At 36.9% G+C, this 144,179-nt stretch overlaps 2 protein-coding genes and 2 pseudogenes across 5 annotated transcripts; all 4 read right to left on the minus strand.

The window, feature by feature from the left end:
* Positions 1 to 14,427: 14,427 nt before the first annotated feature.
* Positions 14,428 to 100,157, minus strand: LOC129247763 (helix-loop-helix protein delilah). 4 transcript variants are annotated; one of them, XM_054887074.1, is made up of 3 exons: positions 99,741 to 100,157; positions 15,970 to 16,167; positions 14,428 to 15,889 (listed from the first exon to the last, which is right to left on the minus strand). In XM_054887074.1, the coding sequence occupies exons 2-3, from the start codon at positions 16,157 to 16,159 to the stop codon at positions 14,850 to 14,852; spliced, it is 1,230 nt and encodes a 409-aa protein (XP_054743049.1). In that variant the 5' UTR covers positions 16,160 to 16,167; positions 99,741 to 100,157; the 3' UTR covers positions 14,428 to 14,849. The 4 variants fall into 4 exon arrangements, with proteins under 4 accessions (XP_054743049.1, XP_054743057.1, XP_054743040.1 ...); XM_054887082.1 differs by lacking the exon at positions 99,741 to 100,157 and adding an exon at positions 99,299 to 99,734; XM_054887065.1 differs by lacking the exon at positions 99,741 to 100,157 and adding an exon at positions 98,770 to 98,989.
* LOC129247785 (uncharacterized) lies at positions 59,032 to 59,820 on the minus strand. The gene is made up of 2 exons (XM_054887096.1): positions 59,421 to 59,820; positions 59,032 to 59,313 (listed from the first exon to the last, which is right to left on the minus strand). Exons 1-2 carry the CDS (start codon positions 59,817 to 59,819, stop codon positions 59,197 to 59,199), a joined length of 516 nt encoding a protein of 171 aa, XP_054743071.1. The 5' UTR covers position 59,820; the 3' UTR covers positions 59,032 to 59,196.
* Positions 100,158 to 119,629: 19,472 nt separating the features above from the next.
* Positions 119,630 to 119,813, minus strand: LOC129236569 (U2 spliceosomal RNA; annotated as a pseudogene).
* A 573-nt stretch (positions 119,814 to 120,386) lies between these two features.
* On the minus strand, positions 120,387 to 120,570 carry LOC129236538 (U2 spliceosomal RNA; annotated as a pseudogene).
* Positions 120,571 to 144,179: the final 23,609 nt, after the last annotated feature.

Raw genomic sequence — 144,179 nt, forward strand, 5'->3', positions numbered from 1 at the left:
AACTTTGCGGTATCTTGCAACAGGAAACGCTTTTGCGGACTTGAAATTTTTATCAATTTTATTGTATTCATTTTTTAATTGTTCGTATGCTTTTTTTCTAAAATTTTTATTTTTATATTTTTCACTACTTATATCCCACAGCTCCCTCAAATTTTTATATTCGTTAATAAAACTAACATAATTTTCATTATTTTTAATTGCCATTTTTTCCTTTTTCACTTTATTTTACTCCGCACGAACCTTCTTCTTTGCTTGTGTTCAACGAACTGAACACGTAAAAGCAGTAAACAATGATACACACGAAGCAACGGTTGCAGCAACCTATCCCAAAAATCAAATTTATTTGATATTTCAGGCAACGGTTGCAGTAACACGAAAATCATTTGGCAACACAGCTACACACAAAGCAACGGTTGCTTCAACATGGCCGAGTTGCTGCAACGGTTGCCTGGTGTGTATTTAGCTTTAGATTGATTGCACTTTTATTCCTACTTTACTACTTCAATAAAATGACATATTTTAAATATATTATATTCTATAGTATTTTATGTAGAATAGGAGAAGCTCCTCCTTCTATTTATGGAGGGTGTCTTATGTTGTCACACAAATGGAGGAGCCTACAGTTTTAAGGCGAACGGCAAATGATTTCTTATAAGGAGCTTATAGTATGTTCACATATAAGTAGATGATCTACTTTTTCGTGCTTAACTCCCAATCCCTAATTAAAAAGCCAGATTCATCATATAACATTTCTCTCCAAAAATCTGAGATTATAAAATAATCCCAGACAATAACCATACTTTGATCATTATTTTTACGAATGTAAAGAAAAACGTCGGGGCAAAGTCTAAATAAAATGGGTGTGGGTGAAGAAAACAGCTTTATAGACATAATTCTAATAAACTGTTTCTTAGGTATTATTAACTATTAAAGTGGTGCACAAATGACTTGCTTATTACAAAGCAACAAGTCACACATTGCATGTGACACTGTTTGTGATGACAAAAAGCAATGTAGGCACACAACTTGAACAGCAACGAAGAAAAACTGTCTTCAACAAGCAATACTACTTCGGCTCTATCGACAGTGCACGAATTGCACGACGCTGCTTATATGCTTGCATGGCAATGGTAGAAAAACATTCTCATACAAGCTTTGCCGAAAGACATCAAGTACAATGTGTGAATTGGTGTCATATGTATGTATGTACGTAGTGTGTATTAGCACACTTTCGAGATGTATGAAAATTGCAAACATACACATTTCTTCGCTCCCCGCGCACTTTTGCGTATTAAGGGGAGAATATTAATAAATAACGGTAAACTTTCGATGAATAATTTTTAAAGCTATTGAAGTTATGAAATAAGACAGCTTTTAGTAAATTTAAAAGCCAATAAAGTGCGCAGAAGAATATTTGCAGGAAAGTGTAAATTATATTCAAATATTAATCAGAATTTAATTTTTATTCTACAAAACCATCATACCAAACATTAACTGCCTATTTGATTTTAAAATATCAGGAATTCATGTAAGTAAATAATCCACATCTGACACAATTCACTTGTTTGAATTGAATTGTTTTTCATTGCCTTTCAGTGTCATTGCTTTTCTTGCTATCTTGCCGAAATATGTGTGTAGTGACAATGCTGAGAGAGAAACAAGTCATACAAAAGCATGATTTGGTTTTCTCTCTAGCTGCTATTGCCTGTTACTGTTAGTTGAGAACAAAACACTGCATTGTTGTGTGAATTTAGCAAATGACTTGAAAGCACATATATGTCGACTTGTGCACCACTTTATTAACTATGCATTCATTTAATAGAAAACAGCGTGCGTGCATAAACGCTTTATACTCTTATTACTTATTATAAAATGTTAAATCGAATTTCGAATACATATTGCTGCCATAATTTTTTGAATCCTCAGTAAACGACGTTTACAATTTTCTTCCAACTGTTTATTATTAGCAGCCAATTGGGCAATAAATTAGCTGTTCCTTCTCCTTGTCTTTTCTCTATATCGCTAATAATAATTAAACAAACCATAATTTCTTGAAGAAACACCTTTCCTAATTGTATTGACAGCTGATTGTCAATTTTGCACGTAATCTGCCATATGTGAACGGGTCGATTAATTTTGTGGATTTATTGGTAATTAATGCATACAATAATATACTTTTATTCAATGGCATTTATACATTCGGAGGTTTCCCACTGTTTGCCGAGGATCGACCGCTATTAGAAAACACTATCATTTGGTGTTTCATGCACAGGGAGTTAAACCTGTGCACTTCTGAGTGGTAGTCACGCAACTTATTTGGCTACAGTGCACGCCTAGCGTTCAATATATACATCCACATAATTAACTTAAATTTTCATTCAAATTAAATGTCATTTCTATGAGAATAAAAGTGTTGCGCACAGTTGGCAGCATTTGTAGCCATTAACATATGGTTTTACTATGCTGCCATCTTACAAAGATAAGATTTCGTTAGATATATTGAGGAATTTTTGAGAAAAAGTGTGAAATGAAAAATATTAAACTTGAAAGTTCGAAGCTTGTTAAATTCATTATAAATAATGGTGTACAAATAAATTTAAACGTACAAAGTTAAAATGGAAATTATAATATATATTTGTTGAATATGTTGTATTTTTGAACTTTTAAATTCATGTCCATTGTGCTTAAAATTAAACGTTTGTAGAGTTCCGGAATCCAGATTAAAATCTTTGAAAGCTTGAATGCAACCCTGCTAGTGGTTGAACGGTTACTCTCTAAAGAACTGTTACATGTAAGCTTCCGTTTTCGGTATTTGAAGTCACTTTTTTATTATTTCTGTTTGCCACATTTTATTTGCAATGTCTATTATTGCTTTGGACAACGAAATAGCGCAGTTATATATTATATCAATCATTAGTTAAGATAATTAAAGCTAGTGTTTTCGATGTATTCTAGTTTTTTATAATTGCAAAAATAATTGTTTGCTTTAAAACCGTTATTGGGATGAAAATGGCAACAAAGTGTGGTCCTGCCATTTGAAAAGAAGAACAGTATTCAAGGCCTTTACGAAAAAGATACCAAGCCAACAAAAATTGAAGAAATAATGAGCTGTTCATTGTTCACAAAATGGTAACCAATGTAATCAAATGTGTTAGTTCAGAAAAAATATGCTTAACAGAAAGAACGTTCGAAAGATGTCTGCGTGAAAGATTACAATGTAACAGGACACGGCAATCGATATGAAAAGTAAGCGTGACCCTTTTATGTCCTCTCGAGCGGTAACGCTAGAAATAAATGAAGAATATAGTCTGTATGTATGTATCAAGCAGACTTGTGCGACCTCTAAATGAAAATTAATTATATATATAATATAAGCGTTTGTCTCTCCCAAAGTCCATAGAAGCAAAATTGTAGAATTTTGGAACACTTTTTGCGGACGAAACAAAAATTAACATGATTGGTCCCGATGGGAAGACTTTTTTTGTGTGAAATAAAAACTAGGAGTTCAATACTAGTACACAAAAAAGACCGTAAAGCACAGTGGGAGTAAATTGAAGGTTTGGCGATAATTTTTTTGGAATGGAGTTGAACCAATAGTGAGAATAAATGGCAATATGGATCAGTTTGTTAATCTTAATATTGGATAAAAATACCATGGAACCATATTTGTTCGAATCCATGCCCCTAATAAGGTTATTCATGGATGATAGCGACCGCAAGCATACAAGTGCTAATAAAATTGGCTTTCCAAAAAAAAAAAAAAAAAAATTTCACTTCTGAATTAATCCCACTGAAAATCTGTGGAATGTATTAAGGTTAACGTTAGGCAAAAAAATTTTTTGAATGCCAATGAACTATGGCAAGGTATACAGGAAGCATGAAACTCTAATCCCTTGGAGTTTTATGAAAAGTTAATAGAAAGCTTACTTCGCAGATGTGAAGCAGGTGACGTAGGGCCTGAGAGGCCGCGTGAAGGAAGCATAACGCTTTTTCACCCCTTTCCCCGCGCACTCCGGATTTGTGCGTCTCAGTAGCTTAGAGTTTAGTTGCGCCCGCGCTGTAGATGGAGAAATTTGTGCCACCCGCAGCCAAATAGGTAAGTACGATTAATGCAAACTTTTCTTGCGGCCTCTCAGGCCCGATGTCACTGCTTACGTAACAAATATTGGATTTCATAGTTTTTGTTTTTTTCATTATATTACAGTTATTATCAATACATATCAACTATGGATGACGATGGATTTAGTAGAAAGAAGCGGAGATGTGTCGAAGGTTCTGGTGGGGTCCTAAGTCGTAGCAGACAAGTGGTTGATGAACAAATAGAGGAATGGTTGATGTACGAAGACTCGAGTGGGTCAGAAGCAGAAAATATACCCGACAATTATATTGCTGAGCAGAGTGACCACGATTCGGCAACTGAAGCGATTGCATCTGAAGAGGAAGAAGAAGTTGTGCATTTACCAGTCCGAGTGAATGAGGAATCAAGCAGTGACAGCGATGAACCTTTATCTCGAAGATCTAGCTATTATTATGGAAAAAATCGCTACAAATGGGCAAAAAAACCACCCAACAGGGTTGTAAGGACATCTCAGCATAACATTATACCACCTACACAGAAGCCTCGATTAAGTGAGAGCGAGAAAAAAGACCCTTACGATTTGTGGGGTAAAATAATGAGCTCTGAGATTTTAGAAGAAGTTTTGAAGTGGACAAATGTGAAGATTGGCCAAACCAGAATGAGATACCAAAGACAAGACCGCCCAGAACTACATGATCTGGACATGATTGAATTACACGCTTTCCTGGGCCTCCTAATGTACACAGCCGTTTTCAAATCCAACCACGAAAACTGTGAATACATTTTTGCTACAGATGGAACAGGAAGAGATATATTTCGATGTGTTATGTCTCAGAAACGATTCCAAAATATTTTGATGTGTTTACGTTTTGATAATAGTCTAGACAGAGAAGAACGCAAGCAAAATGACAAACTTGCTGCAATAAGTAAAATATTTAATATATTTGTAAACAATTGCCAAATGCTTTATACTATAGGAGAGTGTGCTACAATTGACGAAATGCTAATTGCATTTAGAGGGCGTTCATATTTTGTTTTATACATGCCAAAGAAACCATCTAAGTACGGCTTAAAGATGATGTGTTTGTGCGATTCCAAAACTAGCTACTTTTACAATGGTTACATCTACTCAGGAAAGGGATCTGATGGTCAAACTTTGTCTATCGACGAAAATAAATTATTAGTTCCATCACAGGCAGTTATTCGTTTGTCTGAGCCTATACACAACACCAACCGCAATATCACATTTGATAATTGGTTCACGTCGATCGAATTGGTAGATCAATTAAAGAAACGCGGACTTACTTGCGTAGGAACACTAAAAAAAAATAAACGGGAAATTCCCAAGGAATTCCAGCCGTCCAAAACGAGAGATGTAGGAACCACTCTTTATGGATTTACTAACCAAATTACAATGTTGTCTCATGTACCAAAAAAACGTAAAGCAGTTCTCTTAGTTTCCTCCATGCATCACTCTATTGAAACTGATGAAACTACAGGCAAACCTGAAATTATAGCCTATTATAATTCAACAAAAGGAGGGGTTGATGATATTGATAAAAAGTGTTCTATTTACACAAGCAGCCGCCGAACACGCAGATGGCCCATGGTAATTTTTTACAGAATGTTGGACATAAGTCTAGTCAATAGCCACATTTTGTATCAAATTCATGAACCTAGAAACAAAGACCGAGGACGTTTTACTAAAACTCTAGCAAGGCGCTTGGTTTTATTACATGCACAGCGTCGAGTTTACAACCTGCGAATTCCTCGAGAAATAAGAACCAGCTTGGAGCGAATCTTGGGTTCCGATATGCCACCTAACCAGCAGGCAACAGAAATCACACAGAAGACGAGAAAAGTATGTGCTTCCTGTCCACCAAAACTGAATCGAAAGTCAAATCATCAGTGTTATTCATGCAAAAAACATGTGTGTCTACAGTGCGCCAAACAAGTTTGTCCTGATTGTGAATAGTAAAATAACTAAAGTTCAGTCGGTGTCATTTTTTATATTTTTTTATTATTTGTAATGTTTAGGTGATTTTTGTGTTTTAAGAAGTCTATTTGAGTTATGGAAAATGATAATTTATGTATGAAATTAAAATTTTGTTTTGTTTTGCGCAACTATAAATAAGAAGTCTATTTTATTATATTTCTTAAATTACATTACATGGTTAAAAGTTCCCAATACAGAAATAAATAATTAGTAACATTTATTTTGTTTTTCTTATAGATAAATATGTATCCTTACCATATAATAACATTAAAGTCACTTTCCGTAATTTTTTTCTAACGACATTTTATATAGGGGCATCTGAGGCCCCACGTCACAAACAACGTTATAAAACAACCACGTCACCAGTCAAAGGTTAACAAATGGACACTCAGCAAAGTAATAATCAGGCGGATAATTAATAAACAAATTTATCCAATTTGAAATTACTAATTTCTGTTTTTCTTGCAGATCAATAAAAGTGCGTTATTTCAGTGTCCAGTTCAAAATGTTAAAAATTCTCACTCTCCTAATATATAAATGCTTTAATGTTGCCTTCCAATGCGTTAATTGAAGCAGGCTTGTCTGAATAGACATGAGCTTTAACATAGTCCCACAAAAAATAATCTAAAGGTGTTATATCGCACGATCTGGGTGGCCAATTGACAGGTCCCAAACGTGAAATAAAATGTTCACCGAACACGCCTTTCAACAAGTCCATTGTTACGCGTGTTGTGTGGTATGTGGCACCGTCTTGCTGAAACCACATGTCATGCGAGTTAAGCTCTTGCATTTTGAGCAAAAAAAAGTTGGATATCACTTCACGGTAGCGCTCACCATTCACAGTTACGTTACGTTTCGCAGCATCTTTGAACAAGTACGGTCCAATGATACCTCCAGTCCATAAACCGCACCAAATTGTGACCTTTTCTGGATGCATTGGCAGCGCTTGCAATTCTTCTCGCTGATCTTCACTCCAAAATCGACAATTCTGCTGTATTTTGAAAGGCTTCACACCTAAATCCTTTCGCAAAATTGTCCACGTTGTTGAGTAACAGAGACCCAATTGCTGTGAACGGCGACGAATCGATAATTGATGGTCATCATTAACACTGGCCGATATAGCTGCGATATTTTCTTCAGTTCGCACTCTACGTAAGCGTGTTGGTGGTTTTATGTCCAATAATGTAAATTTGGTTCTAAATTTAGTCACAATAGCTCGAATAGCCGCTTCAGTGGGTCGATGAAACTAACCATAAAATGGAAAAAGCGCGCGATAAACTTTCTTAACAGAACGCGCATTTTTATAATAAAATTCAATGATTTGAAAGCGTTGTTCGTTTGTACGACGATTCATGGTTAAATTATAGACCAAACTGAAGATGTTTGACAGTGAAACAGAACACGAAACATGCGTCAGCTGTTTAAACCAACTGTTTAAAAAGATAAGAGCTAAAAAATCACCCGTTATTTTGCTAGGTCATCCAGTAAAAATAACTCTCATTTTATATAATTGTGGGGAAGTGAGCTATTTTTCTCTATACCTGTATATATTTAAATTAGTTAAATTTTTTAATACAATAATTTTTAATATTAAATATATTCTGATAATCATATATGCAAGTTGTTACAAAAAGGTGCTCATCAAGAAAAAAAAGTATTGGTAGTAATAAAAAATTGAGAGGGCTGGTGACATTAAATGTGCGAATAAACGTTTATTTAGTGTTGGACATTTTTTAGACTGCAAAAATTATTCGGCACAAACACATGTTCTCTTTATGGTAGTACATTTTAACTTCTCCATAGTTTTTGACTGTGTACTGGCAATTGGGGAAGCTTGTAGGCTACTAATCGCAGATCCCTCTTTTAAGGGCAATATCGCTATTCTATCGGATAGCCAAGCTGCAATCCAGGCACTGGACTCGGCTACAACAACCTCTAAAGTAGTGGAACAAAGCAGGACTAGCCTTACCATCTTCAGCGAAAATCATAAAGTTACCTTAATCTGGGTCCCGGGACATCGGAGCATTGTATATATATATATATAATTGGCACGTACACACTTTTTGGGTGTTTGGCCGAGCTCCTCCTCCTATTTGTGGTGTACACCTTGATGCTGTTCCACAAATAGAGGAACCTACAGTTTTAACCCGACTCCGAACGGCAGATATTTTTATGAGGAGCTTTTTCATGGCAGAAATACACTCGGAGGTTTGCCATTGACTGCCGAGGGGCGGCCGCTATCAGAAAAATGTTTTTGTTTCATTGAAGGCAATGAAAAAGCGGATGAACTGGCAAGAAGGGGATCTGCCATTAATAACGCTCTTGCAGAATCGGTATTGACACCACTAGGTACAGTTAAGAGTGCAATTTCCCTAAAATACCTCCGAATCGCAGATTGCAGATGGAGAGACCAGACGAAATGCAAAATTAGCAGAATGTTATGGCCCACCTACAACCTTAAGCAGTCGTCAATATTGTTAAAAATGAAACGACGGGACGCTTGGATGCTAACGGCAGTCATAACTGGCTTTTGGTCTGTGGGAGAACAAGCAGCCAAAATGGGCATCCCTCACAACACATACTGTCACAGTTGCAAGCAACCGGAGAAAAATGAAACAATATTCCATTTCCTCTGCGAATGCCCTGCCCTATGGAAGGACAGAATGTTAACCCTGGGTAAACCGCTACTCAAGAGTCTGGAACAGCTGTCTTGCTTAGATGTCAACAATCTGATAAGGTTCCTAAACCGCACAGACTGGATATAGTCATGCTGAAAATAACTGGTAAACAAGTTGGTAACGAGGATGTGGCAACAAAATGATGTGGAAGCGCTTGTTGAATTCTGGAAGAATCACCACTTAAACCAACCAACCAACCAACTGGTATTCCTTCTTCGATTCTTTTAGTACGCACGGATTTCCAATACTTTTCTGGTGAAAATCGAACGTCCAGTTTCATCCTTCCGTCCATGGCGATGCTTTCACCTTCATTTCATTTAAAAACAAACCATAGACTCAATTAATTGGCATACATATCTTATGCGACTTATGTCGAACATTTAGTATTTATTGACGTTTTTGGGTATTCTGCCTTCAGGAGAGAATCCTTGTTATGTTCTTGATTTTTATTAAAGTTTGGTGATCTGATTTCGTTGAGGAATGTTAGGTTAGGTTTTTGTGGCAGTCGCCTTAGAGTAGCCAAACTCACTTAGACCATGTAGGTATCACTGTGTAACACGAGAACCTTACTTTTTACTTTTCATGAAACCAGTTAGAGTTAGACTCTCTTATGAAGCGTAGGATAGATTTCATCCTAACACCGGATAGTTCCGTGAGTGAGTCAAATTGGAATTTTCCCAACAACCTTGATCTACTCCTAGCTAAGGCTGGACAATTACAAGGGAAGTGTTCTAGTGTTTCTGGAAGAGTGCCTACCTAAGAGCCAATAATCGGTGAAAACCACGACCTTCGGAGGTTAAGCAACACTCCTGTTCTTCTCTTATCTATTTGCGGCCAAATTAGTCTAGTTGTAACACACGTACTTTCTTCTCTCCATGACCTATTGGCCTGCTGGAGAATATTAATACTCCTGAAGATAGTACCGTTTCTGGCTAGCTTATCGGCCCTGCAATTTCCTTCAATATCTCTATGTCCCGGAACCCATATAAGGCTGACCTTGAAGCCAATATCATTTAGAGCTGCCAGGCATTCCTGAGCAACCTTTGATCTTAGTATAACTGCCTCCATTGATTTGATGGCCGCCTGGCTGTGGGAGAAGATTCTTATCGTAGTTCTTGTTACGGCGTCTGTGTTAAGGTACAGAGTTACCTCCTTTATGACTAATACTTCTGCCAGGTGGACGCTACAGTAGTCCGGAAGTCGTGCAAATAATTCTAATCCTAATTCTTTAGAAAATTTTCATAGCCTATTTTATTTTTTAGCTTCGATCCATCCGTGTAGAAATTTATTTCCCTTCTTGTCCATGGTCTTTGAGTTTGCCACTCTCTTCTTCACGGGATGTTGGTCTTAAAGAGACTGTTGAAGGTAGGCTTCGAGAAAAAAGTCGGTTTCTTGATTATAAATGCTCATAGTAATGATGAAAAACATTTTTCTAATAGCGCCCCTCGGCAGGCAGTAGCAAACCTTCGAGTGTATTTCTGCCATGAAAAAATTTAAAATTTTGCGTTACGAATTTGTCGATTAGTTCGTTCTTGTATACTAGCGCGCGTCTTGATGTTGTTCCACAGTTCTACAGTTTCAAGCCGACTCCGAACGGGAGATATTTTTTATACTTATATATAATTGGTTGAAAAGTCATTGGCAACGTATCGTGAATATGACATGACCCCGTATCATCTTTTCAGACTTCAAAGCAGCTTACGGTAGCGTTTTTCAGCGATGGCCGAGTTCGGCTGTGCACAATATGAGGACGTCATAACTTTTTTTTAAAAAATCGTAAAATAATTTAAAAAAATGGGTTTTAAAGCTAAAGAGTTGTACTATGCAACCCTTTCATCGAAAATTGAAAAAAAAAAAAATTCTATCCCAAAAATAATTATCAAAAATGGCTAAAATGGCCATTTTTTGACCTTTTAGGCTTCATTTACCAACAATCCTGACGTGATGGAGCATTTTGAAGGTCAGATTCGTTTTCAGCGCATAAAAAACTACAAGAAACAAGTACAGCCATTCTAGAAACTGAAAAAAGTTAAATTTCGCAGGCCTGTGTTATAAATATATATTTTTGAATAAAGTAACAAGAACTTTCTAAAACTTTTGGTCGATCTTCGCAACAGTATAACCTAAAAAAGCTTTTTTAATGGAGTTTTCGTAAGGAGGAACAACCCTCCTATCGCGAATTTTTTTCTTTTTGGCGCTGTGGTTATTGTTGTTGTAGTAGCATAAACATTCGCGATACATATACAGGGACCGCTGCTGGAGTGATAGGTTTTAGCCGAATATATTGTAAATCTGGTTCGCTCCGTAGAATCGACTCTCGTGGGTACGTCTTTTTGGTCCAGTCTGCATTTATAAGAATACTAGCAAACCCGGCCCCCTTCGCTGGGCACACTAAAATAGAATAGATATGGTTTAGAACAGAAAATATATGGTTTTCATATTATTTATTTCTTTATTCTTTATTCAAGCGCTTTGGCATAAACAATATTTTTTGTTTGTCTATTTGTTTTTGAGTAAATATAAAATATAAATTGAAAATCAGGAAAAAAGAAGATTGTTTTTAAATTTCAAATCAACGCATATGAATAAACAATCGTCTTTTTTCCTGATCATCCATGAATTTTTCGTTCCAATTTATATGTTTTATTAAGCATTGGAGCTTTTTTAACCATTATCCATTTATATTTTTCAAAAAAAAAAAACGAAAAAAATTGTTTTTTCCACGAACACATAATTTCATTCGGATTTCACATTAAATTCTCAAATTTGGTAAGAAATTATTCACTGTTCCAAAATCCACTCCAAAAAAATTCACAAACAATTTTTACATGTTGCACTTACGTTTTTTCCTTATGGCATCCAAATCAGAAAGAAATATTGACACACTGTCAATTTGACAGTTCAGTTCCGCCCCAAGCGTTAAAAAAGTAAGCGGCATTATGGCTGGCTCAAAAGAACGCTGTACCCGTTGCCACTGCTCCGAATTACAACCAAACTTTACGAAACCCATTTTCAATACTTACTTAACAATGTGCATAAGTTTGGTTTAATTCGGTGCAAAGACACGGCGGGTCCACGTTTTGGCATATATTTCGAGACCCTAGTCATCAATAGGTATGAAAATTACCCCGTATTAAAGCACTTCTCAACAGCTTTCATTTGATACCCATATTGTACATACACAACCAAAGGTTACCCGGGTCCACGTTTTGACCTATATCTTGAGACCCCAGTCACGTAGCGGCATGAAAAATACTCTGTACTAAAGCATTCACCAACAGCTTCAATTTGATATCCATATTGTACAAACACATTCTAGGCTCCACGTTTTGGTCTCTATCTCGAGACCCTAGTCATGGAGCGGATGGAAATACTCTGAACTAAAGCATTCACCAACAGCTTCCATTTGATACCCATACTGTACATATACATCCGAAGGTTACCCGGCTCCACGTTATGACCTATATCTCGAGACCCTATCTACCAATAGGTATCCAAACTATACGGAAACCATCTTCAATACCTCCTTAACAATGTGTGTAAGTTTGGTTTAATTCGGTGCAAAGACACGGCGGGTCCACATTTTGGCATATATTTCCAGACCCTAGTCATCAATAGGTATGAAAATGACCCCGTATTAAAGCACTTATCAACAGCTTTCATTTGATATCCATATTGTACAAACACATTCTAGGGTCCACGTTTTGGTCTCTATCTCGAGACCCTAGTCACGGAGCGGATGGAAATACTCTGAACTAAAGCATTCACCAACAGCTTCCATTTGATACCCATACTGTACATATACATCCAAAGGTTAGCCGGGTCCACGTTATGACCTATATCTCGAGACCCTATCTACCAATAGGTATTCAAACTATACGGAAACCATCTTCAATACCTCCTTAACAATGTGTGTAAGTTTGGTTTAATTCGGTGCAAAGACACGGCGGGTCCACGTTTTGGCATATATTTCCAGACCCTAGTCATCAATAGGTATGAAAATTACCCCGTATTAAAGCACTTATCAACAGCTTTCATTTGATATCCATATTGTACAAACACATTCTAGGGTCCAGGTTTTGGTCTCTATCTCGAGACCCTAGTCATGGAGCGGATGGAAATACTCTGAACTAAAGCATTCACCAACAGCTTCCATTTGATACCCATACTGTACATATACATCCGAAGGTTACCCGGGTCCACGTTATGACCTATATCTCGAGACCCTATCTACCAATAGGTATCCAAACTATACGGAAACCATCTTCAATACCTCCTTAACAATGTGTGTAAGTTTGGTTTAATTCGGTGCAAAGACACGGCGGGTCCACGTTTTGGCATATATTTCGAGACCCTAGTCATCAATAGGTATGAAAATTACCCCGTATTAAAGCACTTATCAACAGCTTTCATTTGATATCCATATTGTACATACACAACCAAAGGTTACCCGGGTCCACGTTTTGACCTATATCTCGAGACCCCAGTCACGGAGCGGCATGAAAAATACTCTGTACTAAAGCATTCACCAACAGCTTCAATTTGATACCCATATTGTACATACACATCCGAAGGTTACCTGGGTCCACGTTTTGACATATATCTCGAGCCCTATACACCAATAGGTGTCCAAACTATACGGAAACCATCTTCAATACCTTCTTAATAATGTGTGTAAGTTTGGTTTAATTCGGTGCAGACACGGCCGGTTAGCGAACACACACAAAAAGTTGACTTTATTTTATATATACGATTTTTTTCAGTTTGTGTCCGAAAAATCCAAATATCTTACGGAACCCTATTTTTTTCCAAAATAAAATGTAATCCATGTTACTCGTGGATAATGTAGTTTTCGAATGGTGAAAGAATTTTTAAAATCGGTCCAGTAGTTTTTGAGCCTATTCGTTACAAATAAACAAACAAACAAACAAAGTTTTCCTCTTTATAATATTAGTATAGATGAGAATAAAATTTGAGGTTTACACTTCGACCTTATGGTATTTTGTGCTCTCTAGTCATCACAGTACCTTATCCAAACCCAGTTTCCTTATTAAACTTAAGATGGAGCTGGGCCGGGCTGAGCGTATATGCCTTTCTTCTGACTGCATCTGGTCGATATATCTCTATCTTCTCCGCGCTGTAGTGCCACACTCAAGGGGAAGGTGTATTGGAGTTTCCCGGAATTGGTCGTAGAAACGTCAAGTCAGTGGACCATATCCCACTCCGTTGTGCAGATGACTGCGCAATCTGCAATGGCCTGTGAGAATGCCTGTCAGTTTGTCCTTAGGGAAGATTATGAGTTTCCTAAACCTCTTTTGATTGATTGTACTCCCCAGCAAGTACTTCTCTTGGTGTAACCGCATAATTTGGTGCCAGCTAAGATCTCTTAGTATTAGCTCTTCACTCCGAAGCTTCTCCTTGATGGTGTGCCGATTTTGGAAGATTTTTATCATTTTATATTATTTATAATGAAATTTCCCTATAGTTAATAGTCTCAAACTTAGTCGTGCTTTTTATTGCTTTTTTATTGCATTTAATTTATTTTATTGAAACTTTAGTATTTGTGTTAAAACATCTCATTACAGTTTATGATCGCTATCTCTTATTATTAAAAAATCAACAATTATAAAGGATATTTTGTTAATCAAAAAAATAAATATTTCGGTTTACAAATTTTAACATATAAATCTCCTTTATGAAAACAATCTCAAAGTGTTAGCTAAGTTTCTTATAAAACTATATAAAAAGATGAAAAATAGTTAAACAAAATACAGTCAACTCCATTTAACAGGGACGCAAAAGGATAATACATTACAGATCATTTTGTTATTAAAGTAAGTATGATAGTTTAAACTTCCACGCACTTCTTCAGTTCAGTTGAGTTAAATGCATCAATATTTGATTAAGTTAAGCAACAAGTATTAAATTATAATCTATAAGAAATAATATGAAATACTAGTGATGGCCACGTGAAATGGTTGCAGGGGTAAGCTTTCTTGTGGTAAAGCCCAAAGCTCAAAACTCTTTCGATCAATTGAAGTAATTCAAACTAAGTTAGTTAAAACGTATTGCATTGGTGTAGATGCAACTCCGCGGGTTATGTTAGAAACATATCCAACGATGCATGCTCTGGATATTCTGGGTGTAGAAAATCGCTAAACGGATTGAATGTATCTAAAGAAACTAATGGACTAATGCACGTCGTCGGTGGTTGTTCCATAGAGAAGTCCAGCGACTCGGGCGTTGTGCCAAGGAACTGCAAGCTCAGTTCCAATGGCGCATCGATATCACCTAAAATATTATGTTCAACTGTCGGCCTGGAGTCCAACGCGCTGCCGCCAAAGATACTATCGAATTTGTCTTGTAAGGGACTGTGACAGGGATCGGAAAGATGCAGCGATTCACCATCAGATTCTAGAGTTAAACTATTCAGCTCGGACATGGAAGGCACGAAACTGCTGGAATAACTGGGACTGGTTATACTGTCGAGGAAGCTTGATGAATGTGAGGAGAGCGAATCGCCACTGCATGTTACAAAGGAGGAAGTAGTGCTGGTATTTGACAAATTAGCGCGACATGAGTCAGGCATTGTGTTACTGCTACTACCCAGCGCAGCGGTGGACGGTGACTTTAACTCCTTCTTTTTACGTTTTCCCAAACGTTTGGGCGACTTATGTACCGGCGCACTGACAGTTGTGCGCCCTGTGGTGGCTTTGTTTGTTGGCTTGGTACTTTTAAGCATTGCAGCAGTAGATTTACTAGACTCAACTTTCAAAGCTTTTGGTGCCGGCTTCTGTTTTATCGTTGTCTCGTCACTAGCACATAAAAAGTCGAATGGCAATTCTCCTTTAAAATTAGGAGTATTTAGCACCTCCGACAGCAAGTTTATATACTTCATGGCCAACCGTAGCGTTGTGATTTTTGTAAGTTTTTCATTGGTTGGCCCCGTCTCATCGACGGCGATGCTTGGTGGCACACAATGCCGCAAATTCTCAAACGCGGAATTGATTTCACGCATGCGCGTACGTTCACGCGCATTGGCGGTTTTCCGTCGGTATTTGCTGAGTGGAGGCGCTTTCGATTTGGACATTGTGGTATTTTGTGTGCGCTGCGGTCCTGTGGTCTCTTCAATATCATCTGGAAGGTAGAATTAGTTCAACTTTAGCACGGACAATTGAAAGCGGAAACGAATGTGTTCAGTTCAGTTCAGTGCTTACCCTTGTGGTTTGAACGTTTCGGCAAATCGACCACACTCGCCAATCCAAGTCGACGCTTTTGACGTTCACGCAATGAATATTTCTCCTTACGGCTACCGACTTTACTGCTTTTACACTCTTCCGCACTTCGCTGGCTGCCAGCTAATAATGAGCTGCAATCATGCATTTTGTAGGGCGATGGTAGTTTCATGAGGGGAACTGAAATGGAAAAGGAAAAAAATTGTTGTAGAAAAATTAGTTTATTGTAAGTATGTATAGGAGTATTTCGGATACTGGGTTGAAACGTCCATATACTCGTAGTGTTTTGAAGTATAAAAATAGTTCTGATGACTTAAGCGGTACTTCCATTTGAATTACTACAAATTTCGCACTGCGGTTTCACCAATTTAGATTTCTTCTATGAAAGCTTGAAAAGAACTTAAAACATAATTCATAAATTCATCCAAAGCTGCCCTTTTGTTACAAATTTGAACTTCTGATATCATTTTTAGTATCTTAGTCATAAAATCCCTGGCATAAGAAATATCTAAACAAGATTTTTAAGTCCATTAAAATATTTTCGTTTGTAAATTGTGCGAAAATTCAAGAATTCGCAAAGTCTTATCACCAGGATACTCAAACTCTATAAGAGATCGTCTGCTGTTCACTTCAGAAGCGCAGCACAAAATCTTCAATATGTGCGCCTGCGCTGCGACTAAAGAGAAAAATGCCAGCACCAATTTGTTTCTACGAGTGCATGGGGCTATTATATGAGTGTTGCTTCCTTCACAATACAAAATACTTAAATCTTTGCTATTTTCCGCACAAGAGGGCGCAAAGAAGACATTTCTGGTCCTCCAGCGTCAACTCAAGGCAACCTAAATGATAAAGCCTCCGCTAGCTCACTGGATATTGAAAAATGGTTGCCTTTAGTAGCAGATCTCAGCATAAAAACAGAAATTGTGAGTATTTCCGAGAAAGAGAAGAAATAAACTCGATGAAAGGTATGCAAACAGTTGCTGAAGAGGCTACTGGATTTGAAAGGAACTTGGAAAAAATATAGGGGTAACACGAAAGAAGCCCATTTCCTACACGGTCATGATAAAATCGAATGCAAAACAACCGTTAAATAAAATAATACATAAAAGTACTTGAGTGCAGGAGTTTGAGAAAGTTTGACTTCAAGATTCTAAAGAAATGTTGAATAAACTGAGCTGCGCTTATTGAGTTTCGTCAATTCAACCAAAATTTTAAAATTATCATAGGTCTCTTTAATCCGAGGCACTATGCCTAATAAAAGCAATTTAAATACACTAGTCAACTTACGTTTATTTGCCATACTTCCACCAGTAGAGTAAGTTGAAACATTTTTACTTCTATCCAAGTCATTTTCTTTCAAGTCGTCTTCTGGAATTGATATTGAAAGAGAAACTTTGAAGAAATCTTGTCCTCCATCTGCCATTACTTTTATTTTTGATTGTTCAATATGTTCAATGTTTCGATTTTCAAAGACAAAGTCTACGAGTTCTGATGCAGTAGCACACACAACTGGTCTCTGTTTAATACCATCTTGGGATGTTTCGAATTCGTAGAAACCTTCTTTATAAATGTGTTCCAAGATATTAGATTTTTCATACAAATGTTGATTGTAATTCTTGGGAACTGAGTTTCTACCAGCAGAACTACGAATGAAGTTACCCAATTTTTTCATATCATTTGTAGACGATCCAGTATTAGCTTGGAAATTGTCTAACCTTCGGCAGAAAATCTTAATTCTTTTTCTTTTTTTATTAACAGTTACCCGAACCTTCGATCCCAGAGTATTTAACACGAGCTCATCTTTATCTTCGTTATCATTGTTGGATATTTTTTTTTTCAAAATTTTAGTTATTATTTGGTTCTGCTGTTTCTCGGGTAACTTTTGTACTATATTCAAAACATTCTTACGAGCATTAGAAGTAGAAGGACCTCTGCAAGAATGTATCACATTGCCTTTACCTATTTGTTGAAAACAACTGTTACATAACTCAGTAGAAGTTCTAGGGTTAGTTGCCTTTGCCTCATTTTTAGAAAGTAAATCTTTTTGTTGCGAAGTATCATTAAAACACTTGTTTACGTCAATATTTGTAGAGAAATCCCTAATTTGACCTCTACCTTTTTTTTGTTTTTTATGACTCGTAACTCGTGCTGTTAGACAGATGTAACAATTACAACCCATCGTTTTTGTTTCTTTTGATAATTTATTCCTCGTAATTGGGCATAGTTGAACAAGGTCTTTTGAAAATATCATTTCCATATTCATTTATAGTTAGTCGGCAAGAGCTACATAAACTTTTTGGGAATTTACTATTATAAATATTAAATTCACCATTAATGTGCTTTTTTATAACTTCAATATGTTTTGCAGATAGCAAGAAATGATGGGAAGGTTTATTTTGGAAAATAATTTTTTTCCCAACGACCTTAATCGGCTGGCTGCCAAGCCCGGACAGTTACATAAAAGTGCCCTATACTCTCGAATCCAGATTAGACAAATATTACCTACACATCCAAGATATTTCATCTCCTCCTTACAGGAGTGGGCCAAGACGAGCTTAATCTAATAAAAGTTGTTCGCGGAAGAAGCACTTCAAAGCAAATAGTCGCCTGATTTTTTCATAAAATCTGGTTATATCGTAATTGCACCAATAGGGGAACTTAAAATAGCCAATGCAGAGTGGTACACAACCATTCGTTTGTCAGAAGTTTTCGGAGAGTTAAGGAAAACCAATCGCCGAAGGCTAATAATCCTTACCAAAACAATGCAAGCTCTCACGTATCGTCTCTTACAAGCGAGTTTTTGGGCACTCAAAAGATGGAATTAATTAGTCATTCGCCTTACAGCCCTGATTTGGCTGGCCTAACGAATTTCAAAAATAAAATGCAAAGTCAACGTTTTTCAACGCCTCAAGAAGCAGTTGAACCCTTAACACGTTTTAGAGGCATCCATTTCTGAGTGGCAAAACTGCTTTGAAGTGCGCTTTTGGTTCAAGCGAATGCTGAGGCTTCCGAGGAGAATATTTTCATTACATATTATTTTACTGTGTTTTCATTATGGGGCGCAATATATAAAAGGCCACCCTCGCACATATAATGATTTTTAAAACTAAAAGGCAAAATTCAAAAGATTGAAAAAAAAACCACTCTCAATAGCATTGCATTGAATTCATGAATAAATCTGAAATTCTAAATTTTACTTTACTTATAAAAGGCTTAGTATAGACCTACGATTTTGTAGATATTTAAAGTTCGTGAGTAATGGACAAAAATGAAATAACGGTACGGGTCCATTAAAGTTAAAGAAGGAAAGAGCGAATTTCAGAAATATTTTTTATACCCGCTCGATCTCATTGGTGATGAGCTGACTAGTCGACATGCCATATTCAGGATGTGGCCTAATAAATTACGTAAAGAGAGGCTTAAAGGCATATGAATGAGAGATTTAGAGGAAGTACGTCTCTATTTTACTCGGCTATTTCTTTACTTCGAAGTAGAATAATTTTTAGTGCCTGAGATTACAGCAAAAGCTTCCACAAAATATTTTACAACTATCTAATAATTAATTATTATATTAGCAACATTTTTACATTCCACAGTTTTCAACTCTACCTAATACAAGTGGAGTTCACTGTACCACAAAGCTTTACAGCGCACGCGCACAAAACTAAGTCAAGGATGTCGTAAACAACGTCTTCGACAAAAGGAAATCTGAATTAGCAAGCAATTTAAAGTGATTGTCGGTTTTGTTGCTGCTCGTTCACCTACAACAAATTTTATATAAGGAAAACTCCAATGAAAATTCGCTTGTCGTTGCTTTCGCGTTAACAATTTTTTTGCTGCTGATGCTGGTGCTCTTGTTGTTTTTATTATTGTTGTTGTGGTTGTTGGTGGTGGTGGTCACAACGGCATTTGCGCATTTTAAATGTTTATTTATTTTATCGTATTAATTGTTTATAATATATACGCGTTGTTATTGTTGTTGTTGTTGCGATTGGGACATTATGTAGTAGTCGTGAGAATCCATTGCTCGTGTACGTCAAACATGAATGCCATGAAACTTCCTATTAAGGAATTGGAAACGACAAAATCGGCAATCGGTGGCGACAGCGAATACGGCAGCAACAACGACAACGACGAAGAATATTTGTTGCTCATTTCCAGTGTTGCCTAATCCAAGAGGCAATGCGACGCCACCACTCACTCACTCATTCACTTACTGACTTGTGCGGCCCAAGCCACACAACGCCCTGGTTAACGTTTTCTAATAATAATAATCGCAGCTCCGCATAGGCTAACACCAACCATCAGATTTGTATGTATGCACGTACAGTGGTGGTCATAAAAATTTAGACAAATGAGCTGTACTTCTATGGTATTACTTAGTAGAATGGGTGGGTCTTGCCAATTAAAATGCGACTAGTATTTTATTACGTTTTAACACGCTTAATACTGCGTTATATTGGTTAATATTTGGCTGATCAGCTTTACATTTTTTTCGTATTATATCTCAAGTCCTTTTGTGGATTTTCATATGATTTTGGCTTAAATTGGTTAGAATTTTTCTGATTTGCACGTAATTCTAATCCTTACAGGTTCTTCAAAAAACCAGATAGTTCTGGTACCCCTACGAATTTTTACAGAAGCAATAAAGTTCTTGGTAATTCTTCTAGGTGAAATAATACTCTAACGCGCTGAGCCTCTCATTCTCGGATTGAGTGTGTAGTTGTATATGTATCTATCTTAAAAGAAAAGTAAAAGTGGATATTTATGAAGTAAAATAATACGGGCATATTTCTCACAGTCCTCCCACTAACCGGCGGCCTCATAATTTTCTTAGGGTAGCTCTGCTTAGATGGCCTACTCTTAAATAGGGTAAAGTTGGTTGCCACAGTGCCCAGGAACGATTTTCTCATTCCTATCCTCGCGTCTTTCTATTCCTCCTCGCCTAAAGTGCGAGTCACAAGAAGAGCTGATCGGACCATACCTTTTCGACCCTCCAAGGGATATTTAACGTGAACTTGATTTTACGTGGAAGGGACTACGCTGGCGATGACGAAATTGCATAGAGAGAGTAATTTTCACACACATATGTACATTCTGCGGCTTTATACAACTTAATATTTTTATAAAATTTCGAGTTGGACCTTCGGTTTCAATGTCAATCTTTATTCTGTTCTTTAACTAAAATGCTTCGCTCAATCAAACCCCAGCTCGATGGAATTTCACCAACGTTTTCCGCTAGGCCGTGCAACTCATAATTCATTAGTTTTTCCTCAAAACTGGTTTTGAGTAAAGTGTGAGAGCAATGGTTGTTACTGCGCGTACCCCATCAAAAAATCACTCGATCTTGGTCACGTAGGCAAAAGTAGTGTTGTAAAGCGTAAGTTGAGCTTTAACAAAAAATATAACATCAGCTAATTGTACATAGTTAGCGAATTTGTGCGGGTGGTCTTAACTACTCTCCTTGTCGAGTTCGAAACGTCCCCGTTTCAGCTACTAAAAAGCTGTGGCTCAGAGGCTCGAATAGTTAGGTTCAAAATACGACTTGTTGGCTTTGTAGACCGGATCGTCATTCGCAGCACGTTAAAGTTGTAAATGGGTAGTTAAAAGCGTTATTAATGTTGAAGCTTGATTGAGCTTAAATTCCATACTTTTGAACAATAAATTTGTTTGATTCTTATACTATGATTACATGATTATACTATGATTACGTTTCTTAAAATTAAAATGAATGTAACTCATCAAAGGATGGTGAAAATTAAACTTAGTTTAAAGAGTCTATTTACAATTCTTATTTTATCAGGAAGTTGTAAATAATCAGAACTGATAATATATTTCATTTTCAGATAAATTTTTTTACGCTTACGAACTTTTTCGCGTCATTGTAGCAAAATAACTTCCACCACTTAAACTCTCATACGAAACAAAAAAGGCTCAACAACACTTATCGTAAGTTGCTTTTATGAATGATTTTTCCATCGATCAAGACCGTGCTGCCTAGATCCTTTTCCACAACTTTTCCAACAAATATCTTGTTAAATTTATTTCCTAGACGTCTATTTCTCTTCAAAAATACTTTTTCACCAGGCTCATAGGTTTTCATTTTATTATTTTTATTCCGTCTACCTAAAACGTTCCCCTGCTCTTGGCACAATCTATCGCGTATCATTTCCAAATCCTCATTCGAAGAGTTATGAAGAATGTCGATAGATTTAGCATTTGTAATAGAATGAATGGTGTTATTGTACTTATGAGTAGCCAGTAGCACCAATTTAATAGTCTCACTCAGCTGTTGTTGTTCTCTTATGCATCGGGCAATTTCCATTAAGGTTGAATGGAATCTTTCAACCTGCCCATTACTTTGGCTATGTAACGTCGGAATGAAAAATTTTTCGATTGAAAAGTTGTCCCTAAGAAAAGTTTTAATTGTCATCGAATGAAAGGCTTTCTCATTGTCTGAAACAATAGTTTTGGTGTTTTTAAATATTAGGAGTATTTCTAGCAAGGCTTCCTTGATATCTAATGTAGAGCGCGATTGAATTGGTTTTACTACAGCGTATTTCGAAAACTTATCCATACAGGTTAGGAAATGTTGCTTGTCTGTAAAAAAAATGTCCATGTGTAAGATCTCGCCAGGTGTCTTTGGAATAGGAGTTTTGCCTATTTCGAGATTTACTGGTTTACGCTGGTATTTATTTTCTAGGCATATCTTACAGTTTGCAATGATAGCCTTTAACATTTTTTTGATATTTGGGAAATAATATTCTCGAGAAATTTGTTTAAAGTTCTCTTGCAGACAACGGTGTGCGCGGTTATGCTCTGCAATTACTGTTTCTAATTGATCCGTTTTATTTATCAAATCTATCACAAAAATTTCTGTGTGGAGAAATTTCACTCCCGGGAAGAGTAAAACTAAATCGTTTTGTATTTCGGAAAGTGTTGGTAGGTCACAATGAATCGCGTTCGTATTATTAGGATTTGTTACGGTTTTAAGACATTCAAACAAGTTTTCGAGCGAATCGAAGGAAATTGTATGGCGAACATGTTTCTGAAAAATAATTTTTGTCACTTTATTTAGGTATGACGCTTTTGTTAGTATTAGTTGGTTTTTAAATTGATTTATGGGGCATTTGACCGTTTTTACAACATTACTCAATGATTCCTCACTATGAGCCGTATCTATTGATTCACTCATGTTATTTATGAACTGTCTGGAGAGCGCGTCTGCCACCTTGTTTTCACTTCCTGGCTTATAATGAAACGTAGGAGCAAACTCTTCGACGAAAGCACGCCACCTTTTCATTTTAGTGTTAGGATTTTTATCCGAAATTGAAAAGATAAGCGGCTGGTGGTCAGTGAAAATATGGATGTTTTTGACGCCATATAGATAGTGCCGAAGGGCCTTCAATGCCCAAACTATAGCTAATAGCTCACGCTCATTGGTGGCATAATTTTGTTCTGTTCGAGATAGCGTTCGGGAAATCATTGTTATAGGCCTATTTTTCTGGGACAAAACCGCGCCCAAAGCATTTGAAGACGCATCTGTGGTCAGATCGAAAGGGCAGCTAAAATCTGGGTATTGGAGCAAAACATCTTCAGAAGCAAGAATTTTCTTAACTCTGTTAAAGGCGGACATGGCTTCGGGGTCCAATTTTATTTGGATTTTTTTTGACTTGTTAGCTTCTACGTGTCCATTCTCTCCTCGCAAATATTTCGTTAGCGGTTTTACGATGGCTGCATAATCTTTCACGAACCTGCGGTAATATCCCGCAAGACCAAGGAAGGATCGTAGAAAGCGTAAAGTTTCTGGAACTTTGTAATTTAAAATATCGGTTATTTTGTTTGGACAAGTTCTTAAACCGTTCTGCGACACTACAAATCCTAAAAACGCCACTTCTTTTTGGAAAAACTTGGACTTTTCGGGCGAAACTCTCATACCGGCAGTTTCTAATTTGTTTAAAATTCTTTTAATGTCATTCAGATGCAAATGCTCGTTTGGTGAAAAGATAATTATATCATCGATATAAACATGGCAGGTCTTACCAATTTCATCACGCAGGATATCGTCTATCGCTCGTTGAAAAATGCTTGGAGCATTTTTCAAACCAAATGGCAAGCGGCAAAATTCGTACTTGCCATTATTTACACTGAATGCTGTTTTTGGTCTATCTTTCTCGCGCAAGTTGATTTGGTGGAATCCTGACTTCAAATCTAGCGTGGAGAAGAACTTTGATTTTCCTAAATTGGACAGGATGACAGAAGTGTCCGGTATGGGATATCGATCAGAGATGGTGTTTTCGTTAATTTTCCGAAAGTCTATCACCATACGCAGTTTTTGTTTGCCATTTTCGTCAATGCCCTTTTTTGTTACTACGTGGACGGGCGAATTATAGGGTGAACACGACTTGCGAATTATGCCATCTCCTAAGAGTGATTTTATTTCGGAGTTTATGAACTCTGCTGCTGAAATCGGGTACGGGTAGCTTTTGCTAAAAATTGGGTTTTCTGTAGTGGTACGAATTGTAGCCTCGACATTGGTATTGTAGGGTAGGGAACGATTTGGGTGAGCAAATGCATTAGTGTTTTTATTAATTAATTGACGAAAGTCATTTTGAACACTTGCAGGCACGGAATCATCGTTAATTGTAATGAAGTTGACTTGATTGCAACAAAGGTGCTGAAGTTTTACCTTACCATCCCGATAATATAAATACCCTGCATTAATATCAATTTTTGAGTCAATTTCTTTTAGGAAGTCATAACCAATTATGCCATCGAACGTTTTTAGATTATCAAGTAAATAAAAAGTCGAGGTGTGGTTGAGAACATTAACCAAACATTTTTTGTCTATAAAATTTTGCCCATTTATTGATTTTAGCGTAAATGGGGTTTTCATCTCCTTAATTCCGTCGAGAAATTGAAAATGTTTAATAAAATTTTTTTGAAGTGCCTGTATCTATTAATATTTTTAGCTCCTGACCATTCGCAGTAGTTTTAGTGATGAAAGGTAGGAGCGACTTTAGTTTAAAAAATTTATTTCGGAATCATTTTTAGAGTCGCATGTATGGTAAGGCTCTTCGGAATAACTTTTAAAATTCGAGCTATCATAGTCGTCGTAGTGTTCTTCGTTTTCAGATTCATCAGAAACTATGCCAATATTGTCTGGCATATAATTAACCCGCTGTGTCTTTCCACCAGGTCTCTGGGAAGAACCGGATGGCTCACGAGAACGTTTAAATACAACTGCTTGATTGGGGGTTTTAGAAATGATTGCACTATTTTGAGTGGCATTAATTTTTCGATAGATAGATGTGCCATGGTCAACGTCCATTGGACTCGGTCTATTGTTGTGATTTGGTAAACGATTTGGTTCATTTTGTGAATTAAAATTATATTGCGGCATTGTCGCTCTTACTTTGTTTGGTTTAACTGAACTACCCATTGCAAAGGTTTGGGCGAAATCATAGCGCTTGTGATTCATCTCAAGCTCCTGTGCAACGGCCAAGGCAGTGGGCAGATCCTTTGGTGACGAGGAAAATAATATGTCGCATAGTGGACGGCGAAGACCTGAAATGAATACTCGTAGAGCGTTTGCTCTTGCACGATCGTTTAGAGCCTTTATAACTTCGTCGTTTCCACTATTCGTCATTATTTGCTTATTTATGATAAGCGTCAAATGTTTGTCCACCGAGTCATAGTAGTCTGCAATTGACAAATGACCTTGCCTAAGAATACTTAGTTCAGTTTCCAGAACATGAACTGGTCTTTTATCTGCATAGGTTTGGTCTAACCTGGCGATTATTGCCTTAAAATTTAGCACCGTATTGAAAGACGACAGTGTTGAATTCGCCGCACCAGTAATTTTATTCCGGAAAATGCCCATTGCCACGTAATATTTTTCGGAACCTTCAGGGTAGTAATTAATGGCAAAGGCGGCAGCGGAGCGCCAGGCTGGGTAACACGAGTCATCGCCACTAAATTCGGGTAAAGACTTTACTAAGTCCAAACTAGCATTTCCTGACTCTGTTAAAGGGTTAATTGCAACGGGTTGGTAGGGCTCAACACATGGTGGTTTAAGGCGATTTAAGGCTAGAGTAAGTTCTTGAATTTGGGCCGTGAACTCTGCCCTAGCACGCTCGGTTGAGACTCTTACGATATCTAAAACTAGCTCTCTTGTGATTTCCATTCTGCAGAAACTACAGATATCACGATGATTTCTGGTGGCTGCAAGCAACTATGTGTAAACTGAACAATCTATGGTTCGTTTTCCGCACTATGGAAAATGTGTATTTTTACAGCCGTAAAAGTTAAAAGACTGGGTGTACCATTTGTTTTAACTGTTTTAAACGAGATTATGTTATGTAATCTGACAAATTATATTACTATGTTTCAAAATAATTCACGGAAATCTATGTTTCTTTTCGCCTGATACAGCAATTTTTTCATATGGAAAACTTTGTAGTTTTTGTTTTTAATTGAAATGAAAAATTCTATGCGAAATTTTCCAGAAAGAAAATATTTAGCTAATGTTACTATAGAACACGTGTATGTTACGTAAGTTGGGAACTAAGTTTCAATAACTTTGCACAAATGCAGTGAAATCTTGTTATCGCCTGATATAGCGATTTTTAATTTTTCAAGTTTGCCGTTTTTAAGATGGAAAAACCAATTGATGAAAAAATAACTTTTTATTGTTTCTTACGCAAGTATATTGAACCTTTTTTAGTTTTGAACACGTGTATGTTACGCAATTGGGAAAAAATTTCACCTCAATACGACACGAAAAGGGACTATTAACACTTTAGTCTCAAATTTTATATTTTATTTCTCACATGAAATAATTATCAAATCTAATTATTACTTACATATGTATGTAATTACGAAAAGATAAAGATAAGATAAAGGCTTCACAGTATCCCAACTGTCCAAGTGTGTCCAATGTATGATTCACTGCTCCGGTAGATAATGGTCCTGGTTCTTTTGAGACCTGTCGTTTTGTCCGGCCTTCCTTATAGGAATTATTCTTGCATCCGAAATATTTATTTGACAGGCCCCACGTTGGGCGCCACTTAATATTTTTATAAAATTTCGAGTTGGACCTTCGGTTTCAATGTCAATCTTTATTCTGTTCTTTAACTAAAATGCTTCGCTCAATCAAACCCCAGCTCGATGGAATTTCATCAACGTTTTCCGCTAGGCCGTGCAACTCATAATTCATTAGTTTTTCCTCAAAACTGGTTTTGAGTAAAGTGTGAGAGCAATGGTTGTTACTGCGCGTACCCCATCAAAAAATCACTCGATCTTGGTCACGTAGGCAAAAGTAGTGTTGTAAAGCGTAAGCTGAGCTTTAACAAAAAATATAACATCAGCTAATTGTACATAGTTAGCGAATTTGTGCGGGTGGTCTTAACTTACACAGGTTGTTTCGGAAATTATTCGTTGACTACCATTCGGCAAGACCCGAGGTAGAAACTCACTGTAGAAATACTCGTAAAAAATGAAATGATAGGAAACCTATTCTAAGAGCAGTAACCATGCGGCAGGCTTTGACATTATTTCTTCGATGAAGAAACTTCTCACAAAAGCTCGTCTGCGCTTGGGAGTTGTCGTAAAACTGCGAGACGGACAACAAAATTTGGAATTTCACCACATGTGAGAAGCAGCACTTGCATCGTTTGTAAATTTATTCGAACGGGATCTTTAAAACGGTTGTTAGATCTATTTTCTTGCATGTAGTGTTTTGTCCTTCTAAAGCGTAAATCTTCCAAATAACACTTGGTGATATCTGGATGTCATTTAAATGTCTTAGCACTAGAGCTTGCAACAGATAAGAAGACAGCGCCTGCTGGGTTGCATTTAAACTAACTACAATGGGATACTGAGAGCTTTGGGTACTCATATACACTAGAATTGCTTAGCTTCGCACTCGTGTCCTGAAAGCAAATTTCCAAACGAGTTCCCATTAGGGAAGGACGTTAATGATTTACACATTATGACGACCGACGGTGGTATCTTCTTGGGATATCCATCATCTGGTCTCAGTTTTTAGCTTTGTGACTATTTCATCAAGGCCTAAACTGAAGTTTCAGTATTCATGGAGAATAAGAGCCAGTTAATTTAAAGTGTTCGTGGATTTTTATAGATATCTATACGAAATGGTTATTCCGAAACTACTCTACTTCATTTGGATCCTATATCATCTGAAGGAGAAGATGAATAGAGCTTGTGGGAAATCTGAGCAAATTTGTCCCAGGGGTCAGGTGTATACTCATTGAAAAGATAGGCCATATGCACTGTTGTGAGAACTCTAATGGTATATTACCGATTAGGAAATAATAAATAAATGTAACTTTTCTAAGACACAAATAGTATAAGAACGGTTATGAAAAGGAAACAGATTTATCTAGATTTTATCCAGAGGAGATGGAAATGTAGCAAAATGTTGCAAAATGTGCAAAATTAGGCTTCAGTTTCTGGGAAAAGATTTGTTAACTCGCCTAAATCAAGTGACGAATTTAGTATTCTGTTGCTGTTTACCTAATCCTGTTGGCTTAGCGGCAATCACTTATCACCAACTTACCTGTCTTAAGCTGAGTTTAGCTGGTTGAGTATCGATTTAAATATTGAAAATTGGCAAAACTAACGAAGTAACACATACATACATATGTAAATGTAGTTCTAGATGTCTAAGGAACCTGAAAAAATTTACCATATATAGGGGTTTCCAATATCAGGTGTTACAGGCGAATTGATTGCGCTATCGAAAGATGATTAACGATTTTTTATGGACGGAATTAGATGGTATTGATCTGGACAACGTTTATTTTCAACAAGACGGCGCTACGTGCCACACAAGCAACGAAACCATTGATCTTTTAACGGGAAAAGTTTCGGGACCATGTTATCTCTCGAAGAGGTGATCACAATTGACCACCGAGATCTTGTGATTTAACACCTTGTGACTTTTTTCTTCGGGGTTACGTGAAAGAGAAGGTCTACGCCAAGAGCCCAGGGTCGATTAACTTCAAAGATGGAATTCGTGAAGCTATCGAGGACATAGGGCAGCCACTTTGCAATTCGGTTATGGAAAATTTCATGAAAAGGATATTGTCCTGTAAGCGTGGTCATGGTGGTAATTTTCTTGATGCTATTTTCCACCATTAACGGCATACCGTCCTCTTTATAATGAAATAAACATCCGATCATTTATATTAAAAAAATAGCATTTTTCTTTGAATATCAAAATAGCACCTATTATTAAAAAACCCTTTATAGCAGCACGATATATTGCTAAGTTTTGACTATTGATTTAGTTTTAATTTAACTCCTTTGTAAAAATTTAGTTCATGCTGCAATAAGTTTTCATCAACATTTTTAAATTTTCAGTCCGAATTTTTAGAAAAAATCTTGCATGCAGCTTTATAGCTCATTTAAGTTTTGTATGATATTGTGCAAACTTAAATTCGCGTTGATTTTTGATAAATTTTGCTTGATAAAAAATGGTTTTAGCAACCAAAAAAAAAACTTATCAAAAATTAACACCAGTTTTGAGTTCTTCAAACTTGCATCTTATATAAAAAAAAATGTATATCAAATTCAAAGTTTGTGGATTTTATGAAAATTATTTGAGTTTAATTTTTCAATTTCGTACGAAGTTCGAAACTTTAGTTTTGTGGTTTTTGTTGTAGTATAAGCTATATTTTTACAAAGAAATAAAAAAATTCAATAAAAAATAAATAAATAGTCGAAACTTTGTCGCGCTGCTATTGTGGTGAGCACGGGTTCATACGTAAGTATATAATATATATTGCATATAGTAATTTTTGAGACAAAATTCTGTAAATAAAAATATTTTATTTTTTCGGCCTTTGAACATACTTATGAACTTATAAAATTTCCTTCAAATCATTTCCCTCTAGTGAAAACCAGTTTTAAAAAAGATGTCCCAATTTTTATGTCCACAACTGTACATAAGTACATGTACATGTGCGTAAATATGTGTACGCGGTCCTCTCTATTAGTATGTGTCCGCGTGTTGCTGGAATTCAAGAAGTTTTGCCTATTTTAGGCGCTACGACGATTTCTAACGATTTCCACAGTACAGCCCTGCTTGACTTATTGTCAGTCTAAATGGTTGATTGGCCAGCTATGTATATATTATATGCATGTGTGGATTTATGTATGCCTGTACACATTTTTAAATGATTGCTTAGCTGCTTGATTTGACTTGCAATTCATCATCGGATCGCGTGGCTGGGATCAACCGAGTGCGCGTCATCCCCATCATGTAAACGTGATCATTACGAATTCGAGTCGATTCTCATACATATGTACATATGTACAATTATATTTACGTGTGTAGTTAGCAGCGGTAGCTGGCAACTCGCCTTGATGCGCCAGTGAGCCAGTGAACCAGATAAAAAGCTAGACTGGTAGACAGTTGGCTAGACATTGACAGTCCAACCGTGCCCTAAGCGGAAGTGTGCCCTCCCAACCAATGGTCCAATTGTTTTATGTGGGTTTTTTTGTAAATGTTTTTTTTTTCTAAAAACATTTTTGTTTAAAATTTATTTTCCGGCGACGTCACAAATGGTAAGCTAACATTAACCATCGCCTACGCCTAACTGTCGGCGCTGTCCGTTGTTGTTGGTTGGTGGCTGGCTGGCTGGTTGTTACTTTCTGCTTGTCTGATTGCCGTTCTCGAATATTGCGTTTCAATTTACTTATCACTCTTCGGTTTTGGATTTCATCCAACGGATGTTTGTGCAGATCGTACTTTTCTGTGCTGCTTTTTGGCAGTTTCTGTGCCCACCCACATTTTTTTTGGTTTTTGTTTTTTAATTGAATTACTTTTTAATAACTGAATAGGGAAAGCCTTAACATTTCACGCTTCATTAATGTTATTGATCGCTGTTTGGAATATCGAATTTATATTTCGAAATTTTCCATTTCATTTCATTTGCATTGTTTTTTGGTTTGTTTTTGGATTTAAGGTTTGGTTTAAACATCCGTTCGCAGTGGAATCGAATAAGTTTTGGGGCCGTTTGCTGTGCAACAGCTATTTAATTTTTTTCTTTTTCAATATCAATTAAAATAAATTGAATTTAATCGTTGCCATTAATTGGACATTCGCATGACAACTTACGTCACAAAAATACAAGAAAATCATAAATGAGGCAAACGTTGGCGTTTGTTAACTATTTACATACAAACATGCACACACTAAAAATATTGCTCACTGAAAAAGACAAGCCACTTCCCTAACCTTAACCATTCCACTCCAAATTTAGCACTCAATTTTTTCCCCCCAATTATTGTCTTGTTTTGTGCTCTTATGTACAGTACTGTGCAAAGCTTAGGCAACTTGTCATGCTGATGGCAATATTTTCGGAAATTCAAATTCCTTTTCCAGAGTCTATCGCTTCCAAATATAGTGAAGCATCGATATAACGAATTCGAAGGGGATGGAAAATATTTCGTTATATTTACGTATTTTCTACGGATTTCAAATACAGTGAAGCATCGATATAGTGATGTCGCAGAGGATGAACAAATATTTCATTACCTTATAAATACTTAAGAAAACGGTACTTCAACCATCATTGAGCCATTTTTGATATGTTGCAGTTTTAAAATTTATTTTATGATTTTTTACACGCCTATCCTGTAAGTGTACCAAATTTATGCCAAAGAAAACCTTCTAAGGGAGATTAACTACTAAATATAAAAAGCTTCGTGCCATCGGATTATTCTGTGCATAGTTATTAGCGAACATATATATGCTGAGAGGTTATTTTATTAAATTTAGAGACTGACAAAATCGTGGGACAGTGAAATTTGAACTTTTTTTAACGAAACTACGTAACTATTAAAGTTATTATTCTATTCTCGAATAAGAATTCGAAATTAAATACTTAACAATCTATGAATAATTCGTTATGCAGAGGATCCTCTTAAACAGGTTTCCAAACGCCAACTTATTCAAAACCTGTTATGAAAGGACTGGGAAACGCTTCGCTATCAAGCAGCTTTTGAAATAGGCTTTGATTTTATTCCTCCAACGTTAGCAAACAATTTATCACAGTTGAAGGAATACAGAAGCTTGCGCAAATACCGATAGCGCTACAGTAGTGCTAAGTGAATTCGACCGGATCAACTAAACTTTTAATTTTTGTTTTAAAAGTTTGCTATGTTGACACTTTTCATTCACTTCCGTGAAAGTGACCAACTGAAATTAAGTTACAGCAAAATTACTCTAAACATTCCAATTCAATCTATGTAATCTTGGCTCTATCTTTGATACCAGCTATATGATTTAGGGAATGCTGCTGAAATAACATCCTTGGCGGAATGATAAACCGAATTGTTCTGGTAAGGTAGACTGGAATATCGGGAATGCCAAAATCAAATTCCTTCATCAATTTATTATGTAGAGGTTTCTTAAAAAAAATTTAAAGTCTTTCCAGATTCGAAAAAACTATAAAAAAATTAGGTTTTTTTTCAAGGTACATATCACCTATATTATATGAGGGGTCTTCAGACTGACTGTCAAAAATCTATGAGAATTAAAAAAAATTAAAATAAAATTAAATTAATACAATGTGTGAAATTTTTATGAAAACTGGATAAATGTGTCAAAAATTTCCCATTAGTGTAAGATTTGAATTCATGTGGTTTTTGTTATATAATGAAATAGATTTTTATAAAAAAATATATAAATTTGAAACTTTGACCTCATTCTCATGTCTGACAATTTACATTCCGGATATGAACTAAATGCCACTATAAATAAGAATTTTCAAGTTATCTTCTATTAGAAAAAGGATTGTACTGCTCGACCTATTCTATCGGGTATTTTTTTTAGCTGCATGAGGAATATCGATATCGATAACTATGATTCGACAGTTGACAATGGCAAACTGTGTTGAAATTTCTGTTCAGTAACGTTTGGCCATCATGAATCTCTTAATGCCAAAACACCGCTTCCAATTTGTGGAAATTTACTTTGAAAAAAAAAAAACGAAATATGAGTCATAGAGGAGTGGCGGCATCATCGGCCCTTATCCCTTTCGAAATGAGGAAGAAGCTACCTTTACGGTGAATTTCGATCGCTATCAAGCCATGCTGACTGAATTTGTGTTTCAAAAAATAGTCAGCCAAGCATCGGCGACATTTGGTTCCAACAAGACGGTTCGCAACTTGTCATACAGCGCACTTAACTGATCGAATGGACCATGTAACTCGTAGCCGCGGCGGGATACGAGTATAACGGATATCATATTCCGAAAATAAATACCATGAAATTATCTAAAAAAAATCTTTATATATAAAAATGAATGTTTGTCTGTATGTCATTGACGAACTCAAAAACTACTGGACGGATTATTATAAAAATTGGTATATGTAGGTATTTTTCCCCGGAGAAGGTTTTTAGAATATGCTCATTGATGCCACTCGCCTCCAGGTGGCGCTGCAGAGTAGCAACTTCTGCCCCGTTCAACCGATTTTAGTTGTTGGCGTAGCAACGCGCGCCGGGTATAGCTAGCTAAAAATAAAATGAAATTCATTCCAATACTATTTCTCTCGATATATACTTTAATATCGAAAGTTCGCATAAAACAAAAATATTTGAATTCCATCAGGAAATATTGCAGAAAATATTTCCTCAATGCATGGTCTTAGGTTATTGAGTTAACTACAATCCTTTTGACTATTATAAATATAATATTGAATTTTCAGCTTCTAGTTAGGTCCCAATAGGGAATATTGTGTGTAAAAAGCTATCGAAATACAAGAACGAAAAAAAAAAATTTACTTATGCATTTTAGCTTAAGGGAAAAAGTTGCTTAGGTTACGCTCAATACTGTACGTATGTCCATAATTTTATTAGCGACACTGATGTTCATATTTTTAACTTTCTCCTTTAAAACCCCGCTGCCGCCGCACACCTACCTATACTCTTGTTCAATAGCAGCATTTTTGCAAAATGTCTCTCAACACCATCAACCATTTCTTATGTAGGTACTATTCGAATCGTGAATGCTCTTTTGCTCCACCGCCTGCTTACCTACGTGTCAGCCGGTGTGGCTGGAAAATGCCGGGCAATCGAATTAATCAGTTGGATAAAATATGCTTTTAAATGATGTCAATATAAATTTTTATTAAATGCAATAAATAAATGCTCGATAAATGGATGGCGTGCTTTCCTTTCAGCCTTTAAGCATAAAAGTATATTACATACGCACGCACAAAGGCGTCGTAAGTTTTAACAAAATATTATTATATTAAAAAAATATTGGTAATAATTATTTAATAATGGCTGGAATTTAAATCAGTTATAACCAAAAGAGCACATAATTTGCGGACGATAAATTTAAGTAAAATGGTTTTTAAATAAAGTTTGTGTTTTGCTAATTGTCGTGCCATGGCTTCCAATCTCTGTGGAATATTTAAGTTAACAGTGAAATAACTGTATCAGATTTAATATTCGAAATGATCTGTATGTTCATAATTACGCGGTTTACTAAAGCAGCTGTTTAAACTTTACAGTAGGGACAGTAAGGTAGCGGATGTTTTTGGTAGTGACTTCTACAAATACAATTTTCGTTTCGAGTCATCAGTTTTCATTCTAAGTGAAAGCTTCACAGACAATTATAAAGTGGACATCGTTACATAAACTTGCGTCTTCTTGCAGAAATTTTCAATAATAGAGGCTTAGAGATCCCAATTCCAATTGTTAAATATTATGTCCTTTCACGTTCGATATTCGTCTTCGCTGTTGAAAATTAATCAATTGATTTTGACAACGAACCCGTTATATGCTCAAGAACGTTGAAGGTCTTTGACATCTCTTCGATAGCACATCTTAAACCTATAGATTGCCCTGCTTATGGAGAACACTACAGCAGCTGCTAAAAAACGGTGAATTAATATGTGCCACTGCTTTCACCTTAACCGTCGCACGATAATTGTTGATCCTTTCTAAACCAAACTTACTGCTTCTTATGAGAAAGCTAATGGAGCATTTAGCGGCCGCCGTAGCCGAATGAGTTGGTGCGTGACTACCATTCGGAATTCAGAGAGAGAACGTCGATTCGTATCTCGGAGAAATATAAAAATTAAGAAAAAGTTTTTTTCTAATGGCGGTCGTCCCACGGCAGGCAATGGCAAACCTCCGAGTGTATTTCTGCCATGAAAAAGCTCCTCATAAAAATATCTGCCGTTCGAAGTCGGCTTGAAACTGTAGGTCCCTCCAATTGTCGAACAACATCAAGACGCACACCACAAATAGGAGGAGACACCCAAAATGAGTGTATATATATGTATATATATATATAATAGAGCATTTGACTATACGCCTTCCGTAGAAGCTGTAGAGGTGAACAAGCGGTAGAATCCATTCAGCTCTGATCTTTGCCTATTTCTGGGAAGATTTCGACAGTTTATATACAGTTTCGTTCGAGAGGCTATTGGGATGTGTCAGAAGATTGAGATTATTTGAGTATATGTCGGGATAGGTTATGAGCATCAAAGCAATGGAGCTTTGAGGCCACCGCGTCAACTCTTGATAAGCGTAACCCTATTCTAACTTAGAAGTACAAAATGCATTTTAGCTAGAAATAAAATATCACAACGGGATTGTCGGAGTTAAACGCTTTACTCTTAAATAAGATTCGGAAATATTCAAAACTTTGCGTTCCCAAATCACAAAAGACGAATTTGATTTTCGTCCCAGTATGCCCCCTCTCTGGGTAATCATTTCAGCCTAAGCATTTTCAAAGAGACTAATTTGCGCTAAAGGTTTGTGAGGCTGACTTTTTCGTTGATAACCCTCATTATCCTCTCATGATAGGAAAATATATTCATCATCGTTCTCGACTTGTAATAACATGATTAAGGTTTTGTAAGAATCTCGAACTAAATTTTTATGAGTCAAATATTGAAAGCAAATTACCGTTCGGTTCGTTATAACTGTTGAGCTTGATTCTTAATAATTATAGGTTATCACATAGGCTAGAATTTCTCACCAAACTTAAACGGCGTTGAAACTTTCGGTGCTTTATGCAGCTATAATATTTGTCCGCTGGGTATAGCGTTGAATGTCGTAACGCTTTGAAAGTAAGGTATTGATTTCTGCCTGCAAAGAATTCAAGCCAGGCTCCTCCTCCAATTTTTGTCGTGTGCTTTTTACGCCGCCTTCGACCGGTGATTAGTTTTTATGAATATTATTTAGTGCCAGAAATCAATTCGGAAGCCATTACCTACCGAGGGGCGACTCTTATTGATTGCTCTAGATTTTTATGTTTAATGTTCCAAGTCATAGCTTTTAGGTTTACCCATCTTATCTTATTCTATTGTCTCCTACCCTGCAGATATGTGGGTTTAGGCAGTTAAGGAGTATTATAGAGTCTATGGATTTTATCAAAGCTTGTGATTACCTACGCTAAGATATACTCATTTATCGCCCTAAAGAGCCTGGTAGTATGGGGATTGCTCCTGTGGCAGAAAAGCCAATTTATCAAGGGCTCTATCGGTGTTTCATTTATTTTGAACTAAAGGGTAAATTAATTCCTTGCCTTGTCGGCTGGATTTGCTCCACAAGGTGAAGCCCAAAATAAACAAGATTGGTGTCATAAAAATGTTTTTGCTGGCGCCATCTTTTTAATGAGTTAGTGCGTTGGAAGTTACATCCCTAGCTGACTTCCAGTCAAGGCTTGGTGACATTTGGTTCAGTGGAAGCGAAGTTATGCATCTAAGGTGTCAGTATGTTTGTGTCGTCGATACGAAATTGTGTTTCGAACAAAGAGCTAATATCAAATTTTGTTTTAAAATCGGTAAAACGTTTACCGAAACATTTGAACTGATGGAAAAAGTTTATGGCGATGATTGTCTATCTTGTGCCAGAGTTCATGAGTGGTTTACACGCTTAAGAGATGGTTGTGAGGACGTAAATGACAATGAACATATCAGCCGAAAACTCGAAAAACCATCGACATTGTTCGTAAATTTACCTAAAATGAACCAAAATCATCTTTGAAATTCATGGAATCGGAGGTGAATATCTTCAAAACATCGATTTATCGCATTTTAACTGATCATTTGGGCTTACGAAAGGTCTATGCACGTTTCAACAAAGCACTTGTAGTTTCTATTTTAGCTCAGTGTTGTTTATTTTGTACTTCACCTTGTATAGTGTCCGTGTTTTTGCTGACAACTTCCCGTTTCGCCAGGAAGTTAAAATAGCCTGATATTGGCTTAAACCGGTCTTTAGATTCCATCTGAGTCTGGTTATCTTCTTAAAAGAGCGTGGAACTCTTAACGCATTTTTGGACGGAAGGTATGTAAACTTTTAGGTGAGCATAATGGGGGATTGGTCACATATGCTCACTGTATTTGGATATTTGGTTCCTCTTCGCCAATTAGAATGGTGTGACCATGTGCGACTTTGCACAGGAAGTAGTGAAGGCTAGCTAAATTAACAAAGCTTAACTGGTTGTAACTTTGACTACGAGATCGGAGACTTAACTCTATGTGCCACCGCTAATTGGAGCTTTTGGAGCTCATTTCAATCTGCTCTTGGAAACAGAGCAGAGACTGCCTTTCAGAGAGTTTTCTTGGTGTTTTTGGTTAAACCCTGCATATGCATAGAATTTGGCTTTGGTCAACTCGAGGTGGAGTTGTATCGCAACTGGATGCCAAATACAAAGCACGGTAGTTATTAGATGGGCCTTGTTAATTGACATATAGCATTTTGCTTGCATATCGGGATCTGCTGTACTTATGAGCAGCGTGTGTTGAGACCTTACGTTGGTAGGCACCCATGCAAAATACACCGCTGAAGCTTATCCTTATTTCATAGTATTCAATTCTACTCTATTATATTCCACTATATCCTTCCCGCTCCACTTTTCCTAGCCAAACTTTATTGTTGTGTTAGGAGCACAGCTTTCCATAAGATAAACAGCTTACTTGAGCGGAAGATATGTAAAGCGTGCAACTTGTTTTCGCGCAACTTATTGCTCAGAGCACATCCGATAAGCTCCACTGCTGTTGGATGCGCGCTTCTAGTAATTCAATATTTCGCATATACAAAAACAGCTATACATATGTGTGCGTGTGGGTGTATGCCTGTTCGTACGTGCATGAATATGAAAACAAAATCAGCTTCTGTAACAAAAAACTTAACAGCGCATCTCAGGGCATCAACCAAAATTGCTTTAAACTGCAGCTAAAGACATGTCGCTTTTCATACTCTTCTACTACGAGTACCAACAAGTATGAGTAGTAGATAAGCAAAAAAAAAAAAGAAAACAAAAACACTCTCCTAGTTGTATTATGAAATTTAATGCAGTCGCATAGAAGAATCAGAATCTCGAGCATCACTCAAGTGTTGCACTGCTTTATAGTGCAAAAATTTAGTTACTCGAAAGTATCATTTACACACTTCAAGGTTACTTGAACTACCACCATTACACCATTCAACCAAGTTTCCTATCATTCAAAATTGCACATTCATTTTTATGGCACTTGACATTTTCAGCGAAAAAATGACATATTTTTTATGATTCCTATAACTATCAATGGCACAAAACTAAAAAAGAGGAAAATAAAAATGAAATCGTAAAAAAAAATATGTCGTACAAATTGTCGCGTTATGCTGACATATTGACGTGACGGTCAGTCTTCAAACTATGTCACCTTTTAATGAGTACAAATAGTACGAGTATGAGTTCGCATTTTTAAAAATAGTAGATTTTTCTGTGCTCACATATGTATGAATGTATGTATGCACTTACTGTTGAGTGTGAACGCTTCACATCTCCGCCAAGTATGAGAAATTGTCAGCATTGAACAGTTCGAAGAACTTTCCAAATTCGGACATCACTTGGTGGCCATAAAAGGCACAACACCGCAAATGTATGTATGTATGTATGTGCATACATGAAAACGTACATATGTACATAAAACTTCAATAAAAAGTGTGAGTACTTGTAAGTCACTTGTAATGGATTAGTAATGGTAACTGATACGTGTAGTGGTTCTTGTATGTGATTTTTGTGTTTCAATGGTGTCCAATTGAGCAGCAACATTAAAAAAAAGTATTAATTAAAATAACATAAACCATGTCATTGTAGATTGGTGATTATTGCCCACATTAGTTGGTTTATTTCTTGTTGATTTAATTAATTTGACATTGGACAAGAAAAATTGTGAAACTCTTGTGAGCGAGATATAAAAAGATTCTTAGCTAGATATACAGGGTTACTAGGAAAGTCGTCCTAGATACTTAAGGACATTATCTTTCAGTTTATTTCCTTTTTATTGAGTTAAATGATATTATTTACAAAACCGTTTTCGAGATATTCAATTTTAAAAACTTAAACACTTTTTTTTGTGTTTTGGTTTTGCTCTGCCCATTTTTTTTAAATGTTAGTTCGAAGCTCCTACTTCTTCTCCCTTTTTGGTTAAAGAATACATCAATTAAAAAAAATAGTTAATAAAATTTGGCTCTGAGCCATGAAGGGTAAAAAAGGCTGCTTGATGAAGTTTTGAATTTAGTGTTTTTCGCTAAGTGTTTCCTTCTGGAGCCTATAATGCAAATCATTTTAAAAACTAGTAGTTGTCCAAGGAGATATAATACTGAAATAAAAAAGTAACGCGTAGACGGGTTGCGGGCTCAACTAGTGGACCTTCCTCAAGAAATTGTACAAATAGGTAACTAGAACAAAAAACTTAACAATTCAAGGCCCTCACCTCATTTAAAATGGCGTTTTTTGGGTGTTTCTTTAAAAGCGTGTAAAACGGAAACGCAAAAAGATTTTGTACTTTTGTTTTAAGTGTTTTATTTCTTAATCCGTAGTTAAAAAATAAAAATTTTGTTTTGGCCTATACAAAGGTTGTTCAAAAAGTTCTCAGCCTTCAAACAATGGTCTTTACATGGACAATGGACACAAATATAGCCGGTTCTGCTGAACCGATTTAGGTGAAATACAATTTAAATGACGTAGAATCGTTATCGTGTGAACTGCGAACATACGGAAAACATGTTTTTAGTATTTTTTCGGACTTTTAGAGTAAAAAAGGGTAGAAAAACGGCATTTCATCTTTGAACGTCCGCCATTTTGTCAAAGATCGTAGTTCACACGAGCTCGGCGTAGAGCTCATACAGTTCGTGGTTCATTCTTGAACGGTAGTCTTCGCCAACGCGCACAAGACCGAAGATCTTACGAAGAACTTTTCTCTCGAACACCCCAAGAGCGGCTGCATCGCTTTGTGACACTACCCATGGCTATGCGCCATAAAGCAACACGGGGGATGAGCGTCTTGTAAAGTGTCAGTTTGGGCATGCGAGAGAGGGCTCGACTACTTAATTGCTTACTTAGCCCATAGTAACACCTATTAGAAAGAGTGATTCTCCGTTTGATCTCCAGGCTGATATCGTTGTTGCTGTTAACGGCGGTGCCAAGATAAATAAATTCTGGCCCAACTTCGAAGTTATAGTTGCCCGCAATGACGCGCGTTCCTTCACGCCGTGTGTTCCGCGTTGTAGACAGCATATACTTCGTTTCACCCTCGTTTACCACCAGACCCACTCGTGATGATTCCTTTTCGATAGCAGAAAACTCTGCGGTGACATCTCGCTTACAGCAGCCGATAATGTCAATGTCATCGGCATACGCAAGGAGCTGGACACATTTGTAGAAAATAGTGCCATTACGATGAACACCTGCTTTTCGGAGCACCCCTTCCATCACGAAGTTGAAGAGGTTATTTCCTTCCTTGACGGAGCTGGTTGTGTTGCTCAACGTCATTCTGCAAAGCCGTATGAGCTTCGCTGGTATACCGAAGTCAGACATGGTGGCGTACAGGCAACCCCTTATCGGGCTATCAAACGCAGCTTTATAGTCGACAAAGAGATAATGGGTGTCGCCTTGCTTTTCATGGGTCTTTTCCAGGACTTGGCGTAATGTGAATATCTGGTCGATGGTGGACTTACCACGTCTGAAGCCGCACTGATAAGGCCCGATCAGTGTGTGGCAAACGGCTTAAGTCTTCCACATAGGACGCTAGACAGGACCTTGTAAGCGATGGTTAGAAGATTGATGCCCCGGTAGTTGGTGCAGATCGTCGGGTCACCCTTCTTCAATACAGGACAAAGAACACTGAGATTCCAATCGTCGGGCATGCTTTCTGCTTTCTGCTTTGTTTCCGTTTTATGCACTTTTGAAGAAACACCCAAAAAACACCACCATAAACATTTCTATTCATTATAATTTGTTCTCAAAATATCCTTCCCTGGTTGATTGGTTGGTTCAAGCGGTGGTTCTCCAAGAATCCAACTAGCGCTTTCGCACCATTTTGTTGCCGCATCCTCGCTACCAACAAGGGTTATTCTTTCACGACTATATCCAGTGTGTGTGATAGAGAAACCTTTTAAATGACATTCGTCCATACCAGCCCACTCGTCGAGGTTTTTAAAAGGGTTAACATCCTTTCCTTCCATAGGGCAGAGCTCTCACAAAGGAAGTGGAAGACAGTTTCCTTTTCCCCAACTGATTAAAACTATGACAGTATATATTGTAAGGGACACCCATTTTTACTGTTTTCTCTCCTATGAACCAGAAGCCAGTTGTAACTGCATGAGTGTGCAGCCGGCCCTTCGTTTCATATTTATCATAACATTTTCCCCTATTCCTGATAAAAATTCTCATTCTGTTCCTTAAATTATTTTTCACGACGCTTTTTCTTAGATCCTGCCTCATTTTGTCAGCCGCGTGAAGTGTTGATCGGTCTCAAAAATACGTCGTACACTATTTCGTTTTCTTCTTTCTCGTCAAAACTACGCGTTTGCCCATATCTGTATGCCGTCTCTTAAAATAGCCCATTTCTCAAAGACATCAAAGACGCTAACCTCAGTTACTCGGCGAGTAGGATATCATGGCATGTAACCATCACGTAGAGCCACCATATTCCTCATTAGTATACGTCTTGGTGTTTACGAGTAAAGTTCAAAACCCAGGTCACAGTCAGAAAAAAAGTAGTCCAAAAATTCTAGCCAAGGCACGTTTTTATAGATATTTCCCAAGAGAATGGTGTTTCTCATCTACCACAGACAAATTGCATATGCAGGCCATCTTTGTGCCGTCAGTATAAATATGGTCACATCTATCATCTGATATGACTCTGCCGGGTATTCGTATTTTATACACTCTTTTCAGATCTACCTTGGAAACCAGATAGTCGGTTTTCGATGCGTCTTGCAAGTATTCTGCAGAGCGTAGGATTAATGCATGACCGAACGTGTTTTTTTTAGCATGCCTGCAGCTTTACTCCTGGAAGCGGATTTGGCTTCTGTCGAGAGTTCGCTTCTGTCGAGAGTTCAAGTGTTGTTCCATTAAGGGTCGGACATTTGAGATTTATGTTCCTTCTCCTAGTAAACGGTACAAGTGTTGTTTTGAATGGGTTGATGGAGAGCCCTTTTTCCGTGCACCATTTGTTTATTATTGTAAGGGCTTGCTGCATGCGATCCGAAATGGTTTCCTCATGCCAGCCTAATACATAAACTACTAGGTCATCAGCGTAACCCTGAGTGTGAAATCCTAGGTTATTCAGGTTGTGGAGAAGTTCATCTATGACTATACCTTTTCAACTTCAAATTGGGACTAAACACATTCAAATTGGGACTAAACAACTTCAAATTGGGAATAAACAACTTCAAATTGGGAATAAACATAAGGATTGTAATTAAATAAATAAAGAATGCTGTGCATAAAACCGATATTTTTATTGAATTTTGTTTTTCTTATTTTATTCATATTTTATTAATTACTATGACACTGTGAAATGGCTTACATTAAAAAAATTGAAGCTGATAATATTAAAAAACAAATTCAAGCAATGTACAACAAGAATGAAGATTGGAGAGCACTATCAAACACATTAGGAGTAAAAAAGTCTACTGCATATAGGTGGGTTAAGGAAAACCCACAAAGTGAAAAACAACGTGGAGGAAAAAGGAAAAATAAAATAACAAATGAACATCATTTTTTAGTGGAACAATATATTGAAGAAAATCCAAAAATAACACTAAAACAACTTAAAGAAAAATTCCAGCACCATCATCACGTTAATGCCTCTACAGAATGTTTCCGCAAACATTTAGATAATTTAATCTATACATTGAAAGAGATTCGAAACGAACCTGAACGAGCAAATAATGAAGAAAATAAAAGAAAAAGATGTGTGTATGTTCAGAAACTTTTAGAATATCAATCGGAGAATAAACCTATTATTTATATGGATGAAACCAATTTTAACTTATTTATATCCAGAAAACGAGGCCGGTCCAAAAAAGGAAGCCGTTGTACGTTTATTTCAGCTGGAAGTCGTGGAGCTAATATTCACCTAATTGGATGTATAGGAAATCTGGGTTTAATTCATCATGAAGTAAGAAGAGGTGCATTTAAAAAAGCAGAAGCTAATGAGTTTATTCGTCGTTGTCTTCGTAATGCTCGAAATATTTACCAATCACCAGTAATATTGGTAATAGATAATGCACCTTGCCATACTTCCATTGAGGATGTCTTTGCAGAAAACGAATTTGTTGATCACCGCCTGCTGAGATTAAGTCCATACAGCCCAATGCTCAACCCAATTGAGCTTGCCTGGTCAACCCTGAAAGCTGGTGTAAAACGTAAGCTGGCAATTGAACTGCCACAAATTTTGGCTGGCGAAAATAGAGTAGATATGACTCAAACTGAGTATCGCCTGCAACGGCTAGAAAATGTAATACAACCGAACATCGCCAAATTAAATGTAGCTACTTGTACCAAATATGTCGCCCATGTCCAAAGATTTATACCAGATGCGTTAAATATGAATCATATGTAATAATTATTTGTATTAATCAATTTAATTTGTTGTGTTATTATATATACTATATATACCTTTTCAATTATTAGTTGTGTTATTTGTTATGATGATTTATAATGTTTAGTATGTTACAATAAATAACTTCAAATTTGCATCAATTTAAAAATGCTTAATTTCTACTTAAAATGCTAAATTCCAACTTAAAATTCTTATTACTAAAGTTGAAATTGTTTATTCCCAATTTGAATGTGTTTAGTCCCAATTTGAATGTGTTTATTCCCAATTTGAAATTGTTTAGTCCCAATTTGAATGTGTTTATTCCCAATTTGAAGTTGTTTAGTCCCAATTTGAATGTGTTTAGTCCCAATTTGAAGTTGAAAAGGTATAGAGTCCACAAAAGAGGAGAAAGTACGCCACCTTGAGGGCATTCTCTTGTGGCTTTAATAGATTTGGTTGTTCCTCCTAGTTCGGTGCTGATCGTCCTAGATTTCAGCATGAATATTATCCATCTAGTGATGGGTTCAGGTACCTCCTTTAGATATAGGGCATTATAGATTGCCTCATAGGAGGTGTTATCAAAAGCTCCTGATATGTCAATAAATGCACATAGAGCTATCTGTTTGGACTCAATAGCCTTTTCAATAACTGTTACCAGGCTGTGTATTGCAGTCTCAGTGGATTTTCCCTGTTGATAGGCAAATTGAAGTCGATGCAGTGGGAATTTAGCTAGATTGTATTTCCTAATATACTGATCACCTATCTTTTCCATTGTTTTGAGGAAAAATGAGCTGAGACTACTTGGTCTGTATGATTTAGGCAATTGTTCGGGGTTTTTCCCTACCTTTGGAATAAATACGACCTTAACCTCAGCCCATTTTGTAGGCAAATATCCTAGCAGTAAGCTTGTTTTGTATAGTCTGGTCAAATTAGGGATAATATGGTATGCACCCTGCTGTAAAAGACAGGGGAATATCCCATCAGGACCAGGAGATTTGTATGGGCTGAATGTTGATATCGCCCATTGTACCCGCTTTTCATGGAATAGCTTGTTTGCTAGTTTTAAGTTCTCAGCACCCGCAGATGTAGTAGTTTCTGCCGGTACAGAGATATCGTATAGCACAAGTGATCCAGGGAAGTGAGTTGACTGGTTTCCTCTGGATTCCTTGTGTAGCTTCCGTCTGGCTTTTTCAGGGTACTAATGCCGTTTGAGTGATCATTTATATTAAAACATATCATTTATTCTTTGAATATCAAAATAACACCTCTTATTGGAAGACCCTTTATAAGATTTGTTCAGGGTCTGGATTTCTTTCGAAATCACAATCAGCCAGCACTCTGCTATTTGCAGCATATGCACGTATGGATGTATGTAGCTAATATTATTTCAAATTTTCCCTTAATAAATATGAATTTTACAATCATTTGCTAATGAAAGACAAATATTTCAATATAAGAGCAATAAAATAGAAACATAAAGTTACAAATTTAATTATTATATAATTATCATCATGGAGCGCATAAGATGGCAATGACTGTAAATGCGTCAAATAATCAGTTTTATATAGTCATTGCCAAAAATAATTCATTCGTGAAAGTACGATGCAAATAATTTGCAATTTCTCAACAAATTTTGCTATTATTAAAATTTGCATATTATGCAGCTCTAAGTATTGCATTGAGTAAAATAATATGATTAAACAGGCATTCATTGTTTGAAATGCAACATAGTAACTGTATGTGCTCACAATTATGCACAAACATGCACACATGCACATATATATGTGTGTACATAGGAATATTTTATAATTATGCACGATTGTATTAGTGCTCGCGTGAGTGTGTACGCATATTTAGATGCTCATTATACCTACTTCGGGAAATTCGAAATTTAATTTGATGTGTCTAATAATCCATCACTCGTAGCAGTTACTGCAAAATATGTCAACTATTCATATAATTTGTATGCTGAACTTTCCTATGAATAAATGGCTGGCATTGGCAGCAAACAAGCGGTCAGTCAGCTTGAACACTTTCATTGCTACTGAAGTGATATATTCATACTTAGTAGTAGATGGATACGAATAGCAAAGGCTCTGGGATACATGATGACACTCTTGTTGTTGCTTGTCGAAAAGTGGCTACTCGTATTTAATGCCCATTCAAGGTAAATTGCGCAAATATTAATTTCACACACAATCGCACACACACATACACGCAAATAAGGAACCGTATGTGTAGGTGTAGTATTTTCCCTGCAGATAAATCCATGCGAACTCAACTAGTGCGCTTCTCTTGAACTTAGAACTACTACTAGTTTGCATTTACAATGAGTGCGTTTTGTGAAGCGATATCTTGGGAAGTATTCCATGCCCTGTACTGCATGCTTTTGCGTAGGTTCTAAATATAACTTCGACAAATCAGATCTGGTACATTTTGCATTCCTTATAGTGCATTCCTTGATAGTTTCGAACCCTTCAGTTCCCAGTGTCACCCATAGGTTATGAGGAACTGTTTCTAGATTTAAAGTTATTCTAGAGCAATAAAACATTGGCTACATCTGCCATGTCCTTTGCTCTATTTTTTAACAGCTTTAATGAGGAGAATCATTAATTTAGGTTTTGAACACTCAGCCATATCACTCGGTCTGGGTCCAAACAATCTTTTTGACTATTGAACTATATCTTGTATTTAACTATATTTTTATAGGTTATTTAGTACGAGAATTCCAGTTCGACGTGTGTGGGTTGACAATATATCTGACCGGAAAAATAGCTTACGGCTCTTTATTGATGGCTCAAAGCTTGACGCTAAAGTTGGCTTTGGCGTCTACTGTAAGAAACAAAAATATGCGTTTCAGCTCGTCTTCCTGGTCACTTTAGCGTATTTCAGCCTGAAGTTCTAGCCATAAATGAAGTAATGTCTGGTTAGACAAAAATGTTACTACTTTTAGAGAAGCCTGTATTTATTCTGATAGCCCAACGGCGATTAAATCTTTTGATATGATAGTCACCAACTCTATCATTGCTCGCAAATGCCGGGCATCTTTTAAAGAGAGATGGCGGAATATTTCCGCACACATTTGATTTGGGTGGCAGAGCATAATGGCATACCAGGGAATTGTAAGGCAGACAAATTAACGAGAGAGGGCACTACCACTCACCTCCCTCTTGGTATGTAGATTGTAGGTATATCCTCTCAACCTACAAGCTGTGTGGTACAAGTTAACATTGCCACTTCAGCCGACACGAGATGTTGACAGAGTGACAAGTAACACTAAAAAAACAATTGGCCAGAATGGCATGTCAGACGCTCAGAGGTCAAGGAAAAACTTAGTTGCTTTGAACACAGGCCACTGTCTCCTAGGTCGACATGCTAAAAGATTGAACGTAACTCAGTTCGACTATTGCAGAAGCTGCAAGAATGAGGAGGAGGAAAAGTCTGCCAGACATATTCTCTGCCACTGTGCTGAGTGCGTGCCACTAGATTTAGTTCTTTTGAACTTAATGCTGAATGGAGTAATTTGTCGTTTGGACTCCCAGAAAGATGCCTTCAACAGCAGTATACAAATATGTGCGTACGCAGATGAAATAGTCATAATTACAAGAGCTATACAAGCATTCAACTATCTAGAAAATAAAGCCCTGCAAGTTAGACTAGACTACAAATCAACCACGAAAAAACCAAGTATATGCTGCTAACAAACGTATGGGAAGCGAACTAAGCGAACCATTGGTAGATGCAGTTATCGACGATCTCAAAGAAATGAACGTGAAAAACTGGTGGCGCTTAGATTAGATTAGATTTGTGGGGGATTGCATAATTCCAAGCACTAAGTATAGCTACTTTTAGGCTATTTAAGTGAGTATTAAATATATTCGTACAATAAAAATTACAGCTCTCCGCATTTCAGCTTCACTCTTTTGGTTGCTATCGAATCAAAAGTTATGTTGCTAAGGTGTTTGCCAACCTAACTACGCGCGCCGTGTACAGCTACATACATACCTATGTATGTATGTAAACATATATGCATCTTTACAATGCATTTTCCTAGCAAAATCTAATATTTTCTATACAGGCACTCATTGTGCCTCACCAGCTGAAACATCAACGTTCTTATGAAGAGCCATTTGCCGTGATGCAATGCGTTGAGTTGAGTGGATACGTGCTCAATTGAGTGGGTTCATTTTGGGTTAAGTTGCTAAATATTGAGCAACAATAGTTGAAGGAATGGATGATATGAAGCGTCACGTCGCTTTGTTTGTGTTAGTAGCAGTGTGTTTAATGTGATTTATTCAATAGCCAGCTGATGCATTCACATTGACTCGTAGCATTCAATACACTCACACATACATACATATGCACGAGCAAACAAAGAGCTGCTGCACCAATGCCTTCGGTATTGAATGTGCTATGACCCCTTTATCCTTATATTGCCCATTATTTTCAGCAGTGCTTTTGTGCAAATTTGCGCTCTCGCCTTAATCGGCACGCACAGTGAGACTATCCAACGTCTCGCACTCACTCTCTGCCTCTGTCAAGGCTTTTCCAATTGCACCAACAGTGCAGTTTATATGAGTAAGTACCACAAACATACATACATACATATATATATATATACAAATAGTATAGTATTTGAATTGCAGGTGATTTAATGCATTCTAATATCCGGCTCTTCTCAGTTGAAGCGCAGACTTGCCGCTTAGCCAACTGCCAGCTGCCAGCTGCCACGACTGGCTGCATCAACAATTCATTTAGTGCTTATGCAAAAACAACAAACAGCAAACTAGTACTTAGATTTTCGGCATTCAATTGGGCGCATTGAATCACAACGCACACACTCTTGCACGCCACTGTACATCTTACGCACCCTTCAACGCGCCCACTTGCCAAATGTATTCTGCCAGCACACAATGCTTGCCCACTTTTTCCATGCGCGCCTTTGTCTAGTTGTTGTCGCCTTGCAAGCACTAAGCAAATTGAATTCGAAGGATGGCGGGCAGTCAAGCTAACAGACACGCAAGCAAGCAGGCAGGCAGGCAGGAAGGAAGGAAGGAAGGAAGCCAGGAAGGATATGAGTGGCAGGCAGCGATGCAATCGGCTTGAGCTTTACGCCCGTGCAACTGTATGAGAGTGAGCGTGAGAATGTGTGCGCGTTGTGGGTATTTGGTTGACGTTGGTGAAACACTGCGGGGTTAGGGAAGACAAAGGAAGCCTTAGGTTGAGGACAACATCCATCGGAACTGACTTAGACGGCGCTACTTTGCTTTGGCTTACCCGAAATACTCGAATTGTTATAGCTAGCCGACTCAAGTGTATTTGTAGTGGTGGCGTATGCCTGTAAATATTTACATGCGTGAATATACTTACATACAGACCTACGAGGGATCCCTGCCTCTTTAAAGTGCCGAAAATCCCGGGGTTGTTGGCAAGTAGTACCAGGATTCTCGGGACTTGTAATTTTTTTACGAAGCTCATGAAATGGTACAGAAAAATTCCCTTTTATTGAAAAGAGATAAATTGAAGAGTACTTCGAGGTCACAACTCTTTTACCGATAAAAACGCGCTCGGTTTTTTGGGTTGAACCTTCAACTCTCCATCTACTATAGATATGCTTGTATATCCTTACAAATATTATATGTATATACCCTATGATCAGAAAGTACCGGTAATATTTAAATAAAAGAAAACAGAGCTAAATTTCAGACAAATTTATTCTATCTCCTTCAAAATATGACCCGTCTGAAGCAACACACATGTGCCAACGTGTAACCCAGTCCTCCATGCACTCCTAGTAGGCCGACGAAAGGATGACCTTCAGCTCCTCAGTCGCATTCTCTTTGATCTCCTCTATCGACTGAAATCTCCTTCCACGAAGTGGTAACTTCAACTTGGGAAACAAAATAAAGTCATACGGGGCCGCACAATGGTATTTACTAAGGGTTTAATCAAATAATCCAGAGTAAATAGGGCTCGGTGCAATGGCGCGTTATCATCATGCAAAATCCAAAAATTGTTTGCCCACATTTCCGGCCGTTTGTCTGTGTTTGTGTCTTACAGCCCTACCAACATAAGAAAAAAATATGGACCGGTTCCCACGTGCGCGGTTTGTTTAAATTAAACACTCCCGCTACTTTTTGATCATAGTGTATGCAGCAGGATAAACCCTTTAGACTCCCTTTATTCTGGACTCTCCATCCAATGTTTCCTGAATTCCCCGTCTTCCCAGTTTCTTACAAATTACTTTAGCTTTAGTGTGCACATAAAGAATTCCAGTTCTCGGAATTTTGAGATAGTTACTAAGCAGTCCGCATGTTCGTTGCTATCATAACCTTCATGTTCTGGTACCCAGTCCGACAAAACAATGTTCTTTGCCCCCAAGCTATTGAGAGAAACATTTTTCAACGAGTTTGGAGGTTGTTACGTGCGACTGGTGTACACATAAGGACTCCTGGCAGCCTGGCAAAATTCACATGCGCTTTATTTCCACGTGTGCCCCTTTGAGGTCACTCTCAGTCACAGATTTCTATACCATGGATTTCCGCCTGAAAGACTGTGAGATAACCGCCAAATGGTATCGATCTTTCAAAGTTCAGCGCAATGGCACCTGCATCCGTTTTACCATCCGCAAGCTTTGACCCATCTATGTACCAGATTTCCGGGACCGATTGAACTTATGGGTTACCACTCTCCCAAAGTACCCGATGTTAAATAGTTATCTTGAGCTTCCCTCAGGTCTTGCGCACAGGAGCTATTGTATCGCGCAATCGCTCTACATTATTGTTTCTTTGTTTGAAAGTGGGTTATTCCCAGCAGTGAACTGAGTGTTTTAGTGCGTAAAATTCTCATTGCGCCAGTTATGCCAAAGTATGCAAGTCGTCATCCCAGTCAGCTTGCGCAATTTTAAATTTTGGATAGCTTTCATCTCGATGAGGCAAGGGGGCGTGACTACTCCCATATATATATATATATATATAATTGGCGCGTACACCCTTTTTTGGGTGTTTGGCCGAGCTCCTCCTCGTATTTGTGGTGTGCGCCTTGATGTTGTTCCATACAAACTGAAATTTTTATATGGCACATCTGTGGAAGTGGAAGCATAAAATCAAATCCATACTCATTGAGCAAAATGGGCGTTCTAGGAGAAGAGGCGTGGACCGAATAGCACACATACTAACTGAACTTTTAACAATGGAAGTAGGTAGAGTACTAGCGAAAAGATAGATAAGTATGCATGTATGTACATATATGTGATTTTACAAAATGTGTAACCTGTCACAACTTTGTATCTATAAGTCGTCTCTTCGTGGATTCAAGGTTCTGGATAGTGATTCAGATTTAAATTTTTTTTTTAATATTTAGTGATCCAGATCATGATCCACCGATATTTCACCCTACACGATCAATAAATATCGCGATATCGTCTATAGTTCGCAGATGCTTTGTGATTAACACCCATTTTACCTAAGTGTTATAGACGGATAGGTAAATATTTTTAAGAAAAATCTAATATAATAAAAAAATTTTTGTGTTTTACTGCGTTGCCACTTGAAGTATATTGCAAAATTAGCAACTTAACACAAATTTTACTGGAGTTTTAAGAAATAGGTATCAAATGAAAGGTTAAGCACCTTTAAGAAAAAAACATTTTTGTATGGTGCTGCTTGATAATTTTTGTTTTTGTAAAAATAGTATCTTTTAACGGACTTAATTTGAATTTATATTTAAGAATATCAGGTGAAAAGTGCAATAACTTTTCCATTTATGAATTTATTTATTTTTTTTTATTTATGAATTAAGCAACACAGTTAAAAGCACACTTCTAATGAACTTTGAAGTACTTGAGAGTGATGAATCAAAAAGGATTTCTTAGGGGGTACAACTATGGGTAACTTACCCAATTATGTGCAAACGTCTTCGGAGCCCAAAAAGACATATGTAAGAATGAAATATATAACTCCTCTATTGGAATCCAAAATTGGAAGTTAAATTATTTTATTACTTATTCCTGAAAACATCTGAAAAGTATACAGAAAATGTAGAAGACGCTCTTAATTGGACGGCTTCTATTACACCGCGTTTCACACATTCTGTCCTATGAACCAAATATACTTTTTCGGAAAGGGGATAAAAATAAAAATACACGTGTATCGGCGATTTTCATTTACACGTCACAATTTTTGTTTTTTTGTATTTTATAAGTTTAAACGAGAATTCTTGTACGCATATTATGGCTATACAACACGATCTCAGGATTAGCTTACGGAATTGAATGAAATTGGGCACACAGATAGTGTATCACATTTCTAGACTTTTCACCTAGGTGTTGCCACTGACAATGTTTCAAAACGCTGCCACCTGTTCGAAATTAAAAAAAAAAATTGCATTAGATATGCCGATGTGGGTATCAAAAGAAAGGTATTTCACTCCGCATTACAATAGAGATATAAAACCCCGAATTTTTTTATTAATTTTATTATATTAAAATTAAAAATTGTTACATTAAAAATTTTAATGCTTTTAAAGGAACTTAGGCCTTTTATTTTTGCGTTTGTAAGCATTTGTGTCAGTATCGCGACAAATAGACCAACAGTATTCACCAAGCATATGCGTAATGTCTTGTCCTTTAAAGCGCTTTTCAATAGCCGCAATGTCCTGATGGAACCTTTCGCCATGTTCATCGCTACAAGCTCCTAAATCACCAGGGAAACAATCTAAATGATTGTGAAGGAAATGGATCTTTAGCGACATTAATATGCCCATTTCGCCATATGCCGAAATCATTTCTGCAACAATATTTTTATAATTGTCAGCTCGTTTGTTGCCAAGAAATTGCTCAATAACGGCAACTGTGCCTTTCCATGCACGTTGTTCGATAGCATTCAATTTTGATGAAAATTCATAACTTGCAACTATGTTTTTTATCTGCGGACCACTGAAAACACCTTAAATTATACACATCATTAAAAAAATAAAGTTACTAAAAGCCTTCGTAAAAAAATACCTGCATGAATCTTTGCGCCGCTCAGTTTCGGAAAAATATTGCGCAAATGTGCAATCGCCTCGCCCTCACGATCCAGTTTTTTGACAAAATTTGATACGGCACCGAGCTTAATGTATAGTGATGGCAAAATGATTTGAGATGGCTGCACTAATGGTAGATTTTCTATACTTTCTACGCCTACTTTGTAGCATGTTCGCGGCTTCCACTTAAATTCAGTGTAATGCTGATCTCTTTTGCGACCTTCCCATGTACACAAAAAGCACTGGTGGGTTGGAAATCCACGCTTAACACCCATTTCCACGAGTCTGCCTGCAGAAATTCAGCGCGATTGGATCACGGAAAAAGGGTTAAAATTGATCCAAAGTTTTTCACACAGGCGGACTACGAGCTCTATATTTTATACATAAAAAACAAAAAATTCTGACGTGTACATGAAAATCGCCGATACACGTTATTTTTATTTTTTCTCCCCTTTCCGAAAAAGTATAGTTGGTTTATAGGACAGAAAAAAATCCGTTTTTGTAACGCAGTGTTATACGCATAGCTCCTAATTTGGCTTGAGGAACCGAATTGCTCGTTTTCACTGCGTACCGTCCTCACCCACGTCAACTCTGGGCGATCACGGCCTCTTTTCCCTTGTAGATTCCCTTCAAAAGCCATTTTTGCTATACTGCTGTTGTTTTTACGCAACGTGTGCCCAATTTCTCCTTTTGATTTCAGAATTAGTGGATATATGGTTTGTGAGAGCGTGAAGATTCTTGTTTGTGATGGTAACTGGTCAGAAGTTAAATAGCCAAGTTACATAATAAAAAGGAGAAGAAACAATTTTTATGCTGCTGAAATCTGCTTAAAATACAGAGATTGACTTTTATAACTTTTTTTAACCCAGCGTAACCGCACACTTTCACGTAAAAGCTATTCAAGAAAAATTTTATACGCATGTGAAACTGTAGATTTTATTTGTACAGTAATGCTACAATCAAGATTTGATTTTTTGATTTTCTTATGGCTGAAAAAGTTTAAAGAACTTTAAAGTTTCAAAGGACTAAATATTCCAAAAAAATTTTAAATTCTTCTACCCACTCTAGAATGTTAATATGAAAATTAAACGAAAAGAGGATTTACTCAGCTATTAAAAAAAGGTTTCCTTACTTTTCGCCAGGACATTATTGATGTCCTTTAAAAAAAGGATACTTATATATTATTGCAATTTCTTAACGAATTAATTTGAAAAAAAAAACAAAAATAAAAATATATAATATGTTAACGGTATATAAATGCAGTAATTAAAATTAAATTAAAAAAATAGCTAAACTTTCTTCCTATGATAAAAAGTATACTGAATGGATACCTAGTTTTGCTCTGCATATCTCGATATCCCGAAAATCCCGGGAACATAAAAATCAAGAAATTTACATCTTTAAAACGCACACATGCCTATACATACATAGAATTGTATCTTCCAGCTAAAGCTGATTTTCGTTTGTATTTGTTTGAAAATTTGAAGCGCAATATCTGGCAAATGCCCGAAATGAAGTAGCTTTTCGCATACGTCTTGATGCATTGGCATAGATATGCACAGTTATACGCACATACACACATACATATACTGCATGAATGTTAATAAAAAATGAAGACGAAAAGTGAAAAGGAAATTCGCTAAAATACATTCACCGCTTTGTGAATGCACAAAACAAGCAGAAAGGATGGAAAAACAGCAAAAAAGAAAAAGTGAAAAAGTTATAATGAAGCCACTCAGTCTGCCGAGTAACACATCAGCCTTTCAGACTATGCACTACTCAAGACAAACTAGCAGCTCCACAGCTCCTTAGCAAACAAACCGTCGTCCGTCCTTAACGTATGTTCGCAAATACACACATACACACATGCAGACGTATTAACCCTTTAGCCTTGTGTGTTTGGTTTTGCTTTCGTTTGCCTTTCTGAATGGACTGCCTCAATCTCGCCGCTTAAAAAATAGCTGTGGGAAAATTTGGAAATTTCAAACTCGATAGTCTCGAGTGGGCCAAAGCCGCAATATGAACCACAACTACATACAATTACACATCGAAAACCAACTGGCTGTTAGCTGACAGCCAGCGGCCGGCCGTCGTTAGGCAGGCAGGAAGTGTTTGGTTTGTTTGCACTTTCATTCGATTGAATATTTAACTCAGTTTTTACATATGCTTCAAGTATTTGCAGTATTTAAATTTAAATTGTTTACATATTCGGTTTTAAATGGTCAGTGGCGTAAATGCTTAGGGGATTAAAAGCTTTACGGTGAAATCCGGAAAGCGCTGGAAAGAAAAAGGATTTGAATTTTGAAGCTAAGGACTTCCGACTGAGGTGCAATAAGAGGGATACAATGAAGAGTGCAATAGGGGCGGATCAAAGTAGAGTAATCGAATAAAATAAGCTGTATTCGAGAAATTAGCGAAGCTCCTTTTAGAATTGAAAAACCCACGTGATTTCAACGAAAGAAATGATTTATAGTTTTAAATTAAATTAAATGACATACCATTATTTCCAGCTGATAATTTTTGTTTGCAATTATTTACACAAGTTTAATAAAAAATATTTAAACCAATTGGTTTTATATGAAACAAAAATGACTCCTAGCATTTTTTTTTCAAATAATTTATTTTTATGAAAATATAAGTTTTTGTTAAAGAAAAGTTACTCTTTGCATTTTAGCCATCCTTTTCCAGACACCGTTACATGCAGTGCATTAAATGACTATTGCATTGGGACCTTTTGATAATTTCTTGACAATTTTTTTGTTTCGTATTTAAGTTTAATAATTCTCCTACCATAAAAATCCAAGTTTTAACTTTATGCAAGTTCAAAAAAGAAAAAAAAGAATTCAACAAATTTTCGTCAAAATTTCAAATTTTTTTAATTAGAATCTTTAGAAAATTTTCGAGTAAGCAGTTTTATTTCCAACTGAATTTTGATATAATAAAGTTGAAGTTCCAAGTGGCTCCAAAGTCTCGGTGACTTCACTGCTTACATAGATTCGATTTCATTCGAGCAATGGGCTGTGTTAAGTTGCTCTTTAACCCATTAAATCCCAACCTTATATAAAACAATTTTTTTTTAAATGCGTTTATAAAACGTTTATTGAAATAGTGTAATTAAGCTCCTTAAAAAAAAACACGAAAAAAAATCAAAGAAATGCATTTTTTGGGCTGTACCCAATCGAGTACAATGGGATAATATGTATATACATTGCCTGTATATGAAAATATGGAGTATTAAATAAAAAGACACTTTCAAAGACTTCCTTGGTTATTAGTTCGGTTAACAGTATGGAAGTTTTTGAAACATTCTCTCTCTACGCAAAGGGCTACATTGCATAACTCGCAAATCCATCGAATTCTTTGGTGACACTCCCTGCACCTCAGCTGATTCGATATCCTTTTGGGAAAATGGTTATATGAGGAACCAGCTATTGATGCCGTTGTCGATCGTTTTGAAGATATGTCCCGGATATTATAATTGCGTAAATAAAATCGCACAATTTCACGTTGGTATTGCAACAAGTCGCATTGACTCTTACTTGCCATTTTATAAAGCTTCCATGCGTTTACTACGTACGAGCTTATCATTGTGGTGAAAAGAGGCCACCACCATTTCTTTCCTCTAAACTTTATATTGCAAGTATTCAAAGCTTGGTCGTGGAGGTCAACTCCTCCCATTCCTGAGTTGTATTCCGCTATCAACTTCGGCTGATGGGCATTCACCTTGCGCCTCTCTTGTCTTGACCATCGTTTGATGGTATGTATAGGTTCAATTCTATCAAAGTTTGTTCCCACTGTCACAACGCTATTGTCATTCCACGTCACAAAAAGTATTCCTGAGTCAGAAAACCTACAAAATTTGATACAAAACAACTATTCAAATAAATCATTATGATAAACTCACATAAAATCAAACGGGGAGACCGTTGCTTCTTTTGTAGTTCTTTGTTCGTTTTCAGAGGACATTTTTTGGTCCGCCGTTCCGGAACAGTCCCAGTAGCCTTAAATCCTTGTTCCTTCAAAATTCTAAGAAGGTCATATGACGTAAAGAAGAATCAAAAAATACGATTCCAAGGTTGGAATATCATCACGCAATATATTATCCTCTTCAATGTCCTTCTCATCTGTGTCACAGTGGGTATTTGGCGGTATAATAGCGAAGTCGAAGTGACTACGGTCGCTTGATTCAATATAGTCGGTGGCCGCAGAAAGGTTATGAAACCTCTTTCCGTAAAATTTTTTTACATCCATTACCAAATCTACATGAAATATGCACACAAAATATATATGAATGTTCCCACTGTACCCATGCGAGTACACTAGAATTTAAACCTACCGAAATGCACTTTTCCACAACTTTTTTCGTTTTTTTGGTATAAAGTATACAAATTATATGTATTATGAATATTACAACACTGAAATTTTTCCGTGATAACTTAGATTTTGTCAAACAGAGAGCTTATTGCAAACTTAACCATGAAAAGAAGAAAAATAGCAAAGGTGCACGCAAAGGCAAGTGAATAACGGATAACGGGACTCAAAAAAAAGAAGGAGAAACATGTGTATTCCTTTTCGACATTTCTCTGTATTATAAAGTGGCGAGTACATTTAAAAATTTGTAAGCGTTGGCTTTTGACGTCGTTTCGAAAAAGATGCTTTTTCTGTTCTCAAGCGAGTACAATGGGATCGAATGGGTTAAGTTAAGTTGTTTGTTCGATTGCTGCTCATTGGCATAGACTTGTGATTTCAGAAAATCTCGGAAGGAAAAGTTCAGCGGAGTCAAATCGCGCGATCTTGGTGACCAATTGACATCCTATCCGCGAAAGGTTACCAAATTCTCACATCGTCTTATTTTGTGGCGTCAGTGACCGCATAATAAAGACAAAATATTCAATAATTGCCGTCTCAATCTGGCAACATCTACGTGTCCTTGGTCGCAAATACCTATATTTATGCGACTAATTTTGTAGAATTGAAAGCAAAAACTCTTTTTACCACAGTTTGTAATAAGACTGACCTTAGCCCGGTGCAGCTTGGCAATATTTTTAGTTTGACCATCTGGAGTGCAGGCGAATAAATCGGTAGATTTTCTAATGCCGGAACGTGCAAAATTTGCACCCTCTGGTTGGTTGGTTGGTTTAAGTGGTGATTCTTCCAGAATCCAACTAGCGGTTCCGCAACATTTTATTGCCACATCCTCGTTACCAAATTGTTTACCAGTTGTTTACAGCATGACTATATCCAGTCTGTGCGGTTCAGGAACCTTATCAGGTTGTTGACATCTAAGCCCGACAGCTGTTCCAGACTCTCGAGTAGCGATTTACCCAGGGTTAACATTCTGTCCTTCCATAGGGCAGGGCATTGGCAGAGGAAATCGAAGATTGTTTCCTTTTTCTCCGGTTGTTTACAACTGTGACAGTATGTGTTGTGAGGGATGCCCATTTTGGCCGCTTGTTCTCCCACAGATCAAAAGCCTGTTATAACTGCCGTTAGTCTCCAGGCGTCCCGTTGTTTCATGTTTATTCATGGTAGATCCCCTTCTTGCCAGTTAATCTGCTTTTTCATTACCTTCAATGCTCCGATGTCTCGGCACCCAGATTAAGGTAACTTTATGGTTTACGCTCAAGTTGGTAAGGCTAATCCTGCTTTGTTCCACCAGTTTAGAGGTTGTTGTCGCCGAATCTAGTGCCTGGATTGCAGCTTGGTTATCCGAAAGAATAGCGATACGGCCCTTAAAAGAGGGATCTGCGACTAGTAACCTACAAGCGTCCCAATTGCCAGTACTTCCACCTGGAAAACACTGCAAGCATTAGGGAGACGCACAGATTTTCCAATTTTAAGTCTGTGAGAATATATGCCAGCTCCAACACCACAATCCATTTTACTGCCATCTGTATAGACTGTAGTGTCGAAGTTGTTTAGTGAGAATCCCCTATTCCATTCTTTCCTGGATTGAAAGAGAGTCGCAAATTCCTACTGAATGTTACCGTCGGGACGATGTAGTCAGTCCTCTTCGAGGTATACTGGGTTCGTCGCAGTAATAGACTGACATGGTCATGAGTTTTTTCCTTCCAGCGACACGCTTCATTTAACCCTCCGATGTTCGGTGCCTTATGATGCGGTAAGTGCATCATAAGGGTCTGCCCAGACCCATACAAATAATGTAAGAAATACGGTTTTAAAAATAATTTTATTTATTTATTTGATCGGATTAGTATTAATTACGAAGAGCAATTGGGTTTACAACTATATAGTTGCATGGAATATTCATTAAGACATATGGGACGATTACATTTGCTGCAGTTATAACGAGTTTTACGTCGCTTTTTCGAAGAAGAAGCAGTAGCAGTAGCACGATGACCGTGTTGAAGCAACTTGAGCATATGATTGTTGCTGTGCTGCATCTGATGTCGATGGACAAGATTCCGGTACCTAAAAGTAGCGAAATAATTTATTTTAAATTAGTAAATATGAATACATGCATACACATATCTTTATACGCGGAGATATATGTAGGTGTGTATATAATTCATACTCACCTTGATATTGAAAAGATTCATTGCTTGTCTTATATGAGCAAACCTCCATACTAATGGGTTAGTCGCGCGTTTCGTCATATGTGGGATAACTAGCTGCCGTGCCAATTCAATGATAAATGAGCGCCTCTTATCACTCTGCTTTGCCGGATTCAGCTCGTCATAGATGATGAATGAGGCCAAACCGACAATATCAAGCATATTATAAGACATTGACAGTGGCCAACGGTTTGTCGAGCGTTTGCACGAATAGCCAGTCAACATTTGATCCCTTGTATCTACCCCCGCTTTAAATTTATTGTAGTCCAAAATTTGATCTGGCTTAAATCCTTTCAATGGATCGGTGCTTTGACGGTAATGGGCAGTGGATAACATAATTACTGGCTTTTTCGGCTTTGCCATATACGAGCACAGAGCGATATTATTATTGTGATAACAAAATAAAGTGCTTTTAACATTACGCTTCGGGTTAAGCAATTCCTGCGGAATGAAGGTCTTATTTTTTCTTACGGTACCGACGAAAGCCACTACGATCCATAAACATTTCTGCCAAGTGGTATGTTGGAAAAAAATTGTCAGCATAAACAGTCCTACCGCTGTCCATATAATTTTCCATCAATTTCATGACGACCCGTTCACCTTGATTCGTTTCTCGCTGGTCACCTGGTGGTTTTCCGGTATAAATTATACCTTTCAAAGGATAGTTTGAAACAGAGTCACCACACTTTCATGCCATATTTTGCCGGCTTACTCGGAATATATTGGGTGAATCGAGTGCGCCCACGATATGGAAATAACTGTTCATCGACGGTTACATGACAATCCGGAGTGTATGCTTTCTCTAAATTGGTCATCAGCATGAGCCATACATCGTCCAGGGCAGCAGATTTGCTTTGCTTCAACCTCTCAGCACGAGTACCACTGTTATCGAAGCGGATGAAAGTAGTTAAGCTCTTGAACCGATTCAATGACTTAGTGGCCTTATAAATTGGCATACTGTAACAGTTTATTACTGGGATGCTTTTCATTCCATAGACGAAACGCTTCAACGGCTTTTCTGCTGGTTTCCTGCACAATGATACTTACGATTTCAGGAGACAGCAATAGCTTGAAAAGAGCTTTATGACTCGGTGACGCTCCTCGTAGTGGCCCTTTACGAGTAAAAGTTGTAACTTTGCGACAACGAGGCCTTCCAGGTGGTGGAGGATTTGAATTCCACATCTTACCATCTTTCGACCTGTATATAAGGCCCTGGGTAATAGATGTGCTGCATGATTCCATTGTGGTTGAAGCCTGAAGGGCGATAGCTTCTCTATACAAATCCTCAATATCATCATGGTTTTCATCCAGAACAGCCTCTAACTCGATTTCCTGTTCTATATCTGATGCTTCACAGAAGTCATCTTCATCTGGGAAATATTCATCTTCTTCTACGTTGCCACTTGTTTCAAATGGATCGGGCTCTTGTCCCACAATTTCTTCAATTTGTGCCTGGAGTCGCTGATGTTCTTCCGGACTCACATTTGCTGCACTTAGCTTACGAAGCAAACGCGTCATCACATCAACTTCATTCATATTTACTTGTTCCATTTTATTTAAAAAAACACTTCGCACTAATTAAAAAACACGTGTTCCCTTTAATTTTCAAATGTAAACTAAAAAATGATCTCTGCCGCTGCCTCCGCTAACAGTTTAGTTGTTTACACCTAACGGTAAACCAATTTACATGAGAAGCTTATATGGGTCTGCACAGACCCATGTGAGCTTAATTAACGAAATTAGTTTAAAATTATTATTTTTACAACAAATATAGCAAAAATCTTAATTTTGCTACTTCATTGTTTTTAGCACACTACATTTTAGGAAGTCATGGACTAAGAAGCCCCAGACCCATATGAACATCGGAGGGTTAACCTAAATGCACTCATTGTTGCCATTTTCTTGATATGTAGATCTACCGTAATAACGTGTGTCAGTGCGTTCAGGACCTCCCTACGACATGGTCTGATTGCACTGACTGTTATTGCACAGGCTGATCTTTGTATTCTGCTAAGTAATTTGATGTTGTATTCTCTCTCTAGAGCTTTCCACCAAACTACCGAGCCATACGTTAAAATTGGTCGTATAACCGCCTTATACAACCATAATGCACCCTCTATTCCACACAAAAAAAAAACTTTTACCGGCACGCTCTAAATGTTAAAAAAACAAACGAGACGAGCCTACCCTTCTCTGAACTTCAGAGTCTTCGGGGAATTTAATGAGCTGGTTGCGCAGATGTGTTAGAGAGTTTAATGAGTGCCCTAGTCTGCATATTTCAAACTCTTCTGCCTCTTTTAATCAAACGAGCGGTATTTCAGCGTACTGAAAGCCAGAGTAAGTTCTTTTTCTTAAAAAAATCGCTTGAAAAACATAGAAATGTTCATAGCCTGCAACTTACTTTTAGACAGCCTTAGCACGCGTTGTATGGAAACAAATACTTTTGTAATACAGCGAAGTACTTTTGGTCGACAGAAGATCTAAATCGAACGGGCGAGCGCTCAAAGGTAACCAAGTCCATATGAAATTCTTACCAAGCACCGATGAGAATTTCTACCGATAAGTGTTTGTTCGTGCTATTCCTCCGAATTGTGGTGTTCGTCTTGATGTTGTTCTACAAACGAAGGGATGCACACTTTTATACCTCCTCCGCATGACAGATGCTTTCATGGAGAAAGCTTTTCCTGGCAGAAATACGCTCGGAGTTCTACCATTGCCCGCTGAGAGACTACAGCTATTACAAAAATCCCAAATGCTAATAAATGGTAGTCACCACAAGCCTATTCTGTTACGGCTGCGGCTAAAATAGAAGGTATACGTGGGCATTCATATTCACATGGTATTCTTTCTTCCTTTTTCCTGCATTGTACGAATGACTTTTGAGGTCGGAATACTATTTATTGAATTAAAAAGACGAGAAGAAATCAATCGCTATAGGTAAGGAGTTTTTTTCGTGGATTATCATATGTAAATAATTGATAATTTTTTGGAAACTGCGTCTGTAAACAACAATAAAAATTCAAATATTCTTAATTCTTTACTTGCTAAGAGTTTTATTGTTGTTGCAATAAAGAAGTTATTAAAAATTAGTAATCGAATTCGTCCGAAGCTAACACCGAGAAAGAATTTTCACAAGTGTTGCATCGATACATTATTTACTTGGAAACTTCACTTATGAATCGTGGCTTACAGATATCACTGGGGTATAAACAGTAGATAAATAAGGAAACTTGTCAGTGTAAAATTGTACAACTTCATTGTGGCAAAGGCATTTGCAGACATGCCAGACGCAGTGCAATATATCACAACAGGTTTCCAGCTTTGCTAGTTGGAACATCAAATTCATGACAAAATTTAAGTAATGGTTGTAAAACATGCCAGTTTATATAAGCTGGCATCGGAATTTCGGATAACATCGTTGTAAGGGGGGCCGTTTATAAAGAGCCAAAGTGAGGTGAGTAGCTACCTTTTATCATTACTGCTTATTTATTGACTGTAGAGGCTCCTAAAATCATTTATATGAGCTTAATAGCTCAGTTGCCCACTTGCTGCTGGAGAGCAACTAGCCTACTATCACTGTGGGAAGTTGACTAAAGCTAAAGCCAATGGCAATCATCATAAAAGCAAATCAAATTCGATGACCAACCTATTCATCACCGGTGCACATCCTTCAATACAAGATTTGATTGTTTCGTACGCAGTTGGTGAAAGCAGACTGAAATTCATCTATACAGCATAAATTTCGATAAATTGCAGATACTTGGCATGCGGAGAAAGCCCATAAAACTTCAATTTCTCTTTGTTTTCCTATTACACCTGGCAACTCACACATACTTTATGTACATATGCACAAAGAATCTGGTCACCAAGCGTTTGTGTGGGCTAAGTAGGCAATTGAGCAGTAAATTTTGCTTTAGACAAACAACACCCACATCCCATAAATTTTCTTATGCCTGCCCTGTTATATGGGCATACATGGGATGGTAGCAACTTTTGATGAGGTGGTTCTTAAAAGTATTTATTTATGGAGTTTTGCGAGTAGCTGATATTAGGTTGAGCTGTAAGCGGCAATAATAAAAAAAAATTCCGTAACATACATATGCACCCCTGTGGTCTCATAATTAAGACACAATTTTTACAATATTCGTAGAAATTTTCATGCTATTGTACATTTTTTTAGTTAATTTTTTATAATTTTTTTATTTTGTAATAAAAGCTCTATAAATGAGAGTTCCAAACTTTATAAAAAATTTGTAAAAATTTTATGAAATTATCACTAAAATTTTTCACTTTTTAATCGAAATTTACAGAAAACTTTTGGGCATACAGTTTTGCATTTATTAAATTTAATAATAATAAATTTTAGTAATAATAATTCTTTCAAAAATCGTGTTGATTTTTTAAAATATTTTTTACATACGACATTGACAACTTTCTTCCATATAAGACACTTATTCGGAAGCCTTTTATGTGTAGGAAAATTATCAACATCGGTGTACTGGAATCAGTACAAAAACAATTTTCACTAATATATTTACTTTACATATTTTTTTCTTTCGGCCATCGTAGCCGAATAGGTTGGTGCATGATTACCATTCGGAATCTCGGTGAAACACCAAAATGAAGAAAAACAATGTCGGTCGCCCCTCGACAGGCAATGGCAAACCTCCGAGTGTATTTCTGCCATGCAAAAGTTCCTCATAAAAAACATTTGCCGTTCGGAATCGGCTTGAAACTGTAGGTCCCTCCTCCAGGAACAGCATCAAGGCGCACACCACAAATAAGAGGTGGAGGAGCTCGGCCAAATACCAAGAAAGGGTGTACGCGCCAATTCTTCTCCGATTTCAATTTTTTCTTCACAAAATCTCCACTTATATGCGTCATATTTTCGTTATAATTTCGCCTAAGTCTCAGAGTCGTAGAAAGTTTCCAAGTGTCTTATTCCTGGTTTACCTTTTAACTTAATAAAAATAATTTAAATATCCTCTAAAACCTTCAAGCGATTTGAATGCGTTGATTCTCATACAAGCTTGCTTTTCTTCTTGAACTGTCTGAAACGAATAAAAAATTACTCAAATTCATATATGAAAATGGGTTAAAACAGGCTTTATATCACTTTTTACACAATTAAGGTCGTTGGCTCGCTGATGCTGCAATCGAAATTTGCCGATATGGGCAGCCAGTTTTAGGGTCATTCAGGGAAACTAGCTAGACAGAGGCCCACAGGATGAAAGTATTGGGGCTTCCTGACCAATGATTTGTTCGTGGAAAGGTAGGCTTCTACTAGGTTTATTTTCTGGAGAAACAGGGAATTTGATAGGTATTTCAACTATCGCAGTTGTTGCTTTTGATAGCTTAAACAACATACGTCATATGTTTGAAGTTTGGTGTATGGTTAGGCATTCGCAACATTAATAATTTTTAAATCAAACAAAAGCATTCGATTTTCTTCAAAAATTGAATAATCCGCCGAAACTGTGAGATCAACTGACTGCCTTTGTCGCTATAACACAATTTTTTGTGAGGTCCCAATCAACCGATCAAAAGCGATTCATGTGTTGAAATATGACATCGAAGCTCATTGGTTAACTCAGTGTCAAAACTGCTAAAATGTACAGTAAAATTGGGTTGATGGAATGGATTCATTCCAGCTGTGAATGAAGTTGTATTTCATATTTCATTTTAAGGTCTATTCTTTCCAATACAAAAGAAACTCATTAAAACTTATTCAAGTTTCTTTTATTCATAGAATAATTAAATAATATTTAAAGCGGAATTTATGACCTCCCTTTATATTAGATACTTGAAAAATTTCTTTTGAAGCTGGGGCCAAGGTTTTATAGAAATGTTACTTAAATCCCTTCGAAAGGCATTCTGCTCGCCCCTGTTGGAAGTTTCAGCGAGCATTGCCCAATACATTAGTATATACACTATTGTATACATTAGGGATGTAATTTGTTTTTGATTTTTTACGATCCAGCGATTTTCGGGATTTCATTGCTGCCATCTCGGCATCCCGGAGAAACAAACTTTTAATGAATTTTAAGGTACTTGAAAATGATGAAATAAAAAGGATTTCTTAGGAACTTAAACCTCTGCGTCACTCCCCCAACCTTGTGAAAATTACTTCTGAGCTCAAAAATAACATTAGGACAAAATTTAGAACTCCTCAAGACTTAAGTAATGACATATTATCTTTGAAAATCTGACAACAAATAATCAAGTTATACAAAAAATCATTTTGGCGGCTTGTGAAAGATAAAAAAAAATTATATGTATACTATATATTTCTATGGTGCTGAAATCTTCTCAACATAAGCCTTAAATACTGAGGTGCACTAGTCTAATGCATGAATTGTTTTTTATATAAAAAAAAATCTTCAACCACTTCTATATTTGCTCAAAAGTTAATATCAAAAGTGGGGAAAATCTTGCAGCGAAATTCGTGGAAAGATTAGTGGCTGCTGAAGTATGTAGTCTCAGAACCTTCGGACATAACTCAATAAGGAAAAGGAGTACAGATTGCACAGACTACACGACTCCGCGCTTTGCTAGCAACGACAAATGCAGGAGGAAGTGCAGAGAGGATCTAGAGGAAACTTTAGAGCACCTTCTATGGCTCTGTCCGGCATTATCAAAAACGTGTTCGAACTACCTGGGCGTCCCACAGTTTGAGGGTCTGCAGGATATCTGAATAATAAAGCTTTCAACACTGCTTACATTTGCTATAAGCGTTGACATTCTGCATTATGTCTACTTTAAATCATAATAGAGATCAGTCTGCATCTGGTATCGCTTGGGACCAAAACGTCTATGCGTGGCGTAATGTCAGCCAGATGATCCTAACCGAACTTTATGTCAAAAAGTTGAAGCCAAATGAGTCACTGTTGGGTTTTTTATGTTATAAAAAGGGATTTTTCTGCTTCAATTTCATATGTTTCGTAAGAAATTAGAAATGCCGAAAATGCCGGAATTAATTGCCTACAATCCCGGAATCCTCGGCACTTAAAATTTCGCCAATCGCGGGATCCTAGAATTTAAATCCCCATTATATATATAATTATTGCCTCGAACATCTCTTGTCCGCTCTCTGGCCGATATTCTCCTTCAATATTTGGTGCGCGTCCAGAAATGGAAATTGAAATTGAAATTTGAAAAGGTCGAGCCAAGGAGCACCAGGAGATTTGGTGGCTCCTAAAACACTCAGGCTAAAAGGCCCATTGTATTCAAAACTCTGCAAAGGGGGTAGATAGGCAAGGAGGGAAGAAGAAAAGTATCAGAGAAAGAGATAGAAAAAATAGAGACAGAGATAGATAGTTAGTCCTGTGAGAATTTTCCAGATTCTTTGACAAATTTGTAAATATCCTCCAGTTTTAGAGAACGAATATTACTTAATCTCATGACATCGGAACCCAAAACTCGTAGTTTTGCTCTAGCAAAGGCAAAAGACTCACAGAGAAAGTGCTCAGCGCTATCCGCCTCCTTCAAGCACGACTGGCTCATTGGGTCCTCAATGATTCCAATGGTGGTCATATGCTGACCCCATGGGTTGTGACCTGTAATGATACCGACCATCAACCGAACGTCTCTCCTTCTAAGTTTTAGTAGAAAGTTTGACAGTTTTCTGTTCGGACTTGTCACAAAACACTTTGCAGTTCTGCAGCGTTCTAGACCGGACCATAGCTCTTTATGCAGATTGCCTACATAATCGCTGATCCAATTCATGTTTCCTGCGGAACTGATTTCGATTATTTACAATGGTTTGATTAAGTCTGCGTCGTCCAGAAATGGAAGGATCTACAGTTTTATACTGCCACCGATCAATCGAGAACGGCAGGTTTGGTTTTTTTATGAACATCTTTTTCAAGTAGCCCATTCGGAGGTGGGCCATTGCCTGCCGAGAGTGACCGCTAATCGGGAAAATATTTTATTTTATTTTGGTGGTTTGGTGGTTTGGTGGGTTGCTTTAATGCTGGATGCGACTAATAAATTATATTCCTTAAAATATATTTAATTTAAAAGTCATTGGTGAATACATACACAAAGACCCGAACCAATAAAAGTATTACTTTTGTAAAACAGCCAAATTTCGAAAAAGCCACAGCGCTACCTGGTGCATTTATCTTACGAAAAAATAGTGCATATGTGAAAAAGTGGCGCAAAATTAATCACCCTAGCGGAATATTTATAATTATTGCAAATGGCGCGACGTCAAGCATATTTTATACATACTTGTAAAGTAAGCAACTGCAGCAGCGTTCAAACAAACAAACCATGGAGTGCGTAAAGGTTAATATATAAAATTTCCATAGCTCAAAAGCATTTTCTTTATTTACTAAAAAAGTTATTCAAAAACGAAATTGAATGATTAATTTTGCGTCAACTAACTTAATTATAATAAATTTTGAGTGCAAACCAAATCGGGGCATAAATACGAAGTATCGAAATCTTTGTTCCAGCTGTAATATTTCCAATTTTATAACTAACACAAACACATTGTATATCTCGATCACCGTGCGAGCTGGGCGGTTAGAAGCTAAATTCTGCAGCTCTATATGAGTTTCTCCTAACTTGAATGTAAAAAAAAACAACAAATAAATAATATTGTAATACATTCACGCATTGAAAAATGCGCTTGCCTAAAAGCGGGGTTCAAAACCTCTAATTTATAATGTTTTGTCTTTTCAACACGTCCATTGACGATTTTTTCGCTTTAAAACATTTTATAGAGGAATCAATCAATAAAAGAGTTCTTGCCACACCTACACGAGCGCATTGCAAATATGTTTGTAAGTATGTACACATAAGTTTATGTGCAAATTGCTGCGCTATGCAACATTGAGTGGTGTATTTACAGCATTTGAAATTGAAGTGGTGTAACACGCCACTGAAGTATACTTGAGGGCTTGGTTCGAGCAGCACGAGTGCTCCCAGAAGCACTTGGCATAGGAAACGAAATCAGTAAGCAACAAATCAGCCAGTCAAATAACCAACTAGCAGGCGATTCATTCATTCAAAGTAATACGCACACATCCTCACAACATATGGAGAGACCTTTACACCTATTGTCACTAACTCACTCAAACACTCATTCAGTCATTCACTCATCCATTCATTCTTTTACTCATTCAAACAAAAATAAAAGTTTATTTCATTCACACCTGTTGGTGTCGAGTAGCTTGTTGTTGCAAAAGAAAATGAAGTGAGAAAAAAAAGTAATGAATTAATAAATAAACAACAACAAAAGGGTGAATGCGTGCATTGAGCAAAAAATAAACAGCGATTTTAAAGATAAAAAAACTTGTCAGTAAACGGCAAATTAATAAACAAAAAATTCCATCCCGTAAAATGTGTATACGTATGTATGTATTCAAATTTACATGTATGTACATAAATACATAGGCAATATTTGTTATTTCGTAGTTAGCGGCTGGCGCAATGCTTTGTCGCTCGCTATCGGTGAAGCGGCTGCTTCTGGCCAATTAATACGTCCAGCGGCAGAGTTGCGCTGCGCTGAGCCGCCACATTCGACACCGCATAGCGGTTGTGTGGGCTCACTATTTTATTGACTTATTTGCGCGCAGCAGCGATATGTAAATTTAAGCGTATTTCAAAATCTTGTAACAGCAACACACCGCGCGCGCGCGCATCTAATATGTACATATTTATACATATGCGCATATACATGTACACACATACATAGGCTCATGAAGCTTTTTGTGTTTCTCCGCGTTGCTTGTTGGTGTTGTTAATGTGTGCAATTAAAACACCCACAAACGCTGCCGAATCGACCGCAAAAATCTCGGCGTCACCGAGCGGAAGCGCCGTCCAGCAGCCTCATCAGAGTCGGCCGCGGCGGCTAACCGCGCGTGCCACATAACAAGACATGTTCAGCTGAATGCTGAAAGTCAATTGCGTTGAGCTCTGAGTTGTCCGCACTTTGAATGGCAAGTGACGTGAGCGTGTTTTGTTAAAGTTTCGGATGAAACTTTAGCCATTTGTGGCCTATTCATGTGAGTATGAAAAATATGCTCATACAAAGAAGTTAATAGGCACATATACATATACATGCACGTACATATATGGTCACGAAAATAGATACGTTCTATTACATAGCCTGAAAAATCGTTTCACTTCAGTCGCTGTACACAAAATTTATTTTTAAGTACCCAAAGGTGAAAAGTTGTCTCTAAAAATAATTTCCTTTCACTGCCCAATACTCGGAGGTATCATAAAATCTAAGTTAGTCTGAACTTTATTTCATATTTCTCTTCTTAAATAACGAGGTTTTCATTAGGAACAAGAAATTGTATTGTATTTTTTAATCCGATTACATCAAATCGGTTTAAAGATTACTGTTGGTTGGTCCCAGACAAACAGTACTTCGTCGCCAACTGTTTTCGTAAGACAAAACTTCTACTAAAATTTTACGAGAAATATTTTTGTGGAATACAGTAGATTCTGTTTTTATGCGGTAGATACGTTCCGCAAGAAACAGCATAAAAAAACAGCATAAAAAAAGCTACCAGTTCTATAGTAAAACTATAGATACGTTTCAAATGCTAAAACCGCATAAATCTGAAATAATGTAATAAAATCGCATAAAAAAGGGCACTAGTCCCATATTATTACTATAGACACGTTCCATATACTGCATGAATCTGAAATAATTAAATAAAATCGCACAAAGAAAAAATTGTATTTTTGAAAATTATATCTTTATTTGAATTGAATTGAAAAATAAATTTACGTCAGAAATAGAATCAGACAATACCCGCATGTTGCGCATTCGTTTAGGATTTGGCGTAAAATCACTTTCGTCACTTGAGGAAATGTACACGTCTGATCTAGATGGTTATGCAGGCGGTTCCATACTTGTAGGGTTAGCATTTCTGATGTAATCTGTGATGAGTTTTTGCTTAGCTGGTTTAGAATCTTGTTTATATGTACAATTCCCGATAGGTCGACATGCATTTTTTAATTAAAAAAAAACCACACTATTTCAAAACCGCATAAAAAAAAGCCGCATAAAAACAGAAACTACTGTATTTCAACCTTCTATGGACTTTAGAAATTGTAAGTTTTTCAGATTTTTAAAAATAAGAGTCAAAATGGCTCACACGGGTAAGAAAAATTAGGTTAAAATGTTAGACAAAACTATGCGCCATTAAATTTTATTATAGACTTCTAAAGACGATATTTATGGTTAATGTATTCTTATCCGATTTCTTCTCAAGTAATTAAGAGTAACTTGAGACCAGATTAGGAAACCTTCCAAACAATAAAAAAAAAATGAAAATTGTGACGTTTAAGGACAAAGAGGCAGACTCACTGAGAAGAGCAAGATAATTGCAGTTCAAGGCAAATGCACGCTCAGATACATGCAGTTCACATAGTACCAAAGCTAGTGAGCATTGTGGTATCAACACTTGCTTTCTCTGTAAATAGTCAGGCTACGATTAAGAAAGACATTTAAGTCAATAATCTCTATTCGGAAACTTCATCCCAATCCGAATTTAATATTCCGCAAAATCAGGAACCAGATGAGCTCGCAACGAAAAAATCGTCTAGATTCGAATCTAACTTTTCAAGTTCTTCTGGGTCTCGTTTATCCACAATATTCTACAGCTTTTCTTACTTTATATTTCTATACAGCATTAACGCCTTTTTTGCTTGCTGCGCGATGCATTTAACATTATAAATTATTTATTTATATTATCGAAACCTGAATTCGGCAGCTCAACTTTTTGGTATTTGCAATTCTTTAATTTGTGAGCCAGAGTGATACAAAAAGGAAAGCGGTGGTGTTGAACATATCCTGTACATCATTTCCTGAGCATATCACAAGCGTCTTGCTAAAAATGAAATGAAATAAGCAAAGTCTTTTCTTTTATATATAGAAAAAGCTTCTTGTATTTCTTGAATATTAATATTAATAATAAAAACAACACTAATCCAAATGATTGCCATGCTGCCGCTTAACCGACACCTGGGGTGCAGTCGGCATGACCTAAGATTAATTTTTGTTTCGACGCTGGAATAAGAGAGGCAAGAGTTTGCTAAACTCTTCAGTTCCAATAAAAATGCATGAACAAAATGAAAAATTTGAGCTATAAGTCAATAATTTATTGAGAGAGAATAGTATCGTTTCTTAGCGGTAAAAAGCGAGCCCGATATACCAAAAGTGCTAGAATGAGTGTCAATAGTTTTACATAGCGATCGAAATGGTTCATTGAGCTCATGATTTGATTTACTTGATTTAAAAAAAAAGAGGTCTTAAGTACGTTGATACCGAGGGAGCATTAAGACCAACTACCGAGCGAAGATATGTGTTGGAAATCCACCTAGTGAGCATTTTATCTAAAAATATTATTGCTAGGCCGCCGTAGACGAATGGGTTGGTGCGTGATTACCATTCGGAATTCAGAGAGAACGTAGGTTCGAATCTCGATGAAAGACCAAAATGAAGGAAAACATTTTTCTAATAGCGGTGCCTCTCGGCAAGCAATGGCAAGCCTCCGAGTGTATTTCTGCCATGAAAAAGCTCCTCATAAAAATATCTGCCGTTCGGAGTCGGAATTTACGTCAGAAATAGAATCAGACAATACCCGCATGTTGCGCATTCGTTTAGGATTTGGCGTAAAATCACTTTCGTCACTTGAGGAAATGTACACGTCTGATCTAGATGGTTATGCAGGCGGTTCCATACTTGTAGGGTTAGCATTTCTGATGTAATCTGTGATGAGTTTTTGCTTAGCTGGTTTAGAATCTTGTTTATATGTACAATTCCCGATAGGTCGACATGCATTTTTTAATTAAAAAAAAACCACACTATTTCAAAACCGCATAAAAAAAAGCCGCATAAAAACAGAAACTACTGTATTTCAACCTTCTATGGACTTTAGAAATTGTAAGTTTTTCAGATTTTTAAAAATAAGAGTCAAAATGGCTCACACGGGTAAGAAAAATTAGGTTAAAATGTTAGACAAAACTATGCGCCATTAAATTTTATTATAGACTTCTAAAGACGATATTTATGGTTAATGTATTCTTATCCGATTTCTTCTCAAGTAATTAAGAGTAACTTGAGACCAGATTAGGAAACCTTCCAAACAATAAAAAAAAAATGAAAATTGTGACGTTTAAGGACAAAGAGGCAGACTCACTGAGAAGAGCAAGATAATTGCAGTTCAAGGCAAATGCACGCTCAGATACATGCAGTTCACATAGTACCAAAGCTAGTGAGCATTGTGGTATCAACACTTGCTTTCTCTGTAAATAGTCAGGCTACGATTAAGAAAGACATTTAAGTCAATAATCTCTATTCGGAAACTTCATCCCAATCCGAATTTAATATTCCGCAAAATCAGGAACCAGATGAGCTCGCAACGAAAAAATCGTCTAGATTCGAATCTAACTTTTCAAGTTCTTCTGGGTCTCGTTTATCCACAATATTCTACAGCTTTTCTTACTTTATATTTCTATACAGCATTAACGCCTTTTTTGCTTGCTGCGCGATGCATTTAACATTATAAATTATTTATTTATATTATCGAAACCTGAATTCGGCAGCTCAACTTTTTGGTATTTGCAATTCTTTAATTTGTGAGCCAGAGTGATACAAAAAGGAAAGCGGTGGTGTTGAACATATCCTGTACATCATTTCCTGAGCATATCACAAGCGTCTTGCTAAAAATGAAATGAAATAAGCAAAGTCTTTTCTTTTATATATAGAAAAAGCTTCTTGTATTTCTTGAATATTAATATTAATAATAAAAACAACACTAATCCAAATGATTGCCATGCTGCCGCTTAACCGACACCTGGGGTGCAGTCGGCATGACCTAAGATTAATTTTTGTTTCGACGCTGGAATAAGAGAGGCAAGAGTTTGCTAAACTCTTCAGTTCCAATAAAAATGCATGAACAAAATGAAAAATTTGAGCTATAAGTCAATAATTTATTGAGAGAGAATAGTATCGTTTCTTAGCGGTAAAAAGCGAGCCCGATATACCAAAAGTGCTAGAATGAGTGTCAATAGTTTTACATAGCGATCGAAATGGTTCATTGAGCTCATGATTTGATTTACTTGATTTAAAAAAAAAGAGGTCTTAAGTACGTTGATACCGAGGGAGCATTAAGACCAACTACCGAGCGAAGATATGTGTTGGAAATCCACCTAGTGAGCATTTTATCTAAAAATATTATTGCTAGGCCGCCGTAGACGAATGGGTTGGTGCGTGATTACCATTCGGAATTCAGAGAGAACGTAGGTTCGAATCTCGATGAAAGACCAAAATGAAGGAAAACATTTTTCTAATAGCGGTGCCTCTCGGCAAGCAATGGCAAGCCTCCGAGTGTATTTCTGCCATGAAAAAGCTCCTCATAAAAATATCTGCCGTTCGGAGTCGGCTTGAAACTGTAGGTCCCTCTATTTGTGGAACAACATCAAGACGCACACCACAAATAGGAGGAGGAGCTCAGCCAAATACCGAAAAAGGGTGTACGTGCCAATTATATATATGTATATGTTTCACAAATGGAACTATTACTAGCAAGAGTGGGAAAATTGATGAGCTTTATAAGAATATTGCATTTGGGTAGACCACGGAGAGATGAAGACATATGCGTAATAGCTAGGTTACTATGACCGCAAGTAAAGAAGAAAAAGGCAAAGAAACTGCTTAGCCTCTCAAGAACTGTCTGACGTGGGGATGTGACCAATTCACACAGTGGTATCCCAACGAACCTGTAAGGTCTAAGTCGTACAGACGGACTACCACAATAATATAACTTAAGCTTGGGTAGAACAAGACCCTTCGGAAATCTCTTGCGATAAAAAAAATGTTCGTGAATGGAGTCTAGTTTCTCTAACTAAATTTATCAATGCGAATTCCAGGCTTTCAAGAACTTCTTGACGATTTCTGGCTTTTCCTTACAATGTTAGTTTTAAGGATCGCATTGCATTTGGGATAACAGGATAACAACTTAGAGCTATTTTATAAAAGAAAAAAATCAAACGAGAACAAATCATAACTTCGAGGAGGCCAAAAATGCGCAGCGTGCAGTTTATTTTTACCAAAGCTCCTCTTTCGAGAACACTCCGTAAGAATTTGAAAATCAAGGTTTTGAGCGCGAAGAGTTATCAGAGTCGAATTGATTACATATGATTAAAAGCAAAAACGCATGCACTTGGGCCACTAGGTAGATCGTGCCAATTCAATTGAATCCATGGCAAATTGGAGTTGGGCTTACCATGATCAACTCTGGTGCCCTACATATGGTATATATACCATTCTAAAGTCGTATCCCAGTTAAACATGTGAATGGCCATACATTTTCAGATTTGGCTGCGAACATGCCTGGCTCTTCATTTCCCTGTGAAATCATCTTAGGCAATGCTTTGCATTTCTGGCTAAAAGACTTTGTTGGCAAACAAGATATGCTCTATTAATTGCTGCATCATCTTGGATTATTGGACTGCGCCTCTAGTTTTTTATTTACTCCGACAATTTTACTGCTTAGTCCTGAGGACGAAATTTATCCACCATTACAATGTCCACTTCCTTAAGGGGGGACTCTACTGTAAAACTTAAAAAAAATCGATTTTTTACTTTTTGTTGAAACATACTCAGAAACAACTCCAGAATGTTCCATGAAAATCTTAAAAAGAAATCTTGAATAGTTTTCAAGTTATAAAAGTTTTAGCAAAGCAGGTATAAACTGAGCGCTCGAGAGGTTTACGGTCATATGCGTGTTTTTCTCGAAACCACGTTTTCAAAATTGCCCACATCACAGCTCCGTGAAAAATTAACATATCAAGCTCAAACTTTGATAGTATATTTTTAACAATATTTACTAGTTTTTAAAGCTATGGTGGGGAAAAATTTATTATTTATAACCCCTTTTTTAATAACAAAATGACAACAAAAAAATGTCGATTTTTTAAAAAACTTCAAAAATTTTACAAAAAAATTTTTTTTTTGCAAGTAATAGGCTTAACAACTAAAAATAATGATATATAATAAAAAAAATTTGGGTTTTTTGATTTCAGATTTTTTTTAAATGCGCGACAGTGTGGGCAGATTTCAAAAGGCGTTTCGGGGGAGCGGCTGTACAGCTGCCATTTTGAAATGAAAATAAATTTAAAAATTTTTTTTGTACACTCAAGACCTGTGTTTATGTAACCCTAAACTTTTTTTTACTAATTAAATTAATACAAGTATGAAAACAAAGTCCATGAAAATTTGATTTTTACAGTAGAATCCCCCCTTAATAAAATTTAGTTTTAAGCTGATATCGATATTCTGATGAGAATATTTCAATCTGTACCAAATACTTATAAATACACGGAACACAATCAGGAGTCTTCTCCCAGTAGATCTCACTGTCAAAAGCGCGCAGCTTTCTAAACCGCGGCAATGTTTTTCAAGCTCAGATATATAACTTGACATACTTGTAGTAGTACCACATCTGGTCAGCAGGGTTGACCTCTCAAAATTTGCTTTCTCTATTGCCAGCCAGACTGCGATTAAGTAATTTACTTCAAAAATATTTATTTATACTAGTATTCAACAATACGAGGGACTGGACGAGCTGGCGACGAAATAGTTTTTTAGAAGAATTGGGAATTGAGCTCAAAAGTTCAAGTTTCGCTGAGTTTTGTTTGTCCCTAAGATGATGAAAAGGTTAGAACGGAGTTACTAAGAGTAGGAGGATTAACTTGGTCAGCACTCAACAGACATCAAGAACCAACATACGAGTCCTCACTTCGGAATCAATAGCCACATAGTTGCAGTGTCAGAAACCATTATAATGATTTTTGTGGTAGCTTTAGGAACGAAAATTAGACAAAATCTGTTAATCTAATGGACTATGAATAAGTTCGTGCGGTTTTACAACAGATGGCGTAACTTGATTATTATTCCATCGATCCACATTTCCAAACATTCATTGGAGAGCTACTGTCGTAAGGCACAAACGTCAGTATAAGTTTTTTATTTGAAGCGTAAACAACAATATTTTTACCACACTTGAAAATGTCGAATTTCGTGCCAAATAATGTGTTTTTGCGGGGAATTCTTCTTCATTATTTTAATATGAAGAAAAAAGCAGCCGAAAGTCATCGTATCTTGGTGGAAGTTTATGGTGAGCATGCTCTAGCTGAGCGAACGTGCCAGAAGTGGTTTGCACGCTTTAAAAGTGGTGATTTTGGCTTGGAAGACGAAGAACGCGAGCGTGCGCCGCCAAAGTTCATGGATACCGAATTGGAGGAATTGCTCGATCAAGATCCGGCTCAAACGCAAGAAGAGGCTGCAAAAACTTTGGGAGTTGATCAATCAACCATTTCCAAACGTTTAAAAGCCTTGGGAATGATCCGAAAGGTAGGCCATTGGGTGCCGTATGAATTGAAGCCAAGAGACGTTGAACGCCGTTTTATGGCATGCGAACAACTGCTTCAACGGCACAAAAGAAAGGGTTTTTTGCATCGAATTGTGACTGGCGATGAAAAGTGGGTCCATTACGACAATCCAAAACGTCGGGCAAGGTATGGATACCCTGGCCATGCTTCAACATCGACGTCGGCGCAGAATATTCATGGCCTGAAGGTTATGCTGTGTATCTGGTGGGACCAGCTGGGTGTTGTGTATTATGAGCTACTGAAACCGAATGAAACGATTACGGGGGATGTCTACCGACGACAATTGATGCGTTTGAGCCGAGCACTGCGAGAAAAACGGCCGCAATACGCCGATAGACACGACAAAGTTATTTTGCAACATGACAATGCTCGGCCACATGTTGCACAAGTGGTCAAAACATACTTAGAAACGCTCAAATGGGATGTCCTACCCCACCCGCCGTATAGTCCAGACCTTGGGCCATCCGATTACTATCTCTTCCGATCGATGCAACATGGCCTGGCTGACCAGCACTTCCGTAATTACGATGAAGTCAAAAAATGGATCGATTCGTGGATTGCGGCAAAACCGACCGAATTTTTCACAAAGGGAATCCGTGAATTGCCAGAAAGATGGGAAAAAGTAGTAGTAAGCGATGGACAATACTTTGAATATTAAATTTGTAACCATTTTACGTCAATAAAGTTTCAAATTTCGAAAAAAACCGCACGAACCTATTCATAGTCCTATTATACTCTGTGCATACTCCGTACTTCGAAGAACGTGCATCTATTTCAAGAGAACCACTTTTTTAAAGACCCGAATAGGCTAGGCATAGTCTCTTTCTAAGGAGTGATAGAATTAGCCATAATATTGTGGTTTTTAGCGAAGTATTATGTTTGGATATAATTAGGGAAACCCCTCTTTCCTGGATTTCACAATGTGCCTCCGTAGTCTCCAAGTGAATTCTTTGTAAGAACAACTTGTCTATCCTAAATTTGCTCACAAAAGGCTTGATATATTCCTACATCACATTTCAACGATCAAGGCTGATTGCTAAGATATGGTTTTGACTACTACAGCTACGCATATCTGAGTAAGTAGTAAAGTCATACAGATGACTAAAGAGCGGTCAATGCCCATGTATTAAAGTGCAGTATTAGACTGAAGAATCTTAAGACACTATTGGCAAATACTGTGGCAATGGTTGACTCAGCAAATATCTGTGTGTCTTGCAGGAAGAAATCGTCTTTTGAATATCATAAGTGAATAATACAAATAAATACAGATCGTCTTCTAAGAAACATTCCGAATCATTCAAGTTAATTTAGCTTTAAAGCGTTCGTACATATTTTTCTGACCACAAGCGTAGACGAGCAGCTACCTATATACATACTTACTTGTATGTGTTAGACAAAAGTGTTAAAAATATATATTTATCTTCGAGTGGGCGCCACTTCAACTGGCTCCACTCCGAATCAATGCGCCTGCGTAGGTGTAGATGGTGTTGGTGGCTTATCAACTGTTGCAGGTATGAAATATTTTGCTTAACATGCTCACACACGCACAAGCAAAAAACTTATTCACATATATTTATACATACCCTGCAGGTAATATTTTAACCAGTGAAAAAATATCGTATTTAGCATCAGTGAAATTAAATGGAATGCAAATGGAAAGGAATCTGGGGATGGCCGTAAATTTCTAAGCAGTTAGACAATATTGCCTATTGTATTTAGAGCCTAGAGAGAGAATTTAAGAGATTAAGAAAGACAGGAGAGTTGAGAATTTATTGCTCTTCTGCGTACTTCCAAATTTTTTAAAAAAACGGAGCAGTTTATCGAGGGAATTATAATGTAGCTACGCCATTCTGAATACAGGTACATCCAACCCAAAAATGTTCCATCTAAGTCTGGCGAAAGCCGGACAGCGGCAGAGAAAATGCTTTGTACCATTCTCATTCTACAAACAAGGCGTACAGGTAGATCGTCTATAATATCTATGGAGATCGTATGCCACCCCCACGGATTGTATCCTGAAAATAGTTCTCAGACCACATAACTCCCTTCTCCTCTGTATGAGATGGAATTTTGTTACCATCGTACGGCATTTTCAAGCAACACTTGGTTGTTTTGAAATAGTCAGTACTTCACAAACGGCTCTCGTGAGCTTCATTAATGAAAAACTTTGATTTACCCGACTACTATCCTTCGCCCTAAAATTAGATCTGGCTCAGTTGGAAGCTGCAAAGAACAGCACTCCACCAATTCATGCACCTGTTAGTTGCCTTGAACCCCACATACTAGTGTCGCGGCATTCCCACAAATTCAAGCTAATTTCGCCTTGTAATAAGTTTAGCCTCAATTTATATTTCTGGACTATTTTTTGAAGAGGCGAGAGCGGTTGTCTAAGGCCTTTAGTGCAGTCTGGCTGTTACTGTAGACCCTTATGACATATTTAGGACTTGTACTAATTTAACACTAGATATAAGTTTCGGAAAAGTGCACACTACTTCCCCATTTCCCACCGAACCACCAATAACCCATTAATTACGATTGTAAGGCCACAAGTTGTCGAAGGCTTCCAATGCAATGTGTCGTTGGTTCGAGGAGAGTTGGAGATCTGATCTAAATTTTTCGAATTCAATAAATACTTTTAGTCCAGCTCCAGAATTTGTCTTCAAATGCATACAGGGTGGAGAAAAAAATGTTTGTTGGTAACACTAGCCTCATTGACTGACAAAATTGTGCATAATCAATTTTCCTCTTCAATGTAATATCCAAGGTAACCAATGCACATACATACATACTTTAAAGCTTATTCGGAGCCACTTTTCCTAAGACAGTTTGGAAATCATCCTCAGTTTTTTCTGCAGCATTTACTTGGTCATCTTAGAAGGCTTTTTGAGAAGTGGTAATGTGAGTAATCATTTTTTATGGCGAAATAGTCGGGGGCAAGATAAGATGTGTGAACTAATGTATTATAAAGATGAAGAAATCTCGAGATGTTTCGTCGAATTCTGATTTCGTAAGGCACACTCACATAATATTTCTTATTTTTTATATCGATTGGCAGAAGAAGTTTGAGTGCACCACATCACAAAAATGAAAAGGAAAGGTTAATAAAACCTGGGTTTGGATAGACCCTGTCGTGGTTTGTAGAGTTTTGGCTCATTTGAGTTACGCCATTACAAATATTGTTGGTTAATTTCAATGCAAGGCTAATAGATTGCATGGTTTAACCATCCGAGGGAGAATTGTGAGTGTAACTTTGACTGTTGCGTCATAGGAGATTTGACAGAGAGAGAGAGAGAGAGAGTAAGATATAGAGAGATGAATAATATGAAAACCAAATGTGTAAAGTGAGGTTAGTTGAATACAATCAGCTTTCTAATCAACAAATAACATAGGCAGTGGCTGCGTTAATTATTTCGTACTTAACCTACGCCAGGTCAGGACGAATTTCGTTGTAAACAAATCGCTGTCATATCTCCTGTTACGTCAGCAAAACAGTTGATTTCTTCAAAACCGCTGAGAACCGATTTACGGTTTGTTCTTGGCCACACCTTTGCATTCTCCTCACTGTGTGTTCAATGTTATAAATGTACACAGCATCGTAAGCTTCGTCACTAGTTTGGATATCGCGGGTATTTTGATCCCAAGAAAGAATTTCTTTAAGAAAATTTAGCTATCTCGGCAAAAGTTGTACTTCAACTTATCCCATCCTCAAAGCATCAAGCGTTATACACCGCAACGATCCGAGTAAACATTTTGCTTTCACCCTGAGATTCATCTAAGGATTTTCCACTACGATTTTCTTAACTTTGTGGATGTTTTCGTCGGCGATAGAGGTGGATGGGCGACATAAAAGAGGCAAGTCAACAATCAGAACACAGCGCGCTTTAAACTCTCTCTGTACTATTCGTTGGCGTAGACCACGTTTTCAGAGCCCCTACTAAAGACATATTCCCAACTAAATTCACCATAGCGAAATTTTACAAAAAACACCAAGCAATGATTTTTCAAAATATTGCACATTCACTAGGTGTTGTTATTATGTGGACATAAAAGCTCTAAGGTTCAATTATAAACGTCCTTTAATATGCTTTATTTCTTACGGCTACAATTTATTACATTCAACACTGGTTCGAAAATTATGAAAAGATGTTGAGTTTGGTACTAGTTCCGATCTATGGAAAAAGGTAAGCGGGGTGTAAAATGGACACTTCTGATGTTATCAACGTATAGAATTCCCTATTTGGTTTTATGGAAAATGGAAGGTGTGTGATCTAGTCAAGGTTTTAATTTCGAAGTAGTGGATTTTCCTGCAGGGTACATACACACAAGTACATGCACTCATACATATGCATTTATACTTGCATATTCACCACAGATATAAAATTTCCACTGACACGCTTAATAGTGCTAATAAATTGCCAAGCATTTACCAGCAATAACACCACACACTAACATCAGCATTACCTATGAAAATACAACAACAACAGAAAATAAAAACTTCACTTTCTCCATGCCATTTGCTTCCTCCAATGGCTGTGAACAGCCAACAAACTAACAGATGAAGAAAAGCTCCCAAGAACCTTCGCATCAAATGACTGTGAAAATTTTATGAATGCGGCCTAAATGCTTATCAGCGGCCAAACATACACATGTCCACCACACCGCAGCCACTTGTAGCCACAATGTGTAACTGACAAGCAACCTTTGCCATTCCTGCCATATGGAAAGGACACTCGTACATTTCCTTCAACCTACATTGCCATTTATATTTATGCGTACATTGATGCATATATACACACATACATGCATACTTGCATATGTGTGTGTATATCTGTTTATAGTGTCCTTAATAGACCGTACATTTACCCTACTTAATGGCATGAAAATCAAGCACTTTTCTCTCTTTATAATTGTACCAAAAGTTTATGTGCCGCCTTGCAAGACAATGAGCCAGCCACCCAGGCAGACAGCCAGTGAACTAGCCAAGCCACTAGAGTGTGAAGAGGGAGTGGAAATGCATAAGTTTAGTTCAGTTTGTTTGTTTGTTGCTTTGTACTCGTATGCTCTGAAGTGGGTGGCAGTAGTGCTGGGCTCGCTTATTAGTTATTTTGAGTTGTTGCCTGCTGGCCGTGGCGATAGTTTTGAAGCGGGTATGGGCGGGTGTTGTGCTTGAGCAGATATTTAGGTTTTATTACACATTCCTTATTACATTTCCTGGTATTAATGGAACTACTTGAAAGCACGATAGGCTTTTTTGGCAACTACAACAAAAAATAAAACAATAACAAAGAAAAAATGAATGAAGAACACGGCACTAGAATGTTATGATAAATTAGTGCACTCGCATACAGTGGTGTGCAGCAAAAGTTCAAACGATTTTTGTGTGGAAGCAAGTAGTTTTGAATTTCTTAAAATAGTGGCTCAAATTTACCTATCAAAAATTATTTTTAGTAACTCTTATTAATAACTTATTTATAATTTTTCAAAAGTGTGTGTTTAAGGGTTACTAGACGCATTGATTTGATCAGAATAGTTTTGATTTTCGACCTGTAATACTGATTTTTTCAGCCGAGTATTTGCTTTCATTTTCTATGGCGAATGATTTTTACGTAGTGGGTTCTAAACCTAGCATACAACCAGATATCCCGGAGTGGTTCGCCTTCTAACATTAGTTAGAAGTTCCAAATGGATGTTCTAAAGCTAACCAGAGGATAGCCCGGAAGTTGCGCATGCAGAAAAATTGTCCTGTTCACGCTCAAGTAAATGGCGAACAGAGACTTCCGCCACTTGCGTGGACTTTTGCACTAGTAGCAGAGGAAAAGGGAGGCTTCCTCTGCGTTGGAAAGATCAGGTGGAGAAGGAGTTAGAGCCCGTTACCACGAGAAAAAAAACGACTAACGTGTTTTGTTAAACTCAGCCAAAATCGCTTAAGCGGTTATCACGCCAGTCAACAAAAAGAAGAAGTACCAATTTTTTCATTCCGTAAATCAGTAAATTTACAAAGAAATGCACTGAATTTATAAAAATTTTGGCGTTGGAAAAAATTAAATAAATATAAAAAGGGAAAGGAAATGGGTGAAGTGGAGGACGAATTGTGGAAAAACAGAGATTAGTTTACGTAATTTAGTTTGTAGCTCACTTCTTGGTGCAAAGAAGAAAATCGATTTCTAGTTAAAACTGTTGAAAGTGAACTTCAAGTAAAATCTGGTTCCAATATGAGCTGCAAAGAATTTTTCGACTTCCTAAAAAGTGAAAACGGAGATGATTCCTTTAGGACTATCCAAAATTGTGATAAATACTAGGACAATTTTTAGAGAATAAACCTTAGAATGTTCCACTAAATGGGCCAGCTCGAGTTTCTCTAAAGGTCGTTGTTTTGAAATATTGCGCACTTTTTTAAGTTAAGTTTGACTTGCGCTTGAACGAGGGATTTTTTATCACAACTAATTTTACAAGGTAACAACATATGGTGCAAATTATACCAGCAATAGTACACAACTCTGCATGAAATTCAAATTTAAAGTTGAATATATATATATATTTGTACAAGGTGGCGTAAAACAAATTTTTTACTAAATAAAGAAATAATGATTTTGAGTGCCGGAAATCTTTTTGCTCCAGTGCTTGTCTGTTTGTATTCTACCGACATAGCTACTCTGACATAGCAGGCCAATACCGTTAAAGCGGCTCCGCTAGCAAGGTCATATTGTTCGAATGGATACAATTGCATCAGATCTAAAAGCATACTATGAGGTGCGTGCTGGTCGGAGCAGAGGAAATTGAAGGCGTTCTGTTTTGGATATACGGTGTGGAAAAAAATTTTAGTTCAATTGATGCGCCCAATAGATGTCAGTTAGAATAGAAAAGAAAGGCTGGCACAGCAACTCGAACATTGGAAAGTCGGTATGAAAGACCGAAATGACGAAACTAATTTCGGAAATAAAAAGCCTAAATACACCATTCACAGTATATTTGCGTTCAACTCTTTCCTGCGTTAGCGGCCGTCGGGCAGTCCTAAAAAAAACCGTCCGCATTGAGTCAGCTTTGGCTATACTTTCAACAGTATTTTTCCGTCCAACGCCTTTATTCCTCCTTTAATATTCGCACCGAGTTTCCTCAACAGTTCTGAATATTATGACTGAATTGACTATTTTGGCCGCATGCTCGCTTATAATACATCAAGAGAGACTAGACGCTATATGAAATGACTTAGACTGTCTATTGAAAGGTTTATTTCTGGAGATGATTCGTTCACCAAATATATAAGTACGTATATAATTGGCACCTTCATTATTTGTTGAGTATTTGGCCGAGCTCTTCCTTCAATTTGTGCTGTGGATTTTGATGTTCACACACAAAGGGAGAGTCCAACAGTTTTATGCAGCCTTCGAATGGTAGATGGTTTTTTTTGTTTTTGACGAAAACATTTTCGCATCTTCTATCTTTTAGTCCTCAGTGGAGTTTGATCCCGGACCTGACCGAAGAGCTCAAACGCACAAGCTCGCTGTGCTGCCAAGGAATAATTATTACACTGATTTTATGCGCCTCACCGCCTTTTTAGAAATATTTGACAACTAGATGATTCTTATAATCCTAGATGTGATGAATCACCGCTGATAACTCATAATAAGCTCCTAAAAATATGGGTCAAGGATGTCTCAGGGGATGTAGTGAGATGTTGAGAGTCTCGAGAGTGTTACTCTTTCCACAAATTCGGCAACGTTCGGCTTAACTTTCAACATCACGCCGCCTATAGGATTGAAGCAGCGATCTGATGACCTTAATTTCTGTACTGCTGGTATTTTATACGGAGATGGGCTAAGATCTTTTCTTAAGATCTTCACGTACTAGTCAAGCAGAGACCGAACTTTTAAGACCAGCATCGCATTGACAAAATTGTGTTGTTTTTGTTGTTTTTATAGCACGCAAATATAATATAATAAATATAATTTTTTAGCCCGTTTTAACTAAGGGTTAGGCCGATTACATAGATCCGACTGTCGGGGAACGACAAGGAAACAGCTAATCGTTGTTGTATTTGTGGCAATAACTTTGCCCTTACAGTGTTGTGTAATCACCGGTCGTCTTCGTTTAGCTCATCTAACGGTAGGCCCAGGAAACTAGCTATTTCGACGGGTTGGGTCCAGAGGAAGAGGGGTGTTAGATGAGTGCGTTTATTGGGCATGTGAGAAGGTAGTTAGTGTCGTGCGGATTCTGGATAAGTAGAAGTTTAACCTGCTACAGTATCCAGAACGTAGTTGTGCCAAGGTTACGCGGGACTGTCGGGGAAGTTGGAGCTCTACGTCTGCGATGGGTGGTGGTTGGACTCCGATAACGGCATTCGGTGGTCGGGAGCTAAAGAAGGTGGTAAGGGTCTCCCGATGAATGTCGTTGATTGTCTGTCGGTACACTGTCCGATCCAGTAGCTGTCGGTCTGTTTTGTCCTGGAACTCGTCCGAGTAGTTGAGGAAGTACCTCCTAACATGCCTGGCATGACGTGGAAGGTGTCTGCATGGGTGAGATCTGCGGAAACATCCTAGCAGGAATTGCTTGCTGAGCAGTTTATTATGCTCCTTCACAGGTAGCATATGGACCTTGTCATGAAGATGTTGTATTGGGGACATCAGAAGACATCCTGTCGCAGTGTTTTGGGAGGTATGTAGCTTTGTCCACTGCGAATCACTGATTCCAGGCGACCAGACAGGCGCAACATAGTTTAGATCCAGGCGGGTCTATTGCCTTAAATGTCGATAGCAACATTTCTTTGTCTTTGCCCCAAGTACTTCCGGCAAGTGATTTGTAGACCTTGTTGCGATTCTAGACTTTAGTAGCAATAGCGGTTGTATGCGCTGAGAAGGAGAGCAAACTGTCGATGGTAACTCCCAATATTCTGGGGTTGTTTACAGTCGGAATTGGGATGCCATCGACTTTTACCTTAAGTTTCAGTTTGACCTCTTTTGTCCAGGTGGTGAAGAGGGTCGCCGCGGATTCCATTCCCATGACAGCCAGTTCTACGTTACAGGAATGACTTGGGTTTTTTCCCGACCAAGGGCTGCCGCCCCAGTAAACTAGGCCTGCCTAGTTTACCGTACCTCACTGGCAATCGTTCTACAGCGGAGATTATTCATTCGGTACGCTTGGGGTTTAATCTACATTATTAATAGAGAAAAAATAACATAAAAATTAAATATATGCGAAAACTCCATTATATTCCGTATAAGTTTCTTCGATAGACGCACAAAACCAGAACTTGGAAAACAAATTTTAAAAATTTATATGCTTTGATCAGGTGCCAGAGTGCACTAAACATTCCCAGTGAACGATCTACATACGTCTTAAAAAACTCTCCAATTTTTATTTCACGCAACTGTAGCGCATCTGAGCACTTACTTGCATACAAAGTCTGCACAAATTTATTTTATATGAGCGTGCCTATCTTTTCGCCTGCCAACTAGCGAGTCATCACGCCTTTCTGCTTTCTTTGTCTCCACATTTACAAGTAGCCATGAATAAAGGCATTTACTACATATGTATGTTTATATGTGCATATATAAATATGTATATGCTTATACCATAAGAATATCGCACGAGATGTTAGTCTAACCATCTCGTCTATTTGATTGTCTGTCTAGCTGGCTGTCCGTAGGCCCGGCAGTTCGCGTTTCCGTACGGTAGTGCGCTTTTCAAAAGGCATCTTTTACGTACATATGGTGTAAAATACAGGGTGACTGTTGAAAAGCGTTGATGAAGAAATTAAATGTTTTTGTTTCTAATTAAGTAATCAATTCCATTTCATTCATTTAAAATAAAGACAATAACTATTTTATGTTTAGTAAGAAAGTTATTCAGAAGTAAAATTCATGATTAAATTGGCGCCACCTTGTAAAAGGTGAATTTCAAATCAAAGTGCATTCCACTTAAAAATTAATGGAAGCAAACCATATCGTTTGGATCGGATTGAAATAGTTGAGCTAAGTTTGTCTGACAGACTTCGAATGTCCGTGGGGATTTGACTAAAACCGACTACTTTTTGCAGAGATTAATAAAAGATAAAACGTATGCCAACATCCTGAAGACTATAAAAGCTCTAAAAGACAGTATTCGAGCCGAAATATCAGAGTCGCAGGCAAAAGTGATGGATTATTTAAACAAAAAAGAAGAATTTTCTTTTATTTTATCTACAACGGCGGTCACTTTATCGATGTGGTTTTTGCAGACCAGTTGGGATAAATTGTAAAAGGATAACATTAAAAGATCAGGTCAGTGATCTAAAGTGAAATTCTTGGAGGAATAAGGTGGGAAAAATGCCTAAATACCACTCCATGTCAAGTGATCTAAGTTTTTTGGGCATTGCCGTAAATTTTTCTGGAAAACTGGTTTATTTATAAACCTGTGGATACATAATAAGTAAACCGAAAAATTAGTTATGTTGAGATTTATTCAAAGAGGAAAATTTTGGTATAAAGTTTTATAAAGTGAAATATTTTCAGTTGTTTTTAATAAAAAAAGTGCATAACAGAAGTGAAACTTTCAAAGCAGACAAAGAAAGAGGGAGCGACCCGAGAGAAAATGAGAGAGAGAGAGAGAAAGAATATATATCTAAGTAAATTCACAACACTTGCGGAGAATACAAATACACAAAAATGTACAAAAACAATATGTTCTGTGGTATTCTAACTATGCGTTGCTCTCTCTCGCTCCGATGTATTGGCGTGTCGTTAGAGCCGTGCGCACGTCTAACATTATAACGTGCATAGACAAGGCACGCGTATGCGCAATACTATCTATCCTATTCTAACAATGTGTTGCTCTCTTACGCTCTACTATAGTAATATGGCGATAGTGCTGTACGTTTACGCGTCACTCTCTTTCTCTCTCTGTTATATTCTAACGTCTTGTATATAATGGTTCTCTCTTGCTCCTACAATACAGTTACGTCGTACGACTTAAACTAGAGCCTTGGTGTAGGAGTGGGAGAAAAGACGAAGGACCGCACAAAAAAAAAAAAAAAAAAAAATTATATATATGTGGCGCTTACACTTCTGTTAGGTGTTTGGCCGAGCTCCTCCTCCTATTTGTGGTGTGCGTCTTGATGTTATTCCACAAATGAAGGGACCTACAGTTTCAAGCCGACTCCGAACGGCAGATATTTTTATGAGGAGCTTTTTCATGGCAGAAATGCACTCGGAGGTTTGCTATTGCCTGCCGAGGGGCGACCGCTATTAGAAAAATGTTTTTATTAATTTTTCTTTCACCGAGATTCGAACCAACGACCTCTCTGTGAATTCCGAATGGTAATCACGCACCAACCCACTCGGCTACGGCGGCCGCCACAAAAGTGAGACGTGAATAGCCTAAAGTGTATCTAGGTTAGGTTAGGTTGAAGCGGTTGTCCTGTGGGATATACTGAAGCTCATAGCCCATTGTGATGCCGCGTGGGGAGCTTGTCCCTGTCTCTCCTAAACCAGTGTGTGATTTTCAAAAATTTTAAAATATCTCTGATTTCTGTAGAACTGAGATCTTCTAACTCATTAAAAAATTGTCCCAGAATAGTAAACCTGCGTCTGGATAGAGCAGAGCAGTGGCACAGTAGGTACGAGATTGTCTCTTCCTCGTCCTCATCTAGACAACTTCTACAGAAGTCATGTGTTTGCACACCCGTCCCTTGGGCGTGTCTACCTATTAGGCAGTGCCCCGCTATGAGTGAGATCAATGTGCTAAGACTGTGTTTATTTTGGCTTAGCAGAGATTCCGTGCGTTTAGCATTTAGTTGACGCGCGATTTTGCAGGTGGTTTCAGTACGCCATCTTCGTTTTCTTTCTTTACAATTTCTTCAAGGATGAGTAGCTTACATGTTTGTAAATTTATCCCTATGTAATTATCTATGTGCTCGTCAGACAATTTAGTGCCGAGTCTTGCTAGTTCATCGGCTCTACAGTTATCCTCAATGTCGCGATGACTAGGAACCCATGTTACCTTTAGGTGAAATGACTCAGTCATCTCGTTAAGAGATGTGCGGCATTTTATGGCTACCTTGGAGGTTGTCGACTGTTTTGTGAGGGATTTTATCACCACTTGGCTATTAGTGAAAATGTAGATATCATTTCCGGATATCGCATCACACTGTATCAGTGTCGCGGCATTCATTATTGCCATCAGTTCAGCCTGAAAGACACTACAATAGTCGGGGAGCCGAAAACTGAAGGATATCCCCAGATGTTAGGAATATACACCTCCGCCCACCCTGCCCTCGAGCTCGAAAGTGTATCTAAGATTTATATAAGATATAGCTCTCTCTCTCCTTTTCCTCTACGTTATATCTTTTTTCTCTCTCGCGGAACGAAAATGACAAAAACGTTGCATGGCCTTGAAATTTTACTCTCCATTCTCGCTCGTCCATCGACGTCTAAGAAGTTTCACTTCAAAAAGTCTTAGATAGTTTATCTATTAATTTGTTTAAAATTTTTGGGAAATTTTATTTGTTGTTTGTATTTTGGAAAATGTTTTTTTTTTAAACACTCCCTCTCAGATTTTGTATTCTTTCTTTCATTAATATCCGAGACTATACAAAGTAATCCTTGAAAGTTTCATAATGGGATTCCCGTAACTTTTTTAGTTATATTCAATATGCACAGGAAATCAGTGCCAAATACTGTTAGTGATCCATGGTTTTTGAATCAATCGAATTTTCGCTGCGTATTTAAATTAGTAAGCAGATGCATCGTATTGCTCACTGGTTCACTGTACGTATATGTCCCACTATGGAACTTTCGCGGATTATTGAGCATATCCTGAGCTATTAATGAAAAAAATTTAAAACTTATGGAAAAAATTAGAAAGAAAGTTTAAATTAAAAAAAAAAATAAAGAAGAAAACAAAAAAATTCCCAAAAAAAAATTTCCAGAAAAATTATTTCCGCTTATAATTGTTTCCAGAAATTCTTTTTTAACATTTCTCAAGTAGATTGGACTCAGAACTCAAATTGAGTCCAGTTGACTTCGAATGGACTGCTTCGAAATATTATATTAGTATTTAAAAAAAATATTTCCACCATTTTAGCTTTCGATATATCAATCGATTTCTATATATTTTTATAGTTTAGCATCTGTAATATGGCCGGAAAGCCGACACTTTGACCTAAAGGATATTTCGTGCTTCATTTTTATAAATATTCTAGTTTTTATAAATAATTTACTTGCTGACCGCAAATTAAAAATTGCAGCAGCAGTTGGTCCGGTTGGACGCTCTTCAAGAAATATCCGCAGCCGCAACTCGATTTTATCTTAATTTGCTTAATTGATTAATAATACTAATTTATACAATTGAGGATATGCATAAAAAGCAACTTTTTCAGAATTTCGATTTATTTCATTGCGCCGCTAAAAAATTCCAATATCCACCGTTGTACTGGCCTAACCTCTTAATATAATATAAAAACGCATTTTTTTTTAGTTTAGTGAGCTTTATCAAATTGCTAAATAGTTCCATTGACCAAATTAAGTTAGCGCGCCCTGCATGCGTATGAGTAACATTTTTGTAAAGTTGTTTAAGCTTGTTTTTGCATCAAAATTCCTCAGCCACCCTGTATATTTGTGTGCCAATATATAAATAATATGACTTTTATTGTATTCGTATTCGCCGCAAGTAAGCAGATAGACTGCCTAGCTTTTGTACGTGCAGTAATGAGTGAGGAGGATGTTTATATGTTTGTATGTACTATTAAAAATATAGACATTTTTGAGACGCCTTGAGCGATATTCTTTGTTATTATTTAAATTAAGGATTTTATGCTTTTTGCAAGAAGAACAGTTAGTAGGCCAATAATGGTAATGCCAGCAAAAAGACAAAAACAACAACAACAAAACAAACCCCTTCATCAAATTCCATACAATATCCTTAGGAATGTGCTGTTTAGTAACTATTTTATATTATATGTATGTAAGCACGTACCTAAATTTACATGCAAGAAAGGCAGTCTAAGTATGTATGTAATTATGTAAATATGTAAGAAAGTGCGTGCTTAAGTATGCTTTGCTTAATGTCTTACTTTGGTGGTGTTCCGCCTTTGTTTGCTGGCTGCTTAACTGTCTGCGTTTGTTGTCTGCCTGGAGGTATCGATGCCTACTGATATTATCTTTTATAGCTGATGAGCTCGGTAATAGTTCATTATGACTTTTTGAGGTTCGCTGAGTTGCTTCGCTACTTCACTGCTTCACTGTCTTATTGTATCACTGTCTTATTGTATCACTAATTCACTATACACAATATCACTGCTACACCGCTTCACCGCCTCACTCTGGTGCCGCCTGAGCCTGCTTGCTGATATTTATTTGTTTACTTTGCCTGTTAATTTGCATTCATGAGCGAGTGCATAAAACATTTATTACTTTTAATCTAATTGTGCAAATATTACTTCATTCGTGGGCGAGTGTTAGACTTTAAGGAGTGAGAAGGCGTCAGCTGTAATAAATAGAGCAACAAATTACAGATTTGTTAAATTGCTTGCTATTTTTTTTATGGGTGAGTGTCGTGAGGTTGAGGAGTTGAAGTTATACACGTACCTCTTTTTGCGCTCTTTTTTGTTTTTTTCTGAGATAATTTTTTCTTTAAATAAATAAATAAATATTAGATAAAAAAATTGATAAAAAAGGAACTATTTGCAAAAACAAATATTTTTAAGTAATTACGAAAAGAGAAAATTGAGAGCAAAAAGGCATAAAAAATAAACAAAACTAAATTTTTGAAGTAATTATGAAAAATAGCATTTCAACGCAAAAAGGCCTATAGAATTTTTTTTCTAATAACTACGAAAAATGGCATTTGAGAGCAAAAAGGCATACAAAAATATTTTTAAGTAGTAATGAAAAGGGTTATTTGAAAGGAAAAATGTTTGTTTTGAATAATTGGTGGGTTGATAATTAAAATAGGATATAAAAGGAAAAGTTAAAAAAAAACATATTTTTAAGTAAGTTACCATGAAAATGGCATTTGAGGCTCTAAAAAAACAATCATGAAGAATGGCATTTGAGTAAAAAAATGTCGCACAAATAAAAAAATTGAGTATTTATAAAAAGTTAATATTGAGAGACATAACTTTTGTTCTGAAAAACTGCTAAATTGATTAAAAATGGTGAAATTATAAGAAAAAAGAAGATATTTGTTTAAGTAACTATGAAAAATTGCATTTCCGCGCAAAAAGGCGTAACAAATCCTTTTTTTATGGAAAGTAGTTATGAAAAAGCGGCTACGTTGACTGGGTCATGTCGTTCGAATGTATACAAACGCTCCGGCATTGAAAGTATTCGATGCGGTACCAGCTGGTGGTAGCAGAGGAAGAGGAAGGCCTCCTCTGCGTTGGAAAGATCAGGTGGAGAAAGACTGGGCTTCACTTGGTGTGTCCAACTGGGGCCGGTTATCACGAGAAAGAAACGACTGGCGCGCTTTGTTAAACTCGGCCAAAATCGCGTAAGCGGTTATAGCGCCAATTAAGAAGAAGAAGAAGAAGTTATGAAAAAGAATATTTGAGATGGAAAATATTTGTTTTGGAAAAATAATAAAGCCATTTATAAAAAAGGAAAAGGTTAAAAAAAAGAAAAACACAAAACACATTTTTAAGTAAATAGGAAAACTTAACAAAATGTTGAAGCTACTATGCAAAGTGGCATTTCGAAACAAAAAAAGCGATTGAGAGATACAATTTTGTTTCGAAAAACTGATAAAAAAAGTTGATCAAAAAAGTTGTGAAAAAATAAAAATTCACAAAAACTAAACCATTAAAAGTAATTATTAAAAACGGCAAAATTTATAATTATTTAATAGCAAAAAGGCACCAAAATCATAAAAAAAGTTTTAAGTAATTATGAAAAATTACATTCGAGAGATATAATTTTGTTATTAAAAATTGATAAAAAAATTGTGAGAAAAGGAAAAATTTACAAATACTAAACTTTTTAAAGTAATTATTAAAAATGGCATTTAATAGCAAAAAGGCACCAAAAACAAAAAAAAATTGTAAATTATGAAAAATTACAATTGAGAGACAGAATTTCGTTTTTAAAAATTGATAAAAAATTATGAAAAAGGAAAAATTTACAAAAACTGAGCTTTTTAAAGTAATTACTAAAAATGGCATTTAATAGCAAAAGGGCTCCAAAAGCATAAAAAAGTTTAAGTAGTTATAAAGAATTACATTCGAGAGATATAATTTTGTTTTTGAAAACTGATAAAAAATTATGAAAAAGGAAAAAATTACAAAAACTAAACTTTTCAAAGTAATTATTAAAAATGGCATTTAATAGCAAAAAGGCACCAAAAAAAATTAAGAAGTTTTGAGAAATTTCAGTTGAGAAAATTTTGTTTTGAAAAACTGATAAATTGTTTAAAAAAAGTGGTTAAAAAGGGAAATGTTGAAAAACAAGAAGCGTATATTTTTAAAGTAAACATGAAAAATGAGTAAAGAGAGAGTAAAGAGACGACCCAAAATTTTTTTTTAAATTAACTGTCCGCTGATAAATTAAGGTGGAACGCCACCCTGAAAATTCAAAAAAATCGATTTTTTTTGCATAAATTGTTAGTATAACTACTTAAGAAAATGTAAAAACTTTAAAGCGAAATTCGCTTTATTCCCGATTCTATGTGCACTTAAGTGAGCGCCCGTCGGTTCGGCCCCGTAGCGCTTACGATACGATGATTTATTTCAAACGCCTTTTTCTCGAAACGACTTTTTTTGATACGGTGGCAACAATTTCTCGAAGACTAATGAACCGAATTTAATTATCTTTTTTTTTAATTTTTGTTATCGCATTGGCTATCGTTGTACGTAGCCGATTTGCAAAATTTTGAAAATAACTATTTTTTTGAGCCTGTTGAAAATCAAACAAATGATGAAAAACACACATCGAAATTCAAATCACCACCATTTTGTCAAAAAAAAAAACGGCTACGTACAACGATAGCCATTATTATGGAGATTAATAAAATTTTTGATTCTTTGATTTTGATTTGCCACCAGATGACGTCATTTTTTTTAGCTAGTTACGTTTATTTTCATAAATTTGTCAATTTTCAATATTTTTTAATAAAAATTTACATCAGCATAGTTTAATACATACTTAACAAATTGCTTTTTGTGCGTTCCTCAAATAATCATTCCTTCTTATAAAAAAAAATCCCAAAAATCGACTATTATTTGACCCCTCACAGTGGCGTTCCCCCTCAATAAAACAAAAATGTATAGAAAAAGAAAAATTTACAATAAAAAAACTTTTTTTTTCAAATAAATATTTTTAAAAATACTTTTTTTGGGAACAAATAAATGCCTACAAAACTTAAATTTTTTCAAGTAACTATGTATGAGAAATGGCTGAGAGAGATGATTTTTATTTTGGAAAACTTATAAATTAAAAAAAAGTTAAAAAAACGGATAACATACTTTTACGTAAGCGGGAGAAATATTTTTTGAAAGCAAAAACGCACCAAAAACAACGAAAAAGTTGAGTAACTATTACACAAACGAGATAAACAAACAAAAAGAAATTTTGAGTATGTAATTATGACCGAAATAATAAAAAAAGATAAATAAAATAAGGATAAATACGGAAAAAGGACAAAAAAAGTATTATTATTATTATTTATTAGAGCAATATGGAAAATTACACTAATTAATACAGCGCATTAGCTACTTAGGCCTACGGTGCTAAAAAAATACGATATATATGTTTTTAAAATATAACATTGCAGAGCAAAAAGTCATCATAAAACATTTTTTTAACTGGTTATGAAAAAGGATATTTGAGAGAATTTTTTTTACTACAAAAAGAATAAAAATTCTTAAATTAATAAATTTATAAATTTTTTTTAACTAATACGTTCATAAAAAAAAATTATATAATACGAGGAAAGTGAAAATAAAAGAAACCCATATTTTTAAGTAAATATGAAAATTGGCATTTCAGAACCAAAAAAAAATGTTTAAGCGCATCGGCTGAAGTTCAGAGGCACAAAAAAATAAAAACACCAAATTTTTAAATAACTATGAAAAGTGGGATTTGTGAGCAAAAAGCGAACAAAAAATATTTGACTAATTTAAGTAATTAAGTAACAAATAAAAATAACCTTTCATAGCTTGGATACACCGAAATATATTATATTTGATTTTATCATTATTTTGATTTATGGGATTATAGGTTTTATTTCATGCATATTACATAGTTTTTTATTCACATTTAATTTTTTTACGGTTCAATTTTAAATTAAGAATTCGAATTAATTTTAAATGCCTGGGGTGAGTGCTGCCGTCTGAGTAGCTGATTTGTAAAATATTGAAAATGTATGTGTTTATTTATATTATTTTAAGGAAATTATTCGTAATCGCATCACAGTAAAGACATAAACGTATAAGCCGATTGTGTTTAACATTTATTGATATTCTATTTTTAGTTCTGAAGGGATGCCTATACCTTACATTAGAGCGCCTATTTGAATTTATGATACTTCGTGTGAAAAAAACATAAAAAAAATCCAAAAAAAAAAAAAAAAAATAGTAAGAAGTCCCATATAATTCCAACTTTTTGTAACATTAAAGTTATTACTCTGATTTTTCAGAACAGTCATCTCTGAAGAAATTTGTTTTCTGTATTTATACTGGTTGCCTTTCTTTTCACTTTTCATGAATATTTTTTTCGCTCAGATAATCATCACCAGCAGCATAGTCTCCAAATCCGAATTGCCTATTATCAAACCCATTGATTTTTTTCCGCATTCATCTATTTCTCTCTTTAGTACACACTTATGGAAAGTTTGTTGGCCGAGTTGTGAACTCAATTTAATCCATTCTTTTCGATTTGTGTACGACACGAATTTAAATTACTGAAAATGTGCGGAATTGTCAATCACGACTCGTTTCTCGTTTCTCGTTTTTGAAAATTAAAAATACTCCGCTATAACTAAAAAATACTCCCCGTTTCGCTAGAAAAAAGTGAGGTTCGATACAACTTTTTATGCTGATTACAACGATGTTAAAATTGTTTTGCGGAAGTTGTGGAAATGGAGGACATATCGAAGATAAAAAATAAATTCTACGCACATTAAAAGCCATAATCACTTTAAAACTACTTGACCGCTTAAAATTTACGACTTTGTTTTTTGGAAATTTGTCCCTACTAACGTATCTAAAGGGATGTAAGCCATGTGGCTTACTCAAACAATTTTAGGCTATTAATAAGTCCTAGAGCTGCTGTAGGCTTCATTTCTACAAAGAGGTTTGGATCTATAACCCCGTTTACCTGGTTATTTAGTCTATGCTGTGCCACTGTTGGGCAGTGGCATAGAACAAGTTCTGTTGTTACTTGTGCCTCTTTGCAGAGTTTACAAGAAACATTTTCTGACACACAAATTTTTTTCATGTGGTAATTAAGTTCACAATGTCCTGTTGGCAGCTCAAAGTAGAGTTTTATGTCTTTTCTGCTGATGTTAAGGATTGCCTGTACCTTTATACGTTCTGGATCAATGAGTCTTTTCGATTGTCACATCCCTATTTGGGCTCTCCAGTACTCGATTAGGCCTCGTTGTTACGTTACGTAGAAAGACACTTTTAAAACTGTTTACTCCACAGAAAGGTTCAGTACCAATGAAGGGAGTGTTTGCCCCCTTTTTCTCTAAAGTGTCCGTAAGTTCATTCCCTTCGAGGCCCTCATGTCCCGGTACCCATACCAGAGTAACCAAGTTTCTGAATGCTAGTGTTTCGAGAATTTTGAAACATTGCCAGACTAACCTCGATTGAAACGAGAAGCTATCAAGTGATTTTAGAGCTGCTTGACTGTCAGAGAGAATTTTGTTATTGACACCACGGGTGCCTCTACGAAGACATTCCCGGCCATATAACTCTAAGGCTTGGACCTCCGCCTGAAAAATGCAAGACGTTTTTCCTATTGCCATTGCCTTCATGAAGTGTGGTCCGCCAATTCCAGCCTCAACACTTTCATTTTGGACCCCATTCTCCACGCTGAGCAATCACTCATGATGATTCTTGAACTCTTACATGCTCTCTAATATTGCCTTCTTTAAGACGAAATGATTGGGAAGCCTTAGGACTGCAGTAGCTGCCGACCGTTTGGCTACAAGGTGGAGTGAAATGAGCCCAGTGACTATTCCCAAAGCCGTTGTGGGGCAAGTTCGTTCGCGTTACGCTCAGATAGGTTACTCTGTATACCTTGTTAAGTGTCATCTGAGTCTTAATTTGATCTACTTGGCCACCATACCAAAGAGGCGTAGGTGATCATTGGCACTACTATTGGCTTATAAGACCATGCCTTTATCTTTGGTCGCAGGCACCATGTTTTACCGTAAAGCCTTTGGCAGATGTAAATTGCTCTCGAAGCTTTATTTGTGACGTACGATAAATTATTTTTTCAGATCAAGGTTTTATCAAGGATTACAAGGGTTTTATCAAGATATTTCATATCCCCGGCTAGAGTTAAGTTTGCGCCCCTTTAAACCTAGCTTCCTTCTTCGGGTGAAGGGTATCAAACATGTTTTGTTCGAATTTATAGAGAGAAGCACAAATTACATTTTATTTAATATTTAAAGCTTTATCCGGACCAAATTCATCCATACTGAATTTTATTTAATTTAAATTTTTATTTTTGAGTTTTATAATTTTTTTGTTTATTAATTAAATTATTAAAAATAATAAAAAGCTTTTGATTATTGTCATTGCGGAATCAGTCACTCAAATTGATTATGTGTGAAGATATTTGGGTACATATAGTCACACACATATACACAACATGCGACAACTTGATAGCACGTCAACATTCTTATATTTTTTGTGTTTTGTTTTTTGTGAATGCTCACTCTTTTTTATATAAAGGTATAGTTCATTGTCTAATGAAAACCATATAAGTTCAAGTTGAAAATGTTATATGAAAATTAGAAAAACTCTACAAATTTTTCATTCCAGTTTCACGATTTTAATTAGAATTACTAGCGAAATGTTTGCGATGTAGTTTTGTGGCTTACCAAAGTTTAGAGCAATAAAGTGCAAGTTGAAAGTAGCTGAAAAATCCTATTGATTTTTTATAGTTTTTTTTTGTCTCTTAATTTGTGCCATATAAGGAATGCATATTTTTTATATGGAGGAAACACGCAACACCGTTGGGAGAAAAAATTATAAAAAATCAGCGTCATTTTTGGCAAGTACACACTTTCATTTTATTGTTATAGAATTTAATGAGAGGTAAAACTGCAAAGGAAAAATATTTGTAGAAATTCTATTATAATTAAAATCGTAAAATTACGAAAAAAGTTGGTCGAGTTTTGCTAATTTTCGTATACAATAATTTTCTTATAAAATTTTAAATTTGGATTAAAATGCTTTTCATTGGAGGATGAGTTATATAAAAATAATGAACATTAAAAAAAAGTCTAAATGGGTAAAAATGTTGACGTGATATTAAAAATTTTTAATTTTTTTATTTCATTCTTTTTTTTAATTTTATTTATTCTATTTTTCATTTTCAATATCCTTTCCTTCCTCTAACAACAAATTAAATATTTTTATTTTTTTATTTCATTCTTTTTTTATTTTTTTATTTCATTCTTTTTTTATTTTTTAATTTTATTTATGTTATTTTTTATTTTGAATATATTCTTTCCTCTAATAATAAATTTTTATACAATTTTTTGTTTCTTCTTTTTTTCAAGTTCTTCACAAAAATTTGAGCAAATATATTTTTCTCCACTTTGGTAATTTTCTAAATGTATTAAATAACCTTTTGTTGAATTTTATTTCTGCATTATTAAATCGCCTTTTTTAGTTCTACTCCTAGTGTAGTATTTTACTTTTATTTTTGGAATTTCCATTCTTAGTTTGCCTTCACAGTACGAATATACCTACATAGTATAACTTCAAGTACTCCTGGAGCGCTGACATGCGCTAACCAATAAATCACTCAGTCAATTGTTGTCTTGCTGGGGTAGAAAACGTTGCTTATGCTGTCTTCGGCAAAAATGCACTCAGACACTTTGTAGCCAGAGGATATTTTTATATGCTTTTATTGAATCTCATAAAAGTCGCCGGAAATATTCTCCACAGATTTTATTTTTATTTTTATTTGTTCTTTTCTTTCTTCTTTTTTTTTCATTCATCCCCCAACACCACAACACCACACGCGACAAATTTACATATTTATATGAGATTTTGTTTTAAATTTGTTTTTGCCACAATAAATCCATCACCCATCACCTATTGCACTATGATGCATTTGCCCCTTTTCTCACTCAGTCTGTAACTTATTGCTCCAAATTTCCCGAACCTTACACCAGGAAATCAATGTCGTACTGCCGCCAGCGTTAATCAAAATTCACCAACATAATATAACAATATACACCTATACATATGTAGGTAGGTAGGTATGTGTTCATACATATGTATATCCACTAGCTGCTGATTTTTTCGATGCCGAATCTAATTTGACTTTTTCTTTTATTGCTGTTGCTATTGCTGCTGCCGTTCTGAATTCACATGCAATCTAAAAATATCCGATTATCAGAATTGTCCGCAGCTATGCACGCATCGCATTTTCATTTTGTGGAGATCGCTCATCACTCGCCGCATCAGAATACCGCATCGCCGCATGGCATCACAACGGTATATTTATAACGCGCACCCAATCAGAATAAACCCCAAAATGAGAGAGTATGAGCAAAAGTACACGACATCGAAATGTATACATAGAAGCATACGAATACAAACTGAGGTGGATAGCTAGCGCACAAGAAATCAACAGATGACGATACCGCTTCGCGATGAGTTAACTCACTAAATACTCAAATTATGCGATCTACAAATACTATTTGTATTTTTACCAAAAATATATCGAGCGTAAAGATGTGCGCCTACTGCTGTCAGTTTAGTATTTTTCTTTTTACTCACATCACGTTGAATCGTTCGCTTGCACGCGCACTTTGGAGTTTTCAGAATGTGTACGTCTATTAGCTGCGCGCGTCTGTAACGTACTGAATGTGCAGCGATCAGCGATTAGTAGGCGCACTGCGCGCTAGAAGTATATTTTGATGGCGTCACTGCCGCGCTGCTGCTTCGAGCGCTGCTGCAATATCGAGAACGCGCACGCTGGATTACTTTATGTTCATGTAGTTGGCTAGCACTGCGTTGCCAGATCTTAAACTTTACGTTCGCAATCGCTCAACGTACAGGCGTGTAACTTTTCAAATGCGACTTTTGAGGCGCGCAAGGCTTTGTTTGATACGCGCCAGCACTACAACTTAACGCGGCGCAAGATCAGCGATGACTGAACGCGTCAAGTGTGAGTGAGCGCGCACAAGCGCTTGAGCGTGTACGTTATGGCACAGCTCAGTTCGGTTTAGTAAGTTAGGAGGCGTTTTGACTTTGATTTAAGTGTGGTCGCTGCTGGTGGTGGCATTCAAAAGCGGCCCACTTGTGCGCTTGCGTGGGTGCTACGCTTTTGTTCGGCACAGAGTTAAGCGCAAGCGTGAGCGCGACAGCAAAGGCAGTAAAAAAGCGTAAAATTAGTAAATATTTACAACAACAGAAAAAACAGATGAAGGAACGAAAAGAAAAAACAAAACCAGCGCTGCTTGAAACCTCGCTCAGCGATGGCGTGCATGTGAAGTCGATACAGTTTGGTTTCTATGAATGAATTTTCGTTGCGCTTACTACAAGCACCGCATGCAACAAACCGTAATATTCATTTATGCACTTACATATAATCGGCCGTGCATTCATTTATAGGTATTATTATATATTCCTTAAGCGTGTGTGTGTATGTACATATGTCTGGAGATTTGTGTGTGCCCTGCTTGTGGACGCCTGCAGTGCTTGGCTGTCATCGCAAACTTACTGACAGCGTGCAGCCAAGCATATCAGTGGTAAGGCGTCAGCGAATACAACGAAAATGGTTAGAGTTGCCAATAACTAAGCGCTACAACAAAAAGTAGTGCATACAAAGTGTGATGAAGCCAATCAAAACCAGTTGAACCATGAACGCATGCGCTTCAAATGTAAACCACCACCGTCGCCACCAGCACCGCATCATCAGCGTCACCATCAGCATTGTCATCATCGCTATCAATATACTCGTACTTGCTCGTTCAATAAGTTTAACCAAGAAGCATTGAAGGCAGTCCAGTGATCACCCACTACACAAAAGTTGCTGAAAGTGGAACGAATTCGAAACAATATTTATAAGAATCTGGACGAGTTTAGAACTCCGATGGTGTTATGAAATTTTTACAAAAAATTTTTAAAGTTTTTGGCATTACAGTGAAATCGGTTATCATAAAATCGTGACTGATAACGGTTTCATTAGATTTGATTTCATAACGTTTTCGACATATAGTAGACAAACTTGCTGCAAGAACAACAGATCATTACTCCGCAGATTTTGTATAAATATGAAGTTTTGGATGTTTGTAGGTTTGTAAGTTTGAATGTTTGTGACTCAATCATGCGAAAACGACTGTACGAATTTACATGAAATTATGCACACAAATAGCTTATGACTTAAATTGAAATATAGACTACTTTTTTAAGAGAGCTGCCACCTGAATTAAATTAAGTTAAATTAATAAGTTCAATCAAAATATTACAATACAGATGTCAAATGAAAAAAAGTTTACGAGATTTTAATTTCGAAACTATTTTGGAAGAGGGCTGCCACCTGTTTGAAAAATTAAGTGCAAGTAAAAATAATGAAATATAACTATATCAGTGTCAAGGGAAAGCGGCATGCAAAATATATTTTTAAATAATGTTGCCAGCTTTTTAAAAATTACATAATTAAAATAATTTAGAATGGCTGTCAACTAAAACAAATGTAATAAAGATAATTTTAGAAAATATTTTTGGAGACGGTTGCCACCTTTTTGGAAGGGTTGTTAATTCAATTTATTGTAATAAATAAGTTAACTGAAATGCTTTTCAAATGAAAGTGATTTACAAAACCTTTATTTTGAAAAGGATGCCACCTGTTTGAAATTTAAATTCTGTAAATTAAATAATAAGCAATAATTATTTAAAATAATTCAGTACGGCTGTCAAAGAAAATAAATTTAGCGAAGGTTATTTCAGAAAATATTTTTGGAGACGGTTGCCACCTGACGATGATCAGGTTTTTAGTTCAATTCATTGTAATAAATAAGTTAACTTAAATACTGCTACATATATGAGTCTCAAATGAATTAGATATCTACAATCTCTTTTTTGAATATATTTTTGAGAAAGGTTGCCATGTGTTTAAAAATTACATCCAATAAATTAAATAATTAAAATAATTCAGTGTGGCTGTCAAATAATAGAAATTTAAGAAAGCTTATTTTATAAAATATTTCTGGGGACGGTTGCCACCCGTCAAATCAATGAAAGTGCTGTCAAAGCAATTTAATTAGTAAGTTAACCGAAATACTGCTACATATGTAGATGTTGCATAGAAGAGGTCTGAAAAATCTTTTGTTTGAATATATTTTTAAATAGGGTTGCCACCTGTTCAAATTTCAACAAATGAAACAACTGATTGTCTGTCAAATCAAACAAATTTAACAAAGGTTATTTTGGAAAATATTTTTGGAGATGCTTGTTGCCTGCTTTTTTTGGTTGTTAATTTAATAATTGCTGAAAGGCCTAATCATTTGAAGGCTTGGTTAAAAGCAAATGGTGACCATTTCGAATGAAAATTAAAAATGTTTGTTTTAATATTTACATAATTTAATGAAACTAACTTCATTTAAAACTATTAGTAGTAAAGTTCATATCTATAACGGACTTATCTTGTAACATAACTTATGGCAGGACTAAGTACAACTCTTGACAAAATGGACCCCTTGAGTCATGGGACATAGTGAAATATTTGTTTGCTAGCTTTTTTTAAAACATTTTCACGGAGAAGAGGTTTCTGCTATAGCAACAAGAAGAGAAATTAGCAGGAGTTTGGGCACAGAAGCTTGCGATGCCCATCAGTAGGTATTACAGAAATTCAAAATCAACTCATTAAAAGGTGCCTAAAAAGATCCGCAATCAGAAGCGCACAGACAAGAGAGACTTAACAGTTTCTGCTATAATATTCTTTAGTATGCTTAGTAGGCGTAGTAGTAGCATATGTAGAAACTTCGCTTGAAACGAGTCACGGCGAGTCTCATGTTTCATGGTACCCACAAATTTATACGTAGCTTGGGCCGAAGATGCTGACGATATCTGTATAATTTACGAAGCATTAGTCTAAAAAAGTTGCAAAGAAGCGAGCCAACAATCGACAATTTGAATGGCGAAGGGAATAAAGTAAATATCAATTCAGTCGTTCGATTTGAGTCGTTTTCGATTTATTGAAAAGTTGCGTGTTGGTTGGTTGGCTGGTTGAAGTGGTTACGAGCATTCATCTAGATTCAACTAGCGCTTCCGGACCATTTTGTTACCATATCCTCCCTTACCAACTTGCTTACCAATTATTTGCAGAAAGACTATATCCAGTATGTGCGGTTTAGGAACCTTATTAGCCTGTTGACGTCTAAGCCAGACGGTTGTGTGAGACACTTGAACAACGGTTTGCCCAGGGTTAACATTATGTCCCTCCATAGGGCAAGGCATTCATACAGGAAATGGAAGATTATTTCCTTTTTCTCCGGTTGCTTACAACTGTGACAGAGTGTGTTTTGAGGGATGCCCATTTCGGCTGCTTGCTCTCCAACAGACCAAAAGCCAGTTATGACTACCGTTAGTCTCCAGGCGTCTCGTCGTTTCGTGATTAACAATGTTGACGATTGCTTGAGGTTGTAGGTGGGCCACAACTTTCTGCTAATTTTGCATTTCGTCTTTTCTCTCCATCTACGATCTGCGATTCGGAGGGAAATTGTGTTCTTGACTGCACCTAGTGGTGTGTTGCCAACTTCTTGATATGTAGATCCACCGGAAGAACATTTGTCAGTGCGTTAAGAGCATCCCTAGAACATGATCTGATTGCACCGACCGTTATTAGATAGGCTGATCTTTGTATTCTGCCAAGTACAGGGTGGGCCATGTTAAATTTGTTTTTTGAATCGGCTATAAAAAAAAACTAATCAATATTTTTTTCAATTTTTTTTTTATTTTGAAGATTGAACATTGCCATTTATGAATGAAATATAATATCGTTCAAATGACTGCCACGACTGGCTTTACAGTAGGCCATTCGATCAAAACAATTTTAAAGCACATTTTCGATTGTTTGGGCTCCAATTTCATGAATGGCAACTTCAATTTCGTGTTTAAAGCATCGATCGTCTCTGGATGGTTCGCATAGCATTTGTCCTTAACGACTCCCCACAAAATATAGTCCAACGGCCTTAAATCACAGCTCCGAGGCGGCAATTTGATATCGGAAAATCGGCTGATTATTCGGTTTTCAAAAACGGTAGCCAAAAGTTCGAGTGTAACTTTGGCATTGTGACAAGTTGCACCGTCCTGTTGAAACCAAATGTCTCTTCAATTTTTGGAAGCAACTCGTTGAGCATGTCACGGTAACGCGGCTCCTCGCTCATTTTCGAAAAAAAATGGCCCGATGATGCCGCCAGACCAAAAACCGCACCAAACAGTGACTCGTTGTGGATGCATTTGCTTTTCTACAGTAACGTGTGGATTTTCTGAGCCCCAAATCCGACAATTTTGCTTATTGACGTAGCCACCGATGTGAAAATCAGAAAAGAAGGAGAAGACTCACCACTTTGGAAATAGGTTTTCAATATTTCCCAATTTTGTTCAAGCGTATAGCGTCCCATTTCGTAAATGTCAAACCTTTAAGTAAATTATGAACACATTTGACATGTCATTTGTGTTACCATTCTCAAAAAAATAGGTGGTTCAAAAAGCAAACGCTATATGGCCCACCCTGTAGTTTGATGTTGTATTCCCGGCGTACTCTTTGAGCATATGTTATAGCAATGCGATGAATGAAGATTTCAAGAAGAAATCGGCTGCTGGGATAACTAAACTTTATCTTTACTTTAGTAAAACAAAAATAAGAGCACTTGTGCAGAAAAGTTTCTCTTTTGTTAGAAATCTAAAAATGCCGAATCTAAAAATTAGCTCGATTTAATTGGGCGACGTCACGGGAATTGTGCATAGAGGTGCGCTGCTGGGTGAAGTGCCATTACCGTTACTGCGGTCAAATTTGCAGGAAAGTGCGGCTGCACCCGCATCCTAACATCTGAATTACAACAAGCGATGAATATCTTTAACACTCACTCAGCTTTCTAATGAACCGCACGTTAAGGAATATTAGTATCTAGGCTGCTAGGGACGAGAGATAAACGCCGATAGTATATTTCGAGCCTTTGCTGATAGTTAAGACCTCATGGATAGTCCATGTGGGAAAAATGGGCCAAGAAAGCCAAATCAGTATTGCATATAAAAAGAAAAATGCTGAGCTGCACAAGCGGTCGATAATCTACGCTACCATTACTTTTTATTGGGTATTCGTTAAGTAAAGACCGTTATTTTTTATTGAGTATTCGTTGGAAGTTCCAATTTCAATAAACAGTTTCAAAAAGAATACTCCAGCGAAGCGAAATGCTAGCTTCTCGTACAGCTATTGGGAGTTTAAAATAGGAAGGGAGACGTATTCACAATAAAAGCCGCAGTGAGCCCGAAGTACATGAGTGCACAATACTTGAGATATTGACCCACAGGAATATTTCATTGTAATTCTGAAACGTAAAAATAATTTAAGGATAAGAGTGAATTGCAGACGATACTATAATTATTATTTAAAAATCACTACTGGCTCTGTAAAGTTATTTCAATGCAGACCATTGAGTGAGCTACCGCGCCGTTAAAGCCTTTTTCCGTACTTTCGTACACAGATGGGTTTGGTAGAAAAGCTTGGGCTGCAGTAAAGTCTTTCAGCCTTGGTCCGCATTTACCCTGAAGTCTTAAACTTCCTTTATTTCCTGTGTAATCAAGTCACAAAACACGATTTTAATATTGCAACAACGTTTGTAAGGATGCTATAAGATGTCCCTCTTAAGCCAATCGAAAGGAAAAATGCGGCAATCGCAGTCTGCCTCTCGAAATCTTCTGCGTGTGCCTCTCAAAATATTATTGAACCAAATCCAGGTACATAATTGCTCGGGTAGCAGAATTTTTCGAGATGTTTCAGGTACAAAAACGCTATTTTTTTTGTTTATATGTATTTAAGGTTATGTAGCATCGCGATTTATTTGTTTTTTTCTGAATCATCATTCGAGTGTCTTTGAGCCTCCGATTGATGTTAAGTGAACAAAGTTTATGGGACAATGCCGTCAATTCTTCTAAAAATTGGTTTATTTGTCGACTTGAATATAATAAAAAGTGAAAGAATTGTAATTTTGATGTTTATGCAATGCTGAAAATTTTGGTACACAGTTTTTTAAAGTGGAATATTTTCGGTTCTTCTTAACATGTTTATGATTGTTTGAGACAAAGTACATTTACTGCAGGAATTAATGAGCATAGTCTCAGTCTATGAACAAAAAAATATATGACTTGGTTTTTCTATTTTGAAAAAAAAAAAAAAAAAAAATTCTCAACAAATTATATTAATGATAGGATTTTTTTCCAACAGTATTGTATTTTTTATTCTAAAAAATTAAAAAAAAAATCGAAAATTTTACAAATAAGCGAAGATATTTCACTTTATAAGCTTCTATACCAACATTTTCTGTGTTGAGAAAATTCCACAATTATAAATTCTTTTTTTCAATAATACATCTTTCAGTTTACTTCTTATTACGAGGGCGGTCTACCCGTGTTTGATAACAGAGGGCATTCCTGAGAAAAGTTGGTATTAGCATCGTATATTACCAACTATCAAACAACGGCAAACCAAATTTCAGACTGTTTGATAGGTTAGTTTGGATTTGGTAGCTATTCCAGTGAGACGTATTACGTGATTTTCGCTAAGATGGAAAAAGAGCAGTGTCGTTCGGTAATTCGCTTTTTGTTTTGTATGGAAAAAAATGCGAGGAGATAAAAGCAAAGTTGGATGCTACCTATGGAGACGCTTGACCTTCTATGACCACAGTTAGATATTGGTCCAACGAATTTAAACGTGGGCGAACATTTGTGTTTGATGTTGAGCGACCAGGACGCTCGGCAGACGTGGTTACCGAGGAAATCATTCAAAAAGTCCACGACATGATGCTCCCTGATGGACAAACGTAAGTGCGCGAAATAGCAGAGGTCATAAGTGTTTGGACGGACGGCAGTTAATATTTTACATGATAAGTTGGTGATGAAAAAATTTTGGCCCGATGGGTGCCGCGATTGCTCACGGCGGACAACAAGCGAATTCGGCTGTTAACTTCGAAGCAGTGTTTGGAGCAATTTAAGCAAGATCCGAAGGAGTTTTTGCATCAACTTGTCACCGTTGATGAAACCTGGACTCATCATAACATACCAGAAATTAAGCAACAATCAAAACAATGGATTTACCCCGGTGAATCTACTCCAAAGAAGGCGAAGACAGTTCCATCGGCCGTCAAGGTCATGGCGACGATTTTTTGGGATGCGAGCGGGGTCATCCTCATGGAGTTTTTACAAAAAGGAAGAACGATCACTGGACAATACTACAGCCAGCTATTGAAGGAGACACACCCGCCTTTGGCGAAAAGCAAGGTGCTGTTTCACAACAATAAAGCACCAGCACATTCATCCGGAGTTGTCGCTGCCAAACTGCATGAATTGCATCATGAGTTGCCGCCGCACCCCCGTATTCACCCGATCTGGCTTCGACTTTTTCTTGTTTCCTAACATGCGGGGATAAAATTTAGTTCAAAGGAGGAAATCATCGCCCAGACAGAAACGTATTTTGGAGAGTTCGACGTATACTAGTTTTTGGAGGGATTTAAAAAATTGTCGGCGCGTTGGGACAAGTGTATCCTTCTAAAAGGGGACTATGTTGGAAAATAAAAATAAAAAAATTTGAAAAAATGGTGTATTCACTTTTAACACGAGTACTTATTGAACTCCCTCTCATATACTCAAGCTTACAAATAAAGCAATTTTAGAAGAATCGGCGAAAATATACAAAATTCTTCTATTACTTGACGTGGAGTCAAAGTTTATGTGTTTCTTTACCTGACGGCCGCTTATAATCTAAGTAACTCTTCTACTTATATGGCTCTACAGACAAGATCGGTTTGGATCGAAATAAAAAAAAAACTTCACAAGTCCTCTCTCCTTTTAGTACAAATACAGTAAATGCTATAGATAGGAAGGCGTAACACAAGTTGTTGGATTAGTAAAACCAAGAAACTCATTCTGAGCGAAATTTCCCATACATCCTCAAAAGTTTATTTTATCAGCATTCCAAAAATAAAAAAGTGTAAATCACAAATACTTTTAATTTCAACCGCTTCTGTTTTCATTTGAAAAAAATGATCAATGCATTAAGTTAGGTTTGGCAGCCGCATCCCATATAGGGACAGCGATGTCACATAGACCACGAAATGCGTGCATTGCGAGCCGCCGGAGCGGGGCGGGCTACATTTCCCCTTCCAGATTGAACCATTCTGAGCTGTGGACAAAGCGTAAAAGGTTGTTGATACCCAAAGTGCATAGATTATCTGTATTCATTATGAAGTAGGATATTAAATATCAGTTCCTATTTCTGGTTAAAGCCGGACATGTGCAAAAAGATGTTGAATTGTTTCCAAGAACTCCTCATTCCCACAGCTACGACAGAAATTATGCATATAAACGCCTAATCTCCTTGAGTGATTTCCTAGGAGACAATGTCCTGTGAGGACCCATACTAAGGTCATAATTTGAAGTCTACTCAATTTTATAATACTCTTAGATGGACGAAAATTTAGCCTTGGCCATGTTTGCCTAGCAATTTCACAGGTATTAATGGCACTAATCCATCTGTGATTTACAGAACTGATTACCGCGTCCATAACAAGAAGCTTACAATTTGGGAGAGGTACCCCCATAAAATTATTTATGTTTGGTACACAGGCACCTTCTCTTGCAAGTTGGTCAGCCCTACAGTTCCTTGGTATATCTCTGAGGCCTGGAATCCAGCATAAGATAATACGATACTGTTAAGCCATCTCATTAAGAATTTGGTGACAATGTAAGACACTCCTTGATGTTATTTGGAATGCTTCCAGGGCCCGTAGGGCAGCTTTGTTGTCTGATAGAATCCACATAGTCGTTGGTGATATTCTGTTTATCTCTACCCATCTTAAGGCTTTATGAATAGTATTTATTTCCGCTTGAAAAACACTACAGGGATTCACCATTTTCACCTGATAGATTTTCTTCAAGCCATTCCAGTCTAGAAGGGATTTTCATAGAGAAATTATCTATGGGAGGGTGGTTATCACAATCACTGGGTATATCCGTACAGGAGTCTAATGGTGCTCACACTCACCAACGTAAACGTACGCCCGTAACCCGTATCAGCTGACACGATGAAACAACGATCCACGATACTATGGAACTGAATGGTGGTGAGCATTCATTTACATGGGGCTCTCATTAGTTCCATCGTGTCAGCTGATACGGGCGTACGTTTACGTTGTCCATGTGTGACAGTCTTCCATTGTGAGGTCGCTCTGAGCCTTAAAGAGGAACAGACCGCTGAGTATTTGCAGAAGAGATCCAGGAGTGGCAGATGCATTAAAAAAATAAAAAATAATAATAATTTAAATCGAATTAAAATGATCGAATTTTTGAATAATTGCGTCATCAACCTACCTGAAAATGGTTTGCTGAGCATAAAGTGGAATGAAATTTTGGGGGTGCGTGTGAAATTTCCTCCGTAGCATTTGTTTACATTTCCTAGTCAACTTGTGTTGGCTTTACAAGAAGCACCTGCAGTTCAACAGCACCTGTGTCTAATCACACTCTGTAATTAGGAACGATATTTTAAGTAGTTAAATAAATTACAGCGAAATAAATGCTACTTCAATATAAAATTTGAAAAATTAAAACGATGAGATAATTTGCAAATATACAAAATACCGTAATAACGCCAATTAACAAAATTACGGCATTAAGCTCCATTATTTTCAAAAGCTACACAGAGCGGCGATATCAATGAATACAAAATTTGAGCTAACGAATTGCTTAACATTGAAATAGTTTAAGTGAATGACACAATGTTTATATTAGTATCAACTATCAGAAATACATAGGTATTGCATACACCTACACATCTTACCTGCTTATGTATTCAAATGCTTTTGTCTCTGTAGTTGTTAATAAGAACTAGTTTTTTTGTTTATCTTTTTTTCAAAGTATTAAGAGCGAAAAACAGGTTCGCCACTACATCAGTCTTCACTGGGTTAAAATTTTTTTTTAATTTTTATTAAGGCTGACGTCGTCACCGTCATCTACATTCATAGACGGCATTGTTGTTGTTGTTATACGTACTTACGCTTTTCGCCTTTTGTTTTTGTTGATTGGTTGTTGTTGGTCTTGCTGCCGTTTGTGAGATTGTGATTAATTTAAGCCATAAATGTAGGTGTTTTCTTGCTCGAACGTATTTTCATTTCATTTCTAGGTAATAAAGTGGAAAAAAATACTAAAAATGGCATTGAAAGGAAAGTGGCATTTCAACAGGCCAACCGAATGGCTGGCCGCCTGGCTGCCTGACCGACTAAGTGATTGAGCGAGTGAGCGATCAAGTGAATGAGTGATTGCCGGTTGAATATGAATTCATTTTCCGTAAGTAATTTTTTACAACATTTTTATTTTTAATTTTTGCTATAATTCACTTTCCTACCGGATTTATTTTAGTTTGAGTCAAACAAACAAGCATTTATTGGGTGCTCGCCTGTGCTGTACGCTCAATTAAACTGTAATTATTTAATATTAACTTGAGTGCGGTTGGTTGCTGAGCATTGGCGAGTGGAGGCGGGCGATAAAGTCAACTCGAGTCATGACTTAATGCTATGCGCCGCATACAGTTGCAGTGGCTTGCATGCGCAGTGAAACTGCTGTTTGTGAAATGCTTATGTGTGGATGTGTGCTTGTGTGTGTGCTTTAAGCCACAATTTGCAATTTACCACATTCGAGCAGTAGTTTTTTGTTTTCTTTCTCGCCTGCTTGCTGGCTTGCTCTGGCACTACGCGTCCGTTTTACTTCACCTTATTTGCTCATTATGTCCGTAAAAGCGTGTGGAAGCATGTAATTTCATGAATGAAATTATCACTCATTCAACTGGTAAATGTAATTTCTATTTGCCATTTGTGAAAAATAAACAACTCATTTGGCTTAAAAACAAATACCATTTGTAGTCGCCAGAAATGTGCATTGCGAGATAGTGGTTGGCACTGTGTGGCGTTAGTGTATAAAATGCAGGTAAATTACGATAAACAATTATTTATTTTATTGTCCGCTAAGCAGCGTAGAAATTGGCCTAATATAAAACTGAGTATTTGCTTTATAAATTTTAATAAATGATGGAGCTTGGTGTTCAGCTTTTGCTTCAGATTAGAGAACCTTTGTTCCGCAACTTTGACCTTCCATAGTTCGTGAGTCTTCATTTACCATTTAGGTCCTTCAATTTGTTTCATTTTCTCATACGATCTCTTAGATACTATCTTAACACCGCAATGCAAAGCAGTTTCCTGAGCTCGTATTTAAATGCTGTTAAACAACAGCCTAACATGAGCTATGCTCAGAATTCCCAAAGAAATTCAACACAGCAAAAACAGTTAAATAACCGCTCATGTTGGGAATATTGATCTTTTAAGGTCTCCAATCGATGTTTTTGATATGGAGGAAGGTTTCATGTGTAGAAGTCCATGCAAGTGAGGCAAGTCTCTGATCGCCATTCACTTGGGAGTGGTAAGGACGATTCTTCTGCACACGGTCCAAGCAGCTCAAAATTTCCGGAGTTCTCCTAAGGCGAGACAACCCAGGATATCTAGTTGTGCGCTGGGCTTGAGATTAGCCACGTTAAAACACTTCCGGAATGAAAAAGCAAACAAAGCTTCGGATGATAACTACTTACTCTGATGACGACCACTGCGAATGAACTCGGCTGAAATGTGTTAAGCGGTTAACGCGCCAATCAAGAAGAAGACGAATCGATATTTATGTTTCAGCACTATTTCTTCAATGTACTTTATGGAAAAGATTGTGTCGGGTTATGTAAATGTTAAAAAATTCAACGAAAAGGAAAAAAGTTGGTAGTTATAAGAATTGCCGACAGAAGTGAAAACTTAAAGTACCAAATTACGCGCAAGTTTGAGGGTAGCGAGAAATTCCCTTGCAGAACGATTACTTGGAGTGTGTACATGAAAATCCCCAAAGTCTTCGATCAGTAGAAGTCAATAATAAGTATTCAACTTTGCCACCAAAGGAGGTTTCGAAAAATTTCAAATTAAATATTAAAAAAGGAAGGGTTTTCTTCATCACATTGTGACGGGTGATGAAAAATGGATTCCCGGGCATGCTTCTATGTCGTCACTTCAGCCGAATATTCACGCTGCGTAGGTTATGTTATGTGTTTGGTGAGACCACGTTGGTGTTATTTATTATGAACTGTTAAAACCGAGCGAAACCATCTCTGTTGATCGGTATCGACTTCAATTGATGCGATTGAGCTGAACACTGCGCGAGAAGCGGTCGCAATACGCGGAGAGGCACGAAAACGTGATTCTACAGTATGGAAAGCTCGGCCTCACGTTGCCAAACCCGTTAAAACTTACCTGGAAACACTGAAATGGGAAATCCTACCCCACTCGCCGAATTCTCCAGATAGTGCGCCGTCCGATTATCACCTGTTAGATGGCACATGGTTTAGCTGACCAGCAGTTCCATTCAGATGAAGACATCAAAAAATGGCTTGATCCGTGGATAGCCTCAAAAGATGAACAGTTTTACTGCGACGGTATACGAGATCTACCAAAAAGATAGGAAAAAGTAGTAGCCAGCGATGGGCAATACTTTCAATGATTCAGTTGTAACCATTTTTTTCAGAATAAAGTTATATTTTCATCAAAAAAAAAAAAAACGCAAGTGGCGCACCTAATATGTATACCTATAATATAATGTTCGGCATGTGAAATAAAATTTATTTATAAAACATTTCAACTTATTTTTCCTAGTGCCTTTTTATTTGACAAGCACATAAAATTTCGTATTAAAATAAGGAAGTAGAGACTTCTGCAAATATATTTCTTGGAAATTTTCACTATGGTATTTCTTTCGCAAAAACTTGCACACCTTGGACCTCCAATTTGTCGCGCAGTGTTATTAAATTGGTAACCATAACAGAAATTAACATTTTATGTTAAAGAGTAAAAAAAAAAAATATGTGTAGCATGCGGAAAACTTAAAGGGATTTAGAGTTATTTAATGAAAAAACTGATAAAATGAGAAGAAGCAATAAATTCTATATTCTCTGAAAAATGTTTTAATAAATTTTAATTATTATGAAAAAACTATTAATGATAGATGTTATCTAAAATATTAAACAATTATATTAGGTTATAGAATATATCACTATAGCTCATATAAAGGGTTTTCCAATAAGAGGTGTTATTTTGATATTCAAAGAAAAATGCTATTTTTTAATATAAATGGCCGGATGTTTATTTCATTATAAAGGGGAAGGTATGCCCTTAATAGTGGAAAATAACATCAGGCAAATGATCACCACGATCACGCTTACAGGACAATATCCTTTTCATGAAATTTTTCATAACCGAGTTGCAAAGTGGTTGCCCTATGTCCTCGATAGCCTCACGATTTCCATATTTGAGGTCTTGAATCAACCCTGGGCTATTGGCGTAGACCTTCTCTTTTATGTGGCCCCAAAGAAAAAAGTCACAAGGTGATAAATCACAAGATTTCGATGGCCAATTGTGATCACCTCTTCGAGAGATAACACGGTCCGGAAACTTTTCCCGCAAAAGATCATTGGTTTCGTTGCTTGTGTGGCACGTAGCGCCGTCTTGTTGAAAATAAACTTTGTCCATATCCATACCATCAAATTCCGGCCATAAAAAATCGTTAATCATCTCTCGATAGCGCAATCCGTTCACCAATAGCACCTGTTATTGGAAAACCTTATATATGTATGTCCAAAAATAAAATACTCACAAAAAAAATTAATTTCAAATTATCCTGCTTACTCATCTTCCTCATCAGCGTAGTAGCAGATATCCTATATGCACACACATGCTTTGTTTACATATTTAACTCAGCCGAGTATTCGCCTCTTCGGTAAACAAATTAATAAATACAAATCTCAATGCAGTTCTCTGAATGTAAATTCTATACCCGTCGGTACTGTTCACTCTATTCGAGCAGCAGATACTGCTACAGTTACTGTTACTATTACATTCACTGCTAATAAAACATCACATTCTGTTAAAGAACAGATATATGTACTCTCTGCAAAAATTTCAAATACACCTGAATAAGATTTCACTACGAAAATTGAAAGAAAGAAAAGAAAGACATTCAAAATTGAATTTGCTCATATATTTCTGTTTTTTTGCATTAAAGTGTCAATTTTGAAGAAAAATTGATACAAAAACACTGTTTTGTCCTAACGTACACCGCTCTTGGGCGAGCATTTCCCTTGGGCGGAAATTTGTTGTTATACTAAGTCTCAGGTATCGGAACAAAATGCTCAAATTACACACGAGCATTTTTCTTGGGCGGGCAAAAGTTGAGTGCCTGTGAGTGTCTCTCCAAGAGAGGTTTTAATGTATTTGGCGCTCAAACATGATAGATTTAAAGGGTTTGCTGATTAAATATGGAGAAACAGAATTATGAGGGGAACTTGTGGCAGCTGAAGTTGGGAAGTCACTTGGGAAATTCGGCAGCCGAATTCTGCACGATCATTTCACATGTATTCACACACTCGTCCAAGCAGTCGTTTTCCAGACGGCAACGAAGTGTTATTGTCGGCAACGTCGTTTTTGTAGTTTATCAGACGGCAACGAAGTGTTATTGGCTAATTTTTTCGTATATCAACAACACAATCTCAGTGTTTTGTAAACACATCCCATGATTGGCGCTTACATCCATTGTTGGGAGTTATTATATTTTCCGATGCAAGAAAAAAAAAATTAGTCGATGCAAATTTTTTTGGTGGTGTGTGAGATCCCAGAAAGCAGGTAACTGGAACGTGTGAGATGCTTCTTGAACGACAGAAAAGAAAAAGGTTTTCTGCATCGCATCGTCACTGGCGATAAAAAATAGATATATAATATTACGATAATCCTAAGCATAGAAAATGTTGGAGCTTGTCAGGTGAACCCGGTCCATCGACAGCGAAAAAAAATATTCATGCTTCAAAGGTTATGTTGTGCATCTGGTGTGCATCAGAAGGGTGCTATCTATCATGAACTCCTTAAACCATCTGTAACCATCGTTACTGACTGCAGCTAATGCATTTGAATCGAGACATTAAAGAAAAGCGGCCAGAATGGGACGGTAGACATGGACAAACTGATTTTGCTGCATGACAACACCAGGCCACACGTTGCTAAGTCGGCCCAGAAATATTTAGAGGGACTGAATTAAGAAATCTTGACCCACCCACCGTATTCCCAAATATTGCACTTTCGGATTACCATCTATTCCAATCAATGCAGTCAGCCCATATTGGAGAGCGGTTCACTTCTTACGAGGGCATTGCAAACTGGCTCAATGAATGGATCAAGTCATTGTGAACCATTGTGCAGGTTGCCGCATTCGCTAGCAATGGAACAAAAACACATTCGAAAGCGAATTTCTCATGAACATTTAGAACGTTTTCGAAAGAATAATGTCGATTTTGGGCGTTGATTTAACAGTACGAATGAGACTTGGATCTATCTCCATGATCCTAGATGCAAACAAGAGGCTAAAGAGTGGTGTGCACCTAGTTCGGCTCAGAAACGAGTTCGTGTTCAGAAATCGGCCAAGAAGGTGTTAGCATCAATTTTTGTGATGCGAAAGGAATTTTATTTGTGGATTACTTCCAAATTGGTAAAAACATTAATTTTCTGAATATTATTATAACCCTTTATACCAGCTGAAGGAAGTAATTCGTGAAAGAGCACCACTTTGCAAAAAGAAATACTTTTTCATCAGGACAATGCACCGTGTCACAAGAGCATTTCGAGAATGGCTAAAGTCCTTGAATTTTTGGAGCATCCACCGAATTCACCCAATTTGGCCCAAAGCGACTTCCATCTGTTTCCCGATCTAAAAAAATGCATGCGTGGAAGGCGTTTTTCATCAAATGATGAGATCATAACAGCTGTGTAAGCGTATTTTGCAGCCCTTCCAGATTCTCACTTTAGAGATGGAATTCATGAATTGGAATCTCGTTAGAACCACTGCTTAAAATGCTTTATAGAGTTATATATGTATGTATATATATTATATATTAGGCCGGGTCGATTTGTGGGGAGGCAAAAAAATCGCCCATTGCTCTGTGAAAATCATATTATAGGGATCAAAATAAGAAACTTTGCCGAAGGAACCACACCTCTAAAACGAATTCTGATGTCCCCCAATTTGGGTCGAACTTTTTAGTTTCTTTTCTGATGTAAAGGCCAAAAATGGTGATATTTTGAAATGATTGTATGGGGAACCCCCAGGGGAGTTCCAGGGGGTGTGCCACTGGCATGGGTGGATCGGCGGTCCAAAGTTAGTGGGGGTCGGTCATACATTTGGAGCATTTGGAGCACTCTAAATGGGTCAAAGTGGGATTTTTCGTTCAACCCAAATTGGGGAACATCAGAATTCGTTTTAGAGGTATGGTTCCTTCGACAAAGTTTCTTATTTTGATCCCTAGAATACGATTTTCACAGAGCAATGAGCGATTTTTAAATCGACCCGCCCTAATATATACATATATATATATATATATATAATTGGCACGTACACCCTTTTTGGGTGTTTGGCCGAACTCCTCCTCCTATTTGTGGTGTGCGTCTTGTTGTTGTTCCACAAATGGAGGGACCTACAGTTTCAAGCCGACTCTGAACGGCAGATATTTTTATGAGGAGCTTTTTCATGGCAGAAATACATTCGGAGGTTTGCCATTGCCTGCCGAGGGACGACCGCTATTAGAAAATTGTTTTTTTTGTAATTTTGGTGTTTCACCGAGATTCGAACCGACGTTCTCGCTGTGAATTGCGAATGGTAGTCAGCCAGCAACCCATTCGGCTACGGCGGCCATGTAATATCCACATCCACATTCAGTTGCTTGCCGTTTGTTGCTCAGAAAACAGCCGGTCCATTGGCAGGTTCAATCCTTGTAGACCCCAAATGCTCTTCTCGAATGATGCTTTTATGCACTTTGTGGCATCTTGCACTTGCTGAAGCCATTTAGTCCATATTGGTGATTGGTGTTGATGTCGTGAATGAAAAAAATGTCACTTCACTCCACAAATCGAACCAAAAGAAACTTTTACGGAATGCATTGTTAAGTGGTTTGTCCTGTATGGATCGATGTCGCTTCAATTGCGACGATTTTGGTTAATCACAAAGCCACTTAGTCAGCAGTGAGCTTTATCAACTAACCCTTGGCGTTGAGCAAAGCGATCTGTAAACATTTTTTTTATTTCGGAAATCAATTTTCATAATTTGAATATTCAGTCTATGCAGTAATTTCATTCATGAAAAATTTTTAAGCCCTCAATAGATATTTCGATTTCAGAAAGCACAGAAACACGCCACTGTGCGAATGTCAGCTCTTTGTAGAGCGCAAATGGAGGCGCGCCAGCAGTTACTAAAATCGGTTTTATATGAGCTCGCCGACTGCATGACTATGAGCCGTTTTGCAAATTTGCATATGTGCAAAACACATACACACACCTATGCCTGCATACGACGTGCATAGTAAGCGTATATGCGGATGTGCATGTGAGAATATACGAGTATGCGTTCTATAGTTATTGGCTGCAGTGCACATGCATATGTGCTACATACACATACATTCATACATATTTACATTCAACATTAATATACGAACCGACGAATTTTAAATAATTTTGCCAAATATGGGCAATTGCTGGCACGTTACCGCCACCACCACCGGCATGCACAGCAGCAGCAGCACCACTAGCGCCATCTTAAGCCACACACCACTTAGCCGCAAAACATTGTTGCAGTGAAGTATGCGAAACTTGCATGCCATTCTATTGCAAAGCAGCAAGTTTAATCAGGCGATAAGCTAGTTGCCTGGCGATTTGGCAGGCGGACGGGTGGGTGATTTGTTAGGCGGGTGGGCCAGTAAGTTTAGTGCCGGTTAAACAATGAAATCAGTAGTGAACCAACTACTAAATTTACTACTCCCACCTGCACTGTTTATTATCATCATTAGCATCATCGCCACCATCATCAGCAGCAGTAGCATTAGCAACACCTCCGATTGTAGTTTGGTGAATGTTTGAATGACTTGAACTGCCCTGCAGGGAAATGAGCTTGTTTGGTGTTAGTAGTTGAACTTGTATGCCACGAAGCACCCAGATAGGAATGAACTGGCGATAGTAAATTAAATTGCCAATAGTAAATTAAATTTGTGCACTGGGAAAGGTAGCTTTTCTGTGGGACAAAAACCGAAATACCCTACAATCAACTCTCGGGGATCTTCTCTTCCACCCAAATAGAGCTGAATATGGGAAGCAGGAGTTTCGCCGTGTACTTTGGGCACACTTTTAAAAATTTTCTGTCGTAGCCCGGCGATTCATTGATTTTTAAGCTTTTTATTGCCAAACCGATCTCTAACGATAGTGGTGCAGAGCTTATTCTGTTCAGGGGTTATAAATATTATATTTGGGTGCTGTCAGTCTGCGGCGCAGCTGTAGCAGGCCTCTTCACCGTCGCAAGAGTTTAATATTTCAGAAAAGTACTTCCTGAATCTATTGAGCTGTTCGTTCTTTGTTTTAAGTGAACTCCGTTTTTTGATCTTATTAAATGCGATAATGCATTACATTTACCAGTCATTTTCCGTTTGATGTCGTACAGCGTTTTGATGTTGTTTTTGTGCAAAAACTACCGCGGAATCGTGTTTCTATACAACACTTTCAAAGTACTGTCCACTATACTTTTAAGCCGCATTAAACCAAAGCTTGACCAAACTCTGACAAAGCAGCAAGCTGGTTTTCGTCTAAACCATTCGTGTAAGTATAGACCAGATTACACCTTACGCATCATACAGGGTGGCCATATAACGTTTGCTTTTTGAACCACCTATTTTTTTGAGAATGGTAACACAAATGACATGTCAAATGTGTCCATAATGTATTTAAAGGTTTGACATTTTAGAAATGGGACGCTATACACTTAAACCAAATTGGGAAATATTGAAAACCTATTTCCAAAGTGGTGAGTCTTCTACTCAAACTGTGAGAAATTTGAAAAAAAAAAAATACCAGTCTAACGGTTAGACTTGATAGAAGTGAAACCTTCCGTAAAACAAACTGAGAGAGAATAAGACGAAAGCAGCATTAGGAGCGGGATAATTATAGGTTCATTATAATATTGCTATAAAGTTCATATTTTATTTTCTTCATTTTATCATTATTCATCCTCAATGTTTTCAATTTCAACAAATGATACGAGTGGCTTATGATAGATAAAATATGATACAAATGCTTTGGTTTCGATGTTGTCAAAAAAAATACCCAAACGGACCGAAGAAACAGACTTACAAATTTCTTCCATTTTCGTCTACTTGTATTCATATAAAAATTTATGTCTCTTCCCACCAAAGCTAAATGTATTAGTATATTTCTGCTTGTATTTATTCAAGGCCGAAATCCCGCCCGTACTGCAATACCGGGTCAACCCGTGGCAGAGGTGGAGCAAGCCCCTAAAACACTCCGCCCATTTCCAAAAATCAGTTTAACATTTGTTGTCCTCCGATGGAGGATCTATCAGATGTTAAGCTGATAAACACACTACCTAGTCAATACATTTTAAATAATAAACCTAATAAACCTTTTGAGAATTACACGCTCACAAAAAAAAAATTAATGTACGAAATATTTATACCGATTCACTTAAACTGACTTTCAGTATCTAACCCAAAAATAGAAAAGCCAAAAAACTGTTTTCAATAAATAATCAGAAATGTCCTACAATGCAAATTTCAAAAAAAAAAAAATTTTATTTCTTGTGATTCGAACCAAGAATTTTGGATCGGAAGCTCACATTTGCTAGCCGCTCGGCTATCGCGCCGTACTGTCGGTGCTGGCCTAAAAGTTATTTAGTTCGTCGCTACGTTTATATGATGTAATTCGTTTCACTTTTTCCCAAATCACTCCCAACGATTCTAAAGAAGTTTTCACTTCAAAAATTAATGTACGAAATATTTATACCGATTCACTTAAACTGACTTTCAGTATCTAAACCAAAAAACTGTTTTCAATAAATAATCAGAAATGTCCTACAATGCAAATTTCAAAAAAAAAAATTCCATTTTCGTCTACATGTATTCATATAAAAATTTATGGCTCTTCCCACCAAAGCCAAATGTATTAGTATATTTTTTCTTGTATTTATTCAAAGCCGAAATCCCGGCGGTACTGCAATACCGGGTCAACCCGTGGCAGAGAAGGAGCAAGCCCCTAAAACACTCCGCCCATTTCCAAAAATCAGTTTAACATTTGTTGTCCTCCGATGGAGGATCTATCAGATGTTAACCTGATAACCACACTACCTAGTCAATACATTTTAAATAATAAACCTAATAAAACTCTTGAGAATTACACGCTCACAAAAATTATTTATATCAACATATAATATAACGCTTCGTAACTAAATAACTTTTAGGCCAGCGACAAGAGCATGGCGCGGTAGCCGAGCGACTAGCAATGTGAGCTTCCGATCCAAAATCCTTGGTTCGAATCACAAGAAAAAATAAAAGTTATTTTTATTTAGTTCGTCGCTACTTTTATATCAACATATAATATAACGCTCCGTAGCCAAGTTGGTCGCTTTTTTCGTTTCACTTTTCCTCAAATCACTCCCAACGATTCTAAAGAAGTTTTCACTTCAAAAATTCCAAAAAAAAGATTTGCCCACAAGACAGTTTGTGGATCAATTTGTTAATCGTGTTCATGAAAGTGGATCGTTAATGGATAAAACAACACGTGAACGTGCTCCTACAGTGCGTACACCCGAAAACATTGCTGCTGTAGCCAAAAATGTGCGTGAACATCCAACAACCTCAACTCGTCATCGTTCTCAAGAATTGAACATTTCACGCACTTCTTTGGGGAGAATTTTGCATAAAGACCTCGGTATGAAGCCTTACAAAGTTCAATTGGTGCAAGAACTGAAGCCTAATGACCATATAATGCGTTTTCGGTTCGCTCAATGGGCAGAAAATCGTTTGACCGAAGATGAGCATTTTTACCGAAAAATCATCTTTTCTGATGAAGCTCATTTTCACATCGGTGGCTACGTCAATAAGCAAGATTGTCGGATTTGGGGCTCAGAAAACCCACACGTTACTGTAGAGAAGCAAATTCATCCACAACGAGTCACTGTTTCGTGCGGTTTTTGGTCTGGCGGCATCATCGGGCCATTTTTTTCTAAAATAAGCGAGGAGCCGCCGTTACAGTAAATGGCCAGTCGTAGCAGTCATTTGAACGATATTATTTTTCATTCATAAATGACAATGTTCAATCTTCAAAATAAAAAGAAAAGTTTGAAAAAATATTGATTCGTTTTTGTTTTTATAGCTGATTCAAAAAGCAAATTTTACATGGCCCACCCTATAGTTGAGCTAATGAACGAATGGCAGTCAACCCTTCAACTTGTTTTCGTTGATTATTGCATGGCGTTTGATACCATACTCCACGTGAAGATATAGAGGTGTTCCTGAGAAGCCGACAGCTTTAATCAGAGCCCAGTATGCGGGTTTCAAGTGCAGAATACTTCTCAACGGCGAACTTTTAGACTGCATCACAACCAGCACAGGTGCTCGACAATGATGCTTACTGTCGCTTTTGTTATTGATTACATCCTACACATTTCCGTAGATGATAGGAAAGAGGCATCTACTGGAACTTCACCGAACATCTAGAAAACCTCACTTATGTGGATGACTTTTGATTATTATCAGTAAAGCGCACTGACATGCAAGCAGAACTAGACGCTCTGTGCGCCAAGTCGGCTAAATTTGGCCTTAAAATCAATAACGACAAAACGAAGTCAATAAAACTGAGCACAAAAAAGTCGAAGATTCTACCTAGCTAGTCAGTGTAATATCCGCTGGGATATACTGGCCAGAATAAATAAACCAAGTGGTGCATGTGCTCAGCTGCGCCAAGCCTGGAACTCATCACAAATATTTTTCTAAAAAAATGAGGTTATTTAAATTAAATGCCATCTCAGTACTGTTCTATGGATGTGAGACCTGGCTTGTAACCGACCATCTAATCGGAAAAATTCACTCAATGTGAAAAGAAGCAACGTAAGTCTGTCGACAAGCTCTCGATTGGAACCCCTAATGAAACCGCAATACGGGCTGACCTAAGACTACACGGAGAAGATCGCTACAAAAAGAAGTCGATGAATGTGGGAAATCGTGGAGCGCACTAAAATTGCTAGTCAAAAACAAGACCAGGTGGAAATGCTTTATTGAGTCCCTATGCTTCAATGGGACATATAGAAATTGATGATATGAAGCTAAATTTAGAGATGATTGTTTCCCTGTATATCTTCAACATTCTAGAACTTCCATTAGAAAAAGAGTGCCGCAGTATGTCGATGGTGGGGATATCCCATGTGAGCCTAACGAGTGATGCTTTTCTCTGGTTTGCTCTAAGTACTTGAATATACAAGGTGGCACAAAATTAATCGCCCTAAAGGAAGATTTGTAAATTTTGCAGGAAAAACTAAAATAATTTTCTTTATAAAGTTTAAGTACTAATAAACAATGTATACAATTTTTTTATATTTATTTCTATTGTTATCCCTTCTAAAAACAGTTATTTTGTTTAGCGCATTTTTGGCGCTGCTGGATGTATGTAACCCCTTAAGGTTGAAATAAAGATTTCCATTACTCAAAAAAATTTTGTTTATTTAGAAAAAAGTTCTTCAAAAACAAGATTGGGTGATTAAGTTTGTGCCACCTTGTAGTTCGAAAAGTTATAGTAAACACATTACGAAACCTATAGATATCACAAAACCTAGTCTCAGCTATTAATAAAAAAGTAAGAAAAAATCTGTGGGCGTGTTTTTCACAAATAACAAAAAATAAAGAATTTCCCAAACGTAGGGAACAAAAAACAAAATGTTTGAAACAAATTTTTCAAACAATTTTGTTTGTTTAAGAAGTAGTTTGAGTTAAACAATTAAAAAATAAAAATTTATAAAAATGATAAAAAAATATATATATAAAATATATATACATATAAATATTTCACATTAAAAAAACTCTATACTACAATTTTCTAGAGTCAATAAATCTCAAAATTCCTAAATTTACTTTTTTATTTTAGTTTTTCTATTTTTCCAAATTTTTTTTTTAATTTTCGACTTAATATACTCAAGCCTACAAATCCTACTCAATTATCAGAAAAATTTACGATCAAGTTCGAAATACTTTAATCAGCTGGCATGGACTCGTTCTAGTACAACCTGAATCGAGTGAACTTCTTCAAATTAAAAAATAGCTTAAGGTGGAATTTTTGTGATGCGCATTTTTTGTTCTAATTCATTTTCCCTGGTGATTGTTTACTATTTACATTATACTTTACAACAACGTCTAAATTGAAAGCTAACTTTCGATTCCAGAAAATATATTTTTTTGGTTAGTAAGTAGTAAAATCCGCTACTCTTATTATCACACATTGAAAAGACTTGCGTGGGCTCAGGCAAATCAGAATTCGCTTGGTGGCCAGAAAACTATATAGCGAACGCTTAGTTGCATAGAAGGTGCAATAAAGTCTCAACTGACGTCGAAATCAGTAAGAGCAAGTGGGCATGGATTGGATACACTCTGAGAAAACCAGCCCAAGAAGTTGTTATTTTATCTGGATTTTATCTGGACTCAATTGTGGCAAAACGCAAACATAGACATAAGTGGAAATCATTAACTTTGGCACTATGCGCCACATAATCGGAGCTGAAGTAAACTATAAACGAGCCGCAGAACTTAATCGCTCAGGCACAATATTTTATAAGAGCCTTTTCCAAACTGGATAAAGAGGCAAAACGAATGGGTCTGGTGGTGAACGAGGACAAAACGAAGTACCTCTTGTCTTCAAACAAACAGTCGGCGCACTCGCGTATCGGCCCCCACGTCACTGTTCACAGTTATGATTTCGAGGTTGTAAAAGACTTCGTTTATTTAGGAACCAGCATTAACACCGAAAACAATGTCAGCCTTGAAATCCAATAGAATATCTTTTGCCAACAAGTGCTACTTTGGACTAAGTAGGCAACTGAGCAGTAAAGTCCTCTCTCGACGAACAAAACTAACACTCTACAAGGCTCTCATCATGCCTGTCCTAACGCTTGGAGTGTTCGAGAGAAAGATTCTGCGCAAGACCCTTGGACCTTTGCACGTTGGCAACGGCGAATATCGCAGACGATGGAACGATGAGCTGTATGAGCTTTACGACGTCATAGACATAGGGCAGCGAATAAAGTTCCAGCGGCTACGTTGGCTGGGTCATGTCGTCCGAATGGATACAAACGGTCCGGCTCTGAAAGTATTTGATGCGGTACCAGCTGGTGGTAGCAGAGGAAGAGGAAGACCTCCTCTGCGTTGGAAAGATCAGGGGGAGAAGGACTTGGCTTCACTTGGTGTGTCCAATTGGCGCCGGTTAGCACGAGAAAGTAACGACTGGCGCGCTTTGTTAAACTCGGCCAAAAGCGCGTAAGCGGTTATCGCGCCAATTAAGAAGAGAAGAAGAAGAGAAGTAAACTATAATAATAATAATATTAATCACGGATGAGTCTTCCTATTGGACGAATCGTTACATACGTCGGTCCTGGTTTACTGCTGATAATCGACAACCTCAACGAACCAGTGTTATCAAATGTAAATATTTGATTTCCGACTATGAAGTGTCGGCATAACTCGACATTAGACTTGAATATATGCTTTCAGTAAGACAGTACCACAATTCGTAAAGCCAAAATAATAAAAAATTGGTTTCAGACAAACAATATTGAAATCGTAAACTGTCCCCTGTGCTGACCTTAGCGCCTTATGATAAAAATTAAAAAAAAAAAAATTGATCAAATTTGGAGCACCATGTCATCAGAAGACTGCGAGCAGTTGGTGTCTTCTAAGACGAACGAATGGAAAGCAGTAAACGACGTTAAAGGTTATGCCAATAAGTGCTACTTTGAGTTCATATCAGCTGTACGAATTATAAGCAAAGAATAAACATCTTTGAACGTTTTATCCTGAAGCACTTATTTTGCAATATTGCAAATACAAAATTTTACATATCGATTTCCACAATGGTGATGGATTTTTAAACTTATCACATTTTCGTTGAGTTTTTTGGGCTTAGCCCTTACACCCTTCTTGGGTGTTTTGCCGAGCTCCTCCTCCTGTTTCTGGCGTGCGTGTTGGTTTTTGTTTCACAAATAAAGCTTTTTCATGGCAGAAATACACTCACATTTTACTCATTTCATATTCCGAATGGTAGTCACGCACCAACTCAGTGGGCTACGGCGGCCGCCGCACATACACCTATTTATTCATCCACATCTATTTTGTTCCCTTTACAGCGATATAATACGCTTGCGATTTTTCAACTCATAGGTAAACACGCTCTTGACCCTTGAGCTTTTGAAGCGATACGGCTTTTATCTTCTCAATTATGGCCCAAACTGGGGTCTGATTTGGTTCACAATTTAGATTATTTCATCCAATTTTTTCGATAAATCTGTAAAAAAAAAAATTAAATGTAAAGAAAAATTCACAATGGCTGATAATGCCAACATAGGTTAAATTTGGTTAGGGTGAGCGGATGTCATCCGACACACTTAGGCCTAAATAGCTCATTCTTTGCACTCCAGAGTCATCTCTGAGCTTCGTACAGATCTCTCCATCCGCAAACTGGTGTTTGAGGGTTGTGCTAGGACTATCTTTCCGAGTAGGCTAGATTGGAAGGAGGGGAGAGTCGGCACGGATACCTTTGTTTTCACTGACGGATCCAAGATGGAATCTGGAGTTCGCAGAGGGTTTCTCTAACCTGGGGGTTTTCTCTAAATCACGCAGTATTTCAGTCTCCTTTAAACTGCCGGAAATGTGCAACGTCTTTCAAGGAGAAGTTGGGAGGGAGACATTAATATTTTTTCCGATAGTCAAACTGCGATGAAGGCCATGTCGTCACCATGTTGCAGCTCTCTTCTGGTCAACTCCTGTAAAGAGGAACTCAAATGTCTCGAGCGTTCAGGAAACATTTCCCTTATCTGGGTTCTTGGGCACAAGAATGAAGAGGGAAATGAAATTGCCGACGAGTTTGCCAGGAGGGGGTCGACAGAATCGGTTTCAGTTGTCCCCATCTCAGACATCGGTGTCCCTTGACCTTTATTAAAGGGAAACTGCAAAATTTCTTTCTCAAAAAAGCGCAATACAGATGGGGGTCTATCTCATCGTGTGCTGTCTCAAAAACTCGATGGCCTCAATACGACAGAAACAGAACGCATAAGGTGATAGGAATATCCCGCCATTCAATCTTCAAACTCATTGCGGTGCCCACTGGTGATCGGTAATCATGCGGAGAAGCTCGGACTTCTGTACAACCCCTATTGCAGAAGCCGGCTGTAGCGGCTAGGCGCTTGAGATTCCTTAGCGCGCCTTTTGGGGATGGCCTGAGGAAATTCTCCAGCGTAGATCACTTTTCTCTCCTTCACTACATCAATGGCACTGGATGGCTGTATATGGTTTCTCTTTCTTCATTTTATCGCAGGTAGTGGTCCATACTATGGTATCAAAATGACACGTAAGTGCTACTTGAAATGCCCTACTCTTGCCATCTTACCTACCTACCTAAATACCATCTCTGAACCAACCTGTGGATTTAATGAATTTTGGTAATTTCGGCAACCCTATTTGTGAGATCTCTTTATTGCTGTCAAGAAAGGCGAATGCGAGCATGGAAAGCCCTTTTCTGTGCCAATATAAGTTGGAACTATGTGTATTAGCATACAAAAATTGGAAATGTAATCGAATAGACATAGTCGACGAAATTTTAAAAGTAAAATTTTTCTGGACCTCAAATAAAGCCTGTCCTACTTTAAATAAAAAAAAATTATTGTGTGCTAAGTTAGGCATAGTGGATCTAGTGGAACATAAAATGCATCTTAAGTAAACTAAATTAAATAGCTCCATATCCAAATGTATATACATATCATCCAATTCGATTTGAATAACTTTTTTACCGTTGATGTATTGTAGAAGACTAAACGTCTTACAGATACAGACTCATTTTTAATAATAAATAAATAAATAAATTATTTTGAGTGACGGAAGTCTTTATTTTGACCTTTACGCACTCCATTGCTTTTCTGTGTGTATACTGCAGGTGTCTAGTTCCCAAGTGTTAAATATGATTTATAGGATGACTAATTTTTGCGTCAACTTATACCCTATTGAATTTTGTTAAAAGTAAAAACTGTAACGGAGAAGTTTCTAAACATTTCGTTAATTTTTTATAATTTTTTTCCTTAAGGGATTTTCTTCATATAACGAATGCACGACATTTTTTTATCGCAATTTAACGAAAGTTTTTAGTTCTCCAAATTTGCGCTTTGTTATAATAAAATTTAATATCTCTTCTGGGCACTCATACGTGCACTACATGGACAGAAATAAGCGATTGCATATGTGTGTGTTATTTAAGTTTGCGTGCATGAACATTAGCCCATGAATGCACTAGCATGCATGTATGTAGGTATGTTTCTATGCGAGTATGAGCAGTAGATCGCCTAAACAGATTTTCGAGCATTATGAAAGATATTTTGGGGGAGCAAATAGACATTCAAACAACAACTGGCACCTGCTAATGGAAATTCCGGCAGCTTGAAAGACTTCAGGAGGGCTATAATATTTGTAATAAAATGCATGCACCTACCACCTACGACATTCATACAAATTAAGTGCAATAGACTCCTGCAGAGAAATCCACTTGTAATGAATCGGTTGGCAGATAGGGAATTCAGTAGCAGTTCACGTGGCTTCGGATTTCTTTATAAGCGACTGGAGTTTTGTACATATTTTTCTCCTAAGTTATGGCATTTCAATTAAGCTAATTAGGTGATGTAAACAAGAAATAACTCAACTGTATCGCCATTCTTGAAAATAATTTAAAGTATTGGATTCTTGTACCAACCTTGCCGTGATTTCGAAAGTAGCAAGGGGGCGTCCATAAATTACGTGAGGTGTTTTTTTCAATTTTCTGTACCTCGCTCCCCCCCTGATGAGATGTCGTGAGATTTTATTCAACCCCCTCCCCATCCCCCAATCTCACGTGAGATTTTTCAAAATGTGGGTTTCTTATGTAAACGCGTTAGATTGTTATTGTAAAAAGAAAAAAAATTGCTTCGTGCTTTTATTTACGACTAGTTAAGACTAGTAATCAATATTGCTGAGAGTTATAAGTGTAATAAAAATTTAACAATACTCGTAGAAGACTTAAATCGTAACTACTGCGATTAAAAAAAGAATATCTACTCTAATTCAGTCCATGGAGAATCATGCACGGTTTCAAGAGAGACTATTGGGACTAACATGTCCATATGATTTTCAGTAAAATCATCTGCTCCTTCAACTTCGTTCTGATCTATCCACTCTAAGCCGTTGACGCTTGCGCACAGTAACTCATTAGCTCGTCTTTTGACAATCCGTGAGGGTCGCACTTTGCGGTACATACGCGCTTGCTTAGCTGGTGCAATGTGAGCTGCTCGCCTGTGCTCTGCAGCTCTTGTGATAGATGCGAAGTAAATACCGCATGTACTGCAGCATATTTTCTCTAAATCATCACGTATACTTGGGCAATAGAGGTCATAAGGCGTGCTGATAAAGGCATTCAGCGGTTGAATCGGTAGGCATATTAGAAATGGAGCAAATGACTTTCCGTCATGTTCTTTAAAGTCCGGAATTATCAAACGTCAATCAACCTAAGTGATGGGGTATGGAGGTGGCAGAAAACGGTCGTGAAGAATCATATGCAGATCACTCCGGCGTGGGCTGCAGCAGTTCTGATCATCGCATTTCACAACCTAAAAAAAATTAAAAACAATTTCCCTTTGTAACTCTTAAATTAAATTAATTAATTAAAAATTTGTTGACATTCGCGCTCGTTAAAAAACTAAAAAAAAAAAAATAAAATAGGCACGCATAAAAATTTGATATGAATCAACTGCAATGTACCTGGAGTAAATATTGGCTCTCTCTAAAGAAAGAAAATTGGAACCTGTCCGTGTGTCGTTGCCACTCAGCTCGTACGCTTTTCTTCATCGAGTCGCACGTTCGGCTGATTGTGGCGCGAAAACAAATGACGGGCTACACTGTACCGTAAATTCAGAGTAAATTGAGCTATTTGGTATAAAACAAATATGGTGGTTTGACAGCAGTAATGTATAACGTCGAAGTATGAATGAAATTATTTTCTTCCGAACGAATTAGTGAATGATCTTAATCATACTACGATTACGCTTAAGATTAAATCTTAAGCATGTACAATCTGGATAATGGACCAAAATAGTATAATTTTTTTTGTTTCAATCAGAAAAAAAATTGCGTGATATTTGCCGAGACCGCCCCCTCTCTCCAACGTAAGATTAGATGAGATTTGACTCGACCCCCTCCCCCCTTAAATATCTCACGTAATTTATGGACGCCCCCCAAACTTATCTTCGTCAAGCAGTTCAGAAAATGGCAACAGTTTAATGCACTTTATGGTTAGGTATAGCTAATTGGCTCTGTTAGTAAAGATCACTTTATTGGTTAGATGGGACAACAACACTTAAAATTCTATCATTGAGTTCGGGCACCAACATACCAAAGGCTGTGTTTTTAGATACAGATGAGATTCAATGAAAATAAAATAGAGAAATGATTTGAATATCCATGAAACTGGTTTTATCAGCCAGATAATTTTATCTTCTTAAAGTTTGAAAGTGATAAAATGTGAGAGATGCACGTTTTTTGCCATTGCTTCTTTATTTCGATGCAGTCATACTCCATACATCGCCTAGTCCTCATCACATGAATAGCGTAGAATGTTTGCAATTCGCTAGTTAAAATTTTTTTCTATTTCAAGTTTTTCCTAAAGGGGCTGCATCGAAGCACACATGCTGAGAAAATTTTTACTGCACTACAAATACACTCGCAGCAAAGGCGAAGCGTGTTTTGGGATGCTTTTCGGAGTTATCTAGAAGAGTGAATTTAGTGAACAAGAATAAGTAAATAAGTTAAATTTGCCAAATTTTATTTGTGCATATTACCAAGCTCAAACGAGCTTGCATGCAACGAACAATAATAGTTGAATAATGTGTTAGAAAAAGCATCGTGCATGTGCAACTTTGCATTTAAATAAATTTTTGAAATAATAAAAAGTTTTACGAAGGCTTGAACTTATTTTATTTATAGTTCTAGCAATCAGTGGAGGATTCAGACGAATGTACGCTCTTGGCGCTCGAATGATTGCGTCGCTTCGAAACTATTGTTTCTTATAAACTCTGTCACATATATAAATACCTCAAATATGCGGTAAGTAGCAGAATAGTCCGCATCCCTCGGCCCCGCATGGAACCTTAAAACAAATCCAGATAAATTAGGTTTACATTTACAGAGCGAAAGAGCATCCCAAAAAAATACCGCCATGCTCTTGTTGGTCGAGGAGCACAACTTGACCCTCTTCGGTGTTCTTCTTCCATAAGAAGTTCAATGCTTCTTTGCATCTTGCGTATTTTGATGAGTCCATGTCTCGTCAGTAGTTACGAAACATCACAAAAACTCAGTCGGACTGCGATTGAATATCGCAAAGCACTCCTTTCAAATATAAGGCTTCCTGTTAAGCTAAATTTTGTATTTAAGGTAGCAATGCTATCTATGTATTTTGGGAACGAATGATCTAGCTTCTTAAATTACGAATCCCATATATGATATGTCACATAAAACGTACCAAACAACTCGCCGGCGCATTTGCGTAGCGGAAACCAGGTAACTAATGACAGCGCTAATTTTGAACATTGTTGCCAGTAAGTTGAGCGCAAGGCCGGAATTGAAATGAAACACACAATTTTATATTTTGGCACGTACGCTTCTGTAATATGTTTGGCTGAGCTCTTTCTCTTATTTGTGGCGTGCGTCTTCATGTCGATCCACAAATGGAGATACCTACAATTTTAAGCCGACTCCGAACGGGAGATTTTTTTATCAGGCGCTTTTTCATGGCAGAAATACAATCGGAGGCTTGTCATTGCCTGATGAGGGGGTACCGCTACTAGAAAAAACTTGTTCTTGATCTTGGTGTTTCATGCAGGGAGATTAGAACCTACTTACTCCGAATGGTAGTCTCGCACCAACACATTCGGCTACAGCTGGCGCCTTTTTTTATTTATTTGGTTGGTCGTTAATTTAACTTAAGTCATATTCAGGATCAATTGATTGCCTGGTGGAGTAGTTAAATGAAAAAGGGCTTCATTTACTTGGGAAATAGAATGGAAGTGGTGATATTTACTTTGAGCTATCGCAGCTCTTGCAGTGTTCGAGAGAAAGATTTATGGATCTTTGTCCGTTGTACCCATTTGAGGACGGCGAATGTCTCAGACAATGGAATGATGATCTGTGTGGGCTATACGGCGATATAGATATATGAATGTTAATAAATAAAGATCCAGCAGTTCCACTGCCTAGGTCATGTCTTACGAATCATTACCATTACTCCATTCCTAAGAGTATTCGATACCAGCTGACGATGACAAAGGCCTGCTCTGCATTGGCAAGACTAATGGGGGAACGATTTAACCACACTGAGTGTTCCTAATTCAAGCTAATTAGCAACAGAGAAATTATAAATGACTGGCGCACTTTCTTATATTTACTGTTCAGCTACTGTGTCAATGTGGCCTTAACGTCAAATCCGTCACTGCTAGCAGTTGTGCTGCCATAGACAAATAAATGCTCATCAGGCACAGAAGAAGCAAAAGTGTGCCACAAAATACCAACCACATAAAAAAAATGTCTAACCAAACACACTCAAAGATAATATATCCATACATACACACATGCAAAATTATATTATTTCATATTTCTCGTCCTTACCGGTGGCGATGGCAATCATAATGAGAGTGCTGATGTGTTGGGGTGAGATGAATTCAAGGTGATATAGAAACACCTTGATTTCACATCATCTTTTCGAATGCCGACAAGAACACGACTGGTATCACGACATCCACACATCAACTATATTTGCTTTTATTGCTTTCGACGCTGGTTCTGCTTTTTTGTTGAATGTGTGCATGGATCTGCTGCCATAATCATCATCATCATCAACAGCACTCAGTCAGGCGCTTAAGTGGGATATATTTGTGGTGATTGCAAGCACATTTTTCATATTGTTTTTCCTTATTTTCTTGTTGTTTTCGATGTGCTGCTTTTTTTGTTTTGATTTTATTTGGTTTTAAAATGATGCTTATGCACTATATTTTATAAATTTTTTTATGTGTATGTGGGATGCGCAACATGCACTCTTTCATTTTATTGAAAAATTAGTAAAACAAAAAGTTTTTGCTTAATTGGGAAATTTGAATTTTAGAGTGAACTTTAGGCAGTACTGCAGTTTTACAAATACAATCCAGCTTTAGGATATTAACGATTTTAAACCAAATGAGCCAAGTTTTTTGAGTTAGTTTTCAGTATTTCTGAAAATTGGCTGTTTTTAGGCTTGAAAGAAATAAGAAGAAACTGATAAACTTTTGAAAAAAATTTTATAGTTGTGAGATTGAACATTGAATAAAACGAAAATTGTGGTAAAGAGTAAAAGTAAGAGTTAAAGTAAATATATTTGGCGCTTTTTAACATTTTTGTATATTTGAACTTTTTTTTGAATAGACTTTTAAAAAACAATTTAATCAAAAAATTAATCGTGAGCTACGAACTCCCACATTCCAAAGAAAATTTTGGTAAAAAAATAAATTTAATTTTTTCCAAAAACAATTATATAAAAATTAAATAAAAAAATATTTTTTTAAATAAAACAAAATTACAAATTAAATAAAATAAATAACAAAAATCAAAAATTTAAATAAATTTTTTTTAAATAAAAAAAAATAATGCATTTACAACAATAATACATTTTTTTATCCACCTTGTTTTTGTAATTTGCGAGCTCGTAGCGCGCAAAAAGTATTCGTGCCTTTCAGGAAATAAGAAATATGTTAAACTGAAACAATTGAAAGAAATTTTATAATTTTGATATTAAACATTGAATAAATGGAAAATTGTGGTGAAGATTTTTTTAATGTAATATATTTGGCTCTTTTTAACATTTTTATAAACGTGAACTTTTGTTGGAAAATATTTGAAAATAAAAAAAAATGTTTAGTTAAATTTTATTCCAAAAAAAGATTTTTTTTAATTGCGAGCTACGAATTAGCAAATTACAAAAAAAATTTTTGTCAAAAAAAAAAATTTAAATTGAAGTAAACAAAAGAAATTTAATGAAACAAAAAAAACTTTTCTTTCAATTAATGTTTTTCCAAAATAAATGCTTTTGATTAAATTTATTATTTTCCAAAACACAAAAAAAAATATCTTACTTTATTTTAAATTAATTTTCACTCAAAAAAATTTTTTTTATCAAATTTTTGTTTTTACATAATAATTTGTGAGTTAGTAGTAGCTCTTCAAAATGTGACTAAGTTTTCAGCATGTACTACGAATTTAGATTCGAGTGGTGTCAAACCTGTCCTCGTCTTAATAACGGGTGATTTTGTAGCTATTATCTTTTTAAACAGTTGGTTTAAACAGCTGACGCACGTTTCATGTTTTGTTTCACTGTCAAACATCTTCAGTTTGGTCTATAATTTAACCATGAATCGTCTTACAAACGAACAACGCTTTCAAATCATTGAATTTTATTATTAAAATGCGTGTTCTGTTAAGAAAGTTTAAGATCCACTTTTTTATTGAAAAATTGTGTTCAGCGACGAAGCTCATTTTTGGATCAATGGGTACGTAAATAAGCAGAATTGTCGATTTTGGAGTGAAGATCAGCGAGAACAATTGCAAGAGCTACCAATGTATCCGTTTGGTGCGGTTTATGGGCTGGAGGTATCATTGGACCGTACTTCTTCAAAGATGCTGCGATTGATGCTCGTAATGTAACTGTGAATGGTGAGCGCTACCGTGAAATGATATCCAACTTTTTTTTCCCAAAATACAAGAGCTTGACTTGCATGAAATGTGGTTTCAGCAAGGCGGTGCCACATGTCACACAGCACGCGTAAGAATGGACTTGTTGAGAGGCGAGTTCGGTAAACATTTTCACGTTTGGGGCCTGTCAACTGGCCACCCAGATCGTGCGATATAACGCCTTTAGATTATTTTTTGTGGAGCTATGTTAAAGCTCATGTCTATTCAGATAAGCCTATCAAATTAAATTTCACAAATTAGTTCTGAATGTACGTTTTACGCTTTCATTTAAAAATTTTAACCTTTTCTTTTGCATATAAGGCACAGGGATCAGTGATATGCTCTCCAAACAAGCTTTTTCTACATTTGGCACATGAAGATTTAATCATTTGCCGTTTGAATGTCAATTCTCGTTATATAGTCATATAGGACCCAGATTTATAACTATCCCGATATTTCTGAATAAAAATTTCCGCTTTATCATCGAATTGCAAGCAGGACATTAAAAATTAGAATCTGACCTAAGTCATTGTAGAAAGATATTCAGATCCAGAGTAGGACGGACCAAATAACTCTGCACATATGAGGTGATTATCCTCCATGTCAGTTGTTAGGAGATTCTTTCCATTTCAATTCAACCGGGCTATTCGGGTCATGTTCTTCGATTTCGATGTAACTCAAATATGTTGCTCTCTGGTCAAAATAATGAGACACGTATTTTTTTTTTCGCCCGAAAAACATTTTTTTCAAGAGTTATCGGCAATTTTGTTTTTCGGCTCAAATTCGATTTTTTTTTAATAATATAAGAAACATTTTTTTTTAAATGCCCATAACTTAGTCAAAAATGAACCGATTTTAATAATTCTGGGTTCAAAATGATTGCAATTACTTACACGAGCGACTTCATCTAGAAACAATTGCAAAAAAGTAGTTGAACATTTTTTATTTAGCAAAAAAGAAAAAAATTTAAATTTTTTCGAAATTCAATATTTCAAAAAGTGTATTTTTGTTTTTTTTATAACTTTTTTTAAATCAAAAGGACATCTCAAACTTTAATTGAGCTGAATGCCTAGTAGCTAAAATGAGTTGTTTTTGAGTAATGAATTTTTGAGTAAAAACCCTGTTTCGCACTTTTTGTTTTTTTGCAAAATAAAAAATTTGCAATTACTTTTTTGCAACTGTTTCTACATGAAATCGCTCGTGTGAGTAATGACGATCCATTTGAACCCAAAATTATTAAAATCGGTTCATTTTTGACTAAGTTATGAGCATTTAAAAAAAAAATTTTCTTATATTATTAAAAAAAAATCGATTTTCAGCCGAAAAACAAAATTGCCAATAAAGCTTGAAAAAAAAAATTTTTCGGGCGAACAAAAAAATACGTGTCTCATTATTTTGACCAGAGAGCAACATATTTGAGTTACATCGAAATCGAAGAACATGTCCCGAATAGCCCTTTTGAATTGAAATGGAAAGAATCTATATAAGAAATTTTTTTTTAATTACTCATAACTTAGTCAAAAATAAGCTGATTTGAATGATTCTGGATTCAAAATAATCGTAATTACTTACACAAGCGACTTCATGCAGAAATAATTGCAATAAAGAAGTTGAAAATGTTTTATTTTGCAAAAAACAAAAAGTGCGAAACAGGGTTTTTACTCAAAAATTCATTACTCAAAAACAACGCATTTTAGCTACTAGGCATTCAGCTCAGTTAAAGTATGAGATGTCCTTTTGATTTAAAAAAAGTTATAAAAAAAACAAAAATACACTTTTTGAAATATTGAATTTCGAAAAAATTTAAATTTTTTTTCTTTTTTGCTAAATAAAAAATTTTCAACTACTTTTTTGCAATTGTTTCTAGATGAAGTCGCTCGTGTAAGTAATTACAATCATTTTAAACCCAGAATTATTAAAATCGGTTCATTTTTGACTAAGTTATGGGCATTTAAAAAAAAAATGTTTCTTACATAATTAAAAAAAATCGAATTTGAGCCGAAAAACAAAATTGCCGATAACTCTTGAAAAAAATGTTTTTCGGGCGAAAAAAAAAATACGTGTCTCATTATTTTGACCAGAGAGCAACATATTTGAGTTACATCGAAATCGAAGAACATGACCCGAATAGCCCGGTTGAATTGAAATGGAAAGCATCTTGTTATGTCAAATTAAATATTTATAGTTAAGAGAGACACATAAAAATAAATGCTAAAAATCCTATTGCTTTCTAAGCAAAAGTCACACAAAAGACATATTCGTCCATTCAATGATGCAAACTTTTTAAAACGGTATCTGCTTACATGTATTTTCTCACGAAAACTTAATTTGATTAATAAGAATTCAAAACATGAAATGTTATGATATTTTAAATTTTTTTTCAAAATAAAGCGCGGATATCATCACCTGTTCACTTGGATGGCAGTGATTGCACTTCCTCCATATTAAGCTTCTTCTATCCCTTCCTATTTTCTACCTCATTCAATCTTATTTACTTACACTTAATTAATTTGAGCTTCATAATAAAACGTCACTGCCACTACTACTACTTGACAAAATACGATAACTTCCCTTTCTATGATAGCCAGGGAAAAATATATTTACTTACCACTTCTGCATGTTGGAGGGGCATAATTTAATGAATAACGGACTAAGCTACACAGTGGGTTAGCGAGTTAAGCACAACTATTCAGAGAATTTACGTACCTGCTGTCTTTTCCCCCACTCGAACATGCTGGCTGTGGCTGGTTTTTGTTTTTGTGTTCGGAATTTCTAAAGAATCCGTAGTTATTGAAACTCTGCGCTCGCAAATTACCGCTCAGCGTTAAAACCGCGACATTTCTAACAAAGTTTCACCATTATCAAGATATTGATGTGGAGTTCGTATATAAAATTGTATTTAGCATTTAGCTAAACAAAAAAGCGCATAGAAAGGGGAACAATAAGAGATAAAAAAAGTTAAGTGAAACAAAAATCTTGCAAAGATAAATCTATGTGCCAGCGATAGCATATTTTTATCAGGGTGCGCATATCCACTACATGGGGGGTTACACATACATACTCAATTCAAACCATGCATATGTGTGTAAGCATTTATTAAATTTCTATGTATGAACTGCTTCAGTTTCTCCCCTCTGAAGTTTGAGAAATTTCCGTAAATTAATTTTTATTTACTAAATCTAATATGAAGCTCACAAAAAAACTGCTACGTGCTTAGTTTGGAAATAAGAAGAAGGGGGAAATATGAAAAGGATAAACGAGAGGCACTGTCATTATCTAAGCTAAACGATTTGGATAAGCAGAAACTTTGTTTAGTATCGTCAACAAACCAAACTCTGCGAAAGGAAATTACGGAGGGTGGCTTGCTAGTTGGAGAAAGTCATGTTAAATAATTTATTATATCTTAAGAAAAGTTTTAATTTGCAAATAAAATTTTTAAATGGAATAAGAAACTTTCCGATTTTTAGTAACCATTAGGCGTGAGTGAAGTAATTTTAAAAATTTCTTTTACATATCTTTTAAATCTATGTAAAAAAAATGTCTGTTACTATGTTCACTATGCTATGGGGGAACTGACAATTGTTTTCCAAAGGGAAATTTTTGCCATCCTGAAAGTAGCCGAATGGATAATCGAGAGGAGATGGAGCGGGAAACAGATTGGAGTTTTCAGTGACAGTCAGCCCTGTAGAACGCGATGCAAGCCTCAAAAATTGTTCAAGAATGTAAGAAGAAGCATAATTCTGTCGCAAGACAGAACAGGTTTGTACTTATATGGGTTCCAGGACACTCTGGTGTTCAAGGAAACGAAATTGCCAATGAATTGGCCAACCGTGGATAAGCGGTTCCCCCCACAAGGGCCAGAGCCAATAATGGGAATCAGTTCCGCAGGAATCATGAACTGGATCAGCGGTTATGTATGCAATGTACAATAAGAGCGATGGTCCGATTTAGAACACTGCAGAACTGCAAACCGAACCGAACAAAAAACTGTCAAACTTTCTACTAAAACTTGAAAGGAAATGCGTTCGGTTGATGGTCGGTATCATCATTAACATATGGGGCCAGCATATGACCCCCGTTGGAATCATTGAGGACTCAATGTGCCTGTCTTGCTTGGTGGAGGCGGATAGCACTGAGCAATTTCTCTGTGAGTGTGCTGCCTTTGCTAGAGCAAAACTACGAGTTTTGAGTTCCGATGTCGTGAGAATGAATAATATTCGTTCTCTAAAACTTGAGGATATTTACAGATTTACTCTGTCTCTGTCTTTGTCTCTGTCTCTGTCTCTGTCTCTGTCTCTGTCTCTGTCTCTGTCTCTGTCTCTGTCTCTGTCTCTGTCTCTGTCTCTGTCTCTGTCTCTGTCTCTGTCTCTGTCTCTGTCTCTGTCTCTGTCTCTGTCTCTGTCTCTGTCTCTGTCTCTGTCTCTGTCTCTGTCTCTGTCTCTGTCTCTGTCTCTGTCTCTGCCTCTGCCTCTGTCTCTGTCTCTGTCTCTGCCTCTGCCTCTGTCTCTGTCTCTGTCTCTGTCTCTGTCTCTGCCTCTACCTCTGCCTCTGTCTCTGGCTCTGGCTCTGTCTCTGGCTCTGGCTCTGTCTCTGCTTCTATTCTTTCCTGTCTCTTTCTCTGATACCTTTCTCCTTTTTCCCTTGACTATCTACCCTCTTTCCCAGAGCTCTAAATACAATGGGCTTTTTAGTGTGAGTGTTTTAGGAAACACCAAATCTATTCAAATTTCAATTTCAATACATTCTGTTTCAAAATTCTACCACCACAACTAATTTGGCTAGAAAAGCTAATAAAATACGTTTGTAAATAGTTGATATTTCAGTAAATTAAGTGTTGCTGTTTGAGTGGCTGTGTTTCCTTAAGAGCGATTTTTAGCATCCGGCGTGTTTTTAATACCACAATTCTTTGCTGTCATTTTCACGAGTGTTATTTCCTATAGCCAAATCGTTCTGTCCAAAAAGATAATAAACCTAAATTCCAGTACTGAACTCTCTTCAATGCCTTGTCGAAAGCTTGCGATCTTGCTTTTGACACATTCGGACAATTGCAAATACAGTAGGTTCTGTTTTTATGCGGTATATACGTTCCGCAAGAAACAGCATAAAAAAAACAGTATAAAAACAGCTACTAGTTCTATAGTAAAACTATAGATACGTTTTAAAAGTGCTAAAAGCGCATAAATCTGAAATAATGTAATAAAATCGCATAAACAAAATATTGTATTTTTGAAAATTATAGGATTTGGCGTAAAATTACTTTCGTCACTTGAGGAAATGTACACGTCTGATCTAGATAGTTATGCAGGCGGTTCCATACTTGTAGGGTTAGCATTTCTGATGTAATCTGTGATGAGTTTTTGCTTAGCTGGCTTAGAATCTTGTTTATATGTACAATTCTCGATAGGTCGACATACATTTTGTAATTAAAAAAAAAACCGCATAAAAACAGAACCTACTGTATAGTAATAAGGATTATCCTTCTGCGCCACTTCCCCGTAACTACCACACACATTGTCGTTTGTGGTTAGTCTTGTGCCGCGGTTAGTCTTGAGATGTCGGGTCGGCCATATCTAAGCAGTTGTTTAGTTTGGTTGCATTGTAGTTAAGCAATGTCTTGCTGAACATTGGACAGGCTGGCAGGCCCTTCCATCGTCCATCTATTGGCAATTCTGTAATAGTGAGACTCTAGTTCCGCTTTAATCCAGCTGAAGGGTTAAGTTTAGGTCGAGCTAATTTTTTTATAATTCTTGTTCTTAATTGACGCGCTAACCATTTAAGTGATTTTGAGTTAAACAATTTTATTCTGTATTGTATTCTGTAATTGTAATTGAGCAAACTCAAGCGAATGCTCAAGGAAGGGTTCTAATATAGTACGTGGGGAATCGAGTCCAACTTTTCAGATCCAACTTACAGTCAGACCAGCTTACCAATAACTGTACATATCAGACAACCTCTAATGGTAATGGTAATGGTTGTACGGGTTAGGCTAAGGCCTTATACACTGTGACCAGATTAATCTACTGTGCGCCCCTAATTACTTAATTATAATAATTTAGTATACCGAGGTATCGAACCAGCTCCTTAGGAGGAAGCTATTGTGGGTCTTCCTCCTCCTCCGTACCTACGAGACCAGGATTCTGTGTCTGCTGTGGCCTAATGTCTCACAATTGGTAATTAAGTGTACCATAGACTCCTCTTCATCACAGCAGAACCTGCATGACTTGTACTAGATAACCCTATTGTATTAAAGTGTTTATTACAGGCAAAGTTACCTGTAAGTGCTCCACAGAGGCCCTTTTTATCTAGGGTTAGAGCAGATTTTGCTCTGTTGGCATTGAGTGTTCCACTATTCCCTAGACGGGAAGATAACCTTGTATCTCTTTAAAAATTGAGTACGGGTTCCGTGTGGACATTCGCCTGGGTTATGCATACTGCACGTTGTACCCTGTGCAAGATATTGAGTTGACCAGATCTCCTAGTTTAAGTTTTTCTTTCATACGAAAAGAGAGTGCTTGCATAGTAGCTTCCTCTTGTATTTCTTAATGTAGCGGTGGTAAATTTAAAAGCGCTTCCATGCCAGCAGTTGGGGTAGTTCTCATGGCCCCTGTTATGCTTAGGCATGCCAGCATTTGTACTTTACACAGTTTTGATATAAAGCAGTAGTTTGAGTTGTTTTAACCCGCCATACCGAAGCCCCATATAGTACAATAGGTATTACCATTTGGGTGTATCCAGAAGGTCATTTTAGGGTTCAGACCCCAGGATTTACCCAAGAGTTGTTTTGTTGTTCAAAGGTTTTTCGATGCCTTTTTTATTACTGAGTTGAGGTGGGCCTCTCAAGTGAGTTTTTCATCCAAGATAACCTCTAATGTGGCCTATTGTGCTTACTCGTGAGCCTGTAATTGGAGGCTCTCTAATGAATTTGAGAATGTCTTCAGGCTTTTGGTTCCACATCACTAATCTATTTAGAGTCGCAACACCGCAATGTAGGAGTTTTCGTTTGTTGAGAGCTACAAATTTTAAGAGGATGTGCGTTTCATCGTCCAGTTCACGAAAATGACAGACTCTTGTTTCTACTAATCCTGGTTTCGTGAAATGATAACGAAGACTACAATGCCCAGTTTCCGAAAACTGCTTTCTGATCCCCTAAGAGGAAGAATAATCTGTTTTGCTTGTCTGTGTCCCTCTGTCTTATATTATCCTTCAAGTATGGAATGAGTTCTGAGTGAATCTCTAATAAGCTGGATCCATTAAATTTCTTTTGTAATCAATACATTATAACTAACCCTTAAAAAATTCTTTCGACTCAGATATTGCATTCGCTTTATCCAACATTGGAATGAAAAAAAAAAATCGAATATCTGACTACCCATGGCAATGCTGATGGGACACTGGGCAAAAGGTAGTCAAGCTCGGAATACCGCATAATGATTTCTATAGTATCCATTCAGTACTTCTCGCGCGAATGGTCTCAACTTCGAAGGCCTAGATTGTGACACAGAGCGTAAATGGCTGATTGAATAAGCAAATGCATTAGGATTGTGTGAGAATATGTAGGATAGTACTAAAAAATCATTCCATCATCTCTTTCCTAACATTAAATAACTTGACTAAGCAGTATAATGATTTAAAAACAAAAAATTCTCATATGATCACATAAGAATGATAGCAAAAGATTTTAGTAGTACAACAACTGATCTCAATTTGATTTTGGCTTTATGCTGAAGTTACATTTGAATCCCATATTCGATGGCACACAATTCAAATACTCGCCGGGCTTTGCTACTAGTGCGTGAAGTCGTCGGTTCAATTTTGGTGACCCAGTCCAATACGAGAAGCGTTATTCCGACAATAGTGATTGGCTTGTAAGCGCTCGCTCCGATATGACTCAGTTAACAAATTTCTCCTTCAAAACTTTTGATATTGGAATCATAGCTCAGATGTATTGATATTGTGGAGCTTTATATCGAGTACCATTGACGGTAATGGTGTTTTCTCTCGCAAGAAATAAAGTCTGATGATGCCTTCAAGTCATAAACCGCACCAAAAAGTTGATTGTGTACTGCTTGTTCTTCTTCTTGATTGGCACGATAACTGTTTAAGCTATATTGGCCGAGTTTAACAAAGTTGGACACACCAAATGAAGTCAAGTCCTTCTCCACCTGATCTTTCCAACGCAGAAAATGCCTTCCTTTTCGTCTGGTTCCAGCTGGTACCGCATCGAATACTTTCAGAGAGGGAGCATTTGTATCCATTCCGACGATATGACCCAGGCCACGAAGCCGTTGGTTCTTTAATCGCTGCACTATGTCTACGTCTTCATAAAGCTCATAAAGCTCATTGATTCATTGTCTACGATGCTCGCCATCGCCAGCGTGTAAAGGTTCAAAAATCTTCCTTTTCTATCAAGGACTCCAAAGAACGCCTCATCGGATATTGTCAACGTCCAAGCTTCTGCGGCATACGATAAGACGGGCATGATGAGAGCCTTATAAAGAGCCTTATAAAAAAGAGGATATATGGGCGAAGTCCGGAAGTTATGAGCTGCTTGAAACGTATGTAGAATAATCGTTCAGGCCACACTTCTACACGCGAGACCATCTTCCATGGATTGCTGCTGAGACAAAAATGGATTTCGTCCGGAAAAATGCTTTTTTCCCAAAAACTAGGATTTGTAACAGGTGGCGCTAAAGTAATCCTCCTATCACAAAATGCTATAAATTTTGCGATGGCCCCTAATGTCAGTTCTGTTTTGACATTTGTGTAGTAAACACATGCGAAATACACGTTAATAAACAATGTTACGCTACACTCCTCCACAACGCGGAATATTGCTGATTATTTATTTGACCAATAATCGGTCGGTGACTTTGGCACAACGTGAATTTCGTCGCAGATTTCCTCGCCGTCCAACGCCTACTGGTGAAACACTGCGACGTTTAGCCGCTCGCCTCGAAGAGACTGGCACAACCAGAGATGCTGCCAGGCGTGGCAAACCCCGGAGTAGCCGTTCTGCAGAGAATATTGCTGCTGTAGCCGAGGATGTCATGGAAGCGCCGTCGACATCGACCAGACGACGTGCCACGCAAATGGGTATCAGTCGACGGTCTTTACAGCGAATTTTGGTACAAGATTTGAAGATGTTTTCGTACAAAGTCCAGACGGTGCATCAGCTATTAGCTGCTGATCGCCAATCGCGTCTAACATACGCTCAAGCCATCCTTAATCACCACCAAGAACCAAGAGGAAGATGATTTTTCATCAAAAATAATCATGAGTGATGAGGCCCATTTCCATCTTAGCGGGTACGTAAATAAGCAAAATTTACGCTTCTGGGGCACTGAAAATCCGCGTGTAACCCACGAAGAGCCATTACACCCGCTCAAAGTCACTGTATGGTGTGCTGTTTTCGCTGGAGGAGTCATCGGACCTTTTTTCTTCGAAGACGTCCCGGGCCAAACGGTTACTGTGAATGGTGAGCGCTACAGAGCAATGATCAACGAGTTCTTTTTGGCGCAACTTGATGAATTGGGATTGGAAAACATGTGGTTCCAACAGGACGGTGCAACGGCACACACTGCACGTGCCACAACCGATATGCTGAAGGATGCATTTCCCGGGCGCCTAATCTCTCGTTTTGGCGATTTGCACTGGCCAGCAAGATCGCCTGATTTGACCGCTCCAGACTTCTTTTTGTGGGGCGTTTTGAAGTCGCGGGTTTATGTCAACAAGCCTCAGACTCTTGCAGCTCTTAAAGACAATATCCGTCAAGAATGTGAGGACCTATCGCCGGAAGTTTTGGCCAAAGTGATGGAAAATGCCATAAAAAGGGCTCAAATGGAAATCAACTCTGGCGGCGGCCATTTACATGACATCATATTCTCGACTTTGTATAAAAAAAAAAATTAAAAGACCAAATAAAAATAATCCACAAGAATCAAAGTTTTTCATTTTT

The sequence above is a fragment of the Anastrepha obliqua genome, chromosome 1 (genome assembly GCF_027943255.1).
Source record: "Anastrepha obliqua isolate idAnaObli1 chromosome 1, idAnaObli1_1.0, whole genome shotgun sequence".
Taxonomy (NCBI): domain Eukaryota; kingdom Metazoa; phylum Arthropoda; class Insecta; order Diptera; family Tephritidae; genus Anastrepha; species Anastrepha obliqua.

Coding starts and splice junctions, on each gene's coding strand:
- LOC129247763 (XM_054887074.1), bottom strand. CDS start 16,159: ATGAAACTACCATCGCCCTACAAAATGCATGATTGCAGCTCATTATTA. Junction 15,890..15,969: donor GAAACGTTCAAACCACAAGG/GTAAGCACTGAA, acceptor TCTACCTTCCAG/ATGATATTGAAGAGACCACA.
- LOC129247785 (XM_054887096.1), bottom strand. CDS start 59,819: ATGGCAAAGCCGAAAAAGCCAGTAATTATGTTATCCACTGCCCATTAC. Junction 59,314..59,420: donor TGAATCTTTTCAATATCAAG/GTGAGTATGAAT, acceptor CGCTACTTTTAG/GTACCGGAATCTTGTCCATC.